Source organism: Lepisosteus oculatus, chromosome 16 (assembly GCF_040954835.1).
Source record: "Lepisosteus oculatus isolate fLepOcu1 chromosome 16, fLepOcu1.hap2, whole genome shotgun sequence".
NCBI classification, from domain to species: domain Eukaryota; kingdom Metazoa; phylum Chordata; class Actinopteri; order Semionotiformes; family Lepisosteidae; genus Lepisosteus; species Lepisosteus oculatus.
Genome location: NC_090711.1, coordinates 12450045 through 12571940, shown reverse-complemented (window position 1 = coordinate 12571940; position 121896 = coordinate 12450045). Strand labels below are relative to the sequence as shown.

Below are 121896 nucleotides of genomic sequence, written 5' to 3'. Positions count from 1 at the left end.
AGAAAACCAAAAGTCCGTGGGACCGTAAAAATCAGAACTGAGCCGTGGCGAACTAGTGACACAGAAAAGGACATGCTGAACTTTCAGTCAGAAAATGAGCCAGTTTGTGTTGATTAAAATTATTTCTTTGATGCTGCATGTGCAGTAAAATACATGAGTAATTTTAAAGATAAAAAGGTTAAACCAAAATATGTGCAGCCGCTCCGCTCCTCCTATGTTGAGCCTCCCCCTAATAACTATTTCTGGAGCTGCCCCTGACTGATGTACCCTTGAGAAAGGTACTTCATTCAAATTGCTGCAGTAAATGCCCTGCTGTATAAATAGGTCTCCAGGTTCTCATTCTGAGTGAGAATTTGTTCTCAACTGACTCATCTAGGCAAAAAAGGGTTAGGTTTTTAGAAGAACATTATAATAAAATAATGCTTTAATTTCACAATAACAAAAATAGCCCTTGACATATTAATATTGATTACATTTGTATAATCCATAGAGTTTGTTACTTGTTTCTTCTCTCAGTATTGCTCTCTCCTTTCAACAACCCCCAGGAACTATATTTCTATATACTGTATGGTATTTATTATAATGATATACTGTATAAGATACGGATATTTTAATTCTGCACCAAATATAAGGGTTAGGATAAAATTTTGACCCGCCTGCCATTCAGACTTTGAAAGGGGCAACTTTGTTGCGCAGACTGTTTGGCAGACTGAGATTTGCGCTGCTGGTCCACGTTTTCCAGGGGGGCTTCAGTGTGACATCATGCAGCTGCAGCTGCATCTGTGCAGATCTGCACAGTTCAGTGCGGCTTTAAAATGTCGCTGTGTTGGGTCCCACAACAGCTGTGAACAAGCAGGGTGATAATGCTAAAGCTGGCCTGCGGATTTATAGACTTTGTTATGCATTATTGCTTTTTCCTGGAAATAAAAGTATTCTCTAGCAGCTCTGTGTCACTTTAGTAAGAAATGCATGAATTCAATCAGCAAATGCAATACATTATAGCAGTTTTGAGTTTATGAATAGGAGGAGGGGATCACACATTTGAATTGATATTGACCAAATTCAATTCAGTATTTCTCTGTCATCCTGAATGAAATAAAACTTTACTCACTCACATGGGCTGCAGTCTCATAATGTAAAACAAAGTGTATGACTGCACATTTCAGAGGTTCTTAAGTACAGTAGGTAAATTTAAATAAGAATCACCAGTTAGTAATTCCCTTCCCTGTCAATTGCATACCTGTTTTGTGAAATCCAGCACCTGAACCTTATTATCTGCATTACCAGTGGATACTCAGAAACATCTACACTGTAACTTTCAATTAACAGCGCTGCAAGAGCCTAAACGTCTCTTTCCAAAAGATGAAAACGGAAATAAAAATATTGTCAACATATTCCAGGAGCTTGGTTTTTTTAGGCTTACTGACTGAACAATGTGTTCCAGAAAAAAACAATGACTTTGCTGTCGTGCAGAGACGGTGATACTAACTATCTCAGTTTGCACACCTAGACCTTAACACAAAAGGTTCAAATCATTTGATAGCATTATTGTCTTATGGAATGTATGACAGATACAAAGAAAATCAAATTGAACCTGGCTCCTGTCAGGATGTAATAAAATAACCTTTGCCCATTTTTTACTCACATTTTGTTCATTCCTTCTTAAAAGGTTAATTAAGACCTGGCCTGAACTGATTAAACCCATTTTAATTTGAAGAATAATGAAGGAACCCAGAATAATTGTCTTTTATTGAGAAATCAATTGAATTTGATGAAAGAACTTACTTACTCTATGTTAGATATAGAGATATGATATGCTTTGTGCATACTTTGTTCTCAAAAATTAATTCAACAAGAATTGAAAAAAGCACAAGTGGATTTCAGTTCCTGTTCATTGTAGTTTCTCCATACAAAGAAAGCAGATCATGCAGATTACCTGTTAGACTGCCAGCATAGCTGAATGGCTCTCAGTACAGCTTCACACTTTACACAGCTAGAGACTTACAGTAGCATTTAATTCCCTTTAGCCTATTTAACTTTTTGGTTATGGTCTTAAGAGTCATATTTCAAAAAGCATTAATTTTGGTAGTTTAAGAACTACAGTAATATTAGATTGTAATCAGACCAAATTCTTAAATATACTGTATATTTTAAAGAAAAAAAAACATCCATTATATTTTAAAGAAAAAAAACATCGATTTTCTCACTACTTTATCAAATACAGGGTCACAGACGAGACAGAGCCTATCCCGGCAATCTACAGATGAAAAGTAGGATACACCCTGGATAGGACGTCACTCCATCGCAGGACAGACACAAATACACACATATTCACACCAGAGACAGTCTTCTCAAAAGCCAATTAAACTATCAGCATGTGCTTGGACTGTGGGAGGAAAAAGGAACACCTAGAAGAAACCCACACAAACGTAAGGAGAACATTCAAACTCCACACAGACAGCACCCCAGGCCTGGAATTGAACCCAGGCCCCCACTGCTGTAAGGCAGCAAAGCTGACCACTGTGCCACTGGTGAAACCGATCAAATAAAATGAGCAAATACAGTTAAAATAAATAAAAATAGTCATATTTGACCTTGGTCATTTATAATCTGTGATTATAAAGTGCCTGTCATTCTGGGGGAAGCAGAGGTTAGCCTCAAATTCATCACTGCTTTCCAGCTTCTTCATAATGGACAGTTTCCTGTGTACATCCTTGACAATGTTACTGGAACCATTTCTGCTGCTGAGCCACAGTAGAAGAAACTGAAGTCTTAATGAGACCCGTCTCCTTGTGTATCGAAAACATTATATCTTGTGTTTATTAAGTTTGTGTGGATGTATGTGTTACATATGAAATGTGAATGATACTTACCTCCCCTTCCCCCCCAATTCACTGCAGTGTTACCTCATGTTTGGAGTATTGTATGGTTCTGCTGGCTGAGAGAAGGTAAGATGGCTACCAGTAACTTTTCTCTTTGAGGATACTTATGCTCTCACACCCTCAGTGATAAAATGGCTGCTGACCTTAAAGGGAAAGGTTACTGGTCAGTCATCCAAAATTAGCCAATGTAAGACTTTTTTGCTTAACTATATTAAAAAAACTTCACATGCCTTTTTGTTTTAAGTGAAGCTTAGAAATCAAGACATATTTGTTCGGTATTAATATATTTTGGTTTAATTAATATTATATAAATGAATGGTTCCTTTAAGGATGAAAGGCCTTCTGGGAGAGGATTTTTAAAAAAGAGGATATAAACGGACCTGGGAAAGGCTGATTTCTTGAAGTAGGAGTTCTCGTGAGTTTTGTTTAAAAAAGAAAACTTTGTCATATTCTTTGGAGGAAAATAAATTCCTGTTTTGTTAGCAATTGAAGGCTAGAATTCAAAATTTCTTTTGATGAAGCCAAAGAGTGTTGAATTTTGGTGAAACCAAGGTCACTTTGCCGGTGACACTTGAAAAGATGCCACATTTTGTGGAAAGTGAGTGTCTAGAACAGACCATAAAAACCTAAGACAGGTTACAAAGGACAGGGGTCTGTTCAGACCATCCTTCCCTTTCAATAGTCAGACGTTCACCCTGGATAGGATGTCACTCCATCATAGATCTCATCTATGTGTTTCTTGAAAACAATTATTGAATTTATCGACATCAACAACGTGGCTACATAGCTTGTTCCACATTCTCACAGCTCTTGACACAAAAGTGCCTCCGTGCCTGGTTTTAAATTTGCTTCTGCATAATTTCCACGTGTCCCCTCCGGTTCATGTTTCACTGTTTATTCTGAAGACTAAGCCTCTTTCTGGGCCACTTTGATGAGAAGTATTTTGGTGATTAGTGAAGTGTCCTTTATGGTTGTGTTGTGAGACAAATGGTCCTTCTAGATTTTGTACTGAAAGTTGATATAGAAAGATATAGATATTAATTAATTTGATGCTGTTGAATACCCACCCTCATAACCACCAAAGAGCCTTACTTTGTGAAGGACCCTTACCTCAAAGACTAATGCTGGGCATCTATATTTATAAGCCATTGAAATTCCTCTTACTCAGCCGTTCGTGTGTGTTGTCTATAACATTTCCGCCCCAGAACTCTATTGTGATGCAAATAAAATAACCACACTCAACACAAAGCAACTTTGCGTTGTCCACTATTGTTTAATATGTTGCTTTATCTAATTTGCATTAAAATGTAGTAGTACTGTAGGTACATAAATAATATAATTCAAACACTAAGAATAACATTTTCCTTTCTTCTTGAACAGGCCCATTTTAATGGGCACACAACATGGAACAACCTATGATCACTTTTATCACATCAAGGACGTGCACTCTGCAATACCAGCGATATAAAATCATTCCCCCTTTTTTCCCCTCGTGGATCTGGAATTGTTGGTTGGCTGAGAGTATTTGAATTCCAGCCCTATAAAACTCTCTTCCCTTTCAAAGGAATACTTGACTCAAATGCAATTCCATGAACCTGAGCAGACAAATTGTCTCTGAAAACTATACAGGGAGCTGAAGAGCTGTTTCAGGATTCCCAGGCCTGTTGCAAAACACGGACTGGAGTCTGCAAAGCATGGGCCTGCAAACAGGATCACTCATCCAGTTCAACTTAGAGCACCCCATCCTGCTCCACAGGCCAGCAATCCAGTGGATATTCTATGCCTCTTTAGTCATGGCACAGTTAGACCTAAGGAAAAAGGTTAAATCGGCCTTCATTGTACCAGTATAACCCTTCTGCACGTCTTTAAACACGGATGATGTCTTAATGAGACTTTGCAAACCAGCTGGATTGCAGCCATTGAGGATAACTCCTGGAATAATGCATTCATGCATAGAGGAGACCATCAGCCCCAGACTGAATATGAACCGTGTGTTCATATTTCCCTAGCTTGCTAGTTCACCCATGGGAGCAAAGATGTAATGTCAAGGTGTCTTTTAACTTTACACCTTGCCTTTTGACTTTTTCGTTTCACTCAGTTCTGGAGTGCAGCGCCCACCTGGGTGACACTTGGTGGCCATTTTATATACTGTATACAGAGCTGGTCTTCCCAGTCCTGAGTGTCTGCTGGTCTTTGTTCCATCCAAGCTCTCCGTTAGACCTTCAACCACATTGATATTTGACTGAATCGGTTTGTCGTTTTAAGCTGCTAGAAATCTAAGCTTAATTTGAATTCTATTTAAGAATGGAAAACAATGTAATTGCTGTAGATGATCAAATTCTTCAAAAAAGGGCTCAAGGAAGTAACGAAGAGCTGAGTCAGAAACCAGAGAACTTCAGGGTCATCATAACCAGGTCAGAAGAGCCTTTTTGGAGAACTAAGACAGTATTTGCACCAGTTAAATACAGTAGTTGTGCATACAGAAGAAGTCTGAAGTTTGGTCATCTGAGCTTAAGTTTGTAAATAACTGATTATGATTGAAGTGGTGAGCAATCTCTCACTCAGAAAATTATTTCCAGCATTTTTAAAAGCACACACCTTGTTTCAACTCTAGAAGTTAGAGAAATTGCAGATTTCAAAAGTTCAATAAGGAGATGATTTTACAAGTTTTCAGATACTAATGCATCCTGGACCCTAACTTGTAATGAGTAAAGCGCAGCGATAAGTAAAAGGACAAACGGGTCTTTTTAAAAAAATAGATACAACATAATATTTCCATTTGTTTACTGAGGTACAAGTCACATACCTAGCCCTGCTTGGTTACTGGTTTTAACTGGTTCGGGAGTGACTGGGATAGGAAGGGAAACACATATGTCTGAAGAAAATAAAGACAACTGAACAAACGGAAGCCTCTGTCTTTATAATATTGATGAGTAAAAAATGTTGAAAAGTGCACATTATATTTTATGTGCATTTTAACATCAAACCTTCAGAGGAAATAAATCTCTATCTGAATAAGAGTCCATCCATTCGTCCTTTTTCTCTCCCCTTCTTCCAGTTCAGGGCTGTGAGGTTGTCAGAGCTTATTCCAGCAAGTAACGGGTGCCGTAACCCCTCCGTCACAGGGTACACATAGGCACACTCACACCTCGCTCCTTGCTCCAATTTTCCCAGAAGCCACTTAACCTACCAGTGTGGTTTTGGACTGGTCGAATAAACCAGAGCACGTTGAGGAAAACCACACAAACACGGGCAGAACATACAAACTCCATGCAGACAACACCCGAGGTTCATTATTGTGCTGTGAGCTAGCAATGCCACTAGCTACTGCACCATCCTGAAATTAATATCCCTGCAGTGCCTATTTTGATTTCTGCAAAGTCTGTATTTCAGGCAAACTGGAATGCATTCACAGACGCCCGCTGTGCCCTTAACTAACATCTGCCTTTCCGTGTGATGCTTGTGTCTCCCTGTCAGCACCAACAGCAAGGCCAACACTGATGGTACACTGCTCTGCCCTGTGCCAAACACCCTGACACAGTTTTTCATCCTTTTGGAATGGCAATGCGGCACAAAACACTCACGGCACGCTTGAGTGTGCCAAGGATTTAAGAACATTTGGCGTTCAAAATGCAGAAGATGAACCACTCGGCGCTCCATAATGAGGCTAATTCTCCAGCTGCAGCACACAAAAGCAGTTCTGAACCATTAAACTGAGATGACTTTCACAGCCTTGTGTGGAAGCCAGACCTCTGATCTTCACCTTCACCCCTCTAGATAAGTTCCTCTGTAACACAATGATATAAAACAAGGAACTGCAGTTTCAGATCCTGCAGTGCTTAAGTAAGCAAAGCGAAACAGACGCCTTGGATTGAACTGTTCAATGTAGCAGCTGTCACAGTAAATAATGAGACTGCTATAATGACGTCACTCTCTAAAGGTTGATAAGAGCCCCCTCTCAGAAGGATCAGCTTTTTGAAATGATGGATCTGATATTTGCTTATGCTGTAGAGACTGGATGCTCAATCTGGACCTGACCACAGCCAAATTTCTAACCATTTCATCCAATACAGGATTGCAGGGGAGCCAGAGTCTATCCCAGCAAGCAACAGATGCAAGGCAGGCTACACCTTGGATGGGATGTCAGTCCGTCAAAGGGCAGACGCTCACAGACTGTTACATAGAAATTCTTTGCACTGTGAATATTTGAAAAGCTCCCCTCTAGGTGATTTTTAAATCTTAACTTTTAAACCTGACTCCCAGCTTCTAGAAGATAAGGAAATATCGGTGTTGACATGCAGACACAACTACTTATTTCAAGATATGTTTATCATTTCCTCAGGGTGTAGTTCTAGTATATGCAAATGAACTGGTATATTTTTCCTTTTTTTAGAAAAAAAAAGAACATAAAGAGGCATCCACAACAAGATGGAGCAAAAAGCAAGTTTTGGGAACAAGAAATTAAAATATTTATTATTTGAGAGGATCGAGCCCAGTGATACTGGAGAGGCATTGACTCACTTTAGGAGAGCCGCCCTCGACCTTAGCACCAGTGTTTAATATAGTCTCTTGTCGCTCAGCAGAGAAGGGGGAAGCTCTCTCAGCCAGAACCTCTTCTTGTCTCTTCCCATGACAAGAGCAGGCAAGCCTGTGTGAAAGTAGAGGGAGGAGGGAGGCTGGTGGCAGGGTGCCCTTCTCTGGGGAAGGCTCTGTTCAGTCTGAGGTCAGTGCTATAGGCCTGAAGGACTCCATTTGCATTGTGTAATTCACCAGGCTGCCTTTAGGAATAGGCTGATGTGAACGGGAAGACAACTCATCAAACGAATTTGTCCCAGCCGAACAATCTGCCTTCTTTAATCTTAAGAAATAAAGGATTGTGAACATGGGTTTCAAGAAGGGAATTATCTATTTTTTTTTTGTTTAGGAGGAACAGATGATTTTCTGGGTCTTAGTGACATAGTCTTAGAGGTAAGAGTGATTTTGGAACATGGCTTGTATTGTCTTGGGTGACACCCATACACTTGGAGATGGCAAATGCATTATACTGTTAACAAGCTTCAGATAAGGGGGTGGATTCATCAACCAAAAGTTATTGTCTGGGAATGATGACACTTCCTTACAAATAAGAGGAGGCTCTTAGCCCATATAGCTTGTTTGGTTGCTAGCGTTCTCAGTAGTGATCTCAACTCTGGTCCAGCCATGTCTTTAAAGAAACCAGGGTATTGGCTTTGACAGCGAAGTTCTTTATTTGATGCTTGTTCCATTCTCCCACAGTGCTTTGTATAAAGAAAATGAATGACATTAATACAATGTCTGTGTTTCAGTGCAAGTACGTTTCTAAAATGCACGTTTAAGCTTGCTGCATGTGACCTACATTCCCAGAGGTGTTATGAGGTGGAAGAGCAGGGGGTAACATTGCACTACGCAATGGAGAAGGGAGCCCAGGGACATTTGCAAGAAGCAGACATCTGAACACCACTTTCATTTAAAAACAGTTCCCTGTGCCCTGGGTTCCTGTTTCACTTTTTTGTCAGTCGGGTTTGCCACATTAGCTAATTGCATCTTTTTGTGTAGACGTCTTCTGTTTTTATGAAGCTTTTCCAAAAACTACAAATAACCACCCTAAGACCTCCAACCAATCGTGCCACTTGCAGTCCACCTCGTTTTGTCAGAACATGCTGAAATGGAAAAATGCACCATAATGTGCATTTCCAGATTAGTGCTTACATTGGACTGTAAGACAGTTGATAAAGTTCCAGGTTTTGCTTTATTTTACCTTGACTTCTGTCGTTTATCTCCCAATGGCAGATAGAAGGGTTAAATGCTTGACTGCAACTCCTTGCATCTCAGCGGAAGCCTCACTACTGGTTTAGCTTGTCTGGTTGAGGTTATTACTCGATGGTACAGAAGGAAGGATTGTCTTCAGACTATCTTTCAACACAAAGGCTCAGGGCAAATTGTAGCTAGCAGCATACTGTACCTTTATATTTTTACAGTATCTCCTCTAGGCAGGATTGAAATACAACACAAAACAATAGACAGAGCATCTGAAGATTACAGTGAATGTGGGAGCAAATTATGTCTTTTTGTTCAGTTGTGCTCAAGGGCTGCATGCTCTGCAAACTAAAAGCTCATTGTCTTCCTATTCCACCTTTTCTCTGACTGAAGAGCCCAAGTTACAGGGTCCAATTCAATTAAATTACTTGTGTGGAATAACTGATGTTCCAAGGATCAGCTATCATTCAATTCAGGCAAAGAAATGAACAGTGCTTCCCAACACACATGATATTTCATGGGTTGTATGAATCAATATGTACACTGGCTAGAGAACTGACCCTTCCCCTACTCCCTAGAGGAAACATGTCATCATTGATTAACAATACCTTATCAGGGCACCAGTACCATTATTTTGCTCAGTGTGATGTTGATGGAGCACTGTAAATCGAACCTCAGTAGCAGGGATTGGAGTAACAGCTCTGAAGACGGTACTCAGCAACGAAAGTCTTCTTGTGTTTTTAATTTCCACATTCAGCAGCCCAAAATATGTTGACAGGAGCATTTCAGAAGGCTTGAACCTCAAACAGTTTGCAAATACAGTCTAGTCTCACACATGTGGCACTTTGGTGTTGTCACTCATTAACATTTCCATTCGGCTACGAATGTTGTTTCTTCCTGTGGTCTATACATCGGCACCCAGAGCTGCAGCACCATCAGTGTATCGGGATAAACAGGAAGTGGGAGTTTCTGAAGAGGAAACACAGTGGCGTAAATAAAAAATAACTACTTTGAGAAAAAAATAATATATATTACCATCTTCAGACCATTCTTAAAGCAATTTTCTTTTATTTTTGATAACAAAGAAGTCTGATATTTACAACATTGTCTATGTCAGATTGGTAGCCAAGGAAACCCAGCCATTTTTGACATCAGAACTGGTTGGCATTGGAAACTGCAGCTGTTATACAACCGCAAGTATCAACTCTAAACACCTGCGTAGTCAGAAACCACCTTTGGTTAAAGGGCAACGCTGGGAAACGTCACGCTTCATTTAACTGTTAGACAAAAAAAATCAGTATGTTTTTGATTTAGTCTTAAAGGTTCATTGGATATTTTATTCTTCTCATGACTGAACTTTCCATCTACTGTAACATTTTTTCCTTCAAAAGCTGCCTATTATTTAGTCTGTTTTCTTTAATTAGGGTATGTGCCAGGCCAGTCTTTAAAAAGACTGTAATAACCTCCAACCTGCCACTACAAAGGCATCTCCTACTTCTACATGGTTTCACTAGATGTCAATGAGTTGATAATATTATTGGCAAGGCATTAGGATTCACATTCTTGCATGGGGCTATTTGACCACAGATGCCTCTCTATAACAAACACGCACGCCGCTGCCACGGCAACAGGCAATTTGGAGTTCCCCAGTTTCCCGCTCTTTCTGAGCCTGCCAGTGTTTCCTGATGGTAAAGGCAGGGAGACCTTGGACTCCTCTCTCAGCTGTGAGGAAGAAGACACTGCAGCCTTGCTAGTCAATATCCCCAGACTCCAGATCCTCACACCTCCAGTCCGACCTGGTTACGATGGCCCACCCCACTGAGCCTGACCGCACAGCCCACCTGTCCAGCACCTTGATACCCCTCAGTACAGCCTAAGCTATATTTTCACAAGCAGGCCTTCTGCATCGGCCAGAAAGCCAACACAGTCTGTTACTCATTAGACATTGTTTTTCTTCCTCAACTCCCTTCTGTTTATATTGAAGACTAAACACAGCATTAAACTTTTTCCGCACCTGGCTGTTCGTTTAGACCTCTTAATTAACCCAGAGGGGTGTCTAACTCCACCCAGAGCCTAGCCTATCAGCACCTTTCCCTCATGTTGAAGCGTGGTTTAGGACCCTATGCAGATGGTATAATCCGGAAGTAAGTGGAGAAGGACAACAGGGAAAAGACGTAGAGGAACAGAACAGGTTGACAGACGGGGGGGGTGACGACGGTGATCCGGTGCTCGGGGGGGGGGGGGGGGGGACACAGGCAAACAGTCCAGGGATGAAATCCGTGGCGCAGTCCAGGGTCCAGGAACTGGGGGATCCATCCAAGACCATACAAACAAGGTTAAAAACCAGAACGGGATCCGGAACAGGAACAGGGAATAAAAACGACGAGGACAAACAGGATTAAAAACCGGAGCGGGATCCGGTGGAGGGTCGGGGAGGAAAAAGGGGGAACGGGACCAGACGCTACCAGTCCCAGACTCGCCTGGTACGGAAACCAATGCAGAGCCCGGAACAGCGTGGGCGTCTGGCTTTTAAGGTGGGCTGGAAGGAGGCTGGAACAGGGGGCAGGTGCACAAAAACAAGTCCGAAGTGAAAGAAGCGGAGCGCCATTAAGGGGGAGGGACTACAACCGTGACACCATGTGCATGAAGAAGTGTCTCCTGTCCTCGGGTTTAAATGACTTCTACAGTTCTTTCCACTTGTGACGTCATGCTTGTATTTTACTGTTAAAACTGAATAGGTTCACTGGGATGACCTTGTCAGTGCTATTTAGGGTTTTTAATGTTTTGATCAAGTTCCACGTAGTTGTCCGTGTTCAAGACAGAAAAGATTTAGAACCTGCAGTCTTGTTGCTCTTCTCTAGACTGATTCCACAACAGCAGTATCTTTTTTTTATAACTCAGGTAGCAGATCTATAGACAATATTTAAAATGAGGTGTTATGCTTGTGATTTGTGCAATTTTAACATAACATCCCTTGTTTTAAATTCTACTCTTTTAATTTATATCCTAAAATTCGGGGTGACTTTTTATTCCTTTCTTACCTTGATTAGAAAGTATAAATGACGTGTCGGCATTCCTCATTCTGTCTTTGTAGTTTATATTATTGTGACCCACATGCAGTATTGAGCACCTGTCTACATAAATGTCATATGCCAGATCTATCAAAATATTTTGAATTTAGTTTGCTGCCTCTACAATGTCTAATTTTAGTATTGATTGCATATTTGACTATGTTAATAAATGGAAGTTATTAAATAAAGTAATAAATAAATAAAATAAAGGGATAACGACAACAAGTCAATGCCACATGGCTGTACCTAATTGGCATCACCACCAAACTAGCTACTGTCCATAAACAACCTTAGTCCCTAGTGAACTCATGACAGCAGCCATATCACCCTGCATCTCACAACTAGCAAACCACTGGGGCTAAGCAGGTTTGATGGGTGATTTCCCGAGAAAACTAAGGTTGCTGCTGGAAGATGTATTAGAGGGGTCAGTAGGGGGTGCTCCCCTTGCGGTCTGTGTGGGTCCTAATGCCCCAGTGCTGTCCTTGGGATGTGATGTAAAACCGAGGTCCTGATTCTCTGTGCTCATTAAAATCCCAGTATGTTTCTTGAAAAGAGTAGGGGCGTTACCCTGGTGTCCTGGCCAACATTGGCCTTTACCATTAATGGCCTCCTAATAATCCCCATCCCTGAAGTGGCTTCATCACTCTGTTGTCCTCTGCGCTGAGAGCTGGTGTGTGGTGAGAGTACTGGAGCACCTTGGCAGCCGTCGCATCATCCAGGAGGGGCTGCACACTGGTGGAGGGGAGTCCCACACACCTGAAGAAGGCTCCACAGTTGAAACACTGTGTTTCTTTTCTTTTCAGCTTGGAATAAACCTTTACTTGTTCCTTTGCAGCCTACGCATGCTAACTCAGCTACCTACTTGAACTATTTTAATATATTATCATATAATATTAATTAGGAAGATTGTAGTACAAATCTCTATGAAAGTGTCAGTCACTTTCAGAATTATGTCTTACATTCCACTCTGATATTGCTCTGTCTTGCACAACTCAAAGCCAGACCCCAAAGTGATCCGAAAATAGCAGAGATGTTGCAGGTTTCCTGTGAATTCAAACAATCTTTAGCTTAGCAATATGCCTCTCTTTCCAATGCGTCTTTGACCATGAGAATCCAAAAGACAGATGACTTTGAAATGCCACTTTAATTAGCAGCACACTTTACAGGCAGGGCTGCTGTTATTTTACTCAAAGGCGTTCCTTATCTAGGCAGTACAGTATTTTTTTCACTTCCTCACAGTACATTGGGAAACCACAAGACTTGAGTTGTCAGCCAAGCAAAAGGCCTCCTGCCTCTTTTATCTTGTGTATTGCACACACAAAGAAATAGCTGAGTTATGATTATGAGTACATTCATACAGTAACTAAAACCATCCTACGCTGCATTTCAGTCTTTTGTCTATCCCACAAGTAGTTACCTACTGAAATCTTATTTTGTGAAAAGCTGTGGCATGTGCAAGCTTAGTTTGTATTGCTTTTTTTCTTAAAAATTCCACAAATTGTTTAAGTCTCTATCTTTCATTATGTCCTAGATGTTCACATTAAGCAAAATTTCTTCACATCTAAGTGTTATCTTCTTCCACCTTCCTAAGCACTGATCTATCTTACACAAACCTTTAAACATTGTGGTACAAACTGTTTGAATGATGGTGTCTGAAATGCAGCAATGGAATTAAAAGTACCTTGTCAATCAAAGCTGCTTTCTTTAAAATATTGTACTTTCCTGCTTGCAGAAAGAGTTTGGAAAAATATAAGTATTCCCATGAAGACAAACCAGATTGATATTCTCAATTGCAGGCATGAATTAGTTCCCTTAAGTTCGGTTTCAGAAATGCATTGTCAAGATCTACTGTCAAATGAACTGGAAAAGAAAAACACATTAATTCTTCTGTGGCTTTAGACACAACATCAAGATTGTATTGATTTTCTCATTTAATAATAAAAATCTTACAATAAACATCTATCAATGTAAAGCACGTGAAACACATTTAAACATTTAAAATAAAGGACAAAATGCTGAGTTAGGGAAAAAACGCCTTAGAGATATTTGAATAAATATATCTATTTCACAGCACTTATTAACTGATTCTGCAAGGAAACTAGCGATGTAAAGCACTATATACAGTAAAAGCAAATAATAAAGGCCATTGCCACTTATGCATTGTATATAACTTCATGGGTTTGGATTTATCTCCTGAAAGATGCTTTTCATCGAGACATTAAATTGAGTGCCGTACTGCAATGCGGTACTTTGACAAATCTTTTACTTTTTAGCAAATTAAAATCAAGATACAGATTAGAAACAGAAGTTACACGGGCAGGAAGACAGAGCTGTAACTATGTTTTCTTCATAATCTTCTCTAAGAGGTAGCAGATACGCTCTTCTTCACGTTTCTTGTAAAAGGAAGCGGAAATCTTTCTTCGAACCCGTCTGGCGTACACGTCCACCAGCAGCATGATAAAGGCAGTGAGATAGAGAGAGCCCACGGTGGTCGCTGCGGAGGAGTTGGGGCGAGAGAATGTCTTCACGCAGTCAGGAGCCAGGAGCGGTATTGAATAGGAGTAGCTTTTTTTCTCATAACGCACATAATCGCTAATCTTAATATTTAGTCCGGTCACAATGTCACTTTTGAGTTCCACCTGGAAAAAATGTAAATAAATAAAATAAAACCGCAACGCAATTAGCCGCAAAACAACTTTGTATCATCAGAGTTTCAACAGCTCTTTTTCTTGACCAATGCTGGACATTTCCATAAGTTTGCAAAGCAATAGTGTAAACATCAGTCCGACGGGTTTCGTTGAGAGCCCAGAAAAACTTAAGGAACAAGAAAGGAAAGCAGAAGGCAACACGGTTGCAATGAGCATAACAAAAAAAAAATAGTTTCACAAATCACTGCACTCGGACATGCCAGTTCAATATGTATTCCTGTTCCCTTCATTCGCAAAGATCCCTTCTACTATACGTGTTGCGTTTATGTATTATTTTAGTTTGTTGTGTTAGTTGTGTGTAGATTCAAGTCTTGGTCAAAGACAGGGGTTTTCTTTTGTCGTGGATTACTTTATTAAATTCTTCCACAATGCTGTGGCCCTGTTATAAGATTCTTTCTGAATAAAATGTTTTTTTTTTCACACTCTGAACTCTGAAGTTGTGTGTCCAGTGTCTTTGCATAAATCGCCTAATATTAGTAATAGACTTCTTCCTATCACAAGGCCCTGTTGGAAAAAAATAAAGAGCTGACATTTTCACTTATACAGGCACATACAGTAATTAAATTAATATCAAATCTCACACTTTTGTCCAGGAATGACATTAAACTTGTGTTTTCAGTCCTCCAGTGCTGCTATGAATGTTGAATTCAGAAATAACAATTGAGAAAATAAACATTTATGGTTATTTGCTCTTACATCCTGTTGTTTTTGACCTAGGTAATCAAAAGATTCATAACATTATGGGAAGTAAACAATGCCTTATTATACAACACTTCTGCAATTGTGAGAGAAACAGAGAGCAGAGAATACTCACATTCAGGCCGACATCTATAGTAAATGTGGTGTCGGGAATGTCTGATGCCCACGTTAGAAGTTCTTGCAGCAGGAAATAGATGAAGTAGTCGAGCCCAATTATCACTGCCGATATTAACCCATAGGACGAGAGGACCATGATGCCCCACAGACCTCTCCTCATCTCCTGTCCTGTCATTTTCCAGCCAGTAGTTCTGACAAGCTTCTTTGTGTAATGTGAGGGAATATCAGACAGGCCTTGCTCCTCGGCTAGCTCCAGCAGCTTGTGTGTCACATAAACATTGTCGTGTTTCAGGTCTGTGAGGTACCTAACTAAATATCCTACTGACGCTCCAAACAAGTACAGCAGGAAGAGAGCCGCCACAATCTTGTTGGTCACGTTCGAGGTTTCCCGCAAAATGCTTTGGATTGCAGAGAATTCTTTTTTTACTTGGGTCGCGAGCTCTTTCAGATTGTTTTTCACCTCCGAAATGTCAAAGTCCTGCATGAGGTGCAGGTTTGTTTTGTTCTCTTGAGGAAAAGGCACAGCACTGAACGAATTCTCAATATCGGACAGTGCGCTTCTCAGCTCATTTGTGGAATTCAGGGTTGTTTCAGTGGTTTCCTCAGAAGCACATTTGATCATCTCTACTACTGCATTAATATTGGAGGCCGTGTTCGGGATGCAGTTGGCAGCTACGATCATTAGAGCGGTTGAAATGAGAATTTTACGGCCTTGCTTGGTGACCAGAGAAGGCACGATGATGGTGAACACACATCGAGCTGGGTGGACAAGGAAGAGAAGCAGGACTGAACACAAAGCCCAAGTCCCAGCCATAATACTGGAAAGAAGCCATCCATATTGCAAACTATAGACCAGCCATGTGTGAAACAGGCCCCCCATGGAGAGTGCAATGCTTAGGCAGAGCAGAAAAAGGAAGACACCTTCTCTCCAGTTCGAAGGAGTGGGTTTTGAATACACATCCCAAGTCATGACTGCAGTTCGCTTCAGCTTTCTGAGCAATAATGACCTGCAGGAGAGAAAAAATGAAACCTTTTATATTATAACAAAAAAAGTATTACAGTATTTCCATAATACACTATATCATTATATACAGTACATCGTGTATATACAATAGCATTAAAGATTAATAAGTCATGTGTTCCAATAAGCAATAATGTATGCAGAAAAAAGTATTTTTACTGATATTTGCAGGAGGATGAGTGATTCAAAACAAAGGGACATTGAAATTACAGCGTTACATAAAACAACAACAAGTTGCATGGAATGAGGGAATCTGCAATAGTCAAACATTGCCATATTGTTGTCTTCTTGTCTTCTTTATCTACATCATTGAAAAATGATTGCCTTGTCTACCTATTATTTTCTTTATCCTTCTCAAAGTAGAAATATTTTCATTTAGCATTGAAAGAAAATTAACAAATAATGTTAGAAATATATTTTTCTAAGTTTGGATTTTTAACTACAGAAATAAAATTTGCTAAAAAAAATATTTTGTGTGCAACATATGCATTTTGACTTCAAAGTAAGCTGTGGATGGCAGCCATATAATGCTCTAAGTATTATATATATATATTGTTACAGCTTTAGGAGTCTAGGAAATGTCTTTAAGACACTTCCAGCTTCAAAGTAGAGGGGATGTTTGCTGATCAGGAACAATTGTAAAGTTTAGGTTGGTATACCTAGTTAATTAAGTTGTGGGTTAAGGATTGTCCATGAGCAGTCCAGAAACACACAATATAAGATCGCATTAAGATCACAGAGAAGAGGAAAAGTGAAGAAGAAAGACAAATACAGGTAGAAGCAGAGAGAAAAGAGGCGAGAGAGAAGGTGAGACCATCCAAACCAAACCTGACTGGACCTACTGTACTGTAAGTATCTGACCCTTGCTAGCTTGCTATTCTGTGGTTTTAGAGAACTTTAGAGAACGTTTCCTGGGTAAAAGATCTCTAACCTCAGTTGGAGACATCTTTCCTGGTTAGGGCTGCATTTCTGGAATAGAGAGATAGGCTCCCATTTATTTTGTGGCACCCGGGTTTGAGATTTAACTGCAGGTTGTATTCGATTTATTATAATGGCAGCTTATCTCTTATTTGGCCTAAAATAACGTATTATTTCAGAGTTTAATACTTAGTAGAAGTCTGTTTTTTTTTGTCTGGGTGATTAGAACGTTAAGCCTCTAAAACGCCTTGTTTGTACATACTGCAAAAGCTAAACCTAGTAACTTGTGTGTTGTATGTTTTGGTGCGTGTAGTGTACTGTACAGTATGTCTTGTCATCATTAATAAACAGCAGTTTAGCCAAGTGTGCCTGGGATATTTCACTTTTCACCAAAGCTGTGTCAGAAAATATAGAATTCAGGTGCCTGTATATACCAACCGCTCGGGTATATTCTGGTAAAAGCTGGGGTTTAGGAATATTTATTTTACTTATTGACTAAACCGCTCGGTCAGTTCCTGATTTGCACTGTTTTCATAACCTCTCATTCGTGACAATATAACTTATATTATAATCTATATATATATATGACATTTATTTTTACTAGGTAACAGAATAAATCATTGAGTAAAAGAAATTCTACAATTGAGAGTGCAATGTTATTAATGCATAAACCTCACAAGAGAAATACATTGTTCTTTCATGCAGCTGAAACAGGTTTGGAGAGTTTATCTTTCAGAGCCTTATTAACTGTGGCATGCCAAACAAGAACCTTTTTGTTGGCTAAAACGAAACAACATAGAAGTCCACAAGTAATATCTATTTGTGTTATATTTACAACCCTTTAAATCCAAACCCTACATCAGTTGAGTTACTTAGCATGTAGAGGAAGACTGAATAATCTCAGTGATAAATGAGAAAGGTTGATGAGTTAAAGACTTTAACTGAATAGAGCATTAATTTGCCTTTGATATAATGTACCGTACCATGAACGATTCTATAGAAAGCAGCAGCTTGTAAGTAGTGGTATCACAAATTTGAAAATAAACATTAAAACAATAAAACCTGGATTTCTGATTTTGTGTTTGATTTTTAGTGTGAAAAAGTATCTGATTTTTAAGGATCAAACCTGACTCTCAAAAAGATACATACCAGAATGTGTGGAGTCTCTCCATTTCTTCTGTGGTAAAGAGTTAATTAGCAATAACTTTTCTGGAGCTCTGAGAAATATTACTTCTGTTTGACACAGAAGTCTTCTTTGCCCCTTGGCATCTTTTAAATATGCGAAATTCTGTACTAGTTCCCTGATTGGTAAAACAGTGTTCTCTAAAAGGACAAGCCACATGTACAGTTGCATACAGAATGTAGACTGAAGCTTAAGACTTAATTTATCTGTGGGATTTTTCAGAACAGGGGGCCTCTGCTGTTGATCTGTGTTCCTGTTTTAATGGGATTTTCCCAGCTAAATGCTACACCGCTGGTTTAAGAGCTCATCTGTAGTCATGCGTCCAGGATATCTGCTTCCAAAAGGTTTAGGTGACACTTAAAAATAAGAAATGATTTTTCTGGAATGATCCAAAATGACTTTCTCGATTTCTTTTCAGTGATGAAAACAAGTGTTGTTTTTTTAAGGTTGCACTACACGTCCCACAAAGGTGTAATCATTAACAACCAAATACCAACTTCCAACCTTAAAACAAGAAGAACGGGAAATATTTTGTCCTGATAGTGACCCAAGAGATAAAGGAGTCTGTCTCAGTAAAGCAGTACAGCACTGGACTGCTTTGCCTTTGTTTATTGGTCGATCCTTCCACCTAGTGGCTGAGGTTCAAATGAGTGTTTTACAATCAGAGGCAGACTGTGCTCAACTAAAGCTTTTGCAAACATAGCATCCTCTAATACACATTTTTTTTCATGCAAAATCAGAGTTTGTCTGCATGCACCGATTTTTATCTTAGGAAAAGGAAGTGAGGACAGTGTCACTCTCCCAGGCATTCTTTGCTTTGGCCTTGGAGAAAAAGATTTGAAAAACCCAACTTCCACCCTGGTACTGTACAGTATGGAGTTGAAAAGAGAACAGCACATGATCTAAAATGGTTTCTGGCAGCAATTTGAAATATTAGAGATCTTCTTCTTCCAACTGACTTTATTTTATGTGACCCAACTACAGTATTACATTGTAAAATCATGACAATGATTTTGTGCCTAATCCCAGATGATTAAGGGTTAGGGACTTCAGTGGTTCCTTCCTTTATATAAAACACTTTGAGCTCTTATTAATTAAGAGAAAAATTGGAAAAAGAAAAAGTGTCTGGTACAACATCTGAGATTTCTGTACGAAAGGGTTCTTTCAGGACCCTATGCAGATGACACAATCTGGGGATGAGTGAGGAAAACACGGGGAAAAAAGCATGCAGGAGTCGGGAATGAAAACAGGGGGCGTGTCCATGGTGCGCTGGTGTTCGGCGGAGTGAGTCTGGGCCAGAAATCCAAGACAAAGGCAAAAAGTCCAAAGCCGGGCGGTCCATCCGAGACGAGGACAAACAGGATTAAACAGGGAGCGGGATCCGGTGGAGGGTCGGGGGGGAAAAAGGGGGAATGGGACCAGACGCTACTGGTCCCAGACTCCCTTCGTACTGAAACCAATGCAGAGCCCGGGACAGAGTGTGCTTCTGGCTCTTATAGGGAAACAGGAACAGGGAGCAGGTGCACAAAATCAACGTATAAGTGAAAGAGCCAGAGCGCCCTTGAGGGGGAGGGACTACAATCGTGACAATTTCTAAACAAACTCTCAGTTTCGGACGTAGAACAATTCTTAAATAACTCGACATTCACCAAATCTAAAAACAGATGCATTTGGTTTCTTTTTAAAAATAGATTAATATGAATGATAGAACTAATAACTGTGTTGATAATTAAAATGACAATGTCGAAAAGAAATCCTGATATTCAATGGATCATAACCTTCTATAAACAAGCATGACTATGAGTCAATTTACAGGTATATGAACATTCTTTAATTTATGCATTTATAACAAGTTTCAACCTTAACATCTACGTCATTGTATCTGTAGTTCATTCTGAACTTCACAATTGCGGCCATCTACGTCTGCTGGAAAACCTCCTTCAGAACAGGGCAGACCTCCAGTTTACCCTGTGAGAGCAATTAATGGAGGAGGATGGGAAATGTGAAAGCAGCAGCCAAGACAACACAGCCTGTTAGAGATGCAGCTTGTGGGAGCTGCCCCAAAGTGATCATCAATCCAGATTGTGTAGGGGTGCACTCTACACTAACACTTTAGTCCGCAGAGTAGTCTTTGCCTAACCCTAGAAAATGTCTTGGTGAGGCCCAGTAACTCTACAGAGCTTCTAAGCAGCAGTATTGCACAGGCTTTCACACAGTGGTCTGCACTGGAACCAGAGTCTATCCTGGCAAGCAATGGGTGCAAAGCAGGGTACATCCTGGTGAGGACACCATTGCAAAACAGTATACACACAGACATACGTAGGGTCAGTTTTCCCAGAAACCAATTAACCTACCAGTATGTCTTTGGACTGTGGGAGGAAACAAGAGCACCCAGAGGAAACCCACATGAACAAGAGGAGAACTGCCATCACTTTTCATATACATGAAAATTCTTTATTATATTATTTAAATATGAAGAGCGAAAACACAACGTTTTCGGCCGTGGAGCCTTCTTGAAGAAGGCTTCACAGCCGAAACGTTGTGTTTTCTCTCTTCTCTTTTCAGAGAAATAAACCTTTTACTTGTTCCTTTGCAGCCCACGTATGCTGATGCAGCTACCCACCTGAACTATATTTAAATATGTGTTATATATATATATTATTTGAATTATCTCATGTTACCCTTGGACCAAGGAGTTAGAAAATAGATGGACAGAAATACGAAAAATGTTTTTAGATTTCCGTCATCCATGATGGAAACCCTCTTAACTCATAGTGTGACATTGTCTGGCTCTTTTAATTCTGTAAATGAGCCTTTGCTGTCCTCTTGTGGCAGTTAAAGTGAAGCAGAGCACTTGACAACAACAAGAACTCCACAGGTTCTTGGCATTTCCACACCCAGTAAAACTATTTATTATGATGTTAAAAGCATTTCAATTCTCATTTTTTATCAAGATAGTATCAATCTTCGCAATACTACTGTACGTCTGTCTCCTGTTTAAAACTGTGACACAGACATTGTTAAGGAAGCCATCATATGATGGTAATCATGATCTCAGTCTCCTTGTATTAGGAAAGCTGTTCAGCTGCATAAGAGCATCTTAAAATAGATTGCTAAATCATAAAATGGGGGGAAATTTTCATTCACAGCTTGTACGAACAGAGTATAACCCTAGCCAAAGACTTCCTTTGAAATTTCCGTAGAAATTCTAATTAGACATTTCAAAATGTTTTACTCAAAATAATTTTACTCACAGCATTCAGTAGCTGGAAAAATAAATGCTAAATCAATAAAGTCTAATCAATCCCATTCTTAGCTTGGTTAGGCACCCAAACGTCCAGCTGAAAAGTAGCAGAAGCTGTTGTAACAAGGACAAGGACTGGACAGTCCCACACTCTGTGGTCACTAGTTAACAACTTGCAATGTTTGACTTGTACGCCAGAGGTCACCTGAGAGCTATAAAGAATGTTTCTTAAGCACTGAAAGTTTTTAAAATCCAATAAACCCTTTTCATCCACGTGAGAGAGTGGCTGTGCTTAATCAGATTGTGTCACTCCTTCAGACACAAACTTTCAGCACTGATCGATAGTCCCAATCTGACAGAACACAATAGGGCTGCATTCATTCTTTCCAAGAATCCGTTCACATAAAAATCACAAGCTTCTTTTGTTCAATCGTGTCCAGCCAGCAAGAGTGGTCAGGGTCTTTTCCTCTTAAGCCCACACGGATATTAAGGTCCAAATGAACGTGTGTGACTTACTTCAAGTGATATTGAAGCTGGACTATCATTTGCTTCTGTGTTTGTTAGTGTTTCTTTGGACTTTTCTTTTATCTACGTTAAAACGTAAAACATAAAACGTTTTTTTTTTGGCGCTTGTGAAAGACTTAATCATCGACAAATATTTACGTAGTGGGTGAAATCTTGACCGGGTGAAGCAATGTGGAGTTAACTGACTACTGGTGATTAGCTCGCTGCTTTTCATTCATCTATAGAGAATGTGCTGGCTGCCCCCTTTTCTGGGTCTGTAAGTTTCATATCTGTGATCAAGACACGCTGTGAATGTTTCCTTCTGTTCTGGTTTCAAGAGTTCAGCTCCTGTTTCTTTTCTAGTGTTATTGTCACATCTCTTAGTCACTTCAGTTAATTAGCATTTTGGTAGCGTCTTAAGACACGCTGTGAATGTTTCTTTCTGTTCCGGTTTCAAGAGTTCAGCTCCTGTTTCTTTTCTAGTGTTATTGTCACATCTCTTAGTCACTTCAGTTAATTAGCATTTTGGTAGCGTCTTAAGGGAAGTGTCCTTGTTTTTATCATAACATTGAGAAGGACCACATTTTTTTTGGAACTGTGGAATATTGAAATACAAGGGAGTTGCTGCCTCACTTTTATTCAAAAATCAACAGAAGAAATAAAGTTTGATATGGTGACAAAGACACTTCAGCACTTTGATATTTTGTTTGCAGTTTGTATTTGTCCCTTATTGGTGTTACTATTAATGAAAACAATTACAGCATGTTGTGCTTGCCAGGGATCTATGGATACTTATGGTCTGGACCACTGTATGGTCTTACTGTATGATTGTGTTTCGAAGGAGCAATAAAATACTCCCTTTGATATTGCACAATTTATCGAAATAACCCAGGTTACTTACTTGGATGCTAATTTAAATATACCTTTAAAGTGCTTTCAATATTTTCAAGGTAAAATTGGAATCTGATCATACTGGCAGCTTCAAAATTTTTTTATTAAAAAAATAATGATATTGTTATTGCAATCCTGGAACTTATCGTTGTTGTTTTTTTTCCAGTTTCAGAACGGCCCTTTTTAAAGTTTAAAGCACTGGTCAGGCTACGCTTTCCCCTCAGAGACTTTCACAAAAAAAACACCAGTCCTCTTCTTCTCCTGCTTGGCCACTATTTTTCGATAAAGGAAAACGATTCTCCTTTCCTCCTGCCTCTTGAAGAAGGACGCCGAGACTCTCCGGCGAACCCGTCGGATGTAGACCTCGAAGACCACCAGGATGTAGGCCATCAGGTATAGGAGCCCGAGCTGTAGGACCACACCGCTGTCCGGTTTGGATGGCTCTATGACACAGCGCCCAGGCACCAGGTTGAAACTCCAGTGATATGGCTTCTGATGACGTAAGATCTCCTCATCACAACTTGAGTGAAATAAGCTGCAGATCGGTGTAATCCTCCGAACCTGCCATAGAAAAGCAGAAAAAAACATTCAACCTACTATACAGCTCAGATCATACATTTTTCTCCCCCAAAAAACTAGAGACAATCTATCAGCATGAGCCAGAGGCTGAAGTCATTTCTTTTTAGCAGTACCATGGTGGGTGTAATGCGTGCATCAGGGTGTTATTACTGACATTAAAAAACATAAAGCATCGATGTTCTCATTCTTTCAGTTGGTATTTAAAGTATGTTTGGTCCCCTTTCTGTTTCCCCCTGTTTAAAGTCTTTTTGAATTCAATGTGCTTATGATTTCATGAGCCATCAATGGACTTCAAGAAGACAGAAAGAGCAGTTGAAGGAAATCTATCCACTTCACCATATTGTAGTGGATGTTTCTGTAGCAGAGTTTGGCCTTGAACTACTCATATGCTGGACACCCTGTATCCCCCTAACATTTATTTGTCTGATTCAGAAGAGACAAATCAATTATCCTTTTTGTTCTGCTTAATACCTGAATACCTTACTTGGACTGTTTCACATTGTTGTTTAATATCTCTTTGATATCATTCGAGAAACGTCTTGTACTGATTGCGGTACATCAATTTTGCTGTTTTGAGCCTCATTCTAAGCCAGTTTTATGCTTGCTACCAGCTTCCAACACTGCTCTTTTGTATTGAATTTTGCAGAAAATAACTCAGTCTCATTTTTTTGTGGAAATCAATGGTTGAGACAAAATGGCTGCTTACTTACTGTGTACTTTACATCGATGGTGGCTGTCACATATGGATCGCCTGATAACCAGAGCCCACCGGCAACAATGAAGTGAAAAACCATGTGATCTACAGCAATGACCACGAGAGTGAGGATTAAATATGAAGTGATCACCAGCAGATAGGGAACACATCTCAGGAATTCCTGTTGGGACATTCTGCAGCCTCTGGAGCTGATGAGTTTTTTAGCATCGCCGGGTAATATCTCTATCCCGTTCCGTCGTGCCAACCGCTCCAGCTGCCTGGTGATGTAGACATTGTCAAACCTCACATCCGTCAGATACGCTTTCAGGTACCAGGTTGAACTGGTTACCAGGCAAATGACAAACATGGCAGCGAGGAGCCTATTAGCCTGGAGGAGGGTTTCCTCGACCAACATTTTAACCCAGGAAAAGTCGCCTTCAATCTTCTGGCTCACAAGATTGAACTGCTGCTGGACCTCAGACACATTAATCCTTGTGCGAGTGTCAAAATGTGTCAGGCTCTTTACGAACGTGATTTCATTTTTCCTGGCCTGGATGATCCTTTGGATGAGCTCTTCTTTGGCTTCGTTCACCAGCTGCGAGGAGTTGATGAGGCTCTCTGTGAGGGCGACGGAAGTGCATCTCAAAATGCGCGCGATGACATTAACGTTCCTGGCGATATTGGGGATAACATTGAGGACCAAGAGCATGATGGAGGTGGAGATGATTAATCTGCGGCCTTTCTTGGTGCCCAAACAGGGCAATATTACAGTAAACACACAGCGGGCAGGGTGAACAAGTGACAGGACAAGGAAGATAGCTGTGCTATATATCCATGTTGTTACACTGGAAGCACAGAGGCCATATTGTAAGGTTTTAGACAGCCACTGGAAGAAGAGACCACCTGTTGCCACAGCAATAATGAAGCATAATAACAGCAATGTCAGACCCTCTGCACAGCTATCAGGTTTAGGCTTGGTATAAGCATTCCAGCAAAATTCCAGGGTGGTTTTTATGGTGGTAACTGCTCTCCGACAAACCCTGAAAAACAATATGGGTGTTTCAGTTACTGTGTTTTCCCAGATGAAAATATTTCTAGATTGACTATATTTAAGTTAAACTTCCCATTGTGGTTCTGCTGAGAACCAGCTCAAGATCAATTTGTGGAAAGAACAGAGCTTTACTGAAGGAAAGCAAAGTGAGTCAACCTGGTTAATTCACACGTTTTCCACCGAAACATTTAAGGCAAGCTTTTTGGGGCTCTACTGTATGCTGCAAACAAATCTTGGTCTCCTTCAACTGGTCTCAGAACACATCTTCTTGATCTAGTTTAGTGTTTTCATGGATTTCCCAAAATCATTCACCACACAGACTAGACAAATGCTCAACATGCCTTTGTCATTTAAAGACAGTGTATAAACATAAACAGAGACTGTAGAAGTTAGATTCTCAAACAGGCTTTGTTGGATGAACACTGTTTCATACCTTATAAACAAGTTAAGAATTATAGTAATTTTTTCCAGTTTCATTTATTATAAACCGATTATTATATTATATATTATAATATATATTATATTATTCATCAAGATTATTTGTGAAAAAGCAAAAAAAAGATGTTTGCCACAATGAATTTTGTTTAAAATAAAGAAAGTCTTGTATAACCTGCCATAATGATTTAATGTATTGTATTAAAGGAAGGACTAGGAAATTGCAAAATCACAGGATTTTAATAAAGAAATTAGAGGCGGAGAAAAATATTTTTCTTTAGGGAGTGTTAATGCTCGTCTCTTACAGCTTTTCTTATCTTTTAAAGACTCTTTTAAAATAAAATTATACATACCATAGGTTTTGGAAAAAGTAGATGCATCTTTTAAGGCCAATCATCTTTTCTGTGTGTAAAGCTTCTGTGTGTAAAGGCTGCTTCAGAGGATTTTAGAGACTGAGAAGCAAAATAGGGAAGTTCAGCCTACAGTCACTGTCATACCAACAATCAGCTGGTTGCTGGTATGTTGGGGTTTGCACAGTAGTTTCCATTCAGTGTGAATAATTACAACACTTTAGAATAAGGTTTACCTGGAAGCTTTGTGTTAGTTCTTTATGAATGACATACTGGCAATTAAGAAAAGATGGCCAGCTCTTGTGTAAAGGAATGATAGGTACTGTATTATTACATTTTGTTATTAATGAATAATTATTTCAGAATTGCTTTTCATGGTTCTGTAATAAGGAGTTCTACATTTACTACCATTCTAGAAGCTGTGTTTCAGTAATAAAGCAGTAATACATGGAGTCTCGTATTTTGAAGTGTTACCAACCAAACATTAAAGGTATCAAAGAATTCTTTCAATTCTTTCTTTGAAAGTGTCATTAGAATCATGACGCCTTTCATTTTTTTTTTCATCTTTCTGTTGGGAAGGTACAGTAAATTCTCGCATGAGGTGGAAAAGAGGTGGAAATTAGTGGTATACAGCACCGTGATGAAAAGCAACGTGCAATATATCACCTGCTCTCACAAAATCAGTGTCTGAGTTAATTTATCAATTTTTCAAACAATCTCTAAAGGGTGAAAGAGGGTGAAATAGAGGTGAATTGTGTATTGAATATATACAGTATTTGGGGTAACTCACAGGTACCTGAGGCAACAGCAACCTGTACATAAGGATGACATTGACAGAACCCCAAAAGAGATGAGAAGGAAGCCCCATAACACTGATGCAGAATTATTCAATGGCAGAGTGTACAGTGTGCGTGCTTTTGATCTATAGGGTCAGAATGGAAACAAAAGGAACAACATAAGCTTTGGAAGATCTATGGATTTAACTGCACTGACTGGGATTGTCTTAACAGTTGCAGAGACCAGAGTGCTGATCTATAATAATAATAACATTTACAGCTTCACAGGTAATAGGGACTGTCCTCCACCAACAGCAATCTGTAGCCCCCATGTGGATGATGTGTTGGCAGCCAAAGTGTGCCAGGGAACAAGTAAAGGTTTATTCCATGCTGAAAAGAGAAGAAAAGAAACACAACGTTTCGGCTGTGAAGCCTTCTTTGGGTGTGAGTGTTATGTCCCAGTGTGTGTTCTGTGTGTGTTTTTTCTTTTATGTCCACACTGCTGACCCTTGATTGTTCTCCCTTCCCCATCGGCCAACCATCACACCACTGTTTCAATATGATGTCATCATCCATCAGCCCTCAGCCAATCAGAACTCATTTTATTCACTATATAACATGGAGGCTTTCAGGAAGAAAAGGGCCTTTTGTTAGACTTCGGTCCTGTTTGGTTTTGGTTATTGCTTTGCTTTGCTTTGCTTTGCTTCGCTTCTGGTTATTGCTTCGGCTTCATTTGTTGGTTTGTTTTTGCTTTGTGTGTGTGTATTTTCGTATAGCTTCGGCTTTGTTGTTTTGTTGGTTTTACGTTAGTTTCTTTGTACTTTCGTTTTTTTGTGTGTTCATCCTTGTTTTGCCATTACCTTGCCTCGGTGTTACATGTTCAACCTTTGTGTTTTTTTGTACCCTGTTCCTGTTGATTACTCTTGTTTTCCCTTATTTGTCTTTCTGGTTCACTTGTGTTTTGTGTGAACTTTTGTATATAAGGTTAGTTTAGGTTGTTGGGGTACACTTTACACACTTAGTTGATTTTGTATTAGTACACTAGTTTAGTACGGGTGAGTGCCATTTGTCTTGTATGGTTTTGGGTAGTCAGGGCAGGTTAGCTAGGGTGTTGAAGACACCGAAGACCGTGTGTTTCGGGTTTTCTTTTGTAGTCAGATTAGCTTTCCCTCACTGTCCTAGCCAGCTCCATTTTGTTTATTTTCTTTCCTTTGGCACCACTCTAGTTCCTTACCCTTGTTATCACGCTTCCTAGTCCCTCACCAAAACCCACCTGCTTCCAAAAGAATTATCCTAAATGTTTTCACCCCTTTTCCCCTAGACACTTGGGGTCGTAACATTATGGATAATGTTGAGAGGGAAGTCAGCAGCTGATATCTCATGGGAGAACTAAAGCCGGGAAAGGAGAGGAGGCGGGAGCATGGGGAGGCAGACTGGGCACTCTGGTAGTGCGAAGTCAAGAGAGGTAAAGAGAGGTGAGAAGTCGAAACCTGCATGTGAATAGAGGGAATTAGGAGGAAATGAATCTGTCGCTGGGAGAAGAGGGAACTTGTGATCCTAGTTTCAGGAAAGTTTTGGTCTCGGATGTCTCTCTGCAATAGGAGTCAAGAAACCCTTCTTCGAGAACGCAGACGGAAGGAGATCAGTGTGATCATGGTGGTTAGAGGTGAAATGAGAAACGATGGGCTTGGAGAAATCTTTGATCCTCACAGCCCTGACATGTTCTCTGAAGCAGTCTCCCAGTCTCCTTCCTGTTTGCCCAGTGAAGATAGCTGGGCATTGTCTGCAAGAAATGCAGTAAATAAGGTTGCTGGATGTACAAGATATCATCTGAGTGATCCTGAATTGTCCTGAGGGGCCTTGAATGAGCGTGGTGTTAGATATATATTTGCAGGTGATGCAGCGAGTTCTGTCGCAGGGGAAAGTGCCTGGTGCGGATGATTGCTGAGGGTGGTCAAAGTGCGCCAGTATGCTCAACACACCAGCTATCATGGGAGGAGAACAGAGTGATGAAGCCAATTCATAAATGGGGATTATTAGAAGGCCATTACTGGTAAAGGCCAGAGGAACATTTGGCCAGGACACCAGGGTAACACCGCTAATCCTTTCAATAAATGCCTTTTTTTTAATTACCACGGAGAGTCAGGACTTTGGTTTTAAGTCTCATCCGAAGGGTGGCACCTTTTTACAGTATAGTGTCCCATCACTATACTAGGGCATTAGGACCCACACAGGCCACAGGGTGAGCTCCCCCTACTGGTCCCACTACTGGTCCCACTAACACCACTTCCAGCAGTAACCTTAGCCTTCCCAGGAGGTCTCCCATCTAGGTACTGACCAGAAACACACCTGCTGAGCCTGCTGATGAAAGATGGTCATCACCACAGTGGTGAAGAGACCAGTGATTAGTGAACACTTGTTGATTTTCATGGATGAACAGGGGGTCAGACTGAATCCAATGTGCTGGTGAAGATTTGAGCCTCATGTGCCTGGAGTTCGAACCACTAGGTAGGTACAGTAAGTGTCTTTTCAGGCCATAAAGCCCCATGGGAAATGGGGGGGGGGGAAAGGGCCACCATTTTTCTTGACCATCTGACACTGGAGGTGGATGTGATGTGGTCAGCACCAAGCTCTGCCCGGCCTATTACCCCAGGAAGGATTTCCTAAAAGCTGTTCTTACAATCCTCTTAATTAGCCCAGAGGCGTGTCTAATTCCAGAGAGAGCCTATCCTGACACCTCCTTTCCCTCATGTGGAATTCGCTCCCTCTGAGTGCTAATTGGCCAGTCAGACCAACTGTGTCACGAATCATACTCCCGCCTGCACCTCCCAGCATACACACCTGCGCCGCTGTTAGCAATTAGCCCAGCACTCCCCGCTTTCACATATAAACCCCTTCACTCCCTCCACTCCTCGCGCACTGTTGAGTTAGTCATAGCCTTTCCCTTGTGTGCTTTTCTTAGTTTACTGCTTACTGGACTCCCGACCCTGCTCTGCCTCCGACCTCGACTCCATCTCTGCCTCGCGTCTCTTGGATTTGTTTACCTCACTGCCTCGACCTCTGGACTCCCGACCTAGCCTGGCTAGTCCGACCTCAAACTTTGTCTCTCATCCCTTAGAAGTCCGACCTGATTCCTATTGGCACCGCATAGGATCCGAACCTCTACACCACTGGTCCTCATTCATTCCTGTGACAAACTGTCTCATTCCACAGGTTTTTCTCAAGGAACAGGTGGTTTCTTCTCAGAGACACCTCTCATTACCCTTCCACCACATGCCCGCAAAGTGCCCCAGTCTTGTATATTAACCAAAAATGTGATGTACTGTAGCCAATGCAGATATTTTAATTTCAAAACTCCATTTTGAAAATGATTGCTTTTAAAGCTGGGGTGGCACAGTGGTGCTGTAGTTAGCATGGCTGGCTTGCAGCCCTGGGGTTCTGGATTCAATTCCTGGGGTGCTATCTGTATGGAGTTTGTAAGCCCCCCCTATGTTTGGGTGCTCTGGTCTCCTCCCACAGTCTGAAGACATGTTAATTGGCCCTGGTATGACACACTTGTTTTTGTCTGTATGTGCCCTGTTACAGAAAATAATAGAAAAGTGAATTAATGTGTAAAAAAGTTAGTTATTTACTTAGTAAATAAGTTATTTAAGTTATTTCACCCATTGTTTTCTGGATAGGCTCCGGCTCTCCGGCGATCGTGTATTGGACCAAGTGGCTAGAAAAAGGAAGGATGGATTTTAAAAGCTAATTGTCATAGTGCTTACTTTATTGATTGCCCACAGATACCATTGTTTAAAACCAATGAAATGTAGCCACGTTTCTCAGAGTTGTGCATCATCTCTATTTACATTAGTAATTCAATACAGTGATTAGAAAGGCCTCTTTCATTAACCTCTATGGATTTTAGGAAGGGTCTCAGCCTTTATTAACCAGTTAAGGGTTTCCATCCTTAAATATTCCTGCAGTCTGTGTTCAATGCTAAATTCTAATCTCCATTTTGTTTTAGGAAATATGCAGCCATCTAAGAAATTTTCTTTTTTGCATTAGACAGGAACATAGAAATATGCATCTTAAATTGTGTTAGTTTTCCAAACTTCTGCATTTTTGCTTTGGACAAGATTTACATTTGGAAACTGAGAATCAATTAAACACAATGAAAGGAATGTAACAGTTTATTCTCATCATGAGAATGAATGAAGGCAACCTTGTATTGTTTTAAAGTATAGTGTGTGTATTGTTTAGTATTGCCCAATACATCTTTCTCAAGTTCCTTATTTTTGTGCTTATTGCGTTTTTTTCCCACCCTTTCTTGTAAAATGTGGAAATTCCTGTTCAGCTGTGTTTGCCTGGCCTCTGTGAGTTGCAGAGGTCCTCGCTCGCACTTACTCACCCCTACACTTTGCTGTTGACACATACTGAGACAGATCGTCAGATCCCAGCACAGAATTTCTGCCGAGGAGCCATAGTCCTTTTGAAATTCTATCCCTGCTAGTTTAGAATACTTTTGTCAGAGGAAGAGGAGTGTACCGCTGCTGCAAGTATTGAGCTGTGCTCACTAACAAATCTCTAGCTTTTCTATTGACCAGGTGTGTCAGACTCAATTTCTACATGGCCCAATGTCTTCTGATTTCTGATCCACCAAACTCTCAGTTATGTTTTTTTTTTATTAATTAGCTGCACAGCTTTAATGCAATTCACCTGGCTCTGAGTTATTTTAACAGTAAATATTTTTTGATTAATTTAATATTTTTCGCAATTAGCTGTGGAAGAAATTAAAAACATCCTTAAGAAAATATCGAGGCCAATTGCTTACTCAGATTGGAACAAAAACTAAAAGCCACAAGGTCTTATGGGGACTGATTGTGACACTCCTAAAAATATTCTTTCCTCAATCGTATTTCCTTATCTGTCATTGGATTGTACATGGTGATACAAAGCTCTTGAGACTCCTGTTGTGATTTAATTTCAGTAGAAGACATACAGTAAATGAAGCTGAAAGAATGAAAATGGTTCCCTTTCTCCCACTTTGATGGAACTTTTTTTCTTCCTTAAAATTAAATATTGATAATGGAATTTATGTGTGGGTTTTAAAACCCAGTGTTACCCAGTGTTAATGAGTAGCTTTCCATCAAAGGTTTTCAAACTGTGTTAACAGTTTAAACGTAACTTAGTGTAGTTTTGTATCTATCAGTGAATTGTTATGGGTTCAAAGTCCACCTGAGCCTAGAATTGTAATCTCTTGTGGAAATGTTAGGTTTTATGTAACTGTTAAATACCAGTACAAAGAAAAGTTTATTTAACAATCAGATTAAATGTGGGCTGGATTTTAAATATGCTGCTTGCAAAGGACTACAGTACCTATTTTAAAGATTTAACAGTATACAGTACTAGGCACTGTATTCAATTATTTCTAAATTACAAGTACTCAAAGTAAAACCATGCAACAAACTGAAGTTAACCTAAGACATTCCAACTGACTTCAGTCATTCATTTGTACAGTATAACACTAGTTCATTCTTGTTAACACCCTGGAGCCAAAACAAAAGGAGTTCACTCAGAATAATTTCTGTATATTTATTTTGTGCAGTGAAGTAGCTCTACAAAAGCATCAAATACCTCTTAGTTGGTGCTCGGTCAGATACTTACAGTACAAGAAGCTTTGAAATATGTTCCATCAACGCATAGCATGTACAGGAATTAGCATTTATTAAGGAGTCTTCACCAAGAATTTAATGTTGCACAACACTCTTATCATGTTAGCTCTTCCAATGATGCATGATGCATCTCAGATACACACAACTGGCTACAGTACGTCTCAATCAATGTTTTGGAGCTGACACTTAAATGTACTGTTAATGCTTCTCATAATTCTAGGCCTCATCAGTCATCGCTAAGCAGCAGTTATTTCCCTTTGTTGCTTGTGTGCATGTTTATGATGTTGTATCTTGTGACGGATATGTGTAGCAGACTGGACATTTGAAGAAGAAACCAATCTCTCAGCAGCTGTTCAAGGTCCACAGTTGGACACAGGGTCCAATCTAACATCTTTCAGGCACTCCTACAAATGCCCTCACCAGCAACAAACAAGTCTACCAGCTGAAACAGTCAGCCCTTCAACAGAGGAAGACTTGAAAACTGTTACTGGTATCCATGAGCCCTGACATTCTCCCCCTCCAAATTCCACCAGCCTCAGAGACCAACAGGCGTTAGTCTCAGATAGTCTCCCCACTTGCTAATTGTACAGTCATACAGTGGTTAGAATTGCTGCCTCACAATCCTGGGGCCCTGGGTTCAATTCCAGACCTAGGGTGCTGTCTGCGTGGGGTTTGTATGTTCTCCCTGTGTTCATGTGGGTTTCCTCCAGGTGCTCCAATTTGCTCCCACAGTCCAAGAACATACTGGGAGGTAAATGGGCTTCTTGGGAAATTGGCCCAGGAGTGATTGTGTGCATGCCTGTGTCTGTGCGTGCCCTATGATTGACTGGAGTCCCATCCATGGTGTACACACCTTGCACCCATACTTCCTGGAGATAGGTTCCCTATGACCCAGAATTTGAAGAAACAGTTATAAAGTGAATGGGTGTTATAGCTGTCCCTGGATTGGACTGGTGTCCCAAGAGTATATGCTACAATATTCTGTAATAATGGATGTTATAGTTTTTACCTACTTATTTCTACATTTATCAACATTTTGTGGTATTTTTATATTTTTCTCTTCCAGTAATCATTCTTTAATCTGCAACACACTATTGACAAATATAGGTCTCCAAGCACCCAGTACACACAGCTCACACAGAGGAAAATCCTCTAAACCAAATAGTCAGCCCTTATTGCATAGGATGCATTAATGCTGTCAGGGGAATGATGTCAGTGTATCAGCCTTATTTTACACGATTACACCTGTTAGAGACACTCTGAAAATCTCCAGCAGTTTATCTGGCCTGTTAAAAAAAGTTAAGAATTTCCCATTTAAGGACACATTACGATGTCTTGACTGTATAAACTCATGGGTTTCCTTTTTTCAATGCGTAATCCCATTTAGTGGAGATCTGGACTCAGATTACCCGGAAGCAATCTGTTGGTTTGGTGCAAATGTGTGTCTCACATTAATCTCACGAATGTTTCTAATATTGATTTCCCCCAAAGATTATTATTGTTTTCACACATGTGTCAGTTACATTACTCTTGTATTTGACATATTGTACATAAACATACCAGTAAACAAAAAATCAGAAGGCACAGGAGGATATAAAGAGAACAAATAAAATATAGCAATTATCAATAAACATTCTTATTACCAAAAACATTAATTGCTTCATGTATTACCTGATTGTGTGTTATGTGAAATATCTATGAGTATTTACATCCAGTAACATTATCTATAATAGTACTTTATTCTTTCAAAGATGTTTATTGATGGCAAAAGCAATGAAGCTTGGCCATATTTTTAAGTCCACACAGGCAGAAACTCATATTCAGAGTATTCAGAAGCCCTGATTTATTTACACTTTTTTACACATTGGTCAAGAGAGAACACAATCATCTTGAGATATGTTCATCTTGTGCACTATTTGCATCTACAGCTACTCAAACAGTCCACTTCTGCAGTAATCACAGATTTAAAAATCAGTTTCCTCCCTTCAGTCAATGCTACATAACATGAGGTTATCAAAGTAATTAAAATAAGTTATCCTTTATGCTTAATTTTTTAACTTTGTAAAAAGATTAAATTACAAGGGTGTATAAATAAATTAAAGCAGAGATATATATTACTTGGAGAAATACATTTGCACAATCAATGTATTGACTTCAGAACTGCTGATTTGTCATAACAGTTTCCAGTTGCTACGTATTTGTGTATGTATTGTCTTTTGACTAGTAATGTAGTGTTGCATTACAACCTGAGTATTTCCAAAGCCCAACACATTTACATTCAAATAGCATTTGGAAAATCAATAATGAAATACCAATAAGGGTAGGAACCACACACAGGAGGCTTCTTAAGTTTTAAGGTGGGTACCAAAGTTCCTATCCTTCATTTCAAAATGACATTGAATGTCATTTTTAACCATCACAGTCAATAGCAGTAAATGAACTTATTTAATGCTAAACACAAAGGGAAGACATGGAGATCATAGCTCAAGGTAGCCTTACACAACTAGTGACACTAAAAGTATTTACAAGAAAAAACATCAAATCTTTCTGCAATTAAGTGAGGTTAGGTTATGGTTTTCAGTTTCCAAGCTACATAAGTGTAACACAAATACAACATTTCTGTTGGGATTTTTTAAGCACACAGAAGAGTACACTTAACATTTGTCACAGAATGAATCATTAATCCCAATCCCCTATAAACACATCTTAATACATTAAATACGTCAAGTGTTCTTGTTTTGGTCCAAAAACAAAAGCCTTTTTCTTACACTGTGATCTATATTTTAAATAATCATTAAAATACACATTCAGATTTGCTTATTGATTCTGTTTCCTGTTACGCTGTGCTGATTACAAGGTGGCATTGAGGGGTGTTGCTGTGCTGTTGAGCAGACCTGGAAGAACAGTGGTCACATTGGTGGAGCGTGCCCAAGATGGGTATGTGTGCAGATCAAAGACATATAGTCCCCACGTGTTCATAGCAAGAGACAGAGAAAGAACCCCCAAGATGTTCATCACAACCCCAGTTTTCACCTGCAAGACAAGGGACAGCGTTATTGAATGTCAGCTACTGTACACCTGTCTTTTTTACCCATCAAGATTTAGATTTTTTGCTGGCTTTGGATAAATGAGCCACCAGCCACGGGGGCATGTTGCCAGTTGTATTCTATTCTCTACTCTTCTTCCCACTTTGGAAACACCAGTTGTTGATCAGCTAATTTTTGCTACCACAGCCTCTTTACCAGCTTGCAAGGGGCGAGGACCATGCTTTCTCTCTTCCAAAATGCTCCTTGTGTCACGCCCTCTGTAGCCAGAGGGTGCTCCTTCTCTGTCCTGTCCCTAGTTTCCTGTGCTTTGCTCTCCTTCCAGTGTCTCTCTATCTGGGGCTATATATTTCCGGGTCACTTATTCTGCTTTGCTCAGCATTGACGTTCGGATGCTTAGCACCAGGTCGCTGGTCTGTCCGTGGCCTGAGGGCATAGGTTTCTCCACTCCAGAACTCTTTGCACTGCTGAGCCCGGGATAACTCCCCATTCCGCATTCACAAGGGTCTTTTTCGCTCTCCTGCCTCTGCACAGTTTGTCCCTTCCAACATCCGTGACACCCTGTGCTTGCTTACTAGAGCACACACAAAGACCTTCCATGTGGTTTTCCAGAAAGTTTCCAGCAAATGGAGTTTGTAACAGATGTTTAGGAGGAAGGACAGATTCTAATCTCTTCTATTGCATAAATACATTAATCTCGCCTCTGAGTCATCCTTCACTCATCTCTCTCACCTCTCCACCACCCAATCTACTGTATACCCCTGAAGCAGCTCCCTGGCTCATTCCTCACAAAAGTGAAGGAGGATTTGGTCTACCTCACCTTTAAAGTCAGGCTGCTATGAGAGACAATGTTTGATATATTTTGCCTCCACTGTATATCACACTTATTAGGATCTGACTGAACTACAGAAACCAAATAATTATCTGGTAACTGCACAGAAGAATCGTAGCCTTCAACAGAAAAACAATATCAAAAGCTCACGTTTTGCGATGCAAAGGATTTGTCTTGGCCTTAGAGCCATGTCTAAAATTAAGAGATGTAAAAATACTAATCAGGGTTGTGTTAAAAGTCTCTCTGAAGAGCTTGTGAGTAGGATTTAAAAAAAGCAACTCAAAGCATTAGGTCACTAATACAGTCTTTTCCGCAGGAGAGATGCATATCAGAACATGGAAGGAAACTCACCATGTCTTTGACCTGGAGATGGCCAGATGCAAACGCAATGGAATTTGGTGGTGTTGAGACAGGCAGCATGAATGCATAGGAACAGCCTATAGTCGCTGGTATCATAAGATACAGGGGGTTCACTTGCAGACGCATTGCCTGTGGTGAAGAAAAACTGGTGTCAAACAGGTATTTGCCTGTTTTAGAATATACTGCCGGTTTAGTCAAAAATAAAATGAGAAGATGTTTCAGCACCGACCCAGTTCCAAGACATCAACAGCAAGTAAGCAATAATTTAAAAAAACATATATAGTTTCAGCATGTGGTCCTTGACACTGTGTGGGCAACCATTTGATAATGTTCTTTCATTGCTGTGCTTTAGCTCAGGTCTGACGCAAGTTTCCAAACTCCATCCTCCGGCTCACAGTAAAGTAATTAAAGCTCAGTTACTGATTACTTTGACTAAGGACAGCCTGCTGTACTTTTGTAACTGTGTGACTAAAGCAAGCAAATTAAAAGAATTCAAAACATGCAACCTTACTGAATGAAACTGAAGACAGCACTGGGCAAAACTTAAAAAGACGCACTTCTTTTGAAAGAGAAAAGTGTCAGAAAAGGAGAAGTGGAAGCTGAGGTTTTCTTGAAATCTAGTGCATATCCTTCATACAATTACCACAACATCCCCTCAAAATTGTAAATATCTGAACAAAAGGGATTTAGGTATTTTTATGGACTCTTCAATGTGCTCATTCAAACAATGTGTGAAAGCAATAAAAAAAGACCAACATACAGCAGTTGTGAGATGTGTTGATTTGTCAAGGGAAATAAATTTAAAGTCAAGGGAAGTTGTAATTCTACAACATGCTGACAAGACTTAATTTATAATACAGTGTACAGTTTTGGTTGCCACATTACGAAAAAGACATTGCAGCTCTATAATTAGTTCAAATGTAGTTCAAAGGAGGACAATAAAGTTTAATTCCTGGCCTTAAAGGACTGTCTTCAAACTGTCTTCAACAGACAGGTTAAACTAACTAAAGTTCTTTTCAAGTGAGGACATACAGGGGTCAATCAGAAAAAAAAAAAATAAAATAGTGAAAAATATTGATAAAATCAACAAGGAGGACTACTTCAACACTAACAGGGAATGGTAAATACAAGGGGAGGAGACAGCGCTCATTTAACACGCCTGTGACAGCTGATCCTGTTTGGCCAGGTACGCCTCTCTGTAACCAATACTTGCATACCTGACACAGGAGCACCCAGGTTTGCTGTTTTCTTATTCTCTTATTCTCACTCTCTGAGACTACCAGTCTGTCAGGAGTCCTCAAGACTCGTACAGGGCCGGGCTTTTGAGCCACATTGGTGTCCTTCTTCACAGAGCAAGCTTTCATTGCATTATAAGGGGGTTAACTCACCAGCTCAGCTAGAACAGGCAGGAAAATGATAGTAGTGGCTGTGTTGCTCGCAAATTCTGTGAAGGACGCGACGACCACTGTAATGAGGAGAACAGCCACACCAGGAGGCACGCTCTCCAGGGGCTGCAGATGGCTGCCGATCCACATGGACAAACCCGACTCCTGAGCCAAAGAAAGAGCAGGGGAAGAAATAGTCAGATGATACAGAGCAATGCCGAGACAAAACACCAGGCACAAAATGCAGGCAGCCCAACAGTATCAGCCAGTGTGTCAGTGAAAGGTGATACTTATATGAGACATGAAGGAAATAATCTGGGGGCATGGAAGTAAGGGGGACAAACGGACAGTTCCACTGTTTGTTTCTGAAAACTAAATATATTAATAAACCACCTGTGTTCAATTTGTACACAGCTTTAAAATCTGCAGATGAAAATAAAGGCTTTTAATGAGTGCAGGACATTAGAAATTGACATGAATATTTACCACTGGGACCTTTGCTTCTACCATTTTTATACTATGTCTTTAGTTCACTTGGTCCTTTTTTTTCTCTATTTAGAATATTGCTGGTTCTGCTTCTCTGTGATGTACCATGATTTCACTGTGCTGTAATGTCCTTTTGATTTTGCTTTTACCATTGTAAAAACGTGAGAGAATTTTCCCTCAGGCTGGAAAGCCAGTTGATAAATCAGCCATCCAGAGGCTAATTCGATAAAGAGAATAATCTCTATGACAACTTTTCCTGCTCTGTTGGTGTCTGTAAAATAACACTAGATTTTGCTAATGAAATATTATTATATATGTTTCTTATTATTGTTTATAAATGCCTCACTTGAAACCTTACAAGTGCTTCAACCAGGAGATAGCCCAGTCAGGTGTGCAGTTTGAACCCTATAGTCTACAGTAGATATCACCAGTTTGAAGTTGGACTATTAATTAGCCATCTGTGATCCACACTGCACACCAGCTGAGCACCCAGAGCAGAGCAGGCTGGACCTGGCCTGATAACTCTGGTTCGCTGTACGTCAGCAACCCCTGTGACACTCCGGGCACCTGTCAGGTTGCAGTACTAAAGTGATAACTGCATCAGTCCTGCTAACGATGCTAACTCTGCTGTGGGCACTGTAGGGCTTCCTATGAGCATAGGATTTGTGAAGCTCTGAGAGCTTCAGGGTGAAGTGTGCTTTATCCTTATTCCTCCTATGTTTGTTCAACTGGTGGAGCAAGGACCCAGATATTAACAATCCAAGTTTTAGGGAAACAATTCCCTGTAAATTAATTTGTGGCATTCCTTTCTAATGACTTAAAATCATCAAGAAGCATTTCTACTGTAAATACCCAAAAGCACAATACCTCACATCCCTTAGCCATTGCAAAACCTCCTCCGAGCAGCAGGATAATATTCCAAGGAACAGTTTCTTGAGCCTTTTTCCATGACACCAGAGGCATATTTTGAGTGTTCTGTGCTATGATAAAAATGATTTAAAAATATTTTAGAAAGTCCTTTTCAATTCCATTTCAGTTCAGGAACTGTAGAAATATTCACAAACAAAAAGACAGAAGGACATGATCTCTATTTAAGTTGAACTAGGAGAAACAAAAAAGTTAAAAACAGAGACATTAACCTAGAGGGCCATCACTGTGATCAGACATGTAATCTAATAACTCTCGTCTCAAAACGTGTTTTTTTACAACAATATCATTATTGGTTTGTCTATAAAATGAGAAAATATGAACTTTGTACAAACAACAACAAAAAAAAGAAAACAACAATAAAAAGGAAGAATGTGCTAAAACATCCAGACAGTTTGCATATTTACAAATAGCTCAGTGATTCAAAACACAAGTCACATACAGTAAGTGTTTGTTTTTTAACATAAATACAAGTTGTATACAAGGCTTAAATGTATTACCTTTCATAGAGTAGTTCCCCTAATTTAAGCCTTTACTCCCCTTTTCACTAGATGTTACCCCTATGATTCTATAGAAAATTTAGAAATTAATCCCATATCTCTCTAAAGTCCCCCATTTTTGATTTTAGGAGATGAGTAATCTTTTCAGATGCAAGGCATGAAGTCGTCCCCTTCAACCACTGTGACAAAAAAGGACTTTCTTCCTGTCTCCAAACACGGGCCATCACCTGTTTTGCTTCTAAAAGGCAATCTTAACATTGCCTCAAGTGGGCATAACAGAACAAAAAAAGTTAAATGTAAGCGATTGCTGTAATGTAAAGGAAAAAAATGAACAAATATGCAAACAAAATCTGTACAGGACAAAGGGGATGTTTGATTTTCAAGAAAGAGCAGCAATAACAGGAACAAAAATAAAGATGCTCCTGACTTAATGGTTTACAGAGATTTAGCTTCTATAACCTCTGTGTCTAAAATGTAACAGGAGGACATTATCACCAGCAATTATCCCTCCTGGGTCCTTCACACACTGGGAGCGGACAGTGGTTTACAAAGTTCAGGGGAGTCCTGCTGGGTAGCATGCCTTTTAATTTGTAACTGGAGAAAAGCAGCAACAGGGGGACTGGAAAACTTTCATCCTTGAGCTTAGGCAATCAGTTCACTGTCACAATTAGTTTAATCAAGTAATTAAGACGGGAAGTCAACCTTTTCTGTTCTTTCTTTTCGGTTCCTAATACCTAAAGGAGTTCTCCTCCAAGAGCTGTAGATACCCACACCTGATTAAAGAGTTGGGGTCAATCAGAACCCCAAACCTGTCGACAGCAAAATGCTGGACAGTTTCTTTTCCAGGTTGTGACCCCACTGCCTGAAATTTGTTTTGCCCGGCCATTAGGTCAAACAGAACTTGCAGCACTAGACAGCCAAGGTGGAGCATAAGCTTTTTGCAAAGATTACTGTAATCCCATTAGCAAAGGGTCTTTATCTGAACTCCGCAGGACATTTATTACACTCCTTAAAATTCTTCAAATCATTAAGATTACATCACATTAACAGGCACAGACGGGGATAACAGAGTTTATTATTGCTAAACATGAATTGCTGCTGCGTAGTATTTCTAAGTCTTTACATTACATTATTTGGTAATAAGAAAATAGTAGTAATGTTTTGTTCTGAACTTCACTTTTTGTTGGGATGTTTTTTCACTGCTCTGTGTTTTAGACTAACTTTGGATAACCAAGCCATAGAGGAAGGGATACTAACCTGGTAAATTCTGTAGTGGCAGACTAAATACATTTTCAATCTCTAGATGCTTCACCTGCACTACATCATCCTATGGTCTAATGTTCCATGTATAATGGGTATATATGTCAAAACAATAGTAGCTGACAGATGAGATATTCAGCAGCTCTCTGTATCGAGCTGACTATTAGTCCATGTGAAGCTGACTCACCAGAGAGTCGTACTGTAAATGTGGAAACTTACCTCTAAAATCAAACCACCAGTTCAGAGATGGCTTCTGGGAGGGGAAGAAGAAAAGTATAGACACTATGGAGACTCCAGTAACAGCATCTGAGACGTAGCTGTAACGATACAACCAAGACACTCAGTCTGCCAGGTTTAGGAATTCTGGATGTGATTGTAGTATGTGTCACATTCAAACTCATATACACCAAATCCATTTGTAAAGGATATGCTTGCTTTACGGTAAATCATATAATTACTATACGTTCTGGTTAGTTCCCAGACAAGTAACAAGTCAGTTCCTGTCACTCTTTATTCTCTGAGGCTAGAGTTCTTCCAGGTGGCAGAATAGTTGCTTCATGAAGACTTCTTACCCTTTGTTAAAAAGCTGAGCCCAGCCAGGGAAGAATTTGGGATCTCTTGTGAAAAGAAGGATGGCAAACAAAAAGAAAAAAAATCCAATTGCTCCTTCAGCAAACCTGCAAGCAGATAAATAACAATCATTACGTAAAGTTCAGGAGACCATGGAAGAGTTGTAGTTAGGTCTGTGATAGGATCTGTGATAGCGTTGTTGTAGTAGTTGCTCAACAATTTTGTTCCGAGCAAAGTAATCTTTAAGCAGTGCATTGTAATAGTTTTACTTCCAGAACGTTGCCAAGTCATTGCAGAGTCACACTGAGGATTCAGTATGGTTACTGAGGTTAATAAAACTAGGAGGAACCAGCCGCCCTGACGCACGACAGAAAAAATCCTGTTTGTAGCTGACCACACTTTGACATCGGATTCTAAAACAAATGATCATGAAATCATTAAGAAATGCAACATTAGCCAACTGAGATGACACATCTATTCCAAGCTATGGTGTAGCTACATATTAAAAGCACAACACCAAAGTGTCAAACATTGTTCCAAATGAGGTCCATTGATCACTTTAATTGGATTTCTAACTTGATTAGTCCTTTGAAACCTTTTTTTCTGCTCTCTGCTCGCTTATTAGGGTGCCTTATTACCAGTGATGTGTAGACACAGGCTGGAATGATACGGTATCAAATCTTCCCACCAGAGCCCCTCTGTGTTCTGCACAGGTTCTACTACAGTAGGGTCTCAACATCTGTGAATTTAACATGTGCAAATTTATTCATGATTCGGTTTGGCATTGATGAATTGATGAAAAGCAGAGAGGGATTAAACCAAGACAAAGGTCGTTAAGATCAATTTTCAGATTAACCACACAACAGCCTAGGATCATGAGTAAGTGAGTAGGCCTCTTCTTTTCCCTTGTCCAGGTATTCACTACCCAGCATCCCTATCTTGGCATAAGGTGAAATGTACAACAATAAGGCAATCTAATGCCAGATCAGGCTGACTATCTTGTCTCTTTCACTCATTTTCTAGCAGCTCACAGTGACCTCAAGAACCTTTGATTTCACTCACATACTGCTTTAGTAAGAATGATCAATGTATGAAATGAAAATCACAACTGAATCTATAATTAAAAGCAGCCTCCAGCGATAACAATAACTCCTACATTACACAGACGAGCATATAGGATAATTTGATTGACGATGCTCCATACTTGACAGGTCCCAGTTTTTTGTAGTCTTCTTCAATGACTGCTCTGGCTTTGGTTTCTGCCTCTGCCCTGAAATCTTTCTTCTGCAGGCACAACCTTTAAAGAAAAGAAAGCAATGAGTTGCTGTCGCAGCATGCTCTGGTCTGGCTCTATGACAATCCATTTTGTGAAAAAAGGCTCTCGGGAGTAAAACATGGCCGGTGGATTCTGAAGGCCACCCAGCTGGGCTGGGACTGAAACAAGGGCAGGCATTACAATCGCCACAAAAAAAATACTAGGACACCAAATCCCTGAAATAACAGAATTGGTGACAGTGCAGTAAAAGAAAACAGACTCTGCTGTCATGCTGGACAGCAAATTCAGCACAGCAGCATCAAGGATCCACTGAAGCATCATAGCAGCAACATTGATCCACCGAAGGAAACCTATCAAGCAATAACATTCTCTCACTCACTAGACAGTTAGAAGTTACATGGACAAGAAACAATGGAAAAGGCCAAATAACATTCTCTGTTTCTGCTCTTTTCTTCCTTTCCAGTAGTGGACCCTGGGTGAGTTCAGGGTTTCACACCTGAGCCACATCAAGAATGAAAGGAAGGAAGTGTCTGAAATCAGCAAAACAAGAGCTCGGAGTGACCCTGTCATCAATGCCTCCCCAAATTCAGTGACTCTGCACGTCCAGAAGAGGCTCACTCTTGTCACTACAAATCTGAAATGTTTCTTAGGTGGAAAATAAATCTCTATTCAATGAGGTGATTCACAGAATGCACCGAGCTATTAAGAAATAACATCTAGACTATTTCATTGTTGATAGTAAAATGCTTACACAAGGAAAGAATACCACGTCTTTTTTTCATTTTCATTCTTGCATTGTTAAGTTTATTTCCCTATAAAATGATATTAATTATTAAATGGCGCACTAGGAAACAATCTGGGAGTAGGTTACTCTTGTACAGTGTAAATGTATTATATTTAGATCTGTGTATTTTGGGAAAGTCTAAATAACTGATACAATGTTGAAGTAGGAACCTTATAAAATTTCATGGTGGTATGCCTCTAAATAGTTTACTGCTTCAGCTTTATGCACCGAGCAAGTTGGATAAGCCTCTGAGAAACTCCCCCAATTTCCATGCTTTATCACCATGGTATACATTCGTCAGAAAAGCCAGCCTGGAACAGACTAACAAAGATCCATCTTGAATGGAGAGCTAAGAAGCAATTTAATAGTAATGTTTCAGGTAATGCAATTCAGGAGGTATTAATTCCATCACATGGAATACCCCTAACCTTTTCTGTTACAAGTACTGTACATTCAGGTTGTACCTGGAATCTATTTTTCTGTTTTTAGAATGGTATTTGACAGAACATTTTAGGTAACATGTAGCTGATGTGCTGTGTAATGTATCTGAAGTCTAGACTCCTCCTATTCATTGACTATTCCCAGATTTCAGACAATCTTCTGGAATAACACTTTTTGACAAACCTCAATGCAACCACGAAACACGTTGTGCAGGGGCGGGTGGAGACTGACATTTTTTTAAATCATGTTTTGTAATGTTCATAGATGCAGGGTTTTATTTTTAAAGGAGTAGTTAGAGCACGTTATTCAAGAGGAACGACAATATCTGTCTGTACAGAAGCTCTTATTCATTTATTCAAGTTTTATCTCAGCAAAGGAAGCCCTTTCTGCCTTTGCTGTCATCTCCTTCTTTTTTGTCATATTTGTATCTGTATTTTTTCTTCTGTTTTTTCTTCTTCGTTTCATTATCCGTCCACCCATTTTCTAGCCAATTCGGGGTCACAGGGGAGCCAAACCCTATCCCAACGAATAGCAGCTGCAAGGTGGGGTATACACCCTGGGCAGAATGCCATGGATTCCCCCTCTGGGCAGGATGTCATGAATACAGCACTTGTAACAGAAAAGGTTAGGGGAAATTCCCATCGTGAAATGCTGATATATCCTGGATTACGTGTGGTGTAATACATACCTCCTCAATTGCATTAACTGAAAAAATCCTATAAGCAGGGCGTACAGACACACACATACTGTATACTCACACAAGGGACATTTTCACAGAAGCCTGACCTACAGTACTATCATGTCTTTGGGCAGTGGGAGCAAAATCCACTGGTGAAACCCACACTAACACAAGGAGAACATAAAAACTCTATGAAGATACTTTAGCTCCCCGGGTCTGGAATTGATCTGTAGCTCCCCGGCTTTATTTCATTACTGTATATGTTTATGAATGTTTTAGTGATGTATTGTAAAAAAACGAGTGTCGCCTTCCTCTCCTACCTTGTGTTGAGTCCCCCGTACAGGAAGGAAATCCATAACCAGCCCAGGAAGAGGAAGAGCAGCATGAGGGGGCACGAGAACACGAACCAGGAGCCAAAGTTGATGATGTCACAGTCTGGGAAGAAACTAAGAGGTGACAGCTTTGGGGTCACTGAAGAATACCAGCACCACATGTCCAGGCCAAACTGTCACCAGATGGGAATTAGATGTTGTCACCGTCTCTCGTAATCAGAGACGAGCTTCTACCAATTCCAGAAGGTGTAGACTTCATACTGTATCTAATTTTCCCATCTGCCCTCTCAATCACTACCATACCTCACAGCTGCAGACCACTTTAAAACCATTTACCTCAGTGCTTAGTATTTGGTGTCCCTGTCGAGCCTCTCGTCTACGCCTTCGAAGCAACTTCCTCAACCTCTCTCTTGTCATTCCGGTTACTTGGACTTGCTTTCGACCACGATTCTGGTTGTCGTTTCTCGGATAAGTACGCCTGGCTTCCTCTATTCTTGCTTTCTGAACTCACATTGACTACTGCATAGGGTCCTAAACATGACCTTCTCTGGCTTACGCAGCCTTAACAGATATCGTCTGTCTCCAGAATTTTACTCAGGTGTTTTCTATAATGAATAAGGTTCAAACACAGAGACACATACCTGCGCTGTTAGCTATAAATCAATAATGTTCTTGTTGGGTCTCGTTTTACATTTTGGAATCAATGGCTGACTTTTACATCTTCACAAATTTGTGCCTAGCAGTCATCGAAGAATGTGGCTCAACTGCTTCTTCCCTCATTCCAGCACAAGCAGGTACTTTCTTCTGAAATGTGCAGCGTCAGACTTTTTTTCCATTCTCATTACGGTGCGAGCCTCATGGGGCCCACAGCAGAGTAAGCAGATGCCACTCTGAAAACACTGCAAGCTCACAGGTTCCCAGAGAGGAGTAGGGGGTCTACTGTATGTCACACGATATTCTCGACAACACACAACAACAGGAGTACTGAAACACTTATGTGCCACCACTTGCAATGTGTGCTGTTGGCCAAGAATGTGTTTTCCATCATAAACATAGCAGAATGACTCAACAGTGTTGGGACTGATACAGCAATAATTTGGGAATGTGATTCATGTTGAAACATCACTGGTTCACTGTCTTTTACAGAGCTTAGAGTTTAGGGTGTAGGTTTTCCATGTGAAAAAATTACCAATTTTATTCTGTGTGGATACAAGAAATCACTGCCCAGTTCAGTGTATTTTTCAAACAAATCTATTTTGAAGCCAAGAGGGAAGTCACCATCATTCTTGGTATCCTCAGCTTTTAATTTACAGTATATTTCAAGTGCTTTTGCACCTCAGACACAGCATGAACAGCATCCTGTGTCACAATAAACATGGAGTAATCAAAAAGGACAAACTTGGTACAAATATATTTACAGGTATACTACTTCCGGGGCACTAATCAGCTCAAGAAAGATTCAGCAGTTGCAGCAGGTGCTTTATCTTTGTGAACAAGCATGAAGTAAGCTCAAATGACTTCCACAATTCCTTTTCTATAAAGTTGACACTTTGCCAGTTATTTAGCCACAGGTATGGGTAGAACGTGGCATGAAACCCAAGTTTCATTCTTGCACATAGAACAAGAAACAACAGGAGATGCCTTGTGCTTAGGAGGTCACTGCGTCAGAAAGTCTAGACTGAAACTGGGGAAGAAAGTGCTTCCGCAGAGCAGAGAAACCAACGTTGCTATCTCCACATCTGGTGAAATATAAAGTTAGTCTGTTTACCTTTTTAGCTGCCCAACAAGAATGAGGTTTGGTGACGTGCCTGTCAGAGTAGCAGTCCCCCCAATACTGGCAGCATAGGGGATGGAGATGAGAAAGCCTTTCCAGACTTTCTTTTGGTACTCAGATTCTTTTCTGATTTCTGAAGCAGATCGCGTATCACACGCTTCTGACAAATCTGCCCTGCAGAAACAACAGTGGCAGACAAGGTATAAGAAATAAAGCACAGTAATCAAAAAAAGGAAAAAAAAACTTACTTTTTAAAAGGGTTGGCTTTGCAGTTCAGAGTCAAGGTTGGTAAATGATCTGTGTCATATCGTATGCTTCTGTGTACCATGACAGACCGTGGTAGATCATCTATCATACAGAACACCCAGTAAAGACATGAACCTTTACCTACCAGTGTTTACCACTGTAACTTTCATTCTTTTTTAGCATGCTTTTACAAGATTTCTGCTATGTCTTTGCTATGATTTAACTCTGCTCCTCCTCCTATTTACCATAATAAACATGTGCAATGCTAGGTTTTCAGCAGCACTTATATCCATTTGCAAAACAGAGATTGTTGCTGCTGAGGAATGAAAAATAAAATCACTAACACATTGCTACACTGATTTGCATATCATCTCACATTTAGATACCTTACTCGGGACACATACTGTATATAGAGCGAAAGCTTTCAGAGTTTTTCTTGGTGGTTCCGGGCTTAAGATCAAAATGTTTTAATTTAACCCAATCTCAATTAACCAACAATGGGAAAAATGAGAAACAAATTCAGCAGAATATAATCCAAATAATTAGGGCTGAAAACATCTATGACTCCTGTTTGCTCACATTAGAGAATTTGCTTTTCTTACCTTTCCTCTCCTGTCAATATTTGTTTTTCTGATGCCAAAACCTGTAACTTCATTTGTGATGCACCTATGGGCAGATAAAAAATAGTCTGAGAAGGGTCATCAAGGGGCTGTGTTGTTCTAACTCTGTCTAGCTCACTCTCCAGCCACATATGCGAAAAAAGCAAAATATGCATTTATGTATTTCAAAACATTTCTGACATTTGCATCCTTACAATTACAGAAGAGTATTCAAACAATCTCAGGTCTCTAGAGGCCTGCTATGGCCAGTTTTCTCTTCAATGCAATGAATACCCCTCTCATTTGCTTTAGAAAATTCTGCTTAAGTTTAAACTGTTGTTTCAGTTTATAATTAAAAATGTGCTAAATGATTGTTTTGGGGGGACAAACACAAATTCAGAGCAAGTTTCAAAAGTTTTCCACAATAGTATGTTTTTAACGTTTGAGTATATAGGTGACACTGGAAGCACAATGGTGTCCAGTGATCATGTCCTGGTTTATATATTAAATTTCAACATGAGCTCTGAGTTTTGCACTTTAGACTTCCATGTCAATAAGCACAAACCTTTTTTACATTTTACACTTGTCTAAAACAGATTTTGTGAACTTGTGAATACTTTAATCATGGATTAATGCAGAGATGGAAAACTTCTCTGCTGACAAAATAATATTTAACAGGGTCACAATGCTTGTGACTTGGCACTGTTGTGGTCACAACGAACTCTGTAAGGAATGCAGTCTGTGCTAGAAGTGTAACTTTTCAGAACCAGAAAAAGACTTTCAAAGTAGAAAGCCATTCAGATTGTCATTGGAGCTATATGTGCATAATCCACGTTTTCTGAAATTACAGTACCAAAAGTGAAAAAGCTTGTTTTATTTTATTTTTACACACTCTATTGGACAGGTTAATTACTAAAAAAAAGGGAAGATCTGTACTTTATTTTACTACAGTATAAGTAGGGAAAAGAGGCATATTTCTGAAACATTCATCACATATTTTCCTTTATAAATTATAATAAGCTAATTATATGAAGCTACTTAATATACTAAGCTACTTAAATAGCTGTTTGTGTGTGTCTTAATAAAAGATACACACAAACAAAAGGCATGGCTCAAGGAGGTGAAAAGGCCTATGACAGTGGGAGAATAGCAACAGTAAAGTCCCATGAATAATTCATTCAGACAGAAACAGTCATTTCTAAACCTAAATCATGGAGTTAAGATTTCAAATCATGATGTGTATCGTTGATAACACAAGTATATTTTTCTGCTCTGGGGAGAGACTGCTGCTGTGTGTACCCTCAGCTCATAGATTTCTGTAAAGTTAAATATGCCTCAGAGTGATACATGAGAGTGTGGCCAATCCAACATGTTGAGCGTGAGAGAGTGAAAGAGATCACATGCTGGCAGACTTAACGCGCAATGATTAATTTGGGCTGTGCTCAAAGAGTGAAATCAAAACGAATGGAGCACCCATTACAATAAGCTCGTCTTACTCTCTGCGTCGTCCTTTAAGTGGCACTTCTCCTTCAGCTTTTCCAGGTCTCCGAACAGGCTCTGCAGGATGGCGTTGCCGATGGGCAGCATCATGGCAGTGGTGGCAGTGTTACTGAGCCACATGGAGAGGAACGCCGACGTTATCATCATTCCCATGATGAGCCTGGGAGAAAGCCGAGGAAGGCACTGTCATGATCGGCATCCCTCCTCTTTAGGGCGCTACGACCCTTTTGGATTTTAGTTGATGACGTGCCCCTGCCCCCTGCTTTGTCTGTGATTATTTAAGCCCGGCGCTCTCACTATTCCTGGCTCAGCACTGGGAGATGGATGCCCGGAAGCCCAACTACTAACTGGTCCAGGAGAGACCCAATCATGTAGGCGTAGGCTTCATCACGGCGTCCTGACCATCTGAGTCCGGGGATCGGAGCGCCTGGCCTCGTCACCCTGGTTTTTAATCCCTGTTCCAGATCCCGTTCCACATTTAAACCTTGCTTTTTTTGGATGGATCTCCCAGTTCCTGAAATCTGGACTGCACCCCAGATTTCCTCCTTGGACTGGCTTGATCTGTTTGCCCTAACCACGCCCCTGAGCACTGGATCATTGTCGTCACGCCCCCTGACTGTCAACCAGTCCTGATCCTCTACGTCTTTTCCCTGTTGTCCTTCTCCACTTACTTCACATTATACTGTCTGCATAGGGTCCTGAACTACGTTTCACAGGAGCCTGGACCAGCTCCCGTTACAGACACAGAGGAGACAAGACAAAGGAAGAGCAAAAAGGAGTTGCTACTCTCCCAGTACAGCTTGGCACGAGCCGTCTCTTCACACTTGAGCAGAGAACTCCTATCCCCTAAGACAGCAGAGCACTGGCACCTGTAAAACCCGGATTCCAACACCATGTTGTCAAGATACCAGACAGCAGGAATATGATTTAGTAAGCTGAAAGGTACGTGAAACAAAAAATAAACTCATCACCACCTTCCACACTCCCAGAAGACAGTCACTGAATATAAATTCTTGCTTTCAAAAAAGAACTCACCAGATTCATAGGCTGCCCTGGTCCTTAATGCCGATTTCTGCCTGTTTTAGAGGTACCTTTCAATTAGCACCTAATTAAGACTGGGAAAACAGGGGATTTCTCTTCTTATCTGCCTTATGAGTTCACTTACAGTGCCTTGCGAAAGTATTCGGCCCCCTTGAACTTTTCAACCTTTTGCCACATTTCAGGCTTCAAACATAAAGATATACATTTTTTATTTTATGTGAAGAATCACCAACAAGTGGGACACAATTGTGAAGTGGAACGAAATCTATTGGATTTTTGAAACTTTTTTAACTAATAAAAAAATGAAAAGTGGGGCGTGCAAAATTATTCGGCCCCTTTACTTTCAGTGCAGCAAACTCACTCCAGAAGTTCAGCGAGGATCTCTGAATGATCCAATGTTGTCCTAAATGACTGATGGTGATAAATAGAATCCACCTGTGTGTAATCAAGTCTCTGTATAAATGCACCTGCTCTGTGATAGTCTCAAGGTTCTGTTGAAAGCGCAGAGAGCATCATGAAGACCAAGGAACACACCAGGCAGGTCCGTAATACTGTTGTGGAGAAGTATAAAGCCGGATTTGGATACAAAAAGATTTCCCAAGCTTCAAACATCCCAAGGAGCACTGTGCAAGCGATCATCTTGAAATGGAAGGAGTATCAGACCACTGCAAATCTACCAAGACCTGGCCGTCCCTCTAAACTTTCAGCTCAGACAAGGAGAAGACTGATCAGAGATGCAGCCAAGAGGCCCATGATCACTCTGGATGAACTGCAGAGAACTACAGCTGAGGTGGGAGAGTCTGTCCATAGGACAACAATCAGTCTTACACTGCACAAATCTGGCCTTTATGGAAGAGTGGCAAGAAGAAAGCCATTTCTCAAAGATATCCATAAAAAGTCTCGTCTAAAGTTTGCCACAAGCCACCTGGGAGACACCCCAAACATGTGGAAGAAGGTGCTCTGGTCAGATGAAACCAAAATCGAACTTTTTGCCCACAATGCAAAACGATATGTTTGGCGTAAAAGCAACACAGCTCATCACCCTCAACACACCATCCCCACTGTCAAACATGGTGGTGGCAGCATCATGGTTTGGGCCTGCTTTTCTTCAGCAGGGACAGGGAAGATGGTTAAAATTGAGGGGAAGATGGATGCAGCCAAATACAGGACCATTCTGGATGAAAACCTGTTGGAGTCTGCAAAAGACCTGAAACTGGGACGGAGATTTATCTTCCAACAAGACAATGATCCCAAACATACAGCAAAATCTACAAAGGAATGGTTCACAAATAAACGTATCCAGGTGTTTGAATGGCCAAGTCAAAGTCCAGACCTGAATCCAATCGAGAATCTGTGGAAAGAGCTGAAAACTGCTGTTCACAAACGCTCTCCATCCAACCTCACTGAGCTCGAGCTGTTTTGCAAGGAAGAATGGGCAAGAATTTCAGTCTCTCGATGTGCAAAACTGATAGAGACATACCCCAAGCGACTTGCAGCTGTAATCGCAGCAAAAGGTGGCTCTACAAAGTATTAACGCAAGGGGGCCGAATAATTTTGCACGCCCCACTTTTCATTTTTTTATTAGTTAAAAAAGTTTCAAAAATCCAATAGATTTCGTTCCACTTCACAATTGTGTCCCACTTGTTGGTGATTCTTCACATAAAATAAAAAATGTATATCTTTATGTTTGAAGCCTGAAATGTGGCAAAAGGTTGAAAAGTTCAAGGGGGCCGAATACTTTCGCAAGGCACTGTAAGTCACTAAGATCTGCAATTAAAGCCCTGATGCAAAATGCAGCACTTAAGGACTGAAGATGCCCACAGCTTGGTGTGCATACATACAGCACACACCCAAAAGGAAGGGAGGCACCAGTATTTCTGTCACTGCTCATCATAGTGGGCTGTATGGAAAACCTATTGGAGCCTATTTTTGGAACCTAAAGGCTCAATTAATGATTTGGAGTGACAGGAGCTCAATCGTCCGCTGCTAATCTTTTAGGAATCACTACTGGGTTCGAAAAGCGAAAAGAGAAGCCCAACTCTGCATGATTCCCCTTTGTGATGACAACAGAGCAATAGGCAAGCATGGGTATTACAGGGGATCGAGCTGTTTTTTCTCCCTTTCTTCCTCTATTATGAGGAAGGCCTGCGTGGCTTTGTTTAGCAACACAGCGGTGACATAACTGGAATTCCAGGACACTGGGTCAGGGAAGTTGTAAAACTTTGGAAAGAAATAATAACAATAAAAGAGTTTCACTGACCCACAAGTTGATGTAGCACCTAAAAGGAATTCTTTCTACACCATCAGATAGATCATCAGGATTTATTTTCAGTCATTCAGTTACCAGAAACACTGATTTACTGTATGAAAAGCATCCAAGGACTGAGCAATCTAATGCCATACACCATAACACATTTGGCCAATGGATTGTTGAGTAGAACATAATTTTCACAAACTAGTTTTGTAAATGCAAATTCGCTGTTTAGATCATGAATGCATATTCACAGTATCAAAAAATATAAGTGTGATTTAGTTATACGAGACTGATAGAACCACCAATCTATTCTGTGACATGTTATACAGTAGTTGATGCATATTTTAACTCTGAAGTTATTAAATCTGATTTTTGTAATCCCTGAGTGAACAATCAGGCATTCGTGTTCCACAGATATATATTCTATTACGTTGTTGCTTGTTATGCATGTTTTAGTTATATCAATAAATTGAATACTGTATATTTTTAATCCATGTGTGAGACTATAAATTATTATGTTTGATTGATTCCTAAAAGTCTTCAAGTACTCTTCCCATTTACTGTTTTCTGATCGTTACAGCAAAGTAAAACCCCCAATCTCCTATGCCACGGATGGTTTCTACACCTCAGTGGCGTAGTGGCAGCCCTCCTTCATATAAAGCTTTGGAATCTTTTAGGAAGGGCAGCTTCCTCAAAACGTAAGAAAGGAATCCTAAAATGAACGACTGATTTCTGGAAGTCCTCTCACCAGGCCGGCTTGACTCCCACCAGCATGAGGACCCTCAGCGCGATCCTGCGGTGCAGGTTCCATTCTTCAATGGCTGATGCCATCACAAGCCCACTGAGGAAGAGGAAGTTGGTGTCAACAAAGTACTGCTGGCAGACCTTGCTGGAGGGCAGAATCCCGAGCAGGGGGAACAGACAGACAGGGAGCATGGCAGTGACGGCCAGTGGCAGGGTCTCCGTGCACCAGAACACGGCCATCAGCAGCACGACGTACAGGCACTTTCCTTCCTGAAAGAGAGGAGGAGGAGCACATCACCACTTTTCTAATCCACATGCTAAACAGCACCTGATGCTGGAGAGATATTGTCACGTTCGTAGACCCCTCCTCTTAAGGACGCTCCAGCCCTTCCTTGTTTTCCACTCATGTCCCGCAACTGCTCCCTGTTCCAACCCCCTTAAAAGCCAGGCGCTCACTTTATTCGGGGCTCTGCTCTGGTATCCTCACCAGGTGAGTCCGGGACCTGGAAGCGCCTGGTCTCGTTAAGGTTTTATTTTCTGTTCCTGTTCCTGTTCCCCACCGGTTCCGATCGTTCCCGTTTTAAATTGTCAGTCTTGTGTGGACCGCCCAGTTTTGGACTTTTGCCTCCGTTTGGATTCCCCCTTGGACTTTCTTCTGGACTGTTTGCCACGGCCACACCTCCCCCGAACACCAGCGCACCATGGACACGCCCCCTGTTTTCATTCCCGACTCCCGCAAGCTTTTTTCCCCGTGTTCTCTTCATTTTTCCCTGGATCGGGTCGTCTGCATGGGTTCCGGATAGAACTGCCCGTTACAGACATGTGACATACAGCGCGTCTTCCCTTCAAGAACCACCACTAAACGTGAAGCTTATTTTAGCTCATAAAATAAACTTTATTTTGAAATTCTGATGGTTTCTGTTTTGATCTTGGTAGAACTCTTTCATACGATATTCAAGTGCAGTTATAGCACTAAAGTGAGAGTTTCAGAAGCATTCTCAAATTCATCAATTTAGATGTTTTTAGCCGGTGTGACGTTTCTAACCATTTCCAAAGCTAAGTACTTCACCAGAAAAATCTGGCTCCCATGCTCAAGGGTAGACCATTAGTGCCTCTCCTGAGACCTACTTCCAATTACAAGTCCAGACCCCTAATCTCTTCTTTCAATTTAAAAATCATTACTCCAGATAAATAGAGCTTTTTTGATAGATTCACACTTTTACAACAGACTAATTTAAGCATGTTTTATTTTTTAATCTAATTATTGTTTCGAGATGACAGTTGGATATACTGTGTGTTTGGCACCGCCAAGATTTCATGTGCAATCTTGTACATCTTACAAACTTTAGAGACCTTTGGTCACATAAAAAAGTATTTTTTGCATTTTTTTGTAATGAAGTAGCCTAGTCTGTCTTTCAAATAGATTAACAAAGATTGATACATCCTATAGGCACAAAAGAGAAGAAAGCTTTTAGACTATTTTGTACCTGATTTTCAAACTGTGGGGTGTGTCATTGCAAACAAGGCAAACTTTGTTACAAGACCCATTTTTGTTATACTTAAAATGTACAGTATAGGTATAATCTGAAAATCACAATTCTAAATACCAGAAAGTAATATTGCATCTCACTAACCTTTTCAAATCTGAAAACAACTCAAATGTTCCTCACATTTCAGTTGAAGGGAAATCCACACTATTATAATCCAAGATGTAAAAATTAGCAGATGTTCAGTTAAGCTGAGAAATATTACTGTACAACCTAGTGTCGAGTATTTTATAGATTTAGTTTCACAATACAACACAACACCCATAATGAGAAATGTTTGTGCTCCGGTGCATTTCCACAGCAAGCTAAAGTTACTAATACAAGTACAGAGACTTTCATAATATTGTCTTCTGAAATACATATATTTTACAATGATGTTTAAATGTTTGGACACTCATACAGACCAAGAAAATGCGCATGTTAAGTTCTGCAGCTATACAAAAATGTATGGCAAAGTATACTTTTTCAAACATCGTACAAAAAACAATTTTACCTTAATAATTTTCAGATTAATATGGCCAGTTGCTTACTTGGAAATTGTTTTTAAAAATATTAGATTTTAATGAACAAAAGACTGACTCATAGCACTGTGGCCCTGGGTTCAATTCCAGACGTGCATGGAGTTTGCTCTGGTTTTGTCCCACTGTCCAGAGGCATATTGGTAGTAGCATTGGCTTCTGGTAAAATCGGTATACTGTAGGTTGGGATAGGTTCTAACTCCCCCATAACCCTGAGCTGGATAAAGCAATTAGAAAATGGATGGAAGTAAAAAAAACACTAAACTAAAAAAAAACAACTGAAAAATCAAATAGAATTGAATGCCACTCAGCAACATTTAGCTTTTTTAAAATAATTTCTTCTGTTGAAAAAAAGTACAAAGTTCTGCTTAGCAGACAAAATGCCTTTACCAATTCTGGGTCTCAGCTCTTTCTCTGACCAAATTATTATGTAATGTTATATCTTTATTTCACTCCTTTGTCTACCGTGAAACTTCAATGTAAGCCTAGTGACCAAACTATCATTTTAAATGTATATTTGTTCACAATTGCATCTGGATGGTTATGTGCGTGGATAATGTTGGAACAAAAAAATACGAGGCCTGTTCAAGCATTGCTGGCACAGATCAAAATCCAGACTGGGCCAGCCTAAATCCAAAATCTAGGATCACATGTCTCCAACATGGCCTGTAACCAGGGACTCTCTCCTTGAGGTTGTGTCAAATAGCGTCAACAAGGTGACAGATTCCTATATTGTGAATCTCTCCTCTCCTGACGAAGAGCAGGGGATATGACTAGCAATGGAGAAAACAGTGGTTTGATTTTAGAGCTGTGATACCCGTTGAAAAACACTACAGTGACTTAACTAGGCTATTATGTGTATTGTCACTAATATGTGGACCATTCGTTTTGGTAATATTCTATACTTGTCCCGATTGTAGTCCCTCCTCCTTAAGGACGCTCCGGCTCTTTCACTTCGGACCTGATTTTGTGCACCTGCCCCTTGTTCCAGCTTCCTTCCTGTCCCCCTTAAAAGCCAGGCACTCACTTTATTTGGGGCTCTGTATTGATTCCCATATCATGCAAGCCCCGGACCTGTAATCGCATGGCTCCATTATGTTTTTAAGTTTCTGTTTCTGTTTCTGTTTCACGTACCAGCAAAAAATGAGCTTTCCCCACTGCCTGAGACCGCCCTCATCTACCCTGTCTCACAGATGGACTCACTTCCTCCTGTGTACCTGTAAATGTATTTCCTTGACTGGAAGTTGTTTAGCACTGGATTTTTTACTACAGGATGTGATTGCTGCCACAAAGGCCACTCACCAATTACAAAATGGGAAGTGACCAACATAAGTTTTCATTGCGCAGATTAAGCACTTTGTCTGTCATTTCGATGCGAAGCAGACTGAAAAAAAGTTTTACAATTAGTTTGCAGAATAACTATAGCCAATATTTACTTCGGAAAACCACATCAAGAGGAAAAACTAAAAAACAATGGAAGGAATCTGTTTCCCACAATGATCACCCATGACACATTTTCATAACTTTGAAAACTCTATAGCTCTTCTTGCAATCTTTTTGTTTCAGTTCTTGTTCTGCTGTTGTGAACTGTGGTTTTAAAGTTATCTAATTCTTACCAGATCAGCACTAATGGAGCTACTGAATAAACGTGCCTGCCGGCTTCCAATGTATATAAGGAAAGAAATGACTTATTGTTAAATTATTATGGAGGATAAAACAGGTCTGATTATTTTACATTAGGACAAAAGAACGGTCAGGCATCAAAGGTGGACACATCATGATTTCTTCAACCCTGCTTCTGACATAATCACAACTACAAACTGCCAGCTGTTTTGACAGCTTCCAAGTGTGAGAACAGACGCTTGTTCCACCAATGTTGGGATTTGAACACGGGCTCCAAGCGCTAACAGCGCCAATCTCTAGAACAGCACTTTCCACTTCTCATCATGGTGACTCCTCCACACCTGTTGAAGCTTTAACTGTTGTATTTTGTAAGGGAAATACAAATCCCAAACTTGTGACTAGAAACAAAATGCAAACATTCCAATGAAGCAACTTCGGAGATCAAGTTAGGCTTCAGTTACTGTATCTGATGAAGGTGGGGCAGAAGGAAAACCAACAAGTATATGGATCACCAAGACCAGGATTGGGAACCGCTGCTATAGACAATGGATAAACCCATCACACCACAAGACCAGGTGTTCTGCTGCAACAAAAGTTTACATTGTTGAGATTTCGGAGCAAGGTGACATCACTTCTGGAAGCGGCTCAGTGCACGAGTCCTCTTACGCAAGAATTCAAAATCTTTTTAAGTTTCACAATGTCTCAGAAAAGGAATAATTGTGAAACGCAGGGTCTGTGTTAATCAGTATAGCATTCCCCAAGAAAGCAGCAGCGTGAATTATAAGGTAAAATGGAAGAGAGAACACAGAACTTCTTACACTGCAGTATCTCAGGTAGAAATTACATCCACCAAGTTTGGAATTAGCCACCCAAGCATCAGCAGTTTGTGGTGTGACAAACACATCAACAGGAAAACAAGGCTGCAGCCAGTAGTGTTCCGGTTGCAGCTGGTCCTAATTAATCCCTCATTGCCCCATTTCTCTCACACACCCCTTCCTTCACTATTTAAACCCTCAGTTCACCCGGTAACATCACTCCGTATTAGGAATCTATCCACCACCTGAGCTTACAATGTCCTCGAACCTCTGGCTACCTACATACTGACCTTTCCAGCATTGGCCCTTTTGACTGTTCTTTCATCTCGCCCCTTTTTGGAATTGTTTGCCACAAGTAGGCCATCTGGATTTACACAGGAAGCCCACATTTGGCATAATTTTGCTGGGCTGTAAATAAATGAACCTACCGAGTCTGACGCACGTTTAGCCAAACCCAACCCACCTGACTACCTTCCTTACAATATGAGAAAGGAAGCACAGAAATGAATACAGCAAACCAGATAGAATTAAAAGCTAGAGTGTTCTCAAGAGAGCAAGTTTAAGACTTGCTTTGAAAAGGCTGACTGACTTGTAAAATCTGATATCAGCTGTGGGGTCCTTCAGAAAACTGTGTCTGTGGGGTTTCTTTCCAGCTCAGTTCTTTAAATCAGTATCTTATTGGCTTAATTAGAAGACTTTGACAACTTTTCTTAGATCTTCGGGTGCTCCTGCTTTATAGAGACTTATAAACCATGTGTTACGGATGTCGGAAGGGGCAAGCCGTGGAATGGCCAGGAGAGGAGTAGAGAGCCTATGTGTAGCGGTAAAAGGGGGCAACACGGAGGTTAGCCCAGGCTCAGGGGGTCAGACAATGTCGGTATAGAAACTTATGCCCACGGATGTGGGGCGACCTGGTGCTAGGCGGGTCTCACAACATCCATACCCTCAATACCGAGCCAGGAGCAAGGCAGACACAGGAAGTAAATAGGCTACACAACAAGACACACCGGAAAGACATGAATAACCACAGGGAACTAGGAACAGGACAGAAGTGCAGCGCCCTCTAGGTGTACAGGGCGTGACACCATGCAGACACACACCGACCCAATGGGACCAGGACTGGACTGTTCTATTCAACAAGTTCGAAGCGACAGAGGAGAATGGCCTCCTGGTGTTCAGAGCTTCATTCTGGAAATAAAATGAAAGGAACCCAAAATCCTCAAAAGTCTCAAAGCATGTACAGCATAAATATTTGGGAAGTTAATTGTACACAGATATAGCCAAACCATTGAATAGTTTGATTTTTTTTTCTAATATACACAGTGAGCCAGTGCAAGTGAGACTGCAACAGGTGATATTCTGATATTTCAGTAAACAGCTGAGCTCTGAACGTGCTGCAACCTGTTTAGAATGCACTTGGATACACTAGCAAGCACTGGAATAGATAAAGCCTGCATTAGCATTTCTGGATGGGATTGGGAGAGATGTGAGTGGACACCAGCAATGTTTAAAGATGATAAAGAGACACTTTCACAACAACAACATAAAGACGACACCAAGATTCCCGATCTGAGTACCTGGATGGATTCCAGATCTATCAATAGGCAAACTAAGGTTGACACAATTACAAAGCTGATAAAGAGAGTCAATCAGCATACCACAAGTCTTATCAGAGCTTAGATGTAAAAGGTTTTCTTGCCTCCATTTTTAAATGCCATCTGAGCAGTGTGACAAGGCTGATGCTGCTTGATTAATGTCAACCACAAAGCTGGAAACAGTGGAAATGGAAACAGTGGCAAATGATCTTAAACCTCTGAAGAACCTGAGACAATTTCTATCACACACAGATCCTTGCAACCTGTAAAGAGCCAATCTGAGGCAGGTTGGGTCATGATGAAACACGCCACGTTTCCCATCAATTGACGTAGTGATCAATGATAGAAGCAGCTTGATTTGTCAGTACAAAATTGCAGTCAAGAAGCCCTTGCGGGTGATACATGAGCCCTCTTTCACTAACTGTATCAACGCTGTAATAGGAAAATTGTTTGTTTCGGGTGTGTACTGGTTTCCAAGGAAATTATTTTTTAAATTCCTCCGAAGTTTTGCAAACGCTCCGGTATGGTGGCAATGTGATCTGTCAGCCACACGCTCACCTTGAAAACATCTTTCCACAGGTCTTTACCGTCCTGTGACGTTTCACGATTTTTCGTTAATCAAGCTGAACAGGAATGCCCATCTCATGCAGGAAGGGACCCACAGAGCAGCAGTCACCTGGGTGATCTGTGGCTGTCATTCTGCACCTGCTGCCCCACTGCACAGCAGAGAAGACGGACAAATTAGACATCGCGTCACCACTGGAATTTAATGAAAGCAACACAAACGCACTAGAAACTCAGTATTACTTTCTACAGTGTGCACATTTAGCAATACGGTGCAAATTTCTTATAGCATGCTATTGTTACTTCAGCCTTTTTGTACAGTAAATTAATTCATACTGTATGTGGCTCTCTTGAACAGGACTTCCAGGTAGTTCTTTTTCTCGTCTTCATGAATAACGAATTTCTAGATTTCATTACGAAGATAATTTGTTCACCGGAGTATGAATTTTTTTATTCCATTTTATCATGTATTTTCAAATATTCTTAAAAACAGTTAATGAAAGTATTTTCTGGATGCATTTATATCCATATTCCACGAAATATTTTAATATAATAGAAAGTAATATTGAGTTTATAATGCATTACTATTAATTATAACCTACATAATCGATCAGACAATAAACTATCATTTTCTTGATTAAATCCCACTTTTTCACAATGTAGAGTAGACTAAATTTCCCCCAATATGCAGTATCACTAGTTTATATGATTTATTAATACATAATTAGTTCAAGAAATACGAACGCATTTGTAAAGTGTTACAACCCAGACTGAACCTTAACGTTTTTAAATGGAAAACTGAAACAGAGGATATGAAAAAAATATTTAAAAAGCAAAATGAGAACCTACCCTTGCTGGGAGCGCAAACATTAAAGGCAGGAGGGCTATTGGTGTAAGAATTAACATTAGCTGTCTCCGGACGCACCAGATTTTCTTCGCGAACACCAAAATCGCTTCCATGTCTAATCTGGAACTTTTTCCCGTTCTTGGCAAGTTGTTCAGAAGCGAGGCGAGTCTATGAAGGATGTTGAAGTGCGGGTTAAAGTGAGAAGTCGTCCCGCTGCCTTTTCAAGGTTTCTTAAATTTGTTTCTCTTGGGGGGGAGTGCAAGATTAACTACTTCCAAGACAGATGTGTAATAAATTAACTCCTCCACTGGACGAGTTGAACATAAGCGGGGCCAGCCCACTTGAGTGGTAACAAACTGCTGTCAGTAAGTCATATTGAAACTAGTGACCGCGTGCTGCAATGTTTTTCTGGGCGACTGCTTGTGGTTTTGAACTCGCCGCCCTCTGCTTCTGTAGGTATCTCTTCCATCTTCTTTTGCCAGCTACAGTATTTATGCATATTCATAAAGATCAAATAAAAGTAGCATAAAATCAGCGCATAAAGTTTTAAACCAAGAGCTTAACTTTGTGAAGATACAGTAAAGTGGTCAGGACACCCGTATTTTCCTGTTTTGCGCTGCACTTAAATGGACAGGGCGTTATGCACCCAAAGCATACTCAGCGTTTACCTATTCTTTAAAATGCAGCAATTTAGAAAAAGAGTAATCAAACTTTGATGTTTGGCGGTTTCCTACGACTAAAAGGGCCGGGAAAAATAAATATCCAAGTGAAAATCGTTGTATTCGGCAGTACTGTATGTATCTACTAAATTCTTATGTCCATAACAGACTGATAGGTGAATAATGTAAAATAAGCAAGTTACAAAGATACAAGTAATAGGTTTATTCCATGCTGAAAAAAAGAAGAAAGAGAACACAACGTTTCGGCCTTGGAGCCTTCTTCAGGTGTGAGCAACCTGAAGAAGGCTCCACGGCCGAAACGTTGTGTTCTCTTTCTTCTTTTTTTCAGCATGGAATAAACCTATTACTTGTTCCTTTGCAGCCTACGCATGCTGACGCAGCTACCCACCCAAGTTACAAAGATGTTACTTCATTGGTTTCATAGACACAGTCCAGCCAACTGTGCTACAAGACCTTACCTTCCCAGCGAGTGCAAATAGAGTGCACGTGTCTTATTATGGCAGGATGCTTTTAATTGTGTTAATAAAACAAATCCAGGTGCTGCCCGTTTTTGAACAAGGTAATACACAAGGATCGATAACTAGATCGATATCTATAGCAGGCGTGCGCTGTATATTGGCCAATGCTGAAGTCAGTCCTGTACAACAGGTGAAACTGATAAACGCAGATGAGTGGTAATGCTTAGTTATAACGATATCCCAACTCTCCTACCCGGTCTGTTATCATCCTACATAAAAGAGCTGTGAAAGCAGAATGCTAAAATGAAATCCTCAAGTTACAGGTTTTGTGTAACTTGAGTTTGAAAAGTGCAGATAATTGACTTGTGGCCATCCTTTTGTAATTTGCACTATGAATGTATTTATATAATGACACCAACATGGAAAGACAAAATAATTATTTTATTTATTTATTTATTATTTAACCACCCCAACACACACGTATAAAAGCAGAAACGATCCTGCTATACTAGATTTTTGTTTTATTCGGTCTTGTTTTGTTTTTCCTGAGAACGTGCAGTGAGGAAATACTAGAGAGAAGTGGAGTAAGCTCCCGTACACATGATAATTAGTCAGTCTGGTCTAGAGCACGTTCTGTGAAATAAAACCCCACGATTTGACAGAATACTAAACAATAATAAAAAATCAGCCCACTGCAAATTTTTTGTGCCGCTTTTTTTCACACTAATCAGAATTGTAAAAAAACCAGGGACTCATAAAGATGGTCAGATACCTTAAAAAATTAGATCCCACTCTCTGGCTGTAGACCCAGTTAAGCCCCTAGGTAGGTAGCCTTGCAACAAAATAAGGTCAAAAGCATTAAGAGGTCATAAAACTTTATTTAATAGGGGGTCACCAAGTTCTCCATGATGCATTCACCAAGGTTCCCACAGATAGAGGCCCCACAGCAATGAACTTCAGTCCCATCTCTGATAATCTGAGTAAACATACTGTACTTGTTCACATTTTTAAAAAAAAACTAGTTGGCTTAAAAAGTCAAGCTCTAAAGTCCTGGTGTTGCCACTCTCAGCTTGGACTATTCCATTGGCACAGTAAACTGCTCAAATCACAGGCACACAAGGGGTCTAAGCCCCACCAGAGTCACATGGGCTTGAGTCACCAGTGTGCTTAGGTTGCCCAGTGGCAGTGCCTCCTGGGACTGGCTTTCCCACTGCCAGTTACCATGCTGCCAGGGAAAGATGCCAATGAATCCTAACTCTCCTCTGCAGCACTAAGGAGCGCAGAGTGCCCCAATTAACGAGAGGTGGGCATGTATCAGTAGAGCTTGTGAACTGTTGCCGTGGCAGCCCAAGTTGATTAACACTGGGAGATTCTAAACTCATTGTTTAGAATAGGACAATAATAGCAGCTTCCTATTTTTTTTAAAGGAAAAAAAATAATCCATCCAGAATGCATGACCCATGCTACAATACTGTTTATGAAGCTGAAAAGACGCGAGTTTGAATCGGCAGAAGAAAATCTTAGAACGGGCGAAGTTCGACTTTTAAAAATTCAGACACAAAAACCGGTTCAAGTGCGCCCTCAGCTGGTAGTCTTTTTGTAGACACTGTAGACAAGTGTATTGTCAGTATTTGAATTCTGAATTTCCCCTTCAGCTTTGATTGATGTCCAGACAGCCAACTGCAACTTAAAAAAGAAAAACTTTAAAAAAGTGCTTTCATTACTAAACACTGCCAAAGAAGCATGATAGATTATTTTAAAAACATAGGAATAATTGCTTATTAGAGAAGACCACTTGGCTTTTGTTTGTCTAGCTAACCTGGCCAACCTTTTTCTAGACTAATTCCAGAGTATATATATTTTTTAATGTAAGTTGGTGACCACAAATGTACACAGTATTCACAATGAGGCCTTAACACAGCATTTTTAAATAGTGTCTCTTGATTTAAATTCTAAACTTTTAACTTGTTTTCACAAATTATCTAGAAGATATAAATAACACATTAACAGAAAAACCTCTTTTTTTCTAGGCAGCCTTTTCAGGTTGTTTCCCATCACACATTAATTGTTTGTTTTTGCTACCTACAGTATATGTAACACTCTGCACCTGTCTATATTTAATGGCATCTGCTGTGCATTTGCCAAGTCCTGAATTTTGTTTGTATATACATCCATTACCCAGAAGTTAATTACCCTAACTGCATGTGTTTGGAGTGTGGGAGGAAACCAGAGCACCCAGAGAAAACCCATGGGAATATGGGTAGAACATGCAAACTCCACACAGATAGCACCCAAGGATTGATACAGAATTGAACCCAGGGCTGCTGTACTGTGTGCCACCATGCCATCTTTTATACGTGTATATATGTATTTGTCTTAGATTTGTTTTCTCCTTGTGCTGAATCACATTGACTCTCTAGTTGTACGGCCTTCATTTACTGTGACGAGAACAAAAAAAAATAATTAGCTCTCTTCTGGTAACAGTTAGGTCAATCTCTTGCTTGGTCTACTGTACAATTGCTTGTAGGACTAAGTGCCTTTACTGGTGATGTAACTTTATATCAAAGCTGTTTTTAAAGGACTGAGCCTTCTTCACAAGGAGCTAAGTGTAAATTGACTTTGTTATGCTGAAAGAAAAGAGCAGCATTCAAAATTCAGACAAAGATGTGGAGAGGGGTATACAATACATTACAGTTAAGCTCCCTTTGTATTTAACATTGCATGCAAAAATAAAAAAAAGATTAAGTGCATGTTAGTTTTCCTGGCATGTGTTAAGAATAATTTAGTAGCCCTGTGCCTATGGATCTGAATTTCAGCAAAAGATAAAAAACATCATTTTAATCTGTTCATTAACAGGAACCTTGGAAGGTTGTGAATAACAATGAAATGATTTGTCATCATGTTGTGTTTCACACACATTGACCTCATATTTGCAGGACTGAATGAACATTTCTATCCTCGCAATTCACAGTACTTTTCAAAGTTGCAAAGACCTTTTGAAAAATAGAATAAGAGTGTGAACAATTTGATTACTCCATCCATCGGGCCTGTGAGAAAGGGCTGCAGAATTAGCCCTCAGCACTCTTAAAGTATTATACCAACCATGTAGAAGAGGAAGAGAGGATCTGTGGTCTGTTACCCAATCAAAGACAAATTTAACAAATGTATCTGTCAGCTCATCTAACCAAACTCTTGCAGCTTGTGTTTTGAGGTCTCTATTTAACTTCGATGAAAGGGTAAAATGGGTTTTGTAACTCCAGCTTCATCCTCAACCATGGGAAATGTACAGCACAATCTACCCAATCCCTGGGCCATTAAAGCTTAGGTACTGTAGGGTCATTAATCTTGTTCAAAGTAGGGACTGAATCATACAGTATAAGAATGAGGTGCACTTGTGTGCAAAACTGTAACCAGAAGCTTTCAAAGTACCTATTACTGAACTGGTCTCTTTCATAAGAACCTAAGAAAAGTTTACAATGAGTGTAGGCCCTTCGCCCCATCAAGTCTGTTGGCTAGTTTCATCCAAATACATCCAAATACAGCTTGTCAAGTTTAGCAACATGACTGGGTAGCTTGTCTCATAGTCCCACAAGCCTTTGCGTAAAACAACAGGCCATTTTGTTGAAGCCAGCACCCTAGATACTTTCAGGAAATCTCCAGATTTAGCTAAATTTATTCACTCAGATTTGGATTGAATTTTATTACAAAAAAAGATGTAACAACTTTGTTTAAGGTCCAAATATGGAAATGAAGTACACAATGCAAAACAAGAAGATAAAGGTCATTGAAGCAGTAGGTCAGGTACAGTCTCTTCTGCTGGAGGGCTCTGTCCTGAGGTCCAGGAGACCTTCCTGTTCCACTGCTAGATGTCCAACACGCTGGCACATTTATCTCTCTTACACAGTTGGTGAACAAGCTCAACCAACAACTATCAGTCCAAGCCTGAGTTTAAACTGCCATACTATAAATGGAAAACCCTGTTACCTTGAACTTTGAACCCAGTTCCTGACCCTGTTCAGCCTGTCTCATTCCATTGATAAGGGCCCAGGGTGAGTCAGCAGACTATCTCTTCCTGTCCTTCTGGGCTCACGTGCTGATGTCCTCAGAAACATGTGGAGAAGACCATGGTTGAACCTTTAGGCTGCTTTTCAGCACTTAAAACCAAGTCCTTTAATCAGCGAACACAAATAATGAAGACATTCGTTATACTCATTACCAAAAGAAAAAAAGTCTTTGAAACAGATTACATGGGATTCAGCCATCTGTTGTTGTAGTTTCTGTGGCTTGAAATCTTGGAGTCTTTTACTTAAGTTACTGTAAAGACTGTACAGTTCTCTCAGACTTTGGTTCATCTCAGCATTGTAACAGCTTCTGCATACGGCAATTGAGCTTGTTGATTTATTGTACTAACCTGGTTGCTTTCAGTTTTTACTATTCTAATTTATGCTTTTGTGTGCTGTGAATTTTTCATCCAACATCGTGGGTGAAGGGAACAGATCAATAGGTCAATTATAAGGACTAGTTACTTTCTGAAAATCTGACACCTTAATTTAAGTTACAGAAATACATAATTAATCTCTGTTTTCTCATCAGAATTATTTGTGTATGTATGTTATTCTCTTATAATTACTACTGATCTTAGAATTAATCTAGCTATAAATTTAGTAGAAATAATAGCTATTGTTCCTTTCATCTTTGGAGTGAATAAATTCCTCCTTGCTTATTAGTTTAGCGTATTGAACAGGGACATCGCATATCTCCCTAGCTGTACCAGAGCTAGCTAAAAAGCAAATTTACATCTGTAGTCCCTAGAGTAGGGGTATTATAACTACATTGATGCATGCGGAGGGTTACCCTGACATTTCATTATTAAAATAAATTGAATATGATCTAAAAATGAAAATGCCATTGCAGCGTCCCATGCTCTGAGAGATATAAGTGTGCTTTAATGGAAAATCACAAAATGAAAAAAATGTAATCACTTGCAGAAAAGGTGTGGTGAGGAAAAGATTATCTTCGGTACTGGGAGAAGTAAATGATGCTGAGTGTTACAGCAGTGATTCCAGCTGAGCTCCAGAGACTCACACTAAAAGAATCGTACATGTTACCAATATAAAATTCATTTCTTCACTTCCATCTGCCTTGAAGAGAGTACTGGAAGTGTACGTAGGTCAACATGTGTTTGTAGGCTCCGTTGGGCCCCTGAGCAAGGCCCCCCAGGGGCGCCGTATGAATGGCAGACCCTGAGCTCTGACCCCCAGCTTCTCTCCCTGTCTATGTGTCTCATGAAGAGCAAGTTAGGGTATATGAAAAGACAAATTCCTAATGCAAGAAATTGCATGTGGCCAAATAAAGTGATCTTATCTTTACATGATAAAATAAGACATTTAATTAAGATTTAATTAAATAAGACAATTTTGTGGTAATGTTACACAAGGCAGTTTTAAAATTGTTGCCTGGCCTCTCCAAACAATTACATCACAAAACCATCAGCTGAGGAGTAAGGAAATTTTGTGCCCATTAAAAAGGGAGAGTCTCTTGGATAATCGTAGTACAGACCTGAGGGGACCCCATTAGCTCAAAGTGACCTCCACTTTGTGTGTTTCCTGCACATGTAGAAGGTCATAGTACTGTATGTACTTCTACTAAGCTGATCAGTGTCCACTCCTATTGTCCATGTATACAATTATAGGCCAACTAATGTTAATACGTAAATATGTCTGAATTTCAAGATCAGGCGGGCGCTTTTTTTAATTAAGTATAAATAATTACCCAAATTCTCTTTGTCAGTCCAACTGCACTCTTCACCTTGTAGAGTAGACAGTAGAGAGTCTTTACGATCTCCATGGAGCAATTTGTTTTGCAGTATCGGGAAATATAAAGAAAAACACACAAATAAGCAGTACACATATACAGTAATGCACAAGAGACTGACCTGTTGAGCAGGGTTAAGACTGCATGTACTCATAAGAACGTCAACACATTTTTTTTTTAGAGTGGGGAAATCCATATCTGCGTTCGGCAGGGAGTAATTCATTAGACCAAGGTTGTAAAGGGTCCTTTAGGATGGAATGTGTTTTGCACAAGAGTTGTGACTGCCAGAAGTGGCAAAGGGAAGAAAGATCAGCACCAATGACTTTCTTACATTTTGACAATCCTCCCCAAAGAGGCCATACAGGTTAACATGCCTGTTTAAAATGTATTTGCAGCTCAATGATTTCAGAATCCCACTCAACACTTTCTTGACCAATTCCAAAGGGTCTGGTTTGAGCAACAGGTTTGTTCCGGACTTTCCTGATCTCTTTCCTCCAAGAGAGAGCTTTGCAGCAGATGTTGGTCGAAGTGTTCCAGCACTCAGCCTCGGACCAGTTTCAGTCTTGCTCCTCCTGTATTAAATGGTTTTCTACGAGGAGAAGGGTCTCTTACCAGCTCCCATTCACCCATCTTTAGTCACAGGATTGTAATGTGTGGCATCACGTTTCACAATTTTATTTGGAAGATACTTTTATCCAGAATGCCTTACAGCCGTTCCTATTATACACCTGGGTCTTTTACTGCAGAAAATGAAGGACCTTGCTCAAAGATAGCGCAGTAGGCACCTGTCTAGGATTTGAACCCAGAGCCTTCTGTAACATGCTGTACTTGTACTTTAAGATGGATCCAATGGCAGGCAGACAAACAGCTGGAGACGCGGGCGAAGAAGCAGAGAAACACAGTCGAAGGCAGAAGTAAGCAGACATGATTCTAATCCGCAGAAGCTTAAAAATCAAAGTTTTGAGCAGAATCCCCCCAAAAAACAGAGAAAAAAGGAGGAAGCAAAGTTCGAAAGCCGGAGCAAGCACAAGTAACAAACCAGGTGAAAAACACGCTAAGACTAAGCGCCTTAGCATCACCAGGGCTTAAATATCATGTACTACGTATGTTCAGGTGAAATTAATTTTTCTGTCTATTACTGGTTGTTATTGCCATGGCCTGATAGACAAATCTGAAAAATTATTCCACGCTAATGATACATACCGTACTGTCCCACAGCTGCAAACTCTTGTCTTTTACAGCAGTGGTTCTAAATGAAAATCCCAGTGGGGAGGCACAGAGAGTGCCCGCAAATCACTCCAGGGTTCTGTTTTAACTGTATGTTTAGGCATTCTTTCAAGCCAAGCTAGACGTTTCTATATTTTTAAAAAGCAAAAAAAAACACTTTTATTTTAAAACAAGATGAGTTTTGGATTTATTTAGATACGTTTAATACATGTATTCGCTCCTCTGGTTCACTAAGAGTACTGTGCTCTACGACACACTTAAACACACTGCCATCGTCATCCTCTTCCGGTGTGAATCTCAGGAAGCTCCACAACGAATAGAGCCCGCTGGCGTTGAGAACAGGAGGAGAGTTGGAAACGCCAGCATGTATTGGCTGGTCATTCTTTTGCCATTTTACAGAGATGCTATCGGGGCAGAAGTTGCTCACTGAGCAGTTCAATGTACACTCCTGTCCTGTCCCAGGCTGAGGAGGGTCACACTTGATCCACATGACTTTCGGGGCCATGCCTGACAAGACAGAAAACACTGTTATGAGGAAAATGTGTTATTTTGATACTTTTTGTGGAAGGCCGGTACCATCTTAGGTGTGACAATCATTGTTTTAATGTGCAAAAAGTGAGAAGAGAAGAAAGGAACAACTTCTGTGCTTACTTGAAGGGTAAAAACAGCAAAACAAACAGTTTAAACAGACCTTCTTTGGAAAACTGGGGGGTTTAAAGTTAATTGCTGTGAAAAAAGTTCTGTGGCCAAGTCTCAAAGCTTGTCCACACATTAAATCTCTGGTGAGTATAGGGCAAGATGGCACCTCAAGCAAGATCCTACCCTGCAGGTTGAGCTCGTAGGAGATTTCTCTGAAGCCAGGCTCAGGGAAGCTGTCGTGACGCACACAGCAGGTGTAGACAGCGCCCTCGTCTTCCTTGGTTACAGTGAGCTGACTTTGGCTCCAAACACTGTACAGCTGCCCAGAGTCTTCAAAGGGTCCAAACTGGGTGACATCCTTCACTGCCTGCCCGTCTCGGAACCACTCCAGGGTAACACTCCCAGGGTAGAACTTCTCCATCCTGCAACACAGGACGAGCGTCTTCTGCAGTTTGGGGATCGGGGGGAGGCTGGATATTTGAAAAAAGGATGGACGCACTAAGAAAATGAAAACAAAATTAATTTGGACTCACAAGGAAGACTGTAAATAACAGGGCATTATCTCACATTCACAAATCTGAAGTGAAAGCAGGAAATTTGTTTTTCTTTCTTTTCAACCCTCTCTTTGCTTTTTTTTTCCCACTGTGAATATTCTTACGTCCTCTTTCCTTGATGCTTGTGAACACCCCCCACTTTGTTTTTCTAAATTTCTATCACCTGTTATTATAGTTCTGAATAACACAAAGTACATTTGGCAAGCAGACCTATACATGTTGTACATGTTACCGATATAAAACTAGTGTTTGGCTGAAACAACAAACTTATTCTGTCAAAGCTTTTAAGCAGTATTAACACCTTCTAGCATAAACTCATCAAATATTGGAGGAATTCGGTACCTGGTCAGTACTGGGATAGGTAACATTAGTGGGAAGCTAGGTTGTAGCTGTAAGGGGTGTTTGTGCACAAGTAGGCAACACTCTTCCTTATTGGCTTAGAAGTTTCAGAAGTAATGTTTTAATGTAGTGACCTGCGGATGAGACATTAATCCAAAGTCCTGACCACTTGATCATTTAAAATCCCATGACACAAAAGGATGTTAACCCAGTGTCCTGACTAATCTCCACTCTGGGCTTGCACAATTTAACACACCAAAAGCTTCCCCTTAAAGGGGAACTGCACTCCCAATTTCTCAGACCGATTATTTAATCTCGGAAACAAAATCAATTAATTGATGTAATAGAAAAAAAAATGACAAATTTCAAATTAAGCACAAAAATGTGAACTTTGTGAAAATACTGTAAGTTGCAAACTTGTATTAATGTTCCCATGAATTGCTGCGTGATGCAGCCCTTCCTGCTCACTAGTCACTACAATGCCTTATGTAATGTGATATATGAGTAAATAAGTACAGGTCGTGCAGCAGATATTTCACTGCATAAAGTTTCCAACATGATCTGCATGCAGAGTTAACAAGTAGGTAGTATTTGTCAGCAAAACTGTCTCAAAGTCAAAAGCAATATTTCTATTGGATTGGATTAAGGTGTATTCACTAGCCTGCTTGTTTCCAATCTCATAGGGCCACATCACGTCACCAGAAGGTTTGTTGCCTCATTCTGAATCGCAGAACATGGCGTTGCGCATACCTGGAAATTTCATCTATTTTGTGATGTACAGTCAATTGGAGGTTTTACAAGATACTGTGTACATTTTTCTTCCATCTTGGTTTGAAATGCGCTCATCAATGCTGCTAAAAATAGCTTTGCAGTTCCCCTTTAATTCAACTGGTGAAGCAATTTCTCCCTTCTCCACCTCATCTGCCATGTAGTGGGGCTGCTGATGCACAATGGCAGCTGTACATCAGGTGGGGCTCAGTGGAGGCTAAAGTGGGTCCCCTCCTGTTTATAATGTACTTTTTGACCATTTTGGGATTATAAATTAAAGAACTTATTATTAATTATTATAATAAATATAAAGAGTATTTAAGTTTGAAATCAAATTTATGTTACACCCTGGTCTTCACAGTAACTATCAAATGCCTCCTGTTGCCGTGAGAACGCGATTGGGTTGGCTGTTCATGCCACCTGCTGCCATTTAACAGGTAATTTCTGCATCAGCGCTGGATACTTTGTGCTCCTCTTACAAACCAGCCTGTCTGCCACAGTACTTGTCCTGCACTCCAGCTGAAACTGTCAGAACCATCTAGTTCTGAGTCTGAGCCAGGACCTGACCAAGAGCTGGATTCCCAACTTTTTCCTGGTTGCTATACAGCTTTTGACAGCGTTATTAGCAACCTTTCTGATCTGCCTGGCTGTGCGGCACGGCCCCTGTTCTGCCAGTCTGCTCCTATTCCCAGCTCTCTCTGTCTGTCTGGTGCATTCTCCACCTCACCTGTCTGCTTGCCTTCGCCCAGAACTAGTGACTGGATTCCTCAGCCTGTCTCACAGAGGTGAACTTCTCCAGGTCTGTGCAGTGTTGTAATGGTTTAGCTATCTTATCTTTGAGTTTTATTATGTGGGTCACCTTCCGTGTCCTCACCTGTAACTTTGAGGACGGCTGTCCTGCAGATTTCTGCTCGGCCACATCGCACAATGCAACAAAACTCAGTGTTATCGTCCTCGACAGCCAGCTGAACAGGGATAGTGGAGACACAGAGCCTGTGCTGTTTGTCAAACTGGTTCTCAGCTTTATCGCTCACGTCATCACACCTGTTAAGTGGAATAGCTTCTGGAGAGCCGCCCAGACCCTCTGACTGGTCATGGTACTGATGCTGCTTCACCCTCAGCCACTGCACTTTGAAAGCATGTGATCTGAACGCAGTGATGTTGCATTTTAATTTTGCTGTCTCGTTGGCATATATAATGGCAGGGTGGATAATTTCAGAGACATCTGGAGGAACTACAAAGAAGAAAAAAATATTGGCAGTAAATTTAGTAATTAATTTATAAATCAGCTTGTCTTATCCCTTTGAAGATCAGCACAGACCACAAAAAACCATAAGGTCATACTGGCAGGTTCCCTGAATGAATACTGAAGCTATCCGCACTTTCATGCATTTGAAAATAGCCCGTTTCCCTTCTAATACAACCTTGGCAACTGCATTTTGATTTATTTTGGACTACATACTGTAATACTAAAGGTGAAAATTTAAAAATGGTATCTCCTGATGTAGAGCTCTCTGGGTAGACATTGGGTGAGAAGAATGTGATAAAAAGACCTCTTATAAGAGAATAGCCTCTAGGGGTGGCTGGGCTTGGTTAAGTTAGGGTATCCTCAGTAACCTGTGTGGCAGTGCCACCTGGAACTGCCTCATATTAATACTTACTTAGTGGCACCAATGTGGGGCTCCTAGGGTACGGCATTAAATGGCTATCACAGAGCATACCTTAAAGTATGGGACCCTGATCTTTGTCCAGGAAGTCTGAAGTGTCTGTAGGTTTTCTAGGTCACAGTATTTAAGTAATTGGCAGAAAATATTAGCTCAGGCCAATTAAGCCAGTAAAAAGCTGAAATAAAACCTACTTATGGACACAGCAGTGCTCCAGAACCTGTTAGGCCTCTCTGCTTTAGAGGAAAGTGTAGACAACCCTGGGCCATATTAAATAATGCTGCAGATTGCTTATATGGAACAAAATAAGGCTTACCTCTCTGGAAATGCCTGAAGTATATAAACACTGCTCCCAGTACTGCCAGGATGAGAAGCACACTGGTGGAGAAGGTGCCAGCTATCACTGCTGTGCTATCAGAAGGCAGCCTTGGGGCTAGGCAGACCACATTTGTTGAAAACAAAGCCCTTCAAGCAAGGATTCATACAGCTATTTAAACCAAGCTATTTACAACCTTTTGGCACTGGAGCAAAGCTTTCTTCAGCTCTTAATCACATTCCCATTTCTTTAATAATAGAACTAAGAGTACTCTGTGCTCCTCTGTTAGTTCACTGATTAATCCATTTATTGATTTAATCATTCTGGTCCATCATAAATTATGACCCTTTAAAGTACCCATTGACTCTCAGACTCAGTTCTTGAAGAGCCCAGTGTCTTCTGGTTTCTGTTCCAGCTGTGCTCTCGGTTGCATAATTTATCTAGTTAGGGAATTAGCAGAATAATCGTAACTGTTAATTCTGTGACACAGGCTCTGAGGTGATTTACCAATAATTGAATGAATGTCCTATAATCAAGTGTAAAAGACCTTAATAATCCTACAGTATATATTTCTGACTTACAAAGGAATCAATTGTTTAATTGACTGCTTAGGTTGGAACAATTAAACAGAAGAGACAATACCCTCCAGGTACTGAGTCCAAGACTCCTTCTTAGATAGTAACTCACAACAGCAAAGAGAAATGCAAAGTATTCTAAGGTTTGACTGCACCTGGAGAAGACGAATCTCTCACCTACAACTTTAAGTGTGGCGTTTCTTCTGTGGGGTGTGCCATAGGACTTGTGTTTGATTTGACAGACATACATGGCCCCATTTTCTTCCATACTCGCCAGCACTGTAATACGGCTGTGGACGTTATAGGTCTGGTCTCCGTTCGGAACAGGAATTCCAGTGCAGACGTCTCGTGAAACGGCAGGGAGCTCCGGAGCAAGGTCCTTCTTAACGAGCCAAGTCACTTCCATTAGCTTGGGGTAAAATCTAGTGATTTCACACAGGATTGTCTTCTCTTCACCCACGGTGATGGTGGCCAGTTCAGGAAGCACTGTTACAGAAGGCCGCACTGTTTGTTGCAAAACATTTTTTTTTAAAAAGAAGAAAAAAAAACAGCATGTTTTGCGATTACACTAAAGGCTTTCATTTTCAATAAAACATAAAAATCCAAAAGACAGCATTGACTACTCATACAGTAACCTTTTTGGGAAGCCAGTCCAAAAGCCAGCCAGATTGTATTAGTTTGGACAAGTGATGAAACCCATATACTGTAGTGATTTATCCTACTAAATCCAAAGGAAAGTACAGATAAGTGTGCTTCCAAATGTAAAAACTGTTTAAAAGCCAGTGATCTCAGTAAATGAAAATAAACAATACTAGCATGCATGACTATCAATGCAGAGAACCTGAAAACCATTACAATGCGAAAGGAAGACAAAACAAGTCTGTACAAAAAGAGTGTGATAGCAAACAGTAACTAGCAAAAACAGTGTTGCTTAAAAGTCACTCTTGCTCATTTACATCTTGGTAAAAGTGCAAACTATATACTTTTTTGATTTCAAAACAAATATTTTTCCTCTTCATAGATGAATCCTTATCATTTATTTTCATGCACTTGATGTAGCTCATAGCAGGTACTGTACTTTGAAGTAAACTAGATACAAACAAGCTTAAGATTTAATTTTTTAGCTAGCTGGCCTACAACCCAAACTGATCTGCCTCTCCATGAAGAGCTGAACCCAAGGGAAACAAACACTCTGAGGCAGACCAACACATATTCACTCCAGAGCAACTCCTAGCAGTTTAATTTGCTGATTTAAAGCAGCATAAGAGATTTTACCAGATCTTAACGTGCTGCTCATATAAAGAGGCCTAGAAAACCTGCAGGAATGTTGCCTGTACAGGAGTTGGGATCCCCTGCTCCAGTCTTTTTAAAGGGGAACTGCAAAGTTTTTTGTTATATTTGGGGGCTAGAAATAATTCGTATTGATGAGTAAATTTCAAACCACGATAAAAACAAATTGCACAAAGAAGCTTGTAAAACTTCCAGTTTACAGATATCCATCTTCTGTCCTCTTCATTCTTGTGGGATCACAAGGAAGCCACAAGATTCTTAAGCCAGCAATCCTCTGGTGCAAGGCGGGACACACCCTGGACAGGAAGCCAGTCCATCACAAGATACTCAGAGTTCCAATTGAGGAAGCATTAAATATTAAAGTAGAAAAAACTAATAAAAATAAAAGGCTAAAACAGTAATGTACTCATGCAAAGCACATATCCCTTGATCTTCGCAAACATACACAGCTTCAGATTGAGAATCAGTGTCCTAATGGAACATTAGGCTTCCTAATGGAACTAATTATTGCCTTAATTTATCAACTTTTCCCAACGGTTTAGCTGCTGGGTATGTAGAGACCTAGTGTGATCTTAATGTACAGACACACACGCCTCGGTACAGGTTTTAGAGAGATCAGGTGCGTGGACCCATTGACTAAAAAGCACCAAAACAAAACAAACCAAGAAGACCCAGGAGTTTGCAAAACCTGGGTTTACGTTTTATTTAGTTTTTTTTTTTAATGTGACCTTTTGCACAAGGCGAATGCAATTCAGAATGAGGCGGAAATGATTCTTCTAACAATTAAAAATCAACGTTTTTTTTTAAGTCTTTACCTGATACATCCAGCTGAATGTTTCCATAACCGACCTCAGGCGTGATCATGACGGTACAGGTGTACGGCCCCCCGTCCGCGAGTGTCACATTTGGCAAACGCAACGAGGCGTCACCCTCTACCAGTCTGTGCAGAGCGACGCCCGAGCCGGGGCGGCCGTGAGCTTCTCTGCTCCCATCGAAAGAGTACACCGCCCGGCTTCTCCCGTCTCCCGCCATGACCTTCCACTCCACGGCGATGGCGCTTAGCTGCACACGGGGAGGCTTGGAAAACGAGCAGTTTAAAAGCACCTCCTGGCCCGCGAGACAGGATACTGGCAGGGTGTCTGTCTTCACCTCCAGCGCACCTCAAACATGACATAATATGCAGCATTTAATTGCAACGTGCTGCATCATAATCATTGCTAAAGACAGAAGTTGAGAGTAAAAAGCAGCCAACATAAAACAGTTTTTCCCCCCATCCCATTTTCTAACTGGTGAGGGTCGCTGTGGTCACTAGCTGAGCAGAGCAGACCAGCCTACCCCTTCCCCAGTAAAAGTCTCCAGCTCCTTTTGAGGGACTCCCGGCTGTTCTCAGGCCAGCAGAGAAATTCTCACCCCATTCTCACCAGATGCCAGAGCCAAGTCAGCTGCCTGAGGGAACTTCAGGTTGTGTTATAGAGCTTTGCGGTCCTGGTTGGGTTACTTTTGGCAAATTGGTCTAAGGAGAGTACCACAATGGTACAATGGAAATCTAAGAATACCCTGTCTGATTAGGGACACCCACTTTAATGTGTGTAGGCAGGGGGTCTCTGACTTTGCACTCTAAACATACTCTCGACTTCACACCACCTGAGTGGCCACTCTGGCTCCCCCCTGCTCCCCTCTCCTGTGCTATATAATAATAATAATTGCTTACACTCATATAGCACTTTACTGGACACTCCACTCAAAGCACTTTACAGGTAATGGGGATCCCCTCCACCACCACCAGTGTGTAGCCCCCACCTTGATGATGTACTCTCACCACACACCAGCTCTCAGTGGGGAGAAGAACAGAGTGATGAAGCCAGTTCAGAGATGGGGATTATTAAGAAGCCATGATTGGTAAGGGCCAAGGGGAAATTTGGCTATACCCCTACTCTTTTCAAGAGACGCCCTAGGATTTTTAATGACCACAGAGAGCCAGGACTTTGGTTTTACATCTCATCCCAAGGATGGCCCCTGTTTACAGCATAGTGTATCACTATACTGGGGCATTAGGACCCACATGGACTGCATGGTGAGCACCCCCTGCTGGCCCCACTCACACCTCTTCCAGCAGCAACCTTAGTTTTTCCCAGGAGGTCTCCCATCTAGGTACAGTACCGAACAGGCTCACAGCTGCTTAGTTTCAGTGGGTTGCCAGTTGACAGTTGTAGGGTTATATGGCTGCTGGCATACAGTACCCTCGCTTTCTCACACCCGAAAAGAATTCCACATCCGAAATGTTGTGTTTCCTTTCTCCTCTTTTCAACATGAAATAAACCTTCACTTGTTCGCAGCTACCCGCCTGAACTCTAAACATTTCTGCCAGCAGCTAATGTGAAATTAGTTTTCGTGTTGTTAATTATTTGATTAAAATGTCCATAAGGCCGATGGACAGAACCTTTTTAAATTAACGTCTGAAATCAATGTCCTCTTCTAAATACTATGTATGTTGGACGTTTTGCTTTTATTTTCAGATGAATACTGGGACTATGGAATATTTTGGGACTTTCGCTTTACAAAAAACTTTAACGTGTTTTTTTTTTAATTTGGAAATTATATTTACGATAAAATAACAGTGATTACAGTACATCCGATCTGAATACCAGGATCTCTCCCGTTAAAAAAATAAAAATGCACCCATTTTTATCAGGGTTGTTATACACGAAAATGACCAAGAACAATAACATTTGCTTAGATTTGCGCATAGCTGTAATACTAGAAATTCGGGACACTTCAGTTAATTCCACCTTTAAAAGTAAAAAAAAGAGATAAAACAAATTGTATTTCAATTGTGGTGTATCCTTAGCTGTGGGCTAATAGTAATTTTAATTAAATATTTAGATTTGTGCCAAGCTAAATCCTCGCGGATGGCGAGATGCTATAAACTGGAAATGTACTACACCTGTAGGCACCTAGATTCAATTAACAATTCTAAACTTAAATTCCCCCCCCAAGCGTATTTTAGGACTGTTGACGCTATCTTTCAGCAGCTCAAACAACCCAAGTCTGTTATCAATTTGTGTATACAGGATACCCTAGTTTTAAAATACTTTTCTAAAAGAAACGTTTTTCCAAACTTAAAAAAGATCACAATGCCCTAACGTAAAACAGACGATTTTGTCTCATGCAGCTATATTGTAAAGTTAAAAGTAGTTTACTTGAAATACAGTAGTCGTCCTGTGGTAGTCTATCCCTTTAAAAGCAATGCATACGTTTGCCAAGAGAATAACCTGTATCAGGAATTGACCTTCGTACTGTACCTTACACTACAGGTGCGAAGTACTGCAAACAACCCAAGAGCACAAAAGAGCGTTAACATTTCTAAAATGAGTATCCTACAGTACCTTCACAGATCAGGCACACGCACAGGCAATGAAGAACTGGTCCTAATTCCAGCCGGGGCGCTCTCATGGTTCCCAGTACTCGGGCCAGTGTCGGTTATCCCCCAGACTGGAACTGATAACACACCCACTTCACAGCCGCGCAAGACACACCTCTTCACTACAGTCCCTTACACCAGCAGCAAACGAAGCTAACCCGCCAGACTGATACAATAAAAGGTTGTGTAAAATCCCAGGACTACTGACTACTGCACTTAGGAACAATTTCAGTGGTGTTTGATAATTGACCCGACTCTCCGGGGGGAGGCGCTATTTTCACGGTGCCACAAGAGACAATTGTATTCGATATTACAGCGACATAGGCGCCTTAACGCAGTTTTCCTACAAAGCATACCTCTAACATTTACATTGCTGGCACCGCTTTATTAGCGATATCGTAAAAATACTGTTAAAACAGTTGTTTTTTTAATTGCCAATAGCAAACATCGACTAGAAATGCATACAAAGCATAAAATAACATAATATGGTAATGTAAAGAAATAATAACACAGGAAAGTATTTAAACAAGGGGTTCGTGATAGTGCAGAATTGTACTCAAACCGTGTTCTTTGAGTTGAGTAAGAGTTATTTAATGATTTTCTTGTTTGCAGCTGCCGATATGTACACGTACAGAACGTACTGAAATGCAAAACTGGAAGCCTGTAAGTGGACCGGTGGAACTAACGTTTCTGGATCAATCGAAACGCAGCACTTGGTCCACATGTATTCTCGCAAGCGTGTAAATACACCACAGGCACGGGTTCAAGCCTATCGTGTTTGGACATCTTGCTGAACGGATGGGATTTGAACCTATGTGCACGCAGTCGCCGTGTTAAGGACTCTACCCAGTACGCCACCGGACTTCAGCACCGCCTACCTGCGGCGAAGAGTCTTGTTCCTCCGCAAGGGACTGGCTTAGTACTTCTTCAGTCGAATTCGCTGCCTTTTTCTGTGAATGTTTGATTCCTCAACTAGGAAAATGTATAATTAGAGTTTTCGGCATCCTAAAATTTAACTTTTGGTTCTTCCTATTATTCTGAGATGTGCCGTATACAGTGATGTCTATAGTCTATACAGGATCCTTGTTAAATATGAAAAGCGCGATAACTAGCGTTGCAAGAATTTACTATACTACCGTGTGAATCGAGAATCTTAAAGCATACAGTTTCCTCGGTGTTCAGTTTTAACACTCTCTAATATATCGTGTCTTCCACACTATATACAGCTCAGATTGCTTGGGAAAATCTTTTTTTTAAAAATAAAAATAAAATAATTTACAAATACCAGATAAAAACAACAATCCTACACACAAAAAAAACCCAACTGTTTTGTAAAATGTCCCTCGAGTCTCTGTTTAAACAATTGAGCAAGATGCTTCGCTGATAGAGGTTTAGTCTTCGCGTTCTGCATAAGCTACAGTTATAAACACGACAGGATGTGACTTGTAATTCAAGAAAACCGCATACCCAAGTTCAGCCTGAAGTAAAGCCATAAGATCTTTGTGTGTGTGGGAGAGGTGGTTGACTCCCATCCAATTTACATCACCCATTACTAGACTTAATTACGTGAGAATCATTGCTAATATTGGATTCTCAGCGTTTCTGATGCTGAGAAATTAGTTTATAGCTTTACTTCAGGTTGTAATATTTGAATTTGTACACATAAGCTATTCATTCACCATTTGAATGCCTAAACAAATCTTGTACAAAATAATACCCATATCCGGGAAACTGTTTTGATTCTGCATTCTCAACAACTTGGTTAAAAAATAGAACATTGGAAACATATAAAATTGCATTTATGTCTTTTAAAATAGGAACGTTAATAATGATAATGATAATGTGTTACCAGGGCTATTGTAAAGATAGCTGAAAATAATTATTAATTTGGCTGGAGCAGAAGAACATGTAGAAGATTTTATCAGCATTATGATCATCCTGTCCTTAGCTCTCATATAATAATCAAAGAAAATGAGTCCATCACTGATTCAACCCATATAATAGGTCTTTTTTAATCAAATCAAGCTGTGAAATCTCATATCTAATAACAAGTTTGGCTTTAAATGGTTCAGAAATTCTTTACACTTTGTAACTGAACACTCAGTGTCAATTACAAGACAGGATGAAAGATTATCTTATTTTCTGTGTAGAAAAGAACCTTGTCCATGTTAATGAAAATAGGCTGACATTAAAGCTTCCGTAAAAGCCGTTTTAAAGCATTATAATTTAAAGTGTTTTTTGAAAAGCAAGGAGAATATTATTGAAGGAAAACTGAAGCTACACTTTCAAATCTTTTCACTTATATAGTGCTTTTCTGGACAGTTAATGGGGACTCCCCTCTACCAGCCCCCGCCTGGATGAAGCAAAGTCTTGTGGAAATGAAGAAACGTTCCTAGAATCTCAGGGTGCAAGTCACAGTTACACCCTGGGTTTAGGATACCAGTCAATCGCAATTCACAGGGGCGTATGGAGCCTGGATTTTATAAAGGTTGTCCCACTCAGAAACTCCTGTTTTGCAAAAAGATGCTCTCTCCGGGACAGCACGGTGGTTGGCAGTGCTGGTGCCCTGGGTTCAATTCCAGACCTGTGTCACTGTAGGTTTCCTTTCACTGTCCAGAAACATGCTGGTAGGTTAACTGGCTGCTGGGAAAATTGGCTCTGGGGTGTGTGGGTGCCCTGCAATGGACTGTCATCTACTTCAGGGTGAATCCTGCCTTGTACCCATCACGTGACTGGATAGGCTCTGAGTCCCCTGTGACCCTGTACTAGAAGTGGCCAGATGGCTGGATGTTTTCTTTGCTTAAAGCACAGATTCCATTATAAAAGCTGCATGTGTAGGAAGGAAAAATTACCTGCAATTTTCTTTACACGGTTACGCACCACTGATAGAAGGAGTTATAAACCCTATAACCCATGAAGAGAAGCTTTAGTCCTTCTCCTGCTAGGCCACTGTGTTCTCAGTGAAGCACAGAAAGGTCTGCTTGCTAATGGAAGCCAGAGAAATGCTCTTAACTAATCAAGAGCATTTAAAAAAAGTAACTGAGAAGTTTCTAAATGACAGGGGGGGGGAAAAACATCCGCAGACAATCTTCAGTGAATAAAGAATGAGGCAGTGAAGTGTGCTGAGTGTTTAATCTAAAATGGAGAACAGAAAACATTTTTTCCTTAAGAAATACACCGAAGGTCAGATTAATCCTTCACTCTCATTCTTTCATGGTCAAACTCAGGAACCTCTAACCAGCAGGTTTTCTAGGTAAAATCTCCAGTTTCTTCAGAACAAGAAAAGATTTCAACTTATCCAGTTACATAAATATGCTCAATTCTGAAAATAAGAACTCAGATGGAAATAAACCAGAACCTTCCTGGCCCTCCAGTACTTTGCACCCTGCTAAGGCTTAATTTACATAGTAACCACATAACATAGTTCTTAACAGTTCTGAATAGTGCTACCACCTGATTATTTTCTATTATAAATCTTCATAACTATCCACGAAAGCTGACATAATCTCACACCGATGCACACTCTCAGCATAGTGACTGTGGTTAATTATCCTTTCTGAACAGACTTAAAGTACACACTGTCCTCTACTGGCTTTGAATAACACTTGTCTAGCGTCTTAATCCCGAGCTTAACTTTAGTTCCCAGTCTGTCACCCCATACTTTACCACATGAAATGATAGGTTTGTTCCTGGATTGAAAGACTAAGTCTACATGCGGGCAAAGCAGTGGCACTGTGGCTAAGGATCTGCGTCTGTGGCTGGAAGGTTTCTGGTTTGTATCCTGTGGCTGGCAGAGGAATCCTACTCCATTGGGCCCCTGAGCAAGGCCCTTAACTCCAACTGCTGCAGGGATGCTGTATAAATGGCCAACCCTGCACTCTGGCTTCTCTCCCTGCCTGTATGCCTCATGGAGAGCAAGCTGGGGTATGTGAAAAGACAAATTCCTAATACAAGAAATTGTATATGGCCAATAAAGTGATTTTAATAGGTTTTGCCCTGTTTATGGAATTCTCTAACATTTACAATGAGGATAGCTGAATGTGCCTCAGATGTAAAGTTGTATGTTTTTAACTAAGCTTCTTAGTGTATTTCTAAACTAATTCACTTGTCCCCCCATTTAATGCCCCGAAGGTACTTACATGTTTTAATATTGTTGTTGTGTAAATTTGAGTTTTCCTTGAAAGATCAAAAGAAAAAGAGGAAGGAACAGTCCTGCTACAAGTGTGGCTGGGAACATCTGATTTACACATTACTTCTGCTACTGCCACCCCATTCCCTTATAAACATCCAATTAATAACCTCCAGGCCTTCCCTAACATTTCTTAACAAATCTCTATTTTCTAATTCAAGGTTTTACCTGGTTTCAGTGAACCACAAAGGCTAGTCCAGAGATATTCAAAACAAAACTGTCAGTACCTACCACACAATCCACAGATATTTCCTTTCATCTAAACGTGGGTCGCATACTGTATGTCAAAGGTTTATAGTCATGCTTGGGACAGAAGGTGAAAAGAGAGGCAGGGCTGTGCAGACTGAACGCTTCGGAGTGCATGGCAAACAGAGGTTAGAAAGGAAACTAGGAGTGAAACAGTGGGGTAGGAATCAGGATGTACTTAACTTGAGATATGATGACAGTCAGTGAAAATAAACTGTTAGAATATACAGCCTTTTTTAGCCAGTGGCCATAACACCCTTCCACTCACCACTGGCAGGCCACTAAAGCTCAGCATGTGTGATACCTGGTCACCTGGATGGGAGACCTCCTGGGAAAGCTAAGGTTACTGTAGGAGTCGCTCACCCTGAATTCTGGGTGGGTCCTACTGCCCCAGTATAGTGACGGGGACACTATACTGTAAAAAAAAGGCACAGCCTTTCAGATAAGATGTAAAACCAAGGTCCTGACTCTCTGTGGTCGTTAAAAATCCCAGGGTGTTTCCCCACAAAGAGTGAGGGTGTCACCCTGGTGTCCTGGCCAAATTTCCCCCTGGCCTTTACCCGTCATGTCCTCCTAAGAATCCCCATCTCTGAGCTGGCGACATCACTCTGTCCTCCTCCCCACTGATGGAGCTGGTGTGTGGTGAGAGTACTGGAGCACTATTGCTGCTGTCACATCATCTAGGTGGGGCTGCACACTGCTGGTGGTGGAGGGGAGTCCCCACTACCTGTAAAGAGCTTTGAGTGGATTGTACAGAAAAACGGTATGTAATTGTATGCTATTATTATTAGGAATCATTTTGTAAAAGTGTACAGTATATAAGCACTTGCATTTGCTTTTGAATTTCAAGAACTGGTGGTGTGAGGGTGAAGTCTGTCACTGTAAATCTTTCCGCTCTGAAGAGTGAAGAAAGCTGGCTCTGTTGAATTCCCTCCCTCACCTCTATGAGTTGGTGTTTGGATTCTAACAATGGGCTTTAAGAAGACAGAAACAAGACCTTGGCCTTTACCAACTGCAATGGAACAAAACTGAAAGGCTATAAAACGCTTTCACTGCGCGTGGTCTCCTTTAACTGCGATAGTCAAAAAGAACTGTTACGTTTGCATTAAATAAGCCATACCAACAACTGCGTGGGCATGGTTTATGACAGGTTGTAAACATCCTCTGCTGTCACACTCATTCCTGTTTCTATTCTTTCAGCTGCCAGCTGGCGAGGTACAGGGTCAACAGCAGCAGAAAGCGAATGAGCCCAGTGAAAGACGTGAAGAGCCGGGGAACCTGGTGATGTAGCTACGTTCTGCAAAGGATACGGAGTTCTTAGACACAGCTCTTTTGACCATTTCTGCATGACATCACTTGCTGTAATTTCTTAATATACGACCTCTGAGAAGATCTACTGTCTAAACGTGACCTTGTCATTACAAAAGCACCTGTAAGCTGCTGGAGAGAAAAACAGCAGTTCTGTACAAGATGTGCCCATCTAACTTCCAAGCAAGCTTCCGAGAACAACATCTCATCAAATATAGTATTGAAAAATAGTATAGAAATACAGTATTTCTGTCCGAACTGTGACATGACATAATGTATTATATATCTAGATTTTAAAATAGTAATAGGCACACAATGGTTTCAAATACAAAAATAAATTTGGTCTTCTCTCCTAGTAAAAGAAACAGGAAATATTTGACATTTTGCTTCACATTCCCTTTGTTGAAACCATCTAGATCGAAATATAAAGAAAACTTTATAGTATTAACACTGGAAACTCAGAGATATTGACCAGGCTGCAGCTTTTAAAAACACGTTCTGTGAGCAGGAAGCAGTGGATCAAAACATTACGTTTCTTGATGCTGTGAGGAAACAAAAATCGGGTTAGGCAACTACAATTTCAGGACACTTCAAAGAACAAAAATGAGTGAAATCCAAGTGTTACCAAAGTCCATTTTTACAAAGAAATCTTTTTTTTAAATCTTTAGGAGGGCAAAACGACAACTATTAAAGAGCTAGCTGCCCATTTTTTTTTCTAACAACCCAAAAAGCGAAGCAACACAGAAAGTACATAAAATTTGTTTTTATTGTCACCAAAATCAAGTCTCCTGATCCCAAACTGTCCCACAGAGCCCCAGTGCTGATCCCGAGCTCTTCATGCCCCTGGGACCAGCGCCCCATGAGACCCTCCTCTCAGCCCACCATTGACCTTTTCCTACCGCGGAGTCTCACTTCATCCAGTTTTTTGATGACGGGAGACGACTTCTTTGAGCAAGCGGCGTAACTTTCCAGCAGCGCCCCGAAGAGCTCTTCCGTGTTGGGGTGGGTGCTCAGGAACGCCTTCTCTAACACGTACAGGTCCACCCCTTTGTCCTCCGGCAGGGCCGAGATGTAGCTCAGCCCGAAGTCGATCAGCACCAGCTCTGCGTTGCCGCCGTCGGCGTCCCCCCTCAGAAGCATATTGGAGGTGGTCAGGTCCCCATGGACCACATCCTCGTCGTGCATCTTGGCCAGAATCTGCCCCATCCTCTCCACGAGAGCGTGAAGATGCTCGGGGTCTCTCCCGCAGGCCCGGGCAGAGTTGAGATGGTCCCGCACTGTGACCGCGCCCACAATCTCTTCAAGGAAGATGCAGTGGGAGGTGTAGTCGACAAAATAAACTACCGGAGTAGCGATGCCTGAATGAAAGGAAAAATAAAACAGATGCAAAGACGTCCAGTCCAGGAAACCAGCCACTCATGGGACCCAATGTTGTTGTTTTTTCTTAAAAGGCTGTCTAATAATACCTTGCATCTTTGTTTTTAAAAGATCAAAAATGTCCATTTGGTTTTGCTACTTTAAAATGAACCTTTTTTCTGCTGGACTACACATGAGTGCGAGGAAGTTGATGAATTTTAAAAAGGAGAAATGCATCAGATGAATTGAACTCTCCAACACATTTGAGCTGGGTAATGGGATACTTCATATCTCCATTCATTCTAATAACGTTTTTTCCAGGGCGTTTTGGAAATGTGTACCCACAGCACAACATCAGAGCTGTTTATCAAAATCACTTGCTCATCTATAACGGCAAGCACGTATTTACAGAGATTTCAATGTATAATGCACTTGCAGACATTAGTGGGGTCAAATCAGTGTTCTGCCTAGACTGAACTAAATGCACCAGTTCATTACCTGAATGTCTGCAATACAGGCTTTAAAAAGGACACGTGAAATCCTGTTCCTTACAAATTGAATTATCCAAAGAGTTTGAAACAACTGAATAAAATAGTGTTATGGAAATTATTTATTTGGATCAAGATTATTAGGAGTGGGTGCTACTATTGTATCATATGGCTAAGAAATTGATTGCAATATTTATAACATAACCAAAGTAGGTTAGTCCCATGTTATGACTTTAGATGAACAGACGTGACGCTACCTGTCACATCACGTTTTTACCTTTCTCTTTTGGTGACCCAATGGGCCTCTGTACATCCGTGAAAAGTATATTTTTACAATAATGCACAGCTTTTTTTAGATTCCATGATTACAATGCTTCTGGAGGGGGTGAATTCTGGGGGCTGTTATCGCACTTGTTTAAAAACGTAATTTGCTTAATTGTGGTACCCCCTATAGTACCAGTAATAGTCACCAGGAACTATTGGGGAGCTGACCGCTCAAATGTATTTCTTTAATGCTTTTACTAAACGTCCGTGGGTTTTCACCAGAAACTGTGGATCACGGTGTCAACAGCTTGTGGAAAGTAGATCGGATGATCCAGTGAGAAAAAAGAAGGTGTTTCTAGATGCTCGTTAGTACTCTCATTAACACAACAGGCCCCGGGCTGACCCGCATGTACAAGTGCACACGGGTCTGCCTCACGGCAGTGTTACACCGCTCCGTCTGCTCGCACCTGCCTTTCTGCAGCGCAGGATGGACCGCACCTCCTGGACGGTCCTGCGGTGAGTGAGCTTCTCGTCCAGGGACGGGTGTCGGTACCGCTTCGGGAACCGCTCCTTCACGATCGCCGCTCTGCCCAGGAACTGCCCCCGGTACAGCCGCGCCTCGGCTCCCTGCTTCACCACCTCCACTCCGTCCAGAAACGGCCGGGCCGCGCCGCTCGCTTTCTCAAGAGCCATTCTCGGCACCGTTGCGTTGCTGCTGGAGGGGAAAAAGCACGACCCTGTCTTTTGGTTGTGATCTAACCCTGAGTGACAACCACTACTTTCTCCATCTGCCTTGAACCCAGGCACGCCTGCGCATTCGTGCTACTTCCGTTTCCGACAGTGGGCGTGCTGGCTTGCTGTTCAAACAGATCACGCTGTCTTCTGCATAAAGTCTAGGCAGCGGCTTAAAGTATCACTTTTCAGGAATAAAAAAAAAATAGGTGACATTATTACTTCTGATGAGATGTGTTACTACGGCGCAGTTTTGCATTATTAATAACACGGAGCAAAACATAATTGTTGTAGACGCTGCTACAGCATTAATAAACAATTGATGTCACGTTTATTAACCAGTTAGGCGGTATATCTCAGATGAAACTGCTGGAATGGACATCTGGGTTGTCTTAGAGAAGATGCAGCTACATTGCACAATTACAGGTTATGTGTGGCCGTGTCTCCAGCCAGCACAAGAATGCTTGCAAAACCCCGGTTTAAAGGAGGCTAGGAGTCACACAATCCCTTTGAATTTGAAGTCAAAATGTCGGCCCCTTGCGGGCAACATTCACATTGGCATCTTGCAATCCGAGAAGAAGTTGGTCGGGGTCTGTGCCACGTAGCATCAACTTCCTGAAGAAGTTTGATGGATAGCGGATAGCTGGGGACTGCGGTTGGCGGTGCAACATCTTTTGGTTTCCATGTCCCGAAGACAAACCTTTTGAAAGCACAAAAAATAACAAAAGTCTGTGATGACTGCAATAATCATCAAACTCGAAGCAAGGTGGAGTTAGAACTGCTTTAAATGATATCTCTTTTAACAGCAATAAACTCTTTCTCGTTAACGGTTACAGAGTTTTGCTGAACGAGCGCAAATTGTTTAGTTTGTGCCTATTGTTTATTTGAATTGCTTTATGTAATTTTGCTCCTTTGGCGTCAGAACAAAATGTAGCAAGACTTATATCTTTGTTTAAAAATATGTTGAACTGTTCTTCAGGCTGAAAGACATTTTAAAGTCTATTAACTTTAAGCAGTGATTGGTCAAACAGTTTTTTTGCTTTGCAACGTTCCTCTTATCCTCTTGTACAAATAGCAAACCATTTGGGTTTTGTATTTTTAGGAAAAACAGTGGATAATGTTTTGAGTCCTCTTGATGCAAATTCATGAAATACCTTCGGGTAATGGACTGTTTTTGAGGAAATTGTTTACAATTGATAGAAAATGTAAATGCTTTTGAAAAGCTCTTTTTGCGTTTCGATTAGCTAGCCGGCATCAAAGAATGTAAGTCATTTAGGCCTGAATGTTCAAGAAAAAAGTTCTTCATGTTTAGCAAATATATAGGAAAATGTGTTGTTGAAAATAAGTAACAAACATAAAAAGGTGCATTAACAGTATACATTTAAAAGAAAACAAACAAACTGTAACTGTGTATCATTCAATTTATTGTAGTTAACAATATACTTGTTTAATGGTACATCCAAGAAAATAAAATCTAACTGGAGTAAACTACCTTTCGTTGAAGAGAAAAGGCAGGATGTCCCAATATAATCGCGTTCTAAAAAAGCACTCTAATTCTGTTAGCAATGTATTACCTAATGACCTAAAAACTGTTAATGATAGCTAGTGCTGTACTTACTGTATGTTAACAAACTGTTCTTCAGAAATAGGTTGGGATGCCTAATCGGGAATAAGGGCTTTCTGATCGGAGATACGTGTATTGCAGTTTAAAAGCAGCAACAAGGAACGGCACGATTTCTCCTCAATATGTTGAAGTTTACTTATAATATTTTCCCTCACCTGTATACATGATAAAATATATATAGCTTGGATAGTACTCATTTGTTTTTGTTCTAAAACAAAATCTTGAGGCCTCCAGTCTCTGGAGTGGAAGTTTCTGCGTTTGAATTGGACGCTGCTATTGCACCATTGAGCAAGATCATCTCTGTAAATATAAAAAGATACTTTGTCTGCTGCTGTGGAATTTAGTCTTTGGCTTCTCCCATACAAATACAAAACGCACAAGTAAAACAAAAAAGTCACATAAAATCACACAAAGTACGTGAAATCACAACAACAGTATGTGATACATAAATAAATAGGTGCTGGGGGGACATTCATTGAGCAGTTTTATTGCAGAGGGGACAAAAGACTTATGTTTAACTTAATGTTTTTATTTATAAGAATATTGTTTTTTAATGTTATTTTAAAAATATTTTTTATTTTAATTTGATAAACCTGTGAAGTATAAGCTTTGAAAAGCTCAGTGATTCTCATTCATGAAAACGTGTGTTCATAGTCGCGCCGTAAAATGAATGTGCGACATGGCGCATGTTCTCTGACATAGCAACTTTATATCCGTGTTTGCAGGTGTGGTATTCCACAAAACGAAATAAAACAGACTTGTCAAAACAAAAGACAACTATAATACTGTACATTGTAGGGATTAGCAGTTGTTCTTCCTCTTCCTCGGTGATGCCTGTCAGGTGCTATGGCAACTAGACTCAATAACCCTGGAAAACAAGGGCATTGGCTCTGATGGCCGCAAACACTGTTGTATAATTCTCTTCAAAAACAAAATTAAAAACTAAACCATTAGCCGCATCTCCTTTGAGTGATAGTTGTTCTGAAGTGGTCTGGTTTAATTAAATTATGAGCATCAACAAGTGAGTTGTCATAGCTACAAAGCCTCACAATCTCATTAGCTTCTCTCCCAGCCCTGTCTGTGATTTGAGTATCACTGCTTCTCCACTTAGAATTCTTTAGGCTGTGATATTTTTAAAAACCTCTAAAAAGAGGTTAGGAAAAGAGAACAGTAATATTCCCCTTTGTGCACAAAGAAAGTACAGTAAGTCTAGCTTGTTTGGGCCCTTTTGCTAAATCTTTATTTTTTTGTTTTTTCTTGCTCAATAGGTTTATCGTTTCTTGGATAACACCGGGCTCTGACAACAGCTGACACGGCTTGAAATGCCCGTTTTTAAAGTTACAGAGTTCTGAAGCCAGTCATGATGGGTAAGTCGCTCTTATTCTTTTTTTTGTTGTTGTTTTTTGTTCTTATGTCTTACTCTCAAATAGAAAATTGTGCAACATGCAGTTGCCATTGGAAATCAGTTTTAGCAATGCTGATTATAGGGGGGAATTATGTATACTGTGCATATTGTGTATATATATAGCACTTATCTATTAGTGATTGAAAATGTCTTTTTAAACCGAGAACCCTATTAAACTGTGCTATAATGAAATATTTCTAAACTTTACTGACAGGAGTCCCATTTTAATGTGCAAGTCGTGCAGCTTTTGAGCCTGGTAGTTTGCAGAGGTGTTTCAAGGCCAGAATCAGTCGTGACTGTTGTGTTAATAAACATTCGAGTCTTGCACATGTGATATAACACAGTGACAAATATAACCGAGATTGAGAACTGGAATGGCTGTTACCAAATACTCTGTACAAACCTAGAGAGAGGATGAACAACAGCAGTCCTTGATTAAGACCTCAAAAAATAGGTGAATTGCCTTCATAAATCTAGGCTGTAGGCGTGCATTGTCTTTACTTTCTGTTATAAAGCCTGTGACTGCAAATGTTGAACTATGAAAGGTATGCATGTTAGAGACCTTGAGTATTATCTGAGCAATAAATGTTGATTTAAATTCAGATAAGTGATTTGGAGAGCGAATCTCTTTTCAAAATTCCTTACTGTTGACCTCAGAATACCATCCATTATTTTTCCGTGTTCCCGCCGTTAGGTTGCTCCGTCTTGGTTCTGGCCTCGGCAGTGTCCGTCCTGGGCGGCCTGGTCTTTGGATACGAGCTGGGCATCATCTCTGGAGCCCTCCTCCAGCTGCAGCCGGAATTCCAGCTGAGCTGTTTCCAGCAGGAAGCGGTCGTGAGCGCCCTGTTGCTCGGGGCCCTCTCGGCCTCCCTGGTTGGCGGCGTCCTAATAGACCGGCACGGCCGGAGGAACTCCATCCTGCTCGGCAGCCTGCTCATCCTGGGCGGTAGCCTCCTTCTGGCTCTCAGCAGGTCTGTCTCGGCGCTTGTGGCCGGCCGCATCGCTGTCGGCTTCGCCATGTCGATCTCATCCATGTCCTGCTGCATTTTTGTCTCGGAGATGGTCAGGCCCAGACGGCGGGGGCTGTTGGTGACTCTGTACGAAGCCGGCATCACCGTCGGCATTCTGGCAGCCTACGCCATGAACTACGCCTTTTCCGAGGTCAAAGAGGGGTGGAAGTATATGTTTGGGTTGGCCACTGTCCCATCCTTGGTTCAGTTCCTCGCTGTTCTCTTCCTCCCATCCCGATCTGGAATGCCACTTCAGGTATCCCAGGAGGCCCCCAGCCAGAGTGGCCTCATCCAGCTGTCCTCGGCCGAAGAGATGGAACACGGCGGTGCCGCCAGAGTCTCTGACCAGTACTACAGTTTCCTGAACCTCTTTCAATCCAAAGACAACATGCGAACCAGAACCGTCATCGGCCTGGGCCTGGTGCTGTTCCAGCAGTTCACTGGCCAGCCCAATGTGCTCTTCTACGCCTCCACCATTTTCCACTCTGTGGGTTTTCAAAGCGACGCCTCTGCAGTCCTGGCCTCGGTGGGGCTGGGCGCTGTGAAGGTCGTGGCGACTCTAGTCTCCATGAGCTGCGCCGACAAGGTGGGCCGAAGAGCACTGCTGATCGGTGGATGTGTTGTGATGTCAGTATCCGTGATGGTGATTGGACTTTTGAGCCAGCACACCGCCATCCATGCCAATAAGACCTGCAGCGGTGATGGTGATCACCTGAAAAGCAGCATATTTATCACTGTGAAATCCACTGAACCTACACCCTCAAATAGTTCTGTGTATCAAGTTTTGAATCTGAGCAACAGCAGCGTGGAAAAACCTAAAGGCAGTGAGAAATCTTATGGATCACCGGATGTTTCGGAAACCTATTCATCCTTTCAGTCATTCTCGACAGATATGACTCCAGAGACTTCGGTTTCCACCAGCCCTATGGGATATGGAATACTGAACTGGATCAGCTTGCTCAGTATGATGGCATTTGTAAGTGCATATTCAGTAGGATTTGGACCAAGTAAGTTTCCATCAACATTGATATTTCTTTCTGTCTTTCGGGGAGTTGAACGGGTCTGTCAAGTGACTTTATTAATCACTGGTTGATTATTGTCGTGTTTAAATAGTAGTAATAGTATTATAATGGCACAGTAATCCATCTATCCATCCATTTTTTAACCATTTTATCCAGTACAAGGTCACGTAGGAGCCCGAGCCTATCTTGGCAAGTAATGGGCACAAGGCAGGATACAGTGTGGGGAGACCAGTCCATCGCAGGGCACACACAGACATTCACACCTGGGCCAGTTTTTCCTGAAGCCAATTGACCTACCATCATGTCTTTTGACTCTGGGAGGAAACCCACACAAACACAAGAAGAACATACAGATAGCACCCCAGGAATTGAACCCAGGGCCCCAGTGCTATGATGCAGCAGTACTATCCACTGCACCACTGTGCACAGTAATATTTCTGAAAACGCCATACTGTAGTATAATCTAAAGCAAATAGCAGTGAAACTGTTGTTTTCAATTGGAACCACTTCATGGTACTTAAGAGTTTTCTAAATAAGAAGCAGTAACTACATCCTGATCTGAGAGTAAGGCTGGTAAGGAATGACAAGGAAATAGGAATAGGAATAATTGAATGTCACCACAGTTCTAAAGCCTTTGACTAAATCAAACTTTGATTGCTGTTGAAAGTTGAAAAGCTCTGGTAATGGAGTTTAAAATTAGCTACACCCAAGCAGTCCATTTTTCTTAAGGTGCCAAAAGAGAAATGTGAAATTCTTGATTGCCAGACAAATGTTTGCAGTGAAGTATTCTGAAGTGAAGGGAGGGGTAACTATCTGGAAGCAAGAAGAGGTGTTTGAAGTTTTTATATTAAAACGATTTTCAGAAATCGGGATGGGGTGGGAAGGGGATCAAATTAGTTTCAAGTGATGTCAAATGGTTCACAGGGTGAGAACAGTAGTTTTCATCCTGGGATGTAAAAGCATAAAGTCGGATGTAGCCTGGCTGAGTCAAGATCCAAGTAGTGCTGCAGATTAATTACTTAATTTTTCAACCTGAGCAACTGACCTTCACAGATATGAAAGAAACAAGCAGAATGTCATGCACCTGAAGGAATAAACACAATCTGCTTCCATTCGTGTTTGGAATCTAATTTATGACATACAGCACATTAGACCTCTCCATTACCTAATGCTGGTCAGTTGCCACCAAATAAGTCATGAGAAAGCAGCGTTGGTCAGCGTATGGAAGATCACACTGAGCAGCACAATCCAAGATCAGTTCAATGTTCCAACCCATCTACCAAACACAAGTTACAAAGCCAGCACTTGATGATTAATTCCTTTTTGCTCGAGGCTGCTTTTTCTTTTTCTACTGAGTCAAAAGTTGCTCTCGGGTATTATACGAGATTTTTAATTTGCAGTTGTCAGGTCAGACTTTCTATTGCAGCTGGATCACACTCTCTTTTCTCTTGTGAGATGTGGGAGGACAGAACCTGAATAATCCTACTGATTTATCCAAGGTCATCGCAGAACCAAAAACCAATATATTGGACTAGAACCACATACAGTATCTATATATTTTATTCATATTAGTCATACCATGACTAGGAGCAACTAAAAGCTGAAATTAAAGCTTTACTTTTTTTAATTAGAAAAAAGGCAGCTTGCTCCTTTTGTCTGAGAAACATTTAATTAAGTTTTTTCTGTTTCAAAGGTCTAAATACAAAAGTCCTTTTTTTCCCCAGGATGTAATGCTGTGTGACGCAATGTAAACACCGTGCCTTTGCTTTTGTTTTGCTGGAATGTACAGTGACCTGGCTGGTCCTCAGCGAAATATTTCCAGCCTCGCTGAGGGGAAGAGCCTTTGCCTTCACTAATTGCTTCAACTGGGCAGCCAACTTAATTGTTACCTTTACCTTCCTGAACGTGATTGGTGAGTTATCAGGCATATTCATGGTAATGTGGCCTCTGAAGGGGTCTGTGTGTGGAGCGTGTGTGATGCTTTTCAAGTCATAAACAAGTACATGCTAGCAGTAACCGCCTTGTGAAATGTTCTTAGGTTTGTACTTGATGAATGCCATTAAGAATAGAGAGTTTCCTTCCTTGAAGCCATTGCCAGGACTATACTGTCAATTGAGAAGCACAAAAGTAATTTAGGACTATGGAAGTGTAATTTGCCTTTCTTGGCACGAGCAACCCATTTCGTTGCATAACTGTCTTTAAGCTGTTGCATTATCTTTTTATTTTTTTCCACAAAGGAGTCCAGAGTTGTTTCAGTAATATCAGTCATTTTGTCCAACAGCAAAAGATGTAATTCAGTTCAGATTTAACAAGGTCTTTTGGAATGGAATGCAGAGTCCACCATCTGTATTATTCCTTTGACTAGATACTTTAGGCCTGTCCTGGACCTTCCTGCTCTACGGATTGACTGGAGTCCTTGCTGTTCTCTTCATCTACTTCCTCTTGCCTGAAACAAAAGGGAAATCCCTGGAAGAGATAGATAAGGAGCTGTCTGGAAAAAGGTACATAATATTTGAAAAGTAACACAAAAGTAACAATACAGGAAAAGTGAATTGTACATATAAGCAATATGGACTGTGTAAAATAATAGGTCCAGCTCTATATTGCTAACTGAAAGGCTGTGGGGTTTAGTCCTTACTGCAGAAACTGCTGTTTTTTGGTGTTGTGTTGAGGTTCTTAGTCCCAGCCTGATATTGCAGAGAGTCTCCCAATCAAAGTAAATGTATGCATGCAAAGTATTGGGCACTGCAGAGCTTGCAGCATATCAATGGATAAATGGCTCTGACGGGTCAGCGTATCAGAGCAACACATCTGCAAGTCCTCATGCTCTCCTTATGTAATAAGCCCAAACCTTCAACAACCACTAACTCCAAATTGCGTGAGAATAACATTTTATTCAAAAATGGGACCAAATTGTAGAAACCTGAGTGCCAAAGCTTTGTGTGTATTTGTCTGTAACTGTGTGGACATTTATACGCAAGGTAATGTCTGGATGAGGCTACAGGAGACCAGGTTCCGAACCTTTATTCTTATGATTTCAAAGCATCTCAAACAAGTGCAAAGGAAAGCTGCCTTTTAGAGCAGAGATGTCCAGTCGTGGTCCTTGAGGGCTGCTGTGTCTACAGGTTTTCATACTAACTCAGCTCTTCATGAGCTGGACCAGCTGGAGTCTGGCATACTGGAGTCTGGTTTCTGTAAGCACTGTGGCTTTAAAGAGACTTTAAAAAAATCAACAGACCTGCTCCTCCAGGACCAAGATTAAACACCCCTGCTTTAGAGCGACTTAAAATCGATAAAAGACTTATATGATTGTTCTGAAACAGCTGAGTCGCACTTTTCTGCTTTGTATTTATGCTCTGACATTTGCAGTCCAATTGCTTAGAATATTTAAAAAAAAAAAACAATTAAGCCCAACGGTGGCATGAAGTTTTTAATGCTCGAGAACATTTCCAGACATATTTATACATTTATGTCAGTTTAGTGTCCTGTAATGTTAATCCTTCACTGATGGAATCATAATGTTTTTTTAAGAACTATCCACCTGTGAAAACATGACAGCACAAGATGATTCATTTCCTCAATCAATGAGGAAAGTATTACATGAACCTAGCTGCGTTATTTATTGACTCAAATTCTAATCTTGGTTTGGGTTGTTGTTTTTCGTAGGTTTTATAACAGAGGTTGGAGCGGCTATGATTGGGGCAAGGAAAGCATTTCTTCAGCCAGATATCAAAGAGTGGAGCTCACCAGCCCAACAGAGTAGCAGCCTGTCGACCTCAAGCTGTGTTTCTGCATGTAATGTGCAATAGAAGATTTCCTGTCCTGAAGTGCAATAAGTTGAATAGTATGTGTTAGCCAAAGTGATTTAGATCACAAAGGTTTATTTTTTCTATTTCTTAAAATACCTAATAAAAAAAAGGCCAAGAAAAGATTTCTTCTGCATGTACTTGTATTTATACACATTTTATACAAGCTGGCAGTCTGAGCAAACATCTGAAGTGAATTACATACAGAAGAAATTAGATGTGGCCCATTCAGCCCATTGAGTAGTTAGTAGTTATCAGATCCAAGGATATCATCCATTGTGTTTATAATGGGACAGGCGTTGTTTAGCCTGTGAACCTCCGGATATTTTTTTGTGATCTGCTGCGTCACAACATGGTTTGTCCTGGATTCTATAACCCAAAATATACATTTAATGCCAGAATACAACCTAAACTGGGACATTCAGGCTGCAGTGCAAGATAAGCCATCTTTAATACTTGGGGCACAATACACTACATTTAGTGCGATGTGTCTGATTTGAGAACATTCAGGAATAGATATGATTTATCAATGCAGATATTGAATAGTGCTGTTCAATGAACCCATTCAGCTAAAAGAGGCTGCTATCATTGCATTCCGAAACAAAAGACCAAAGATAATACTAATCCAAAGAGTTCAGCACCTGTACATATTGATTGTAACTAAACGGGGTGTGCTTTGGTGGGGAATGAGAGTGTGTTTCTACTATACTGTATATAGCCTTGTACATTTCACACGAGTTCCATTCATTGAGAGGAAAAAGACTTTTTATGAATTGATTGATGTAATAGAATGTCAGGATCACTGCTCAGACCCCTCCTTGAGCCAGCAAGGAACTCCTCCATCTCTTTGGCACACGTGCAGATTCATAACAGAAAGGGAGTCTTATAAAGGTTTCCATGGCTACCTCATGAAGGCTTGGTCTGAGTAAGCCAGCTGCGGTTGAAGCACTTTGAAAATTTTCCCTTTGGTGGAGATAAAAACGTGCGTAGAGAGAATTGATGCTGCCTGAAGACATTATTAGGCTTCTTTATCAAAATGCAAAATGCTTCTGTCATGGGGCTGTTTTTTCCCCTTTTTCTTTATGGCCTGTCCTATAATTAGTTTGTAACAATAATATCAAATACCTCTGTGATTTATTCATTTAATTTAATTCTGTCAGCATTCTGTCAGTCCGATCCGCAGCTGTGAGTTCTCTCAAGGCACCAATAAAATAGAGCTTGCAGCATTTAAGCTAGTGAAATGGACCTGTCTTGTTCGTTGTTAGAGACAGCTTTCTCCCTTTAATCTGACTTTTCTAGCCATTTTTTTAAAAAAAGGATCCCTGCTGTGAGTTTTAAACACTTCTGGGACTCAGACTACATTATTATTTTTCACTTTAGAGTTAGATAATTTGATGTCTGAAAGGCAAATCGAATTGAGTGCCAATTGAAGAAAGAATAGAAAGGCAAATCAAGAGGAAAAGGGAATGCTGATGGTTATTAAAGATGGCTAAATCTGACTTAAAGATGAATCTTCAGTCAATCTCGACCGCATATCTCCTCGGCATGTTCCAGGGCTCTCCCACCGTGGACAGGCCTGATGGGCGGTGAGATTGCGCTGTTAAAAGCGTAAACATGTACACAGAGAAAGAGCGAAGCAGAAATGAATGTGTGGGTGACGGGAATTTATCTGAAGCCCTCTGTCGCAGATTCACCATAGTGATTTCAGAAGGGGAGCTTTTTGGGGAGAAAAGAATTGTTTTATCCGACAACGGCAGTTTCCGCCACTAGAGGGCGCCTTTAGGACAGTTGAGTGAAAACAAGTGCAAGTATTCACATGCTGGGGCAACAGGGGGATACGATACGGCGGGTCTTAGGTTTTAGAATAGGTAAAGAGCAAAGAGGAAGGGGAAGAGTCTTTCAGTTGGACCACTTCTTAAGTTGAGTATTGAATGGTCAGCGCTGGCTCCTGGAAATGGTTCAACAGTGGCAGTGTTTCTTTGCGGTTCATTCAATCACCCAAAGTGTATTTATCAAATGCACAACAGTACAGCGTGCAGCAGTTATGGCTGGCAATGAAATGTCTTTTCTGCAAGCTCACCTGGGGGGGAATCAAAATAAAAAGCACAAAACTAAAAGTTACTAAATTAAGTTGCATAATAAGAGCACAATAAAAATTGAATAAAATCAAACTCAATATAAATAGAACTGCTAACACCGGTTAGGGCACAGGTTATTAGTGGTATGAATGATGGAGAGAAGAAGCATGGCTCACTCTCTGAATTAAGACGTGTAGCTACCTCAGGTGAACTCAATCTCCCAGGAACCATCCAGACCCCAGGGCCCAGCCCAGCCCAGAGATTCCCCATATGGTGATATTCCATTTAGGATTATAAACAGAGAAAAGACCTGTGTACTGGGTGGTTAATGTGCTTTCCTCCACTGCCACATTACTGGTTAATGAGGTCCAGGCAGAGTCTGGTTTCAAAGTCATCTGTGGCAGGACAGTAACAGCAGGGGCACATGCAGACACTGTGCATATGTAAGGAAGACATTTGAACACCAGCAATTTCATGCTCCTTTTGTAGCTGGCTGTGAAGCCCAGGGAGAATGGCACACTTACTGTAATTATATCTTTTATTTATTAATTATAGCCACAGTCAGGCAGATACCCAGCATGGGTTACCAAGACGAACTGAAGCAGACGTGATCAGAAGGTTATGAAATGTATTAGCGATTGCTATCAAAACAACTTTGTCTTGAGATCCGATCTCAGTTGTGGGCTCAGGTTCCACAATTAATCATTTTGTTTGGAAGATCAGTCTTTTTTTTTTAAGAAGTGAATCGCTCTTTATTCATACTGTAATAGAAAGCCAAATGTCATTTCAGCTTGTGCCTAAAAGGACCTAAAAGTTAGTTCTTACCGAAGCACAGCATTTGATAGTTAAAAAAGCCAGATTAGAAAACTTTGTGCTCCCGTGGACGTAATGTTTTTTTCCCCACGCTATGTGATTCAAGGCTACCTAGGGATTTCTTCAGGTACTGTATACTAAATCAAATGATTCTTTTAACTCAAGAAAGGTGCAGTTAAACTAATTTAAACAATAATACTTTTTTTCCTAATGTATTAATTGGGAAATTGGTTTAATAATCTGCCTCATTTACAGTATATTTTATCCATTGGTATATTGGAATATCTTTGAACGGTGCTCAAGCCGTTATTCAGAAATGACCATCGAACACTCTGCATCACCCCTGTTTGTGTCTTCGCTGTCTCAGTGAGAGAGTGTAATTCCTGTAAAGCCTTCAGAATCGCCAACTGTAACATATTTTGGAAACTCGCCATGTAAAAAAATGAAAGTTCTCTTCCTTCCAACACCTTTTTGGCCTTTAAAGGCAATTTTGCCTGAAGGATCATGGTGTCCAAAGTGAAGCTGGATCCATTCTTAAAAGGGAGCTCAGAAGAAAACCTGTCAGCTTCAGGATAAAATCTCATGAAAATTACAAATTACACAAAACAGACGGAATGAGTCAATAAAGACATCAGAGAATGGGGGAAAACATTAGATACAGGGTCCCGTAGGACAACAGGCTTAAAGATATGTTTTTGAAAAGATATAAATTAACCTACAGCTGTTCAAAAGAATATACAGTAGTTGACTAGAGGTTAATATTGTATAAGCTTTGACTGATTTCCTATAAACGGCCCTAAGGAAGGGGTGAAGAAGCCATTTGAAGAACTAAACCCTGTAAGTACACTTAACAGCATTTTATGCTTGAAGCTCCTTAAATAGCTCACATCATTAGAGTCTTCCTGAAGATGTTGTTGTGACACTTCTGAAGGTATGAAATCGATTTGCATGACACGTGTGACATCTTTCTCACCATCTTTCAGTGCACATCTGACAAACACACCACGCTGTGTTTTTCATTCTCTATAACACTTTCAATTCACCTTTTAAAAAAAATTATCAAAAGGCAGTAACCTCAACACTGATTTAATTAGTTAAACTATAAACTTCATTTTTATTTCTGCAAACTTTTCAGACAAAAGGTTGGTAAAGGTAAAAAAAGGCCAGAACTATTTTGAAGCAGATGTAATAGATCTATAACTAAAGGAAGAAAATTATTAAGGTTTCTGTGGATACCATATAAAATGGCTTTGCTTCTAACTCAGTTTCCTGGAAACGGCAAAGGTATGATGTATGAAGACTAATCTCTATAGAAACACTGAACTGCTAATTATGATTCACTGAAGTCAATGGACACTATTATAGAGAGAGACCAACAGAGAAAGTTAGTCTTTCAAAGACATTATCTCAAAGACTTTCTCAAACTCACCACTCTCAGGCATGAAAAAGTGTGAAAAGAGTGAGACCAAGAGTTTTAAATGTGTCAAAAGCTTCTTTTCTCTGCCCGGAGCATCAAACATTGGAATAACACAAGCACGGCGCTTTCTCTCAAGCACCTACTTCTGTTTACATTTCACTGCCAAAAATTAATACAGTACCTAGGACTCGCTACACCATTTTGAAAAATGTGTACAGCTGTGAATTTTGGTTTATGAAAGATTTCACTTAACTAAAATGTTTCAGGAGGTATCTTGCATCCTGCTAATTCTTTACCAAAGTAAGCAAGGATTTAAGTAAGTTTTATTCTTATTTTCCAAGTTGCTGCTCGATCAATAATCTCATGATTGTGTTTTACTCCTGACCCGATTAACTCCAGTCTACAGGACACAGCTCCAGGGAATACTGTATGTGGAACCACGACAACAAATTTTCTTCAAGTGCATTAAGCTTGTCACATTTGATGTCATCTACACAAGACATGTAGAATGTCCACATAGTCCTGTATTTTTCTGAAAAAGCACTGGGCAACAACTGAAACAAACAGAAACAGTGCAGTGATACATCATGAGCTGTTAATTTCATACTGTGATGATCACACAGAGTAACAGGTATTTTTTTAAATGGTAAAACAGGTGTCAGCCCTACGTCTGTGAAACAGCGTGTGGAAATGATTTTAGTCAGTTCGAATCAAAAGGGTGGCTTTCTTCTCAAATTCAGCAGAAACTTCAAACTTCCTTTTGGTTTTGCATCAGAAGATGGCAACATTTCTTTTAGACCATAACTTCCATGCCTTCTGAATATTCAGGGGGCAATATGTCTATAAAAGGGAGTTAAATAGATTAGGTTACATTTAATATTACGTATGATTGCAAAAAGCAGGCCAGTAAAAACTGGGAACATGAGCCATGTCTTTACACAAGGTGTTGTGGGACATGAAAACAAGCTTCTCAGCTACTGTATATGAGCAAAACTGGCTTCTTTTGAGAAATGGCTGGATGAGATCATCTGAGAAGTTAGCTACTAGTAAAGAAAAAAGATAGATATGCTGAATGTCTTCTTTTGATCTGAAAATGTTACTGTAAAGTGTATCTTTTGTAACCCGAATAATCCTTTCCTCCATGTAAGCTTGCAACCTCCAAAGTAATCCAACAACCTCCCCAGTGTGACTCTAAATAAGAACGCAAGCCAGACAAAATGAATTTCTCTGTAAAAGAGAGAGGGAACAACAGCCAGTTTATAGACTAGGTGAAAAGATTTGTCTGTGGCAGTGGATAATGTTATTTAAAAAATTACTATCGATCAGAACATTAGCAATGAGAGTTTTGGGGATTATCTGTGCTGGTGTAACTGCTGTGACTACCGATGGAGCAGGTTTCTTGTAATTTTTTGATGAGAACAGACTGTGCTAAATTGTCTCGCTCACAATGGGACAATTGAATTAGTTTAACATCCTTTTCAATTATCATTATTCCTTCCATTTGGAATAAAATGCAAGACATTTCAGCCACTGGTTAATATACGTAAACTCTACCTTTTTTTGTTATCTGGCCTTTTTACATTATTGTTTCTTTTTTTAATACCACTTGTTAGTTTGACATAAATAATCCCATCTGAATCTACTTAGCATATTTTACGACATTCTTAATACAGCTTTGGAAATGTTAAAATCTCACAATACTGCATTGTTTTGTGCAGTATCATATTGCAAAACACAAACTGTGCAAACAGAAATATACAGAAAATGGTTCAGATTGTAATGACATCAGGAATTTTAAGATGTTATCTGTCCTCAATAATAATAATACTTCTGGACAACTGAGCAGATTTTTTTGTGCTTTATTTCAGAAATACTTTAAAGCAAAATAAAAGAAACATATTTTTCTCCTCCATTCAGGGTGCTTTTTATTTCTCAAATTATTTCTTTTTCCGTGATCAGTGGCCACAGAAGCTTTCAGAGCACTGAGAGGAGTTTGTAAGACTACAGCATAACAGTGCTACCACACAGTCACAATGCAGTTTTCCCTGTTCAATCTAATTGGAAAAAAATAATTGACTGTAAAAAAAAAACCATGAGCTATATTTTAGGTAAAGTGGATACAGCCAGTAAGGCTCATTTAATGGGTGGCAGAAAGAGAAAAATTGGCATTCGTCACACAAATAGAATCTATATTTAAGTCTGGGATTGAGCTTTCTAATTTTCCATGGGCTGTGCTGCTGTGGATGCAGGAGAGCTACCTGGAGGCTGTAGAGAGCGATCATTGCTCTAGAAATGGTAACATGTCCTGACAGCTAAGTTGGATACCACATTTATTTTCAGGAGCTCCAGCGTTCACCCAGACAAACAGCATGACAGAGGGAAAGTTCAGGAAAAATAATGTGGATTTCATAAGGACATCTGACCACTCTTTACAAAAACAGGCCTCTGTTGAGTTCCACTTCATATAATTCAATATAACAAACCCTGTTATTGGATTAACAATAGCAATGTCCTTGTGCAAAGTTTGTTTATCCTGTCATAAATAAGTTCAACTACAGCTGAAAGAAATTATTGTATACTGTATCAACACACTGCAGGAGGATGTCTAATGCTTATTACACTGTTTATAACAGTTGCAAAAGCTTGCAAAATCTACACCACAGGTATCCAAGACTCATCCTGAGGGGTTTTCATTCTAACGCTAACATTTTCCCCAAGTGTAATCCTCAGCCTTCAAATCTAAATTAACAGGGCTTGTGCTTCATCTTTAGGTAACATTTTAGAATAAGTGACTAGTCCTGTTTAATTCATGGAATACAGGGGAAGTCATATGAAAAGTCCATAAATATATCATTCCCCAAATATATCACTGACCAAGCAGGAACAGGAACAAGTTCGGTGTTCAGAGGCAGTTTTTGGGGGACACTGAGCTCCAGGTGAAGTGTTTAGTGAATTGGCACTGCAATACAGCCATAATATAGCTTAAAATGTTGTAAATTGAGCTTAAAAAATGTGGCCTATGTCAAAAATGGCGGGGATTGTGTTCTTCACCAATTCATCTATGTTGGCTATGATATTGGTGACATGTCCCATCCTGTTACTTTGTTTTCCTATATTTCGCCACTAGTCATCCTGACATCTTTTCACTACGTCTCACAGTATTCCTGGTAACATTGACCACTTTGTCCTCTACAGTGGACCCTATGGCTAGTTTGGTAGCCACACATGTCACCAGAAGCATCTCCAAAGAGCTCTCTTTCATGCCGAGTTAGCGCTGATGTAAACAATTCTCAGCAAACAAACTTTGCATTTTGTGTTTGAGCGTCCAGATGACTTTGCTGTCTTTCCTCTGTCACTTTTAGCTGTTATTTCCCTGCTATGTCCTCCTATCTCATCTGACCTTCAGGCTGTACCAGCATCCTCTATAAATACCGAAATGCTCATGAGGTTAGACTTGAGGTCCTCAAAAATGTCACTAAGCTAAATGTACAAAACACACACTTTTGACTCAAACTAGAATCTACAGTTGCCAGCTGCCACAATAGATGCTATACAAGTTAGATAATGATATTCCCAGTGTGACATTAGATAACAAATATCGAACTATTATATAAGGTGGCACAGTGCTGCAGTCATTAACATTGTTGCCTTGCAGCCCTAATGATATGTGTTCATTTCTTGACCTGGTTGCTATCTGCATAGGGTTTGTACATTGTCCCCATGTTTGTGTGGGTTTCCTCCACCTGCTAGAGTTTCCCCCCAGAGTCCAAAGATACACTAGTATCTAAGTTGGCTTCTGAGAACAAATGGCCCTAGTTAGTGTGTGTCTGTGCCCTGCATTGCACTGGTGTCCCATTCAGGGGGTGTCCTGATTTGTTCCTGTTGCTTGCAGGTATAGGCTCTGGCTCCCCTGTGATCCTGTATTAGATAGAGTGGTTATAAATTGGATAGGTAGATAACTATTACACCCAGTGTAAACTAAAGCAAGATTTCATTTTTTTCATTTCTGTAGGATTGTCTGTCTTCATAACGGAGGTTTCTCTCGTCAAGATGGACTCCTCTTAATTATTTCTTTATTGTTTCAGTTTGTCTCACATTTACTGATACGTTCCATCTCATGTGGATCCAGTGCATAATTTATTTGAATAATTAAAGATATAGTTCCCTGCCAGCTTAAACTAGCTCATTCAGCTTGGTTCTCCAATGATACCCCCTAAAATTATTCCTCTTCTAATTAGGATTCCCTCTCCACCCACATACACATTGCTAGCATATTTTCACCATTTTATGAATTTCATTTTTCTTGTAGCCTGGATATAACACAAGTTCATACACATTTTCACCTATTTTAATATAACAAATATGGCAGTGCGGGAGTATAAGTATATGATAGAAATGATGTTCTTTAAAAAAGTGACTGTGTTGTAAAAGAAGAAATGTTGTTGATTATATTACAGCTTAAAGAAGAACTTTAAATTAAATAAAATCAATGCAGAAGTCAGAATTAGTTTGGGGGACTGTGCAGCCACAGGATTATGTGTGTACAGTTGACTTAACACAGCAGATGTGATTAGCTCATATATTACAATAAGCTTCAATGACAAAAGAAATTAAAAAGAAGGGAAATACATTCTTTTTGAATCTCTGTCTTGGTCCTCTACATTGCCAAAGTGGTTCAGAGCTGTTATGCTGTTCATGGAGGAAAAGTACAATTTTGTTCAGATTGATTCTAAAAATAATGGTTCTTCATCTGTTTCTGCCTCTGCCTGTCTTGCTCTCTCTCTGTCCCCTTCTCTTTCAAAAAGCATACAATACCAGCATACAAATTCTGAGGCTCAGTATTTATCCTAGTCTTCTATTGTAAGTACATGTTTTATTTATTGAAGTTTTTTTTCACTGACATGCCCTGCATCTTAGATCTCTCTTCCTTTGCATTTTTTATTATTTAAATGCTTCCATCGTCATAAATCCATTAGAGAGGCTGTATATTTTCGGCAGACTAAAGAAATGTATTTACTCAAAGAGTCGTGTATGTCTGGAGCAAGTTGTCTCAGGGATGTTGGATCTTAATTATGGAGCAGACTCGCAGAGATGAAAGTGGAGTTGCAAAAAAAACTGTGATACAGACAGACAAGCGCTCTCATATAAGAGAGTCTTTTCTGTTCCAAGCAGGCTACAAGTGGCATAGTACTACTGTATTAGGTAAATGTATTTCCATTTCTCTAAGGAGATTCAGAGAAGTAACAAGCATATACTGTAGTAAAGCTATTATCCATCCAAATAAAAAAAATACAATATTGTTTTCAGGCTCCCTGCTCCTCCCCCAAACAAAACAAAAGCAATTTCAATAATGGAGACTAATTCCAAATTTAATGGAGCTGTATATACATAACATATATGTTGGATTTTAGGGAAGAGATAAGATTATTTTTTTGGTTATGACCTATTGAAATAATTCTCTCTAGACAGGCATATATGAAAGCCACAATTACAATTTACAGCTTGAGAACTTGTTTTTAATCTGAAGATGTTAATGCTGACCTTATTGAGTCAGTTGCCTGCATAACTGCAGGTTATGCAACTACAAAACCTCAGTGTTTTTTTTTTCCATCTCTTCCCCAGTTGTTCTACCAGTTGTTAATGTTCCACATCCTGCCCTATATTCCCCACTCAAGCCAAGTGATATCACTGAGGAGCAAGCACTTTAAAGAGTGGTGCTAACTTTTAAATCTGATCCCAAGTTTCTAAGTCTGTTTGAGCTCTGAAAGCAAACACTGGCCACAGGGGTTTGTGTAAAGGGCAACATTTTGCTGCTTTCACAGTAGCACAGGACCGAAATGAGTATAACTCATTAATGTAATTGCCACGATTTACTAATATGCAGTACAATGTTCTTTTTTCAGGTGCATGCGCTATATTAACTGTATAAATGCATTTATGTATACATGCATATATATAGCAAAACTAACCATAATTGATAGAGCAATATAAAGACATTGTAGTTATACTTAAAGAAATACTGCATTGCAATATTTAGTATCTCAAACCAGTGTGTCTTCATACACTTCCGCAGTCCTGAAAAAACACTTGCTACAGTACATGAGACAATGCCTCATAATCTTCTTCTCATGGCTTGACCTATACTAGGCAAAGCCAACCTTACCAATAACTTTAATGCATCTAAATTTGACATTCTAATCTTTTGCCATTTGTATTCCTGTTAGCTGTCACTAACTTTAAACCTCAAATCCCTGGGAATTACAGAGTTTTCTGTACAGATTCTTTCATTCATTTGGAGAAAGTGTTGATCTAAAAAAAATAAAAATGACTCAAAAGTCCCGATAATGCTATTTCATAGAGACAATGAAATACCAGTTTTAACAATGTAAGCATGGTGTCAGAACTGCTAGGATTATAACCGTTACAGTTGTATAATTATAAGCAGTAGAAGTGATAAGAATATTTGTAATAATCTTCTTATACACAAGGCAAATCAACTTAGCCTCTGAAGTCAGTCAGCATTTTGCATCATATTATGAGGAGGGCTGAGGTGACTGAAGAGGGCACTAAATCCCTGTTCCAGTATTCACACAGCCCGAGGACAACCAGTCTGCACATCACACAGCTGCCGAGCGCTGTGCAGGGCTCTGCCTGCCAATGAAACAAACTCCTTCAGTGAAACACATGCTGATGCTGGAAGGAGGAGCTGCCCACACTTTCAGACTGTTTCAGAGCATGTGTCTCCATCCTTTGCAAAGGTTTCAGACTTGAAACAGATCGGATCGTTGCTTCAAGCCACAGCTAGAGGGGAAAAAAAAACTTCGGCTCTGGATCTTTAAACCAGGAGGAGATGGGTTTGCATAAAGAGCTTCAGAGTCAGGAGGCTCTTTCTGGTTCGGTTTAAAGGGTTGGAGGAAGTCTCTCTTGGGTTAGGGGAGCCAGCTGGGCTGGAGGACAGATGCCTCACAACTCCGCCATGAACAGCACACACCAAGCACTGCTGCTGCCCGAGCCATTCTTCAACAGCACAGGTGACATCAATGAGACTGGGGCGCTGGGAAACCGGAGCACACCTGGCTTTTGTGAGCAGGTTCTCATCAAGGCAGAAGTCTTTCTGACCCTGGGAATCATCAGCATGCTGGAGAACATTCTCGTCATCCTGGCCGTCATCAAGAACAAGAACCTACACTCCCCCATGTACTTCTTCCTCTGCAGCCTGGCCGCTGCCGACATGCTGGTGAGTGTGTCCAACTCGCTGGAGACTATTGTCATCGCCATCCTCAACAACCGCTACCTGGTCGTCAAAGACCGCTTCATCCAGATCATGGACAACGTCTTTGACTCCATGATCTGCATCTCCCTGGTGGCATCCATCTGCAACCTGCTGGTCATCGCCATCGACCGCTACATCACCATCTTCTATGCCCTGCGCTACCACAGCATCATGACAGTCAGGAAAGCCCTCCTCGCCATCGGGGTGATCTGGCTGGCTTGCATCATCTGCGGCATCATCTTCATCGTCTACTCTGAGAGCAAGACCGTGATCATATGCTTGATCACCATGTTCTTCACCATGCTGGTCCTCATGGCCACCCTCTACCTGCACATGTTCCTCTTGGCCCGCCTGCACATCAAGCGGATCGCGGCGCTGCCGGCCGAGGGCATCGTCCAGCAGCGGACCTGCATGAAGGGAGCCGTCACCATCACCATCCTCCTGGGGGTGTTCATCTGCTGTCAGGCTCCCTTCTTCCTCCACCTTATCCTGATAATCACCTGCCCGAAGAACCCGTACTGCCTCTGCTACATGTCTCACTTCACTACCTACTTAGTCCTGATCATGTGCAACTCGGTCATCGACCCCATCATCTATGCCTTTCGCAGCTTGGAAATGCGCAAGACTTTCAAAGAGATCATATGTTGCTACGGAATGAGCTTTAGCTTCCGGTGCAAATAAAAGATTCTGCCTCATTCGATTTGTTTGTTGGCTCCCCTGTGCAGAGCTGTTGCTTTAAGTCCTTTTCATTTTTAGCCCATGATTAACCCGTAAAGTAGGGTCTTGCAGCACTTTGACCACTAAGGAAGAGAACAGTAGATAAAGGTAGGAAACAAACTGACAGTAAATAAACTATTAGAAGAGAAAAATGAAAGAATTCTTCATTTTTCTTATCTAAGAAAAGCCTATTTTTATACAACAACCTATTTTTCTATGTGGATATAGGAGTTAGATGCACTTAAAAATGTAAATTAAATGGAACGTGATTTTTAAATTTCAAGGCAAATTCAGCACTGCTTTAATAAATGGGCTGAAAAAAACAGAAAATATAGATTATGAAAACGAAGACGTATATTAATAACATTTTTCTGTCTGTTAACAATTTATGTATTGAGATTGCTGGCAGAAATTTCACTTATACAGATTTACAAAAGCCTTTTTAATGCTTCATCATATAATGAATGGTGATGCGTCAAAGCCTGATACATTCAAGATTTTATTCTTACGGCTGTATCAATGCCTCCAATAAATTAATAAAGCGTTAAAGATTTTTTTCATTTATTATTGTCCAAGTAAATCTTAGTAGAAAATGCTTACTAAAGGATTTAACTCACTGTCTGCAACATTCCCAGTGACAAATATATTTCTTTCTAAAGAGAGAAAGAAGAAATACTACAGGGAAACTATAGACACAATAAACTGCCATTATTTAAGCAGAAAAGAGAATTTAGAACTGTCACATTTAAAGTTCCTCTTAAAGATGATGCCTTGAAAAATCTTTGTGGCTTTTTCTTTGACTTTCTGGAAATACATGTGCACTAATTAGACTGAAAACCAAGAAGATAAAGCTATTGACTGATTTTCAGACCCCTTTGCCACTGTGAAAAAAAACAAATGTCTGTATTTTCTGACATCAAATGGGGGTGGAAATAAGCTCTTCTGAACTCCAAGCAACATCAACTGAAGAGAGAGATGTTCTGGGAAATTATGTTTTATTGATCTAATTAACTAATTAAACTCAAGACAATGACAAGTGACTCTTGATGTGAAGCATCTGTTGTGTGCCAGACCTGAACAGTGAACAGCTTCTTAAAACACTCAGAAAGCTATGAAATACTTTATATACTGATCTATCTTTTGCTTTTTCTGGAGAGAAAGACTTAAAAAAGTGAATCTGGTAAAAACTATCAATATTTCATTAGCTAATTTGGACAATCATTAAAGTCACTATTCACAGATATCAGCTTAAAATACTATCCTGACACACGGATGTTGGAAAACCTTTAGAGTTGCTTTCAAATAATAATAATAACCAGAACCCCAACCGTGATGATTTACACATAACAGTTTCCATTTACAACTTGAAACTACACAATAAGACATGACTATACTGTCCTCTATATTCTTTTTTGTATGAGCCAGCTGAAATGTGACAAGTGCTTTAAAATGTTTGATTTTGCTTCTTCAGAATTTGCTGAATACTCCCCTGAAACCCCCTTTGATATTGTGCTGGACAAAATAATACTGTATTTTACCTGAATAAGTAATACTTGTATTTTACAGGTCTTTTTGACTCATGTTCTTGCAGAAGGAGAAATTATTTGCTATTTTTAAATCCCTGATATAGGTTACTCCATTTCTGTTAGGACGTTTATTATACTTCATGAGAATATAATTTGGCATTAAAAGATAATGTCTACAGAAACTTAATTTCTGTACAAATTGTTATTAAGGAGCTGTAGCTACAGTATATGTATTGATGCTAAGATCATTCAAAACAGTCACAAATGGGTTGTGGCTCCAGCAGGGGTGTGTACATTGCATTAAGTCCAGCTCATAGTATCTGACTACAGCTTTGTCAAAATTTCAAAATGAAATAACTTGTGTTGGGTTTGTAATTATTTTGTTATGTCTGATGCTGAAATTGTCATGTTTGTCTTGGGTCTGTGTCTTTCAGTATTGAAAATCAAAAATAATCTTCTAGTCTAAAAATGTTTGTATATATCCCTGTCACCAGAGATTTTTGCTGAGATAAGTTACACCCAGCTCATCTTTGTCTTTGGTGGAGATTCACAGGGTTCTCTCAAACCTAAACCTTTTCTCAAACCTTTAAAGTTTCTTTTCCTTCTGCAACCAGGTCAGGAGCCCCTGATTTGCAACAGACAACCAGGCTAAACCAGAGTAAGGCTCTATCTGAGTCTACACAGAATTATCAGGAGGACTGATTTGACAGAAATTATTCCTATGATTACAATATTTATGACTTTGTAAGTATATAGATAAAAAATTAAAATCCATACCAGAGACAGAGGCTTGAGCAGACTAGATAGTATGGTACAGGATGGTACGCCAAATATGAAGTTAAAAATATATGAAATTTAAGTTAAATATATTAAATAAACCTTGAATTATATTTATATGTATTCTACTAAGCTCTGGCCCAATGGGCTGTGGTTCTGGTAGGGGCTTGAATTTATCTTTTATGTATCCTGTACAAAAGACTTTTCAGTGTTTTTCTGTATTTTTAAGCACTTGTACAGTATAAATCACTATGAATCATGGGATATAATAAGAATTGCTGTTGTTATTATTTGCATTTGTGTCGTATCTTTTATAATCTAAATTATGATATTAATTTTTATCTTTCGTCACTGTGCAAAGGCTAGCTTGTACCATTACAACTGGAGACATATTGGTGTTTTGAAACATGTGCATCATGCTGGGGTAAATCCTGAAATTCCAAGCTGTAGGGTGATTTTTGTACCACCTGGTGAAGGGGGCAAATTACAGTAGGTGAATGATATGTGTCTTGAGGGAGGCATGGTAATTAGCGTTGCTGCCTCACAGCTGGACACTTCACCAAGTGCAGATGTGGGTTGGAGTCTGCATGGTATGGAGCAGGGGCTCTGTGGCTAAGGATCTGTGCCTGTGGCTGGAAAGTTGCCGGTTCAAATCCCCCAGCCGGCAGAGCAATCCTACTCCGCTGGGCCCCTGAGCAAGGCCCTTAACCCCAGCTGTTCCAGGAGTGCTGTACAATGGAGGACCCTGCACTCTGATCCCAGGCTTCCCATGTGTCTCATGGAGAGCAAGCTGGGGTATGGGAAAAGATGAATTCCTAATGCAAGAAATTGTATTGGGCTAATAAAGTGATGTTACTCCACCTTCCTCCAAAGCTTAACTTAATTAGGTTAATTTGTATAGTATCTCTAAATTGTGTATGTGCCCTGTGATGGACTGTCATCCTGTCCAGGGCGTGCCTTGCCTCTGCCACCATGTGTTTTTGCATTTCAGCGTGTAATACTGTATGCCTTCTTCTGATTCTAAATACTTTTAGCTTAATTTCTCTGCATTTTAATACTATTGTTAGACTGTTGTAATTTACTGATCCAATCCATCTTTGCATTTGCTAGATGTTTTAGCAACTGTTAGAAAATGTTTTAGCCCCTTTTAGCTGGCATTGTACTCTGATACGTTTTTACCAGGACATGTCACAGCTTTATAATTGTTAAGAACACAATTGTTAAGTTACAAAGAGGAGACCATTCGAACAGTCTTGCCTGTTTAGTTATTAGCAGCTAACTGAGTGGAGGATCTGATCAAACCTTTTCTTGGAAGAAGCCAGGGTATGAGCTTCAGCGACATGAAGTTGTTTCACACTTGCACAACCTTGTAGGTAAAGAAGTTTAATTAAGACTCCAAGTCGTTGTAAGAGTCTTAAATATTAAAAGATCCGAATGTTCAGAGATAAATTCTCATAATTAGAAACTCAACATATATCTAAACAGCTATATATAATATAAGCTCCACATTAGCAATATCTTTCACGGACTGTAGAAAAAAAAACACTCTGCAACTTACATGGAATTTCAAAATATATTTTTGTCGCTTTAAGAGCTATGAATGTTAAAACACATTTTATGTTTGATTCATACTGGTAATGTGTCAATGTACACGTTCATGTTCCATACTCATGCATCATTTGTTAGCACAAAAAAAACTATATATATCCTGTCCGCAAAGGATCGAGGGCTTTTTTTTTAACTGGAAAATGAAACCTGTTGCTTTCCTTACATGCAGGGATTATTTCCCTCTGTAACCATGGAAACAGCTGGGACTGCTGCAGCTGCTGTTGTGATGACAAAGTTTGAATCGTACTTTTCTGAAGTTGTGATTTAGAAGCACCTGTAGCGGTCCACAGTGTCTGACACCTTCATGTTGCCTGTGGAGATGATCTCCCAGAAAGCTGTCAAAATCCTATTTAAACCACCAATCTTTGAAAAAAGAATCTGAGGTTGGTAGCTTCAAAGCTTGATGATATTTGTTGATTTTTCCAAAGGGAGTTTTGTATCTCTTGAATTAACTGTCAATACATGCCTGTGGGAGTCATGTGATTTTGAATCGAGCCATTTGTCAAATTAAAGCAGAAACTAATCATGCTGTGTTGCACATTGTGTCTTTCTTATCAGGTAAAGGCAGTATACTAGAACCTTTTGCTCTTGCTGAGAGCGACCAAATTGTTAAATACCAAAATACACGTAAAACTGAAATCTGCCTGTACACACCACATTTTGTTTGTGCTGACTGGCACCTGGGACAACGGTTTAAGGCTCCACTGCCAATACTATGGAAATCAGTCAAAGCAGTTAGCTCCTCCGATTAGCAACAGAAATCAGATAGGAACAGTCCTTGCTTCATACTTGCTGCATACTGTACATCATAATAGTAAACATGATAAGCAGGAGCAGTAGCCAATTTTCCAGCCTGCTAGGACCCTTCTCCCAGCTGCAACAGGTCTCCCAAAACCAACACAGATCAGCACAAGACAGTTAGACCACATCATTATCATTTAATTCCTCAAAGCCACAGCCTTTCATCCACTTTAGTCACTTTGTGACACCCATCCCCCCCCCATCATTAGTGTAAAAAAGATGTCTCAAGCACACAGATGAAAAGCCCACTGAAAGTAACTGAAATTGTTAAGACTGTGCTGCTGTAATTTACAGATCCAATTCATCCTCCATTTGTCAGATTGTTTCAGAAACTATCTGCACTCTCTCCAGCCCTCCTTTGTACTGGTCTGATTCTGCTGCACAATTTCTGGCCTTTTCAGGAGCTGTTTAAAAAATGGAAGGTAATTATAACACCAAGTTTAATGGAAAATGGAATGAAAAATGAAAAGTACTTATGATGGGATATGCAGTGAATACAAAACCGGATTAATGTAAGTGTACCTGAGGTCCTTCAAGTGCCAATGCTGACACTGAGATAATGACTATTGTACACTGTTCACCAGAACTCTGTCATAGTTCAAAATGAGAGCTTGGTTTAACACTCTGTGGTGGTGACTTTTATGTGTTCTGTTACTATAAACTTGCTGACTACCTCACCATCATATATCTGGTAGAGTCCTTGCAACCAAACCACATTCTACCCTTTCTGCAGGATTGCTTTTAGTTGAGATTGTAATGAGGATAGCAAAGGACAGGTTTGTACTGCATGGACATCCAGTCTTCAGTAAGTCTAATATTCGTGGTTTGTTCTGGCAAAAGAAGGTGACCAACTTTGTATTTTCTGCCACTGAGATAGCCTATTCATGTATGTAGGGAAGGATCTCACAAACCAACACAAGAACTATTTGGACCCCAGTTACCAAAACCCAAATGTTCAAAAGGAGCAGGCTAGCATCTCCATTCTCTAAAACCAGATCCAGCTGGTGCCCTGGTGTGCCTCCTTCTGCCTTCTTAGTCCACAGCGCTGGCGGTCCTGAACAATGTTGTCCCTTATGCGCCTCCTTCTACCCCATTTTTCTCCAAGTCCAGCTTCGGGCAGGGGGAAGGAAGACAATGCTGGACCCTTCCTCTACTTCTCCCTGCCAACTCACTGGTGTCCGAGTCCTCTCCTGGGTGCTGTGGTGCAAATTGTGTTTCTTCCAATTACTTCTGTCTCTGTGTGCTGCATGAGTCCCCATGACTAGGGTATTTTTCTTGAGTGTGGGCAAAGCTTACGTCTTGGGGCTGATTAACCAACTGCCTTGCACTGGTGGCCAGGTGTAATGACACATTGGTTATTTTACCCCTGCTCTGGAGTCCTCCGTCTTGCTCTGAAGTCAATTAAGCAGCAACCATAATATTAATCTGAACCGAGAGACCCATTTTAACCTATCAAGTTGTGAGCACTAAATGTTCCGCACTCTCTTCACTGTTTGTTTTGACTAACCCCAATCCAGTCCTCTAACCAAGAGACTGCCCGTTCTTAACCGAATGAAGAGAGAGTTTAACCCCATTTAAAGAGACAACTAATAAGACACAGCTGCAGCAATGTGCTCTGTTGCACCCTTGGTGAAAATACATGCATGTTATTCAAATATGTCTTTACTTTAAGTCCACACATACCACAACCTTAACACCTCATACTACCTAATGATCCACCTGTACCTGAACAGCCTGAACCACCAGGTGTACACAGAGAATGTGTGTCGGCAACACTAAAGGTCAGTGACCTACTAGATTAAGAGATTCATGTTTTACTTTACGGGTTTTGGGGACATGACTTTTTTAAACAGGGAAGGGTGTAATGGGACATCCATTGTGCGTGGATATGGCAGGAGTCTGTGGAAATTTTAATTTCATTAGCATGGCAATCGGCAATCCATAGGCCTGCGTGAAGGTGTTAGCATATCGATAACCATGTCTGAAGACTGCAACCAGCTGTGCCCATGGCATTTGTGTGATGCAAAACCAAAACTTTAAAAAGACATCTGTGAGAACAGAGACATGGAGACAAAAGGAGGAAGATCTCCTTTGTACAACACTACAAAGACCTGAGAACAGGACTTTATCTTTGGTTTTTCCCTGAGACCAATACTTTCACTAAATGGCCCTAAACAGTATCTTTGGGAGACCAAAAGAGACTCTTTATGTAATGTGGGCAGAATTAATAAATGATTGATAGGCCTGAACAGGTACAGCATTTATTGAACACATTAATGAGGTAGGGTTTAATTTTAAAACTTGCACCAAAAGCAAACCTTTTAAGAAGGAATATCCAGTCACAGGTGTTCAGAAACAGGAGGCCTTGGTGTAAAATGTGACAGCAGAAGAATGGTGGCATACAGAAAGCTATCATCACTGATGGACAAGTGCCTTGTCACTTACGTCACACTGAGACCTTGTATCAGAGGAGTCCAGTGTGGACATGGTGACCCAGGGACAATGGGGACTTCTACTGTCACTTCTGCCACTGTGTTGACCAGACTGCTTCGGTCCATCTGGGTTGGACAGAGGAAACTGTGCTGGATTCTTGCAGAAATATAGTACTGACTCACCAGCTTTTTGCTGGAGGAATGGCTTTTGAGTTTTATAGAAGATGATTAGGAGCTCACCCTTTCCAGCAAGGTCTTGAAGTGCTGCAGGGGAGGGCTAGCGTCTGTATTCTCAGTGTGTGCTAGTAAACAACAACAGGTCCTCTGGCCTCAGGCAGCAGTGAGCTTTCCCGAAAAATGTGTGCTAGAAATTACACTTACAAGTTTATTATCATTATCTCTTTCCAGTGGGAAATTTACTTTTGCTCTTTGATTCATCTTTAAAACTAAAAGAGAACTAACTAGCTCAGATATAAAAATAACCAATGGGTTTAATACTAAAACTGGGAATGCCTGGAGCCCACTCTCTCAAGGCAGATGAATCCTTAGTTCTGATTACCTCATTTGGCTAATGCAATTATCCAAAAACAGCTTAAAGAAGATATTATCATCTCTTATTACGTGTGCAATTTGGCACCAGCACGTACAGCTGGTTGAGATTTGTAGCCAACCTGATTAGGTATCTTGCTCAAGTGTATAACTGCTGTGTCCACAGGGGCTTGAATCCACAAGGCCAGAGCTCCAGAAACCTTACCAGTACTCCATACTACCACCAGTATTTTAAGACTATGCTCTTGATTGTGGTACATGTATTTTTACAAGTATCCTGACTTGATAAAAGCCCTGCCTGGAAAATCAAGTTAAGAGAAAAATCCGGCTGTGTCACATTTAAAGCTTTTCCATACCCTGAGCAAACAGAGGTGGGGAGAGAGCTGTGAACACTGACAACTTTATATTGTACTGTAGGTGTTAACAGCGGGTTTTTTAAAAGATAATCAGCTTTGACCCTTAACAGACACAGACTAATAAAAGCAAAGGTTCACAGAGCTTCCTGCTGCTCGGCTTTCTTTTGGCCCCAGATTAAACCCTCTGCCAGCAGCTGTCTCTGCCACACTCAGATGCCAGAGGTGCCTCCCGGACAGACGACAGAGTGAGTGACCCAGTGACGAACTGGCACACGGTCCAGTGGGTCACCCAGTTACAAGGACCACAGGAAAACTCCGAACCGCAAATTGCAGCTGAAACGAGATGTGCAGGGAACAGAAGCCCAAATGGTAGTCACAGCTGCCATTCATGATAGAACCTGTAAAACATCGATATATTGAGATGATGATATCGATCTATATTGACACATTTCTGCTACACCCTGTGGGCAGGTATTATTAACACAATAGTGATGGGAAAAATGAAGCCTCCTGAGCCATTTAAATGAGCTGTTTTATAAAAGACTCACTGAGTGGAACTCGATCTTGAAACGTGTTGCTTCTTATCTGTAATCTGTTTCACTTAATAAACATCTAAATAAACAAGCCTCTGTATCCTGTTAAGAATGTGAATGAAGGTCTGTTATGTATTGTAGACTACACAGTACATCCTGTCAAAAACACATTTTTACTGTGCTGTTTTTGACCTAACTTGGTTATTTGGAATTTTAGTGGACAATTTTGTTGATTCTAATGAGCATTTCAGTGGCGTTCACATCAATAGAATTGGTCTGTTTCATTTGTTTTAAAATGCCTGTAGGTATTTTGGGAATCAACCAATCTCTCTTTAAAAAGCAATTTGAAATTATGGAGCACAGGGAAATAATGACTGTTTTGTTAGAAAAAAAGAGGCGTAATCTGATATATATTGATACACATGGTTTAGAAGCTTAGGGTAGTTAGTAAGCTACTGTATTTTAAAGCCTACATGCTTAATCTGTTGGAATAGTCATTAAAATGTTATTAGTACCAGGTGCAAATGAGAAGAGGAATCAAATCCCAGCAGTTAAGCACTTTGTATTTGTTACATAGTCTATATTAAAACATAAATAATTAATGTCTTTAAAAATCTAATACCAGTGGAGCTCTGTCATAATTAGCTCAATTTGTACATAAGGCATGTTTGTGGTCAGCATTCAATTATTTTACCAAAACATTTTCTGAAATGTAAAAAATACTCTGTTTGAATTTGGATTAAAAGAATATTAAGTGGCACTTCACCTAATTTATGATTTTAATGCAAATTTGACTCGTAAATATTTTCATTAAAAGAGCCATTTGCTTTTTAGGGGTAAGAGTATTATATGTATCTGTTTCTTTAGAAAAAGGGACAACTCCTCTCCCCAGGTTTGCAGCCTAAGAGTTTCTGTTGCTACTGAAACAGGGTTTGTTGTGGTTCACTAATGAGAAATGGTCAAACGTGCAATCAGCGATGTCGCGATTTTTCATAATTGTGCATCTGTCTGTAAAATTAATTCTATTGACCTTTGTTTTTAACATCAAAGTCACAAACATTGCAACCAGTTTACTCTAATGGTGTAAGAAAACATTTTTTCCACAACAATACAAAATGTATCTTGCCCAAATTCATTAATTCCCATTAGTTCAGTTTGCCCTTAGTACAAAACATCATGATGTCAGTAACATTATTTTTGCATAGTTTGGTATTTAATGTGTTAAACATAAACATGGAGATATAAAAGAGCCCTGATGTAATGGTAATATTGACATTTCAACTGATTGCTTCATTTCACCCTTTGTTACATAAAATGCTGCAGTGCATTCTGTGCTGTAATGACCACTCACTGTTGCTGACATTTAAGAGATGAACAATAACTTTTAGCAAAACCTACTGTCAAACATCTGAAATAAGAATTTAAGATGTTCTCATGTAATTTAACTTCATCAGTCTTGCAAGGTACTGTACGTATTGGGTTGTACAAGGTAAAATACAGTATCCACTCACCTTTAAGAACAATGTTTCCTGACTTTTAAAATCAGATCTAAACTGCAGCATGTGACGCGTGAGTCTTGCTTCAAAAACAACAAATAAAATGAAGGGAAATTCAATCATCAGTAGCCTCAAAGCACTTGTTTGACAAAAGTGAAGTAGTGTACTGAAGATTCAAGCAGACACCAAACCCAGTCGCCGTCCTAAAGCAGCATTGATATCCTGAGGCAGCGAATGTCCAGTAGACACAGTGAGGCCGATTCACTGGTGAAAAATCACTTCAGCATGTGTGTGGGGGAAATGGTGTATATGCCATTGTTACTGTTTAGCAGACTCCCTTTTCCAAAGCAACTTGTAGTACATTTATGAAATTTGCCTTAGGTTAATAACAAGCATGAGCAGAAAGTTAATAAAATAAAAAATGCAACTTGTATAAACATAGGTCTATGTGTGAGTGTGTTAGCTGTGAATTAATGGATACAGGAACACAGAGCTGCGATTGCTAAGTTCTCAGCAGTGCTTATCTCTGTGTATTCCCAAGCGGTATCAAAAGCATTAGACTGTACAACATCCATCATTTGAATCTTAGATACATTTTTTGTATATGAATATTCTATACTGAAAATGCTATTCTGAGCGACTAATACTGTACACTATGGGGAAACTGTCTGTAAAGTACACAAACTTAAGCAAATCACTTTCTGTTTACTTTCTATTTCTATTCACGCAAGTAGTGTTCATATGTTCATAGAGCTTCGGGCAAAAAACTGGACCTTTGATTTGAAACACTATTTGGTTTAATTGGTTCATAAAAAGTCAAATCAGCATCAGCTTAATTTCCATAACTAATTACAGATCCAGGGTACAGCTGTTCTTTTTTTTCCATGATTTGAGAGGCTGTGTTCTTTATTAAAAAAATTAACTTTCAACATTGACGTCCGATAATGGGAAGTAGATGACATGACTGTAGTTAGTGCACTTGTACCGTGAAGACAATTAATAATAATGAACAGAAATTAGAAAGGCCAGGTTAATTCTGCAGAGCATTAAAAAATAAAAAGCAGAAAACTGGGTTAATGGATAGCACTTAAAAGGCTTACGTAGGTAGGGAAATGCAACAGAGCATTGCACAGTATATAAAACTTCATAGAACAGTAAAATGCACCATTGTCAATTTTCTGCTCACATTCAAATATATCCATCACCTGCAGCCTGGGCAATTTTCTATAATGCATTACGTTCCTCTCCCAATAGTGAAACATTTTAATGCAGCCTCTTGATCAAACCCTATAATTAAGGCAGTTGGTGTAGCCACAGGAAATTACATGGTATCCACTTTTCCATCTTTGACTGACAGTAGAAATCAAACTGACAACCATTTAATGGCACACATGCTGTCGTATTTATGGACCTGAATTTTTATCAAAACTTGATAAACTTGAACTAACCTGATAAAGGGACAATGCCACGATTTTCAGAATATGAGGGGTTAGCTACAAAATTAATTCGAATTTTTCCAAAATAACATTATATCTCCCCTAATCCTGGGGAAGTAATAATGCACACTCGGAGACAATTTGACTCATCGTGCTTGTTTGGTTACCTCAATTAATTAAGAATCACATCAAGCTGTTTCTGAAAGGATTCTGTAGTGTCAGCTTCCACAACACAGTTAGGGAGCTTGATACAGACTCACACGATTATCTGTGTAAAGAAGTGTCTCCTGTCTACTTGTATCCCCAGTCCAAATAACACACGTGATCTTGAAGAAATCTTGGATGCCTTGCAATATGTTGAAAAACACAATCAAGACTAAAAAGGTTGTTCAGCAATATTTTATTACAGCAATAGCAAACAAAACTGGGGGAAAAAAAGCTCTCAGGAGTTCAATTGGAGTTAAAATATCACAGAAATCCATTTCTTGGATAGGAGAAATGGAGAAATAGGACAAATAGGCTCAATGACCTTATCAAGAAGGCTGACTCTGTGTTGGGGATGAGTCTTGACCCCCTGGAGGTGGTGGCTGAGAGGAGAATGCTGACCAAGCTCACACCCATCATGAAAAACACATCTCATCCGCTTCACTGTTATAAGACAGCGGAGCACTTTTATCAACTGTCTGCTCCAGCTATGGTGTTCAAGGGAATGTTTCCGCAGGTCTTTCCTCCCAGAGGCTGTCAGGGTGTATAACGCTGCCCTAGGCTAGGACTGTTAGCCCTTCATCTGCTCGTCTATGGACAGTATGTTGTACCATTGTACTTTTTTTGAACACTCAATCTGTATATACCTATGAACATTGTGCACATATTTTGTTGTTTTTACAGTAACTATGAGCATATTTTGCACACACCAATGTATTTATTTTATATTTATTTTGTATTACTGTACATATTTTAATTTTCGTCTATTCTGACGTCTGTTTTTGCTTGTCTTGGGCTGGGCTGCTGTAACACATCAATTTCCCTTCTTTCTTTCCCTATCTTTCTTAGACAGCTCCATTGCCTCTGGAGTCTTCTGGTCAGTTTGAAATAATGGCAAAGCCTGGGATCACTGTTAGCAAGAGATTTGCTCCTCACCCATCTCAAGTTGAAAGATTTAAATATATACAGTACAGTGCCCTCCAAATGTATTCATGCCCCTGAAGAAATAGGAACAATAAAGATCATCAGAGAAAAAATAACAGGAAGGAGCACAGATGAGATAATATTTCTTTCTTTAAAAATCTAAATTGCAAAGAAAAGTTATATTTATTGGAATTGTTGTGATGCTGAAAATACAAGAATGACTTCTAATCACACTCCTGTAGTTAATATTTTGTAAATGCTCCTCTGGCAGAGATTACACTGACTAAATGCCTTCTGAAATTCTGGGACTTCAGACTTGTGAACATTCCTCCATGTAGAATTTCTTTGAGTTCTTCAAACCTTTTGGGTTCTGTTAGTGAACTGCTATCTAATTTGAGATTTATTACGTTATATATTAGATTATTTACTTTGTGTTTATTTTATTTTGTGTGCAGTTTGCCATTCCTGTAGATTTGGATGTAGCTTTGGATCATTGTCATGATGGACAATCCAAAGAAACATGAGCATCTTGGCAGAAAAACCTGGTATTTGGCCAAAATGTCCTGGTATGTTCATGATTCCCCCTAGCCTGACAAGACCTGTAGATGCAAAACAAACCCAAAACATAATAAGCATAATGATGTTTTGAAATTGTCTTGCATC

At 40.2% G+C, this 121896-nt stretch overlaps 6 protein-coding genes and 1 gene segment (V, D, J or C); 2 read left to right on the top strand and 5 right to left on the bottom strand.

Moving 5' to 3' along the window:
• Positions 1-13699: 13699 nt before the first annotated feature.
• On the bottom strand, positions 13700-18508 carry LOC102690904 (osteoclast stimulatory transmembrane protein-like). Its single transcript, XM_006639467.3, has 3 exons — positions 18341-18508; positions 15251-16259; positions 13700-14367 (listed from the first exon to the last, which is right to left on the bottom strand). The coding sequence occupies exons 1-3, from the start codon at positions 18361-18363 to the stop codon at positions 14065-14067; spliced, it is 1335 nt and encodes a 444-aa protein (XP_006639530.2). The 5' UTR covers positions 18364-18508; the 3' UTR covers positions 13700-14064.
• Positions 18509-22743: 4235 nt separating this feature from the next.
• On the bottom strand, positions 22744-26215 carry LOC102691108 (osteoclast stimulatory transmembrane protein-like). The gene is made up of 3 exons (XM_015364565.2): positions 26126-26215; positions 24303-25326; positions 22744-23574 (listed from the first exon to the last, which is right to left on the bottom strand). Exons 1-3 carry the CDS (start codon positions 26167-26169, stop codon positions 23221-23223), a joined length of 1422 nt encoding a protein of 473 aa, XP_015220051.2. The 5' UTR covers positions 26170-26215; the 3' UTR covers positions 22744-23220.
• Positions 26216-32461: 6246 nt separating this feature from the next.
• Positions 32462-61475, bottom strand: slc13a3 (solute carrier family 13 member 3). Of its 4 annotated transcripts, XM_015364651.2 has the most exons (14): positions 61101-61185; positions 60246-60403; positions 53594-53859; positions 49547-49710; positions 48054-48117; positions 47200-47379; positions 45420-45545; positions 43124-43216; positions 41922-42026; positions 41569-41666; positions 39530-39642; positions 38180-38341; positions 36783-36920; positions 32462-35588 (listed from the first exon to the last, which is right to left on the bottom strand). In XM_015364651.2, the coding sequence occupies exons 3-14, from the start codon at positions 53827-53829 to the stop codon at positions 35406-35408; spliced, it is 1662 nt and encodes a 553-aa protein (XP_015220137.1). In that variant the 5' UTR covers positions 53830-53859; positions 60246-60403; positions 61101-61185; the 3' UTR covers positions 32462-35405. The 4 variants fall into 4 exon arrangements, with proteins under 4 accessions (XP_015220137.1, XP_006639532.1, XP_015220138.1 ...); XM_006639469.3 differs by lacking the exon at positions 60246-60403 and having other exon boundaries at positions 61101-61475; XM_015364652.2 differs by lacking the exon at positions 60246-60403 and having other exon boundaries at positions 53594-53686; positions 61101-61191.
• Positions 61476-69434: 7959 nt separating this feature from the next.
• LOC102691506 (Ig heavy chain C region-like) lies at positions 69435-79170 on the bottom strand. The segment is given in 6 exon segments: positions 69435-69784; positions 70100-70414; positions 72452-72811; positions 74310-74636; positions 76238-76582; positions 78809-79170. Coding segments are annotated over 6 exon segments (1734 nt in total).
• A 6164-nt stretch (positions 79171-85334) lies between these two features.
• On the bottom strand, positions 85335-87532 carry tp53rk (TP53 regulating kinase). Its single transcript, XM_069179520.1, has 2 exons — positions 87162-87532; positions 85335-85944 (listed from the first exon to the last, which is right to left on the bottom strand). Exons 1-2 carry the CDS (start codon positions 87385-87387, stop codon positions 85460-85462), a joined length of 711 nt encoding a protein of 236 aa, XP_069035621.1. The 5' UTR covers positions 87388-87532; the 3' UTR covers positions 85335-85459.
• A 168-nt stretch (positions 87533-87700) lies between these two features.
• Positions 87701-96478, top strand: slc2a10 (solute carrier family 2 member 10). The gene is made up of 6 exons (XM_015364711.2): positions 87701-88192; positions 90319-90417; positions 91150-92472; positions 94277-94399; positions 94853-94988; positions 96154-96478. The coding sequence occupies exons 2-6, from the start codon at positions 90411-90413 to the stop codon at positions 96248-96250; spliced, it is 1686 nt and encodes a 561-aa protein (XP_015220197.2). The 5' UTR covers positions 87701-88192; positions 90319-90410; the 3' UTR covers positions 96251-96478.
• Positions 96479-107212: 10734 nt separating this feature from the next.
• Positions 107213-110937, top strand: mc3r (melanocortin 3 receptor). Its single transcript, XM_015364566.2, has one exon. The coding sequence runs from the start codon at positions 107560-107562 to the stop codon at positions 108553-108555; it is 996 nt and encodes a 331-aa protein (XP_015220052.2). The 5' UTR covers positions 107213-107559; the 3' UTR covers positions 108556-110937.
• The last annotated feature ends 10959 nt before the right edge of the window (positions 110938-121896 follow it).

Coding starts and splice junctions, on each gene's coding strand:
- LOC102690904 (XM_006639467.3), bottom strand. CDS start 18,363: ATGGAGAGACTCCACACATTCTG. Junction 16,260..18,340: donor GAGAGACTCCACACATTCTG/GTATGTATCTTT, acceptor TCTCTCCTGCAG/GTCATTATTGCTCAGAAAGC. Junction 14,368..15,250: donor CTATAGATGTCGGCCTGAAT/GTGAGTATTCTC, acceptor CATTTTTTCCAG/GTGGAACTCAAAAGTGACAT.
- LOC102691108 (XM_015364565.2), bottom strand. CDS start 26,169: ATGATTGGCCTTAAAAGATGCATCTACTTTTTCCAAAACCTATG. Junction 25,327..26,125: donor TACTTTTTCCAAAACCTATG/GTATGTATAATT, acceptor ATTGTTTTTCAG/GGTTTGTCGGAGAGCAGTTA. Junction 23,575..24,302: donor CCATCGATGTAAAGTACACA/GTAAGTAAGCAG, acceptor TTTCTATGGCAG/GTTCGGAGGATTACACCGAT.
- slc13a3 (XM_006639469.3), bottom strand. CDS start 61,211: ATGGAAGCGATTTTGGTGTTCGCGAAGAAAATCTGGTGCGTCCGGAGA. Junction 45,546..47,199: donor CTTGTTGGGCAGCTAAAAAG/GTAAACAGACTA, acceptor GTCACCTCTTAG/TTTCTTCCCAGACTGTGACA. Junction 35,589..36,782: donor ATCTCCAGGTCAAAGACATG/GTGAGTTTCCTT, acceptor CTTGTCTTGCAG/GTGAAAACTGGGGTTGTGAT.
- tp53rk (XM_069179520.1), bottom strand. CDS start 87,387: ATGGCTCTTGAGAAAGCGAGCGGCGCGGCCCGGCCGTTTCTGGACGGA. Junction 85,945..87,161: donor CCTGCGCTGCAGAAAGGCAG/GTGCGAGCAGAC, acceptor CCTTTCATTCAG/GCATCGCTACTCCGGTAGTT.
- slc2a10 (XM_015364711.2), top strand. Junction 92,473..94,276: donor TTCAGTAGGATTTGGACCAA/GTAAGTTTCCAT, acceptor TGGAATGTACAG/TGACCTGGCTGGTCCTCAGC. Junction 94,989..96,153: donor AAGGAGCTGTCTGGAAAAAG/GTACATAATATT, acceptor TGTTTTTCGTAG/GTTTTATAACAGAGGTTGGA.
- mc3r (XM_015364566.2), top strand. CDS start 107,560: ATGCCTCACAACTCCGCCATGAACAGCACACACCAAGCACTGCTGCTG.